Below are 144,179 nucleotides of genomic sequence, written 5' to 3' on the forward strand. Positions count from 1 at the left end.
GAAAATGAAGCATCTTCCCTCTCCATGACTTACTCAGGAGTTTCACTGTAGCGAGGGGCTGCGGGCAGGCCTGCTTTTCACCTCACCCGGCTCCTGCATGGCTAGCTTAGTCCCAGAAATAACAACACACAAATTGTATTCATTTAAGCACTGCCTGGCCCATTATCTCTAGAGAGTTAGTTACTGACTAACTCTCATATCTTGATATTAACCCATTTCTAATAATCTGTATCACACCATGAGGTGTGGCTTACCGGGAAAGATTCAGCATGTCTGACCTGGTGGCTGGCTCCATGGCGTCTGGCTCATAGCCCTCTTCCCAGCATTTTTTTTTTTTTTTTTTTTTTACAGCAAGCTTTAAATATCTTTAATTTAGTAAAGCCATAATCTCAATGAATCATTTCCAAGGGAGTTTTCCCACCGTAATATATGTAAGTATTTCAGGTTATATTGGTCTTTTTTTTTTTTTCCAGCATTTTGTTCTGTTTACTCCGCCTACCTAATTTTCTGTCCTATCAAGGGGCCAAGGCAGTCTCTTTATTGACCGATGAAAATAACACAATAGACAGATAACCCTCCCCCATCGCTTCACTACTAGTGCTGTTTATCAACATGATTGTTTATTCTATTGGATATTTGTTATAATGAAATAGTCGTTTCTTAGCCAGCAGCCTTATTGATGAGTCAGAGGATTACTGATGGCTGTCAGTCAAGGGGATCCTCCCTTTATAGAAATTCTGCTCTGGCTCTCAGGATGTGAAATGACAGGAAGCAAATCTCCCTGAACAATGAGGCTGAGTCAGGAGCACCAAGAAAAGCCCTGAACGGCAAGGAAGTGAAATCTTAGGACCAGTTTATAGGACTAATTAGGTGTATGCAAATGAGGAGCCTCTTCCAGGGTAAGATGCCAGGGATTGAGCTGAGTAAAACATGAATATTCTCACACTTGTTTTAAAGGAGAAACAAAGGCAAACTCTCCGTCTACTTGATAGACAGGAAAGAAAACAGAATATGCAATAACCTGAGAGGAAAGTTGGAGTTCTTAAAAGAAATGGCATGCACTTAACAAGCTGAGGACAGTATATTTGAGGAGAGAAGCAGAGGAACAGGAGACTGAAGGATGGAAAGGACCTTTAAAACTTCATTATTTTACAAGTAACCTGGAACTGGAGAGATGGCTCTGTGGGGAAAGGCTCTTACAACCAAACCTATGACCTGAGTTCCATCCCTAGGATCCACATGTTGAAAAGAAAGAACTTACGGCTGCAAGGTATCTTCTGACCTCCAAGGTGCAGCATGGCCCATGTGCCCACGTGTGTATGCTTACCTACAAAGACATGCACTAATTCAATAAGGAAAAGAGAATAAATGGATTGACATTAGAACATTAGTCAAAGAATCTATGCAAACAGGATTTGTCACAGAAATATCATCCATAATAGGAAAAGGAAATTATAAGAGAGGTGTGACAATAAAAGCCAAGGATTCTCCTGTGGATAATGGTCCAAACTAACAATCATTCCAAATAATCATACTGCTTGGACCAGCACTTCATGATTCATTGAATTTGGAGAGGGGAATCAAGGAGCAATGTTTCCTGGAGTTTTTTTTTCTTGAATAAATAGAGGGATGCTGATGTAAAAAGAAGCAAGAGAACATCTAGTGCTGTTAAGGAAGAAGAAAGAACCTTAGTTGTTACAAGTTAGGCTAGAAGTGTTTGTGAGATATTCAAGAGTCGGGATCCCCAAGATACTTGGCAGACACAGTAAGATTCCTAACAGGAGAGGTGGCTTGTTGATATGTTGCTAATACACGTTACTATGGCTCACCTGGCATCCCTTCTTCAGCTTGTGTGAGCCAGTTGCGACTTCTCTTTGAGAAACCACCATTACTCTACTGCCAGTTCCTGTTATTCACTGTTTCTGGTCAAATTCAAAGGCTCTGAGGGGAACACATAAAATTATAAATTTCGTAGATAAATGGATAGGGCAAAAGCAGTCATTCTGAGTAAGGTAATTCAGACCTTCAAAGACAAAGGTCATGCATTTTCTCTCACACGTAGATGTTTCTTTTAAATCTTCTCTCGCACAAATGGATATTAATTTTGAAACTTCAGATAGGTGCTTTTTATTTATTTATTTTTATTTATTTCTATAGGGGTCAGGAAATAACTAAGGAACAATGGGGAGGGATGTTAAAAGAATGAGAGGTAGAACACACTGGTATAAAAGGGTTCAATACATAACCATGGAACAGGAAGTGTTAAACTGGGATAAGGAAGCAGAGCATAGGGTAAAGGAGGCAATATGGAAAGAGAGAAATATCATTAAAGACATTTCAAGAAAGACATATGGAAACCTACGACTGTAGGAGCTACAGAAAGGGAGAGAGAGGGGTATCAAAAGCTGTCGTGTATGTGATTTGGAAGAAAATGACCCACAATGGGACTGGCACTGTTAGGAGGTGTGGTTTAGTTGGAGTAGGTGTGGACTTGTTGGAGAAACTGTGTCACTGGGGAGGTGGTCTCTGAGGTCTTCTTTGCTCAGTTACTGCCCAGTGTCACAGACCACTGCCTGTTGCCTGCAAGTCAAGATATAGAGCACTAGGCAACTTCTCCAGCACCATGTCTATCTGCATACCCCCGTGTTGCACCGTGATGATAATGAACTAAGCCTTTGAAAATATAAAATATCCTATTAATTTTTTTTATAAAAGATGCAGTGACTTTACAGCAATAGAAACCCTAACTAAGACGTGATAGCAGGGCAACAATTCCCTTGTTAGACACTAGAGGCGAACAAATAAAATGCCCAGTGTCAGGAATGGGTTACTTGTTGTGGAATTGTTGATCATTGGTTTCCCAAAGACCCACAAACATCCTCCGGTACTTAGCAGTAAGACCCTATTGATGAAAATATCACATACTTGAGTTATAGAACACAGTGAAATCAAGCTGATATGGGCTTGGACTTCATCCTTCCTGGCTAACTTTCAAAATACTGGAAGGTGTTATGCAAGATACTGTAAGAGACAAGTAATCACCAACCATACCCAGCTACGAGCCTGTGAGATACAAGGACTGGCCTGGCAAGACATACCCAGTGGTGCAATAGAGGCAAGAGAGGTTATGAGAGTAACCAATGACTTTTTGTTGGGATTTAAATCTAGTTCCACAAAATGAAACCCAAGCTTGGCACCATCATGAAGCTAAGAACTCATGGATAGGCAGGTCATAGGCCCTAGGGGAAACTGGCTACTATTATTCTACTAAATGTACATAGTATTAAACTGATTTCTAATGATGTATTGTCATACCCATAGATCAGTGCATCAGTGCATCTCTTGATACTCATTGGAGAGGCTTCTAGTTACAGTACATGAAATTAACACAGTGATCCAGAGTTGGTTAAGGTACAGAGAACAAGAAACTGCAAAATATTCAGCCCTAAAGGAACAGTTATATCCCATACCCCACTTTAGGCTCAATGATTTTTGTAGAAGAAAGAATAGAGGCAGAGACAGTGGCTGGCTACAAAGAAACAGTGTCTTCTGAACACACGAGGGAAGCTGCACTTGCAAACTCACAGTAGTCGGGAGAGAATGTACAAGATGTGTACAAGCCCAAACCAGGCTGGGCTCAGTCTTTTCCCTATCTGTGGAGCTATTGGTAACTGTTGGTTACTGACCAGTCCCTGTTAACTTGAACACCCTCTAGTGAAAAACTGAATATCTAAGAATATTTGAGTGCACACGTTGGTCTTGAAGGATTGAAAAGGGGGTGGAGACACAAAGTTGGGAGGGAAAGGAAGGGAGTTGGTGGAGGAGGGTGAATACAATCCAAAGATATCTTTGACTGTCTCAAAGAAATAATTAAAGAAGAGATTAAAAAGCACTTAGATGTAGCAATTTAAATGATTTATTTAAAGAAAACATGTTATTGTTGTTCATTGGTCCCCATCTGTCCCTCCACACCCTGCACAGTCTGACTCTGCAGCTTCTCCCATCAACAGTCAAAGTCTTCCTCTGCTTAGGGTTCTTGTCAGTCTTGTACCTTAATTTGCCTATCAGAATGTGAAAGTGGGGAGCGTCCCCTATGTGGTTGGAATGCAGAAGCTTTGTGTATGCTACTCACATACTGAAGCCCTCTTACTATCATGTGGAAACCTCATACCCATCTGTAAGGCAACAAGCAAACATAGAAGTGAGGTCTCCGTTGTCCCAAGGCTGACCATTCAAGACCAGCTTATGGTTTGTCAACCTTCCAAATTTGGAGAAATGATACAATCAACAGAACATTTCAGCCAACCTCCCTCTGAAGAGGACTTGGCCAAGATGAAGGAACAAGGGCACCTGGATGACCAGAAAACACCTGCATGTGAATTGATGTGTATAGTTTTAAGATTTCCAGTTTTGTGGTAATATATTTATTAGTCTTCATAATTCTAACCGTTCTCTATTTATTTTAGCCACTAGAATAATCACATCAAAATATGTTAGTATATAGCATGCTTTCTACCAAACATACTTACAGCTTTAATTTCATTCAAAATAAAAGCAATGTTCTTATAAAAGCCCACAGTGAATTCTGGCAGGTGCCTCGCTGTTAGCATCTGTTACTCCAATACATATTTTCTTGAAATGATCCTGGACTGTTTGGCACTTTCTTAACTTATCTTAGGCTCAGCATCTGTGTTTGATGTTTCCTTTACTCATAATATTCTTCTCTGGCAATCCTATGGCTCTGCTTCATCCCCTTAGCCCTTTCTTTGCCTCAGTTATGTCTAATAAGGTATGTTCCTATATGTTAAAATTAGTAACATTCACCTTTCCCAGCCCACTTACTGTCTTCTTTTTCTGTGTCTATTTGTCTCCCCATCATTTACCATAATCTAACATGCATTTTATTTGCATACTTAAATTTTATGCATGTATTTTGTTGTAAACCACTTACGTAATGGCACCAGGAATTGCTAATCAGTTCTCTTTTCCATCCTCAGTTTTAGAACAGTCCCATTTCAATAAATTTTCTTTAAAATACAAACAGTTTAACAAATGAAAACAGTGAGAACCTTAATGTGTTTAAAGTTAGATTTTTCTCCAGAAGATAATCCAATAAATATCTGATTTTAAAATTGAGTTGTTTTTATTTGATTTGGTGTTCTTAGAATATTACATATTCCTGACCAGGCAAGAACTTTTCATCAAAAAGACGACCAAACAATAGAACAGGATTCCTTCGGACAGTCTGCGGAGTGGGAAGAAAAATGGTCCATGAATCCTTGAGACACTTTAGGGTTTGGAGGAAGAATAGAAGCTTGCATAGGAGGCAACGTGCTCAGGAGAAGAGAATACTCTAAGACAAGACACCCCAAATAACTCCAACTGTCCCAGGAAGTCAGATAAGATACATTTACAAATCTGATTGAACTTCTAGTTCATAATTTCTTGTTCAGTATATGATTTTTCTTTCATGAAAATTGTCTAGAGGCCTATATTCCTCTCTACTATATATGTATTTTATTTTTGTTTTCTGATTATCTGCACCCTTCCACACTGGCTATGAACCCCTTCAAGGAACCTTTGATATTCTCTTCATATAATGTGTTTGAGTTGTCACATTGATGGAATGATAGAGACTACTACTACTTCACCATAACCTAGCTTGTAATATATTAGAGACAGAGAGTAGGGAAGAGAGACTATCAATGAAGAGGAATCGTTCACACCAGCCGCTTTCAAAGACTTCAGGCAAGAGTTTCTTCTTTTAGAATTTTAATAACCGCAGTAACCACACAAGAATTCTGTAGATGAAATCCATGAATTAAAAGAAAAGAAAACCCCTGTAGGGAGGGAGGCTCTATAATGGAAAGTGTGACTTTTTAAAGATGAGCAGCTGGAATTTCCATATCAGGCAATCAGAGCTAGACCCCTGTGTATTAATGCACTAATGCATTCTAAAGATTCTCTGAAAGTGTTTTAAAGTGGAGCCTTGCATACTCTCTCACTCTGTCTGGGAGATTTCAGGTGCATAGCTTCTAATAAAGATGAGTATGGCTCCCTCTCCCCCATACCCAAGGGGATAGTTCTGCTGAATACAATTTCTCAGCTTATCCATCATATTTCCTTGAGGACTCTGATATGAAGGCTGCACATGTAATCATTCTATCCTCCTAAGTGATAAATTTTATATTTCATTATGCTCCCCAAAGATAGCACCAGGTCTTGTGAAGGACGTCTTCAAAGTTAAGTTCACAATAACCTGGGTCAGAGTGAGACTAGGGTCCTGGCCACCACTTCTCCACAAGTGACCACCAGAGTCCCCTTCACTCATCCGGAGATGGGCCCTGTCAGTAAGAAGGAAAAATTGTGTCCCCATAGCCCATTTCCAGGCTGAGTCTTTTTTGACAGAACAAAGACTGCCATTTGGGCCAAAGCTGAGGTCTTTACTAATACACTGGGAGCTCTCGTTCTCTGGGAATAGTGCCAAGACCACCAGACGCATTCAGCTCGCAGTTTTACCATCACATCATCAGAATGAGCTCCAGTCCCTCTGGCCAGCATTGGATTCTGACCAACGTGAGTCAGGTGAAAGGTTACCAACTTCAAGAATGCCTCCCCTCCCCCGCCTCCACCTCCTTCCATCTACTTCCCATTGTCCCAGTAATTAAATTGTGTTTATCACTCCTTAATACAAGTCCACGTCACTCTGTACTGAAGGTCAGGCTACTGGTTGACAAAAGACTGCTCGGTTCCATATGTCGATTTAACTTGAATTCTTACAGTGTTATTTAAAGGGGCTTATTTTATGAGAAACTTTCAAATTAGAATTAAAAGGTAGCTCTAAAATCAAACTCCCATGGTTTACTCTATTGAACCTTGTCTTTCTGGGAAATGAAATAGACATAGTGACTTTATTACTCTAGCTAATTTCAGTAATGCTAAAGGGATTAAAATGTCTAATAGAGTTTAATGATGCGAACAGTGATTCTCAACCTTCCTAATGCTGCAACCCTTTAATATTGTCCCTCATGCTGTGGTGACCCCCAATTATAAAATTATTTTCATTGCTGCTTCATAACTGTAATTTTGCTACCATCACGAATTGTAATGTAAATGTTTTTGTAGATAGAACTCTACCAAAGGGACCATGACCCACAGGATGAGAACCACTGCTCTAAAGTCAATAATGGCATCTGCATCTTTATGGGTATTAACACATCTCAAAATATTTTGTGTCACTATCAAACCGTCCTTTAGTGTCTTGTGAAACACTACTACACTGTACAATGTGGTTTTTCTATAAAATCAGTGTAGGACAGGGACATCCTTCTTAGGCCTGGATTTCAATAGTAATTTTTATTGTAATAGTCCACAAATATTTATTGACAGTCTATAATTAACTAGAAATACAGGTGGAAAACAAGTCATATGAGAATGTGTCTCCTAGAAACAACAGGGAAGCTACACTCATGATATCTCAACAATATGGCTTCCTAAACAAGACACGAACAATGATAACTCCAGTAGACTTGCTAAGGAGGAAGGAGGGAAATCGCAGAGAGCCCCATCCCGAAAGAAAAACATGCAGGCAACTAATGACTTCTGAGATGTGGAAACTATCGTCTCTCAGGGATGAGACCCACAACTGGCCATCAATATAAAGTAGCCATCCCTGGAGTTATATATACACAAGCTACATTAAACAGTCTAAGAGGTTGTGTTTGTATATTTATGTGTATGTATTTATACATTTATATATACATGCAAAATGAATATCAGAAATGAGGCCATCAGTTTGAGGAGGGGTGAGAGAAAGGAAATGGGAGGGATTGGGGAGGACACAGGTGATAAGGAAAAATGATATAAATGTATTTTAATTAGAAAAGAAAAATCAAATAAAAATAAATACTTGTCAAGATAAAAATAGATAAGTGCTGGAGTGGATGTGGAGTAAGGGTAAATACTAGATTTATTTATTTTATGTGCATGAGTCTTTTGTCTTCATGTAGGTTTGTTCATGTGTGCCTATTACCAGAGAAAGTCAGAAGAAGGCATGAAATAGTCCAGAACTGAAGTTGCTGATGGTTGTGAGCTGCCATGTGACTGTTGGGAACTTACTTTGGGTCCTCTGCAAGAGCAGTCAGTGCTCTTAGCCACCAAGCATTTCTATCCTCTCCATATTTATTTTCTTTTTTTGTTTTGTTCTTTTTGTTTTGGAGGAAAGAGAGTGTATCTGGAACCTTCTTAGGGTGGCACTTTCTCCAGCTCTTGCTGTTCTTTTCTGTATGTGGTTTGAATCTTACATTCATATTTCTTTTTTTCAAACACTGAGTAGAATTGTCTTTGTCCTGACAGAAATAGCTCCCAGCAAAGTCAGACCCACCTATAAACCACTGTGTGGGTGTCTGAAGAGGGAGGGGGTTAAGGCAGGCACTGCTGGTGAAGCCTGACTATGGTCCTCTCAGGAAAATCTCTCATCTATTCACAGAGAACGCTTCCTTCCCCCAGGAAAACAAGTTGAGTGTTAGATAGCTGGGATACATTAACAAGAGATGGTTTCTCTGGTTTCTATTCTCACTTGCATCATCAGACAGAGTCACCTTCTGTATTTCAACTCCTCTGGGGCACTGTAGACCAGGCTAACGAGAAGCAGAAAAGAGGACACATGCTTAATGCTCAGTCCAAACACCGTGACTGAAAAGTGTAAGCTCTTGAAGAGAGGAAGGTCAGCACAAGATGTCACTGCTTCCATCATATATTCAAATGTCAGAAAAGGAGGCTAAGGAAATGCTGGGAGGGCTGTATCCAGTACTGAAGAAGGGATGGGCAGATAACCAGGTGGCAGACTATTTTCCTACCATAAAATACAACTTTTGCATCATGTCATTTGGACAAAGAGGAATTTAAACACTATTTCTAACAAGATGTGATGTGCATTGGGAATGTTTGATGAAAACATGGGGAAGTGATTGGGGACCTGAAAATATGGACTTGATTTGAACCCTTGGATGAAAATCCTCCTTTCTGGGCCATTTCCATGACGTGTAACGTTACAGTGATGACATTTGCATTCTCCAGCCCAAGATTATCTGGAGGGGAAGAAGTACTCCGTTGAATTGCTTTAGTGAGTGCATAAACCATGACATCTCCTGAAAGATAATTCTGATTAAAGGATCGTAAACCCTAAGTCCATTTGCTTCTCAGCATGGGCAACAGAATTATACACAAATGCAACATTTGCCGGAGTTGAAAGAGGAAATTCTTCTTCATCATCGTCTGCATCCTGGTTCTGGGTTGAGGGAAGCCATAATTTTCAGATGGTGATGTCACATCCATTCCCACAACAGAGATTAGACCATACCACAAACACAGATTTATGCTTTCATGGGAGAAATCTTGTGTTTTCAAACATTTGTCTTTAACAATGGGCTACTGGCAGGAAGGAAAGCTACCAGTCACACATAAAAGTATGCATTGTGTTGTCAATGATGAACTGTGCACAGGCACAGGTACTGGCTTCTTATGTGAAATCTGCTTTCTGTGATGTGCATACATTTAGCTATTCTATCCCAATCCTAGATAAGTAGTGTTATAACTCACTTTGGTAGGCTAGTTATAAAAATGTTTCTCACAATGAATGATTAAAATATAATTAAATATAAATAAATGGAATTTCTGTCAAAACCCTTGAGGTACAATTTTTAAAATCCACATTTAATGATTGGGGGAATTGTGTTGTATCTGCAGCAAAGATAATGCAACTTTACCCTTCTCTGTAAAAATTCAGTTGGATAAAACATCAGAACTCTTTCTATCTTTAAAAAATTACTGTATCACACATGTTTTTCACTGTGAAAAGTTACAAATTTTTAGTAGTATTAAGACATTAGACTTAGTTTCAGAATAAATTATTTTGGGAAGTTATTACCCCCATTTCAGATTCTGTTGATGTTTCTGTGTTTATTATTATTATTATTATCATTATTTCCTTTACTTATTATTTTGGAATGAGTGAATATGGTGTGTATGTGTGTGCATCATTGAACATGTGTGCATCATTGAACATGTGTGCAAGTGTTACTGCACTTGTGTGCAATGCCTGGAGGTCAATGTTAGATGTCTCTCTAGTTATTGACCTTATTTGTTTGAGGCAGAGTCTGCTAATTATCTTGTATCTCACTACCTGGCTAAACTGGCTTGCCAGCAAGCCCCAGGATTCCACCTCTGTTGTTCAGGTCTTACCCTTATGTGTTAGAGCACTCAGCTTGCTGATGTGGGTAAAATGCTAGGAATCCAAATCACAGGTACTCTTCGTGCATAGCAAACACTTCATAGACTGGGTTATTTCCTCAGACCTTGTTGCTGCTTCTTTCAATCCTAAATTCCATGTTACTCTAAAGAGAAGATAAGTGGATTTGTAAGTATGTATAAAATATAGTTAGATGAAATAAACATAAAAGAAAGGAAAAAATACAGACAGATATTAGTGCGGCTCTCATGCTCTGCTTTCCAGAAATGAGTCTCACATTTGAATCGCACCTTCCACAAATGAGAAACAAATGAGAAAATAATATCAATGGCAAAATTTCATCTCTTCATTTAAACAAAACATTTATTTATTTTTATTTATGTGTATGAGTACTTGTCTACATGCATGTGTGTGTACCACATGAGAACATCAGATTCCTTGAAACTGTAATTGCAGACAATTCTGAGCTGCTATGTGGGCTCTGGGAACAAAAATTGGTACATTGCAAGAGTAGGATATGCTCTTAGCTCTCTCTGGCCTGGTTTCATTTTCTTTAAAACTTCGAAGGTGCTCCTGAGAATACTGAGACTACTTGGATCCTCTAGGGACTATTGATTAGAAACAATATTTTGAAATAGGACAAAACCATGGTTATCTTTTAGCTTTCACTCCCTCATGATTGTATGGTGAAATTCCCCTGAGGACACACGGCATGTGGTGGCGCCATAAGTCTACATGCACTTGACGCACGTGCTGGTGCGTGATTTCCTTTACAGGTTTACTATTTCAGCAGCCAATACAAATAAAGCCACTTTGAGGGGTCCAATAAGTTTTAAAATTAAACAAATTATTATCATGTGTATATAACGATAACTGTGTTTGGAGGTCAGAAGACAACTCTGGAGCTGTTTCTCTCCTCCCACTGTAGATTTAGAAATCAAACTTGGGTTATTGATTGTGTATGGCAAAGGCCTTTCCCCACTAAGCAATCCTTCCATCCCCCTTAATCATCTCTGAGAGTGTAAAAGAGTGCTTTCCAAATGTATGAACATTTTCCTTATTTTCACTTTCTTGACAGGAAAATCTGAAGCATTACTTTCCCAGAGGTTGAATATTAGGCTTAACAAAGAACACACAGAATCCTTCAAAAAGCTCCATAATGTTTTAGACTCTGTAGGAACTGTTCACATCAAAGGTCTGAGACCTCTTCTATGATTAAAGGAAAACTGCATGATTATTCTGGTCCTGAGAATCATTTGCTTGAATTGTATTAAAACAGTTTTTAATTTTTTAATTTTTGATGTTATAATGTGTAGTTGGAGTTTCTTGGCAATAGATTGATAGATCGATAGATAGATAGATAGATAGATAGATAGATAGATAGATAGATAGATAGACAGACACACACACTCAGGCACGCACACACACAAATATAAACAAATAAGTTTAAAGCACCAGCAAAACTCCTTTCTTACTGCCTTTCTTGGCATAAATTAAGGTAAAACATTTCATGTAGCACTGCCGGTTAGTTATTCTATGACAGAAAGCCGTGATGCATCCAGTTACCCTCACCTGTATAAGGTTTGACAGGTTCAATTTTTTTCCATTGGATCTGTACTCGCAATAATCCCATGATATTAAAATACAAACACAAGAGGTTCCCAGAGTTGGAAAGCATGGCTCCTTTCAGTTTGGTGAACTGGTGTGCAGCAGCAGGGACCGTTCGGAAGGCTGTGCAATACCAACTACAGCTTCTAACATCACTAAAGTAGATTCATTGTTTCCTGAGTATAGACCTAAACACTGTAGGGGTTAAATGTAGGATGACATAAATGTAAGATATCATTAACAGATGAAAGTAAACATTGTCTACACTTGATTTACACTGAACTTATGTATTTATGAAATCACTGTGATCTGCAAATATTATAGCAAAATTTCATTTTGTACTGGAGTAAGGCTCAAAGTTTAAAGTAGGATTTTTACTGAATTTGGGCTGCTTTCATGCCTTGGTAAATCAGAACTAGCTTAAATTGAACAATAGTTATTGAGCAATAGTTAGATCAAGGACAATGAGAAAGGACACTATGACCAAAGTAATCCTTCAAAGGGAAAAGTCTCCACATTCTGAAACCTAAGTGAGTGCTTTCATTTACTAATGCTGCTTCAGAAGATATGTAAAATCTTATCAATTAAATTGTCAGGAAGAGAAAGTCACACATGTAATTATTGTAAGAATTAATGAATGCACACACACACAAAGCACACTATAGAACAAATACTCGGCAAATGTCACTACATCAAGAGCTCCCATGAGAGACAGAATATGAACAAAGAAGAGAAGGCTCACTGGGGTCAGCTTGGAAGAGTTTACAGGGGAGTTAAATATTCAGCTTTGGGGTTACTAAGTGGAGTGGGACGTTATAAAGTTCTCGGTGGACCATAAATTTAAAATCTAATGGACGAGGGAGGATCAGTCCCAACTTATATATGCACAAGTGTCAGAAACATGGAAGGAATGCTCGGGTCTCTAGAGATGGACGTGCAAGTGCTAAAATGCAGGGAAATGAAAAGTATAAAGGGAGGTGTGGGTTATTAACGTGGCTGGAGTGAGGCTAAGTACTTTGCGCTACTTATGGGACCAACTTGCTCTGTTCAACTCTGCAAATTAAATCTCACTTTCCTTGGGGGAATCTTTTGAGAGTAATGTTCCGGAGGGAGGAGTCGTCTTTTGTTTTATTTATTTTCCTTTTATAAAATATACATTATGAACATAGGAAACACACTGACTCTTTCAGACACATAAACATAGATAAAAATCCCAATAACAATTTTAAAAATTATGTCTATGTGTTTTTAAGACATTTGTACTTTTTGCTTCTCATTAAAAGAACTAGAGAAATTTAAGATCATGAAAGAGAAAGGCTCAAAAATACATTAATGGAAATGAGCATTAATAACACAAAAGATTCAAGAAGAGTCAAATGCAGCAGATTTCCAGTTCTCTGCATTCATATTCTGTTTCTCACTGCAGCACATTGTAGTGCTCTTGATGTGGTGACATTGGCCAAAAATTAATAATAATTTGCTTCATTATTGCACTTTTCCTGGCTACAGAGCATCATTACTCTAAAATATCATCCTTGTTTTCTGTGGTGCACAATGATTCTATATACCCCAGGCAGGGGAGAGGGTGAAATTTAAGGAGGCAGAAAGACAAGCATGGCTGGAGGGGCAGAAGAGAGCAAGAGTGACAGGAAGTGAGACCAGGAAGGCTGGTCAGAGTGTGCAATACGTGGAAGCCAGTTGAAAGCAACGGGAGACATCGGGGTACTGATGGCAAAAAAAAAAAATAATAATAATGTGTCAATTCTTTCTTATTAATTCAAAAGGAAAACACCTGCATTGATATTTAAAAAAAGAGAAGGGAAGGGAATTGGCATATGGGGTAACCAGTGGTAGAAGGATAGAAAGGCAAGGGAATGTGGCTCCCTCGGCACCAATTAAAATCAAGTAGAAATTCAGGACCAGAATTTTCCTATTTTGTTTTGATTTTCTGTTTCACTTTGTTTTGTTTTGTTCCTTCGGCACACCTAAAAAAAAATCACTATTTTGTAGAATAAACTCGTAGTGTTCTAACTATTGTCAAATGATGCAAAGCTTCTTACAGTTGGCACATAAACCAGCACACTGTAGGCAAAATTGAACATTCTTGGAGGCCAGACAGAGCCCTGGTTTTGATAATTTACCAACTCTGTGGTATTGTATCCTGACCTTCATAGATGGTGAAGGAGAACAATGAGAGGGGAAAGGCCGGAGACTCAGGTTTCTGTGTGGTATCGGGCAGAAGGCATGTGACAGACAGGGGCAGAGTGAGTGCAGTTACCAGAGAACCGTTTATATGATGGAATCGTGTTTGGGAACAGGAAGCTAGGTAGACTGAGTTATCAGGACTGAGAACATAGGAGGCACCACCCCTGGATCCGGAGGAGCCTAGGCTGAAACCCAATATGTCCTGAGATGGAGTAAAGCCTCCACCAAACTACACAGGGAAGGGCTAAAACTCAGGGGGAAAGGCTTCTAAGTCCTTGCTTCTGACTCTCAGAACTTCCATGGGCATTTCCTGCTAGCCGAACCCAGGCTGAAGTTTGAGGAGCAGGGAGTCCTCAGCAGAAAGCAGGGGTCTCCATTAATCTCCCAGGATGCAGGGGACAAAGGTAGATAATCCACCACAATCAGATGCCTTTATCATTTCCACATTATTATTTATTTCAAGTATGAGTGGTCTCACAGATACTAATGCCTTTGAAATGATGTCAATCGAATGAAAAAGAAAACTTTAGAGTTGGGACATTTATTTTCCCCTTTGGCTTTATTGGGAGGGAGATTCTCCGTGATCCCTCATGAAATTCTGAGTTCACATCCTGAGAAATACCCCTGCTTTATTCTCCAAACAGCCGTATATATCAAAACATAAACTGAGGGAGAAAATCATTAGCATTCTGTTTCCTAGGTAACCAGGTGAACGGCTTTTAGCACATCCATAAACTAGAAACCAGCTATAAACTGGCCAAAACCAGCTTGGAGTAGTGCTTGATTAACATGCATATTATTAGAAACTTATGGTCAGAGAAGGCCAAAGGTTTATTTCTTTTCCAAAACTGATTCTTCAAGTGTTTCCCATCTTTAGAAACAAACAAACAAACAAACAAAATAACAAAAACCTGCTTTTGTATACACCTTTCAGATTCTACTGAAAAGTAACCTCCAAATATATTACTTGAAACTTTAAAAGTTTTCAAAATGAATTTTGTACTGTTTATGTGGGAGTATGTACACATGGGTGCGTGTGGTCACAATGGCCATCAGAGGGGGCCAGGCCGTCTGGGGCTAGAGTTTATTGAAGTTCCAGCTGCCTGATGTGAGTGAAAAGCCTGAACTTGGATCCTCTGTAAGAGCAGCAAAAGTTCTTAATCACGGAGCTATCTTTTCAGCCCCATCCACTGCTTTTAAGGAAGCATCATGGGAACTGATGAAACAGCCTCACTTCCTTTCTCTTGCAGCTGAACTGACTCTGTTGGTGACGGATATGATGGTGCCAACAAAATGCTGAGATGAGAAACCATCAGCTTCCCAGAAATCGATGCTTTTCTGTAGTGATATTTTATTTGTATTTTAATAAATAAAGCTTGCCTGAAGATTGGAGTGTAAAACAGCCACAATGACCAGCCATGCAGACTAGGCAGTGGGGGCACACACTCTTAATCCCAGTAGCCACACTAGTTTGCCATAGAAACCAGGCGGTAGTGATGCACGGTCTTAATCCCAGCACTAGAGAGGAGTATAAATCAGAGGGAAAAGGTTTCAGGCTCAGTCTCATTCTGACCATTTCTGGAGGTAGGATCGCCATTATTGGACTAAGGTAGAAGTAAGAATCAGCGGCTGACTGCTTTGCTTTTCCAATTTTCAGGTTGAACTCCAATTTCTGTCTCTGGGTGTTTATTAGTGGTGCTACAGGTTTCTAACCACACTATTCAAAGGAACAAGAAACAATGATTTTAAAGCATACAGAAGAGAAATCAGCCTTAGGTGAAGCATGAGTGTGGAGTCCAAGCCTTACAGGTCATAGCTAGGGTACAGGGCCATCTCTGCTTCCTCCTACCCCAAGCCAGTGACCTTGTCAAGTCATTTTGTTCCGTTTCCCTGAAAGACTGGTGTGATTATAATTATTTTTATTATGTTTAGCCAATTTGTGTGTTCCCTAAACAGATAGTGATCTGAAGATAGTCATAGGACAGAGATGTGGTCAGTGGAACCTCAGACTGACTTTTGAAAAAAAATTATATTTTCTGTTTTTTTAGAATTGTTTTTATTGAGCTATATATTTTTCTCTGCTCTCCTCCCTTCCTTTCCCCTCCCCTTCTCCCCTCTCCCATGGTCTCAAGCTCCCAATTTACTCAGGAGATCTTGTCCTTTTCTACTTTCCATATAGATGCGATCACGTATGTCTCTTTTAGGGTCCTCTTTGTTGTCTGGGTTCTCTGGTGTTGTGGATTTGAAATTTTCTAAAATAATTTCAATTAACAATTTTAAAATTCAAATTTGGCTTTCTACTGAATTCTGCTGTCACACCAACAGACTGTGGTGGGCTTGAGATCCAGAGGCTGTCAGAGAGTCTTGGCCTTCGTCTGTTCCTAGCTCCATACTATAAGTCCCGATTGAAAAAAAAAAATCCTATTGCTGTTTTTCATTAACTTTGTGGAGCTTTGAACTTTTGGATTATCCTCCATTGTCTTCATGTCAGTTGACTGCAAGGTGCGCAGTATTAATCCCCACAGCCTGCTTTTGTTAGCACTGTCCAGAATACTGACAGATGGCTCGATTTGTCTTCTGAAATGAAAGCACCAGGGAAGAATATCTACTGGGTGATTGGAAAGAGGGGGGCATATTTGCCATCATTTCAACAGCGCTATAGCTGCTCTGCTGTTGAGGAAAGCTAGGGAAGATGCTTTGGGAAACAGCGATAGTGCAGTGATACTGTGGCCCACGACAGTCTTAAGCATCTGGCCCAGTGCTCACTTGACTTTGCGACACCAAGAAGGCCTCATGAAAGACCCAGTTACTTCAAGTAGAAACAGCTTATGCTACTGGTTAAGAATGAAAACCAAGGCCTCAGAGCGTCATGGTTTCAAATCCTGACTCTACTTCTCTTCATTCCAGAGTGGTTGCTGTGGAGAATCAAATGTGGTGTTGCGGATCATTCATTAACCCAGCAGTGCGGTGCACAGTAAACAATCACCCGGAAGAAGGACAATCCCACTGGGAGCGTTAGTGTAGGGACACTTATGTAGGGAAGCATTCTGAGGCAAAAGGCAAACATCAAGTAAGTGTAGGGTTACTGTCCATGCACTGTGCCTGCTTCCTACAGATGAGTCCTTAGGAACAATCCCTGTTGCTAGGAAGTTTAAAAGACCACTGTAAATAGAAAGACACATGAACTATAGCAATATTGCTAGGCAGCCCCTAAGTCACTAGATGTCCTACAACCCCAGCCCTAGTAGCCAATGTTTCCCTGGTCTGTCATCTTTAACACTTCCTTCATTTGACTTGTTCAAGAGTACTGATACTTTGTCCTGCTGAGGAAAGTCTGCACGCTTCATTAATTTCTTGGATCACCTTTGTTTACCCTTGTGGATGGCTCACCTCTTTGGCTTGTTTTGTTATTAAACTGAGTGAGTTTGCTTCGGGGCTTTTTCTTTTTTTCTGTCTAAAGTATCTATTCTTTTTGAAACCTGAAAACAGTCTTTTGAGTGAGGTCATCCTCTTAAAGAAATACTGTTTACTTGTATTCTGTGTGTGTGTGTGTGTGTGTGTGTGTGTGTGTGTGTGTGTGAGTGTGTGTGTGTGTGTGTGCATGCTCACACCTCTTCTCTCTATAGCTAAGGTTAAATTTTAAGTCTCAAATGGAATCCCAGAGTACAGCGATGTGTTTACTACCCATGAGAATTCCAGATCCCTTGGAACATGTAAAAGAGAGTCTCTCTGCGTTTTCTTCTCAGACAGCATAAAAGGATTTTGAAAACTTGCAAGGCATGGATGTGTGCTAAAACAATTGAAGATGATATTCCCTTAGACATGACTTGGTCTTACTGATGTCTAAATCAGCCTTAAGAATGGCACAGAACTGGGCATCGAATCAATGACTGTTGGAACTGAAAGAACCCAGCTGGCAGACATCACAGGCAAGGTAGAAAAGGAACTGGAAGACAAAATGATCTCAATTTCAATGTTCGCCTGAAATGCTTAAGTAGGACTTCGAATATCGTACATGTGGTATGCCGATCTGATGTTCTCCATCTGTTCCAAGACCCCAGAGGCTGAGCGGCCATTAAACAACAGGACGATGACTGGTGGAACAGGTGCAGTGAAGTGGGAAGGTGGGGAGCAAATAAAACAAGTCCGTGGCATCTAGACGAGATGGTGGCCCCCAGGAAATTTTAAAAAGTTGTGTGCTGCGGTATTCATGACGTATGTGTGAGAGGCAAGATGGCAAGTGGATTTCTCACGAAAGTACTTCAATTACTTGCATACTGTTATTTCTTTCAAATTCCCAGGCCCGGCACTATACACTTACTTACTGCTCAAAGAGAGCTATGACTTGCTTTGACAAATTGGCCTTTAATGCAATTCACTGGCCCGATGTCAAGGGGAATGTTGCCTGAGCTACACCCTTTGCTAAAGTAATTTTCTAAACCTACCGCTGTGAGTCAAGCAGTCTCTCTTCGTGAGTTTTCCTTGACACCCTTTGACATCTGTATCAAATTGACATTCCTTATTAGCACCCTTCTGGGTTTCCAGCCTTAGTCAAAGCATCCCTTTTTTATATCCTCACTTGAAACTCTTCTGGGCCCATGCTCCATCTTAGGTTTCCTGTATTTCCTTTATCACCCTGCCCCCTCACATCCCCCTATTTTCCTACAACCAGTTCCTTCAGTGTATCTAACAAACTGTTTCTTGATAATATAATCCACTCTACAGAGAACCTTTGAAGATATCAGGATGCCTAGTAAAAGATTTAGTAAGGGCAGATTTCTAAGTTTTTATTTCTACTGTACCAAGGGTATTTTTATATATTAAATACATGGAATATTCATATACTAAATATACAGTAGAGAAGATTCTTTTAAGTTCCTCTTAAGAGCAATTCTTCTTTCTATGTTCTTGGATATCATACAAGACTCGGAGCATTCCCTTCTTTCATTAATAACTGTAATTTAGCCTAACAGTTAGTCCAGATAATTCTCCATATCCAGCCACTTCTCACAAATTCCACCTTTCCTCACTAATATAAGCAGCCTGCCTTGGTGTCCTACTGCCAAACCTCTGATCAGCAGCCTGATCCTTGCAAAATATGCCAGTTTTTGCCACCCACTTCCAAAACCATTTTCAGCTCCATCTCTTTCAAAATAAAACTGAGGTTGGCAACAGAGTTCTCTACCATTTGACGCTAATCTTTCTCTTTGTCTCATTCATCTCCTCCCAGCCTGCCCCAGGCAATTGCATCCCATTGACAGAAATATGCATTTGTTCCTCTGCTTTCTCATTTTGCCTTTAGATCTTCAGCCATGACCCCTTCAGCTCCCTTTAGTTCACTCAAGTTTGTGCAAACTTTATCCTAAGAGGCATTCGTTGACAAGGGGATTTAACATGTAAACACCAATCATTTTCCTTTTCTTTTCTCCCTTACTGTGTCTTTGATGATAGCGTTGCTCGTTGTTGTCTCCTATATTATTGATATATTTGCTAATTAGTTTTCTCCTACATATCTTGGCAAAATATTAATTGCAATATAAAGATGAAATCATTGACTTCATTACATGTTGCCTCTAAAGACCTTATGGTGTAGGGCAGATAGAGATGGCAGAGTCCCTTGCAGAGTAAATGTCCTCCAAAAGACATAGTTCTCACAGTCCCTTCTGCAGGGCATAACGGCAAGGCCCTAAGGACCTTCAGCTAGGAATTACCTGATAGTGGCCCACACCACCACCTTAAAGACCAAATTCCCCAACATATGATTCTCTTGGGACCACAAACCATACTTAAACTACAGAACGAGCATCCCCTGAGATTTTTTGGAGTACGTCATTTCTGAAAATATTTTTCCAAAATATTAGTAAAAATTTTAGTTCAGAAATACGCTAATGAACTTTACAATGAGAACAAATGTAGGGATGATGGAATGCATGTTTCAACAACATGGGCCGCTGAAAATTCACACAGAGACATGGAGCTAAAGATGTCAGCTTGCAAGAACTTATGGAGGCTGTGTCACTCAACAGAACATGTGTCCATTTAAGCACTAGTTGGGCTCTGAGGATGATAGGCATAGGAAAGAGAACACTAACATGTTTCATACCGTGGCAAATCCCTAAATCTTGTATAAATCTTGACCAATCTTGTATAAAGGAAGGAATAACTTAAAGACTACACATTCTTTAAAGGAAAAAGACTGTGTAGGTAGAGTCTCATTTCACCATGTCCTGTGTCAAACATAGAGCCATCATGTTGGTTTAATAAAGTGGCAGTTATACATTTTCCTCCAAGATCCATGACTTCACCAAACTGTATAATTGGGTAGGTTTCCAGTAGCAGGCATTATTTTTCTTGTGATGAGAAGGTCTTGAGTCTAACTAGAGAGCTGTTTGGTTACTGACTGGCCAGTTTGTGTGCCAGTACTGCATCTTTGGGGTTATCATGCTGTGATGGCCATAATTGTATTCATAGGTTTCATAGCAAGATAGAACGGTTGATTGTTTCTGCCTGTTAAAAGTTTGCCTGGCACCTTCTAGTACCATGAGAACTAGTCTTCACAAAGAAGATTTTCAGCTCAGAGCTAGTACAGAGATAATCAAAGAATGCCAAGGGCAGAATAGTCTTCCCCAGGGAAAAGCATTGTTGGTAATCCAATATCAAATGGTCATCCCTGAAAATATAGACATATGTGCAACATTATACAGATTGAGCAGGTTGTTTTTATGGTTTTAGGAAAATATTATATTTTGTAAGATAAGTAAAATGTAAACAATACCGCACACACAAATTAAAGAAAAAAGAGACCATGAATTTGAAAAAGAGCAAGGGGATATATGGAAAGGTTTTGATGAGAAAGGAGAAGGGGTAAGTGATACAATTATACTATAATATCAAAAAGTATTTTTCAAAAATTAAAGAGAAAGAGATCATAGCTAACTTCTTGGCAGAATACTTTCTCCCCCATAGATTTCAATTAATATGTCACAGTTCCAGATACCTATTTTAGATCAGTAGGCAATTTTACAAAGTAAAAAGGAAGAATTATATTCTATGATATGAGTGCAATATCTTCAATCAATCTCACACATCTCTATTGGAGCCTTTGAAATCTCCTAAGCTCTACATGTGTTGAGTGGAATTTGACAAAGATATCAGGTCTAAGATTCAGAGAACATCTTGTTTCCAATGTGGTAACACTTTTGTCTTAGTATTTTGTGTCCTCAAAATTCATCAGACTTTTTTTAATGGCTAGCAATGTCAGAGAATGAATGAATAAATCCTTGATGTCCTTCTGGGTCTACAGTCAGCTAAGAACACATCTTGGCCACAGCTGTTCAAGGAGTTCTAGTTGAAACACCAGGAACCCTTCAGAAGACAGAAAAATGAAGAGAAAATTTTGCTGTTAACTTGGAGAATTTAAAGTTTGGTTGTTTGGGACTCATTTTCAAAGTAAGATAATGATTGCAGAATTTAACTTCTTTGAACCTCAGCTTGTTTTGACTTAGTTTAACATGCAAGATTATTTACAGTTCAGATTTTCTCTAAGGACTTAATGGAAGCGGTGCTGTATTCAAATGTGGGGTTTCTCTGCAGTATAATTCTATTATTACTGAAATATGCTTGCTCATTCTATTATTGGCTACTGAATGTGGTAGCTATTTTTACTGCAAAAATAAGATCTGTTAAATGATATGACAGACATGATTGATATTGGTAAAAAGAATGGGGAGTTGTTCTCCAGATTTGGAAACAAACTATTCTCAGAACTGATTTAATTAACAGTTTTCATCCATTTTGCAAGCTGACAGCCCCAGCAGTATAACACAAGCATATCGTGAGGAGTCTTTTGGGTACTCTGCCTTGTGACAATGAAAATAATGGTAGGTGGACATCTGGAAAGATTGATTTCAGTCTTACTACACTTCCTGAAGGCATGCTTCCAGTGACTCATGGGTATTCTACTCTATCCATCTCTGTAAAGGTCCACACTATCATCCAGTGCTGCCCCTCAGGGCATCAAGTTGCCTACACGTGGATCTTGGATGGGAGACGTCATCTTCAAGCCATGGTACTGCATTGGTAGATAGCAGGCCACATTATGGTTTCAAGCCACAACTTTTATAACATAGGAACAGTTTTATACAATGGGAAATGTGATGGGAAGATGGTGTATTTGGTGTAGTGGTCTTGTTTTATATCTTGAAGACCCAATTACTATGGAGTCTAGTACTAATTTCTGCTTTACTTTATCTCTAATGTCTCAATATGATTTGTTCAGTTTAGGAGAATTTTGAATAATATTCTCAAATGGGAAATGTATAACTCACTTTGTCCTTCCTTCTCCTTTGGTGCTGACTGCGCAAGGAAGTGTGTCATTGTGCTCTTCCTGTCCATGTTGGAAATTTAAAGGGAAAGTCTACACAGCACAGACTCATGGAGTTCAGTATAATGTGTTCACAATCTCACACCAGTGCTTAACTTTTGTAAAGACCGTTGTCCATAGATGTATGCTCTCTAATATTAATTTTATCTAAAACAGAGTACTGGCCTTTGGAAAGACCTTTGTTCCTACTAACCTGAATTTGAAGAAAGAAAAAAATATAATTAAATAATTGTTCCCTAAATGATAGAGGGTGGTTAGGTACTTTTTGGTTAGAAAAAGAAAATGAGGGCATTTGTCACTTCTCAGAGCTTGTCATTTAGTGTAGTGGGAAAGAAGAAGAATGTCACTCATATGATTGTTCGAGTCTAAAAATACATTTTCGCAAGGAAATACAAATGGTCTCAATTTGAGGGAATGAATGACTAGGAATACCCAAAGTGACTGATTAAAATGCTGTGGAAATTGTTCAGCCCTGTTTCAGGGATCTTTAACTCTTTCCTGTAGCCCTGGGACTATTCTGCCTTCATTAAGCTGCGAGAGCTGCGTGTGCTCCCTCCCACTTTGTCATCAAATGCCTGCCTTTTGCATTTCCACACACAATGCAACATGGACTTTTCCATTCACCCCAGTCTCATGCTGAGCATTGCCAACCAAACACTCCCGACCCTTAAGGCTCAGAAAGCAGGCAAAAAAACACTAACTTGCCAGGAAGTAGATTTGAGTTAATCAGGCCCAAATAAATGGATTGATTTCCCTCCACAGCTGGAGCGATGTCACAGGACTTGGAAATGAAAGAGTACACTAAACCTATTGGGTCTCTAGTTTGGAAAATTTCTCCCAAGAGAGAAGGTTGTAGGGACTAGGGCACCTGCCTTCAAGTGTTTTTGAAGAACTTTGTGGAAGCCTCTTCTTTAAAGAGGGTCCTGAAGGCAATGGATGAATGAATGGGTGGAAATTACAAGTGGGACTCTGCTGATATTCTTTAAAATAGCCATCAGAAGCTGGGATTTTCTGATGGAGATAGAGACAGAGACCCACATTGGAACACTGGACTTAACTCCCTAGGTCCAAACGAGAAGCAGAAGGAAAGAGAACGTGAGCAAAGAAGGCAAGACCAGAGGGATCCTTCATCCGACGATGGATGGCGATACAGACGGAGACCCACATTGGAGCACCGGACTGAGCCCCCCAGGGTCCAAATGAAGAGCAGAAGGAGGAAGAACATGAAAAAGGAAATCAGGACCCTGAGGGGTGCGATCACCCACTGATACAAGGGGACTGATCTAATGAGAGTTCACCAAGGCCAGTTGGACTGGGACTGAACGAGCACGTGATCCAACCAGATTCTCTGAATGTGGCCGGATTCTCTGAATGTGGCTGGCCCGGAGCCTTTCTGAAAAGCCATTGACAATGACACTTGGCTGGGACTTGTTTCCTCTGCATATACTGGACTTTTTGGGATCCAGTCTGTTTGGATGCTCACCTTCCTGGACCTGGAGGGAGGGGGGAGGAACTTGAACTACCCACAGGGCAGGAAACCCTGACTGCTCTTAGGGATGGAGAGGGAGGAGGAGAGGGAGTGTGGGGAGTGGGAGGGTGTTGGGAGGGGGGCGGAAATGGAAACTTTTATAACTTAATAAACTTTGAAAAAAAATAGCCATCAGAGTCATTCTGTCTTGGGAACAATAAGCTGGGCCACCCCATGATGCTGACATTCAGATGCTTCCCACTCAGGTTGAAGACTCCTACCACACCCAGTTGAAACTCCAAGGACTTGGGATTCTGTGAGCTTTTTTTCCACATAAGAAGACACAAGGCACTTTGCATTCAATTTTTTGAAAGAAAAAAAATTTAATATATTTTATCTTATTATACATTTCCCCTAAATTACAAAGTCGACAGCTGCAAATATATTCTGCTACAAAGCTTTCTGTAAGAAACATCTCTATAAGAAAATACATCTCATTAACATTTCCTGTAAATAAATTATTTCAAATAATCATTTTTGGGAGGGTGAATATAAGGGAAATAATATGGAAAGAAGATTGTAGGTATCATTCCTATGTAGGAAATTCTGACCAATCTATGCCATTTTCACATCACCAAGCTCATACAACAAACGTTGGCTTTTGAATGAATTAACTTATGATTTTTTTGCACAAATGTGGAGCACAATCCATCATCATCCTGGCAAAATGCATGCTGGAAGTTGAAACTCCTAAGGGGCTGTACGAGATTGCATGCGGGATTTAAGTAAAACAAGAAAGTGGTGTGGCTCTATAAGATCTGCCGACGGCTTGGTAACCTCTTTTTGTCTCTTATGCTCTAGCCATAATACTTAGGACTGTGTTAAATTAGAAAGTAGTAAAGAATTCCAGAGAATTTCTATAGCTTAGAGACAAGTTGATTTCACTTGTCAATACTTTGTTTTAACTCTCAATAGTTGCAGAAAACAGAAACTATGTCTTTGGCAGTGAAATTTCATTGAGAGGCTACTACAGAAATTTCTGAAGATATCAGCAGTTCAAAGCTTAGGGAGGACATTGGTTTCTCTTGTACCACCTGGCTTAAGAGAACCCATTCTTAAAGAATCCCTCATATTTCATTATTCTACAACCCCCAAACTATGAAATACTCTGAGGCTAGGGAGGGCAAGTTGCACTGTACCGAACTCATCTGCATGGTAAATACCATGAGAGGAACAAACCCTCTGGAGAGCTTAAAGCTCCCTTGTGGAGCCCCCCTGGTGTCAGCCAAGAAAATTCAGCCTGTGCTTCAGACACGTGATCTTGGAGCCTGGACAAATGACGATGTTTCCTCTACTTCCCTGCTGTGCGCCACTCAGTATAGATGTCACTTCAATCTCTAGTGTCAGCTTCGCCCTACTGGTCTCCAGCGACGCAAAATAAATGTATTAAGCAGGTCTGCTCTGTCACATATAAGGCATGTCAAAGCTTTGACCAAACAGTGCTCACTCTATTATTCAGCTCCTCACATGTGTTGGACATCTTTAATGGTTTTGCAATCTGTGAAAACTCTGCCCTGTGCTTCTGTTACACAATGAATAGTTCTAGCTTAGGTAGGCCTCTCATTTGAGATACAGTGGCATTCCTTCACAATGCAGGGTCTATTTTTGTCTTACAGTGGTCTTTATTAATTCAGATGAAGAAATGAGTAGTGTGAGGAGACACATGTTTAAAAGACATGCCGGTACCTTGAAGTGATATGGAAAATATTAACAGCCTTCTTTTCTTGCCTACCAAGGCCTTTATTTGAGAAGTGGAAGATGAGTTTCAAATTCAAAGGTGATTTTTTGGTGGCATGTAAATTAACAATGTTACATGCTTTTACTTCCTATTTATCACCTTCCCCATGTTTTAGAGATTGTCTTTCGCCAATGGACAGTGAGAATAATTTATTAAACTATTACATTGAGTAGAAATAGGGTTTTAGGTTATTTTTTATAGTCATTGCCAATCTGAAGGAACTGTTCCCTCTAACTCAAGCCAAACTCCTGGAAAATCACATGGCATTTGTCAGTAATTTCCACGGTGTGCTTTCTTTTAATATTAGCATTTTCACAAATGTGTACATTATTTACATAAAGAAGTTGCATAATGGAAACACTGGTTGTGCTTTGGTTGTCACCGTCTCTACATCAATCAGTCCCGCTCCTCTCTTGTGCTCCAAATCCCCATCACATTCCATGTTCTTCCGTGCTCCAAACTAGATGTTCCATCATGCCATAATGCATGAAATACACAAATTCACAGTCTGCTCGTGATAACTCTCCCAGTGTTCGTCAGATCTTCTGGCACACGTGGAGTCTGGCTTTCGAGGAGTATGTAGCATCTTTCCAAACTTTGCAGGACAAGCCTTTTGCACAGTCACACCTCTGGAAAATCTCCAGCCCGTGGGAACCTTTCTTGCGTTGTTTGGTACAAACTTCCCCTTGATGGAGCACTGGTTTGCAGATTTTGGTCCAGAAGTGGCGAGCACAGCAAAATCCATCAATGCAGTCTGATGATCGCAGACAGGGGTCACCTTCATGTCCTACAGGAAAAAAAAAGAAAAGAAAACGATGAATAAAAGGGGTTACAAGGGTGCTTGGGGAGAAATTTCTGCTTTACAATCAGAATCACAGAAAATGCTTTTGCCTATATTGTCTGCCACTAATAATTAAAAGTTTGGGATTCATACCAATTTGTTAGCTCTTTAGTCTTGTAAGTCTGCCTGCGGCATTTAATGAACAGTTAGACTATTCACCTTCAATTTGTCATTGTCCACTTTTTTCTGTTTCTCTCTGTGTGTGTTTATTTGTGTAGTGTACATATAGGCATGATGTTTACTTGCATGTGAATGCATGTGTGGGAAGGTGTGCAAGCACATGTGTACATGTGAGCATGAAGGACCAAAGGAGATGCCGGGAATCATCTTCCATGACTCTCCCGCCTTATTCTTTGAGCTAAGATCTCTCCTAGATCACACCTAGAGCTAGCTGATAAGGCTGGATTTTCCAACCAGCTTCTTGGGAGGATTTCCTATTTCAGTGTCCTGAGACAAGACTCACAGACAAGCTGCCATGCCCTGCGCCACATTTATAGGGGTTCTGGGGATTGGAACTCCTTGTCTCATGTTTGCATGGCATGCAATTTAACCATGGAGTCAACTTCCTAGTCTGTAGTCTAACTTTAGATCTTTTGCTGATGATTTTCCCCCTGTAGGGTGAATTAGGGGGGAAGGAAGGTTGGTTTCAAGCTAATTAACTTGATGTCTTTTCAACAGGTCTCAACAAAGCTGTAAATCAAGAAAGCAGAAATTTTCAGAGACTCTTGACATCATTTATCAGTTGAGTCCAGCTGTGAAAGCAGAATTATTCGCACCGGTTATTTAATGCAGAGAATTGATCGCATGTGTGGTGGTTGAATTTTAAGAGGTGGATCAGCTGCAGGAATTTACTGCCACATTAAGGCCAAGAGACCCCCAAGGATAGGTGATGTCAGAATCTAGAGGCTAAATTCACTAACTAGAACCTAATGACCCCTCCAGGAAGCAACTGGAGATTGGAAGAAACACACCAGAAGACCAATGGAGGCAGCGAGAGTAGTAAGTGGTTTAAATCCAGCCAATGCATCTGACAAGGAGTGGTAGGGAATAAAGCCTACAAGAAGCTGTGAGACAGAACAGAACAGAGAGATGACGGTCAGCGGTCAGAGCCTCCAGGCTCAGGAGCAACCAAGAGCTATCTTAAAAACACATAAAATTACAAATCTGGGTAATGTGTGCACACGCAGAAAAAATAAGTCACCAAATAACATTCTCCCACACACATCTTGGCTGCCTTTGTGTTTCAGTATAAGGCCGAGTCATCAAACTTCTGTGTTAGTTGCCTTACTGCAAATCTGTAACAACTCCTCAGTTTTGCTGTCCTGTAAAACTCAACCGTAGAAAAGACCTATATGAAAGGGTAAGTCTGTGGTTTTATGAATCATTATTTAGAAAATCTGGTGGTACAGATTAGGCTCAAACTTCATCATGCGGCTACCTGTGGTCTAAAGGATTCTCTCGCATCCTAGACATAACAACTTCAACTGAAAAAAAAAAATTGATGTAACTCAGTAGTCATGCCAACACAAGATCTCTTTTTTTTGCACTCAGTACATTTCAAAGGTAGTCAAACTGAAATAATTGGTAGATTTTGAATAGTGTTGTGACTTAGGAATCTTCTGAAATGAGGAAAGGCACACATAATGGAAATTATATAGGAACTGGTTGAAATTTGTTGAAAGTACAGGAAATAATAAGAGGTTTGGAAAATAATTCAGGATCTTGATAGCTAAAGCAAAATGATGAGAAAACTTTTTTGTCAATATCTTTAGCATCATACATATGATCACCAATGAGGCAGTTAGTTCTTCTCCAGGAGACAGACTCTTTAGAAGATGAAAATGGGGTAAATGGTTTATGATGAGACAAGCTATGGAAATAACGTGTTTAGAAAAGGAAGCTAGTTTTATGCATCATGAATTCCCAGAGCACTGCAGTTCACCAAAAATTCCCAAGAATGGGGAGATGTTCTATTATAAATTTTTTAGAACACTATGTATTTTTAATCACATACATCTTGAAAGAGGAACACTTCACAGATCACATGGGAAAAGCCTCTTTTGAGTATAAATGTGTTTTATGCTTTCAAAATTTTCCTATTAGTAAAATGTTTTCACAATCTTCAGGTTTGTTGTTGGTGAGCAGGAGGGAGAAGAGGACTTTATGGCAATATATAACCCCATATAAACCAGCAATTTCTCATAGATTGGTTATGGATAAATTGGTTATATCCCATAGATAATGGTTACCTGAATGCTTAGTGATACCGACTTCCTAATCTACAAAGGTTAGAAAAAACGGGCATGAATTTCATTGTCGGCAGCTAAATTCCCTCATGCATTTTCCACAACACTTTATTCTATGATAGGTTTGGACCATACAGGTTTTCTTAGAATATTTATGCTCAGTTTTCACAAGAAAAGAGAGACATACTTAGAAAATAACATGGCAGATCCGGATATTGCCTTTCTCATAACATATACTTTGCAATAATTCCATGATCTCTCTAACATTTTCAAAATAAAAATCAATAAACACAGTTTAAAACCGCCCATTAACACACATTTTATTAATGGATTCATAGAACCAGAATGAATTAACTATGTGTGTGTGGTGGCTGGAGAGAAAATTGCCCCCACATGGAGTGGCGCTTTTAGGAGGTGTGATCTTATTGCAGTAGTTGTAAGTCTTGTTGGAGGAAGTGCAGCACTGTGGAGGTGGACTTTTAGGTCTCATATATATTCATATATATACCACCCAATATCAGGCCACCTCCTGTTGCCTGTGAATCAAGATGTAAGAACTCTTGGCTCCTTCTCTAGCACCATGTCTGCCAGCATGCTTGCATGCTGCCTTGCTTCCCACCATGATGACAATGGACTAAACATCTGAACCGTAAGATAGCCACCACAATTGAATATTTTCCTTTATAAGAGTTGCTGGGGTCATGTTGTCTCTTCACAGCAATAGAAACCCTAAGACACTTTTTTTAAACTTCTTTTTAGAAGAAATATAGAGTAAACAAACATGGAAATATAGGTAGCCGTACCTTTTATATGCGACATCTTGGTGTGTGGCCTTCCTAGATTCTGCCATCCCAGGTCATGGTTGGAATAGTGACCATGGTTCCGATCTCTATGCCGAGTGCCATCCAGAGCTGGAATATGAGGGGTCAGAATGCTCTCAGTGACCGGGATGCAGATGCCTGGAAATGAGGATGTAAGCAGATCACTTTTACTCTTTAACCTGTATGTTCATCTTGATCTGTGTTGGGAAGACATTTAGGTGTCTATTTCTTAAGCTATATATTATATATCTATTTTCCTATCCATTAGTTCATTTATTCATTCATTCACTTACTAATTAAGGATAAAATACTTTGGCTCTGGAACCAAGCTTCCTAGATCTGAATTTTTCCTTTTTAAGATAAAATGACACTGTGCAAAGAACAACAAATTAGGAATAAAAACAGAATTAATCTCATTCAATTACTGTAAATATATGCAAAGTACTTAGAATAGTGACATGGTGAAGAATTAAGCCAGTGTCCAGTATTTATTTTTTTAGAACTCATCTGATAAGCCCTTTTTGTTTATGAGCAAACCAATCTGAGTCAAGCCTACACACTTCTCAAATGGTTCTGAGGTTGTTCTATCCACTTCACGTACTCTTTATGGTGTTCATAGCAGGTTTATGCCTAGAGCCCAGAGAAGGCATGACAATATGGGCTTGACTGTGTCATTCTCTATGACTAAACTTATGCTTCTAACCATTTTCTGCAATTACTTAATCATGTGTTGTCTGTGATTGTTTTCAGTACATTATTAATGCTGAATAAATGTTTGCTTATCAATTCGTTAGACTTGAGTGCAGCCAGGCTACAGGCTAAAGTCCTTTGTACTTAGTAGGTACGTCATCTGTTGTAGGACATCTTTAATATAATAACTATAATATAAAACTCCTGTTAACCTGATCAAGTGACTAGCAATTACACTACTTGTCTTGGTACTCATATATTCGGCAAACAGAATATTTAGCAGTTTTGCACACAGCTCTTCTATTTCATAGTAGGGGTGGCCCCAGGAGGCCCAAGTTTGGAAGGTGACTCTGGTATCTCATACTACACAAAGACCCAAACCCTCCCAATCCTAAAAATCTTATAGCTCAGTAGTGTGGATAAAGAGGCATTAAAATCACCTTTACACAAAAACTTATGAGAAAGCAGCGACTGTTCAACCCTTGATGAGATCTCTTACCATTATTGCAGCGGGTACCAGGGCAACACATGCCGTCTCTATGGCAACGTTTCTTTTTCCTCCGACACACCATACAGGCTGACGATCCTTGGTGGGGACTGTGACAGTATCTTCCAACTTCACATTCCTTATCACTGCTGCAAGGGTAGGCCTGTCATCAGAGAGGACAACACAGAAAACAGTGGGTGAGGTCCTTGGACACCGAGAAGGCATTGAGGCAGCAAACCTTAAGGGAAACCAAGTCACATTTGCAGTGTTTGAATGAAATACACCATTGTGCTGTCTTCTGCACATTACTTCTTCAGGCTGACCCTTACCTGATGACTTCTGATTGTTATAAAGATGAAACTGGCCATAAAAGTTAACATGAAAAAACACCGTGGAATTAACATTTCCCATGCATTTTCATAGCCACCTTTGGATTTAGGATTTATACTTCATACTGATGAGCACCTGTTGTACGTGACCCCGGAGGTGCAAAGAAAGGTGACTGTCATATTGCCACTAATTGGAGAACACACCAGCAGCCTCACCACTCCATTCCCACTTGCTACTGAAAGATGAAAGAAGAATAAAACAGACAAGCGATTGGGTTCAGCATTGAAGTGTGTCTTCTGCCCAATTATGGAACAAACACTCACAATCCCTGCCTGCGAAAGGTAAGGAGAGTTTCTTCCAGGATGATCTGAGAAACAACTGATGTGCACACAGTGCACAAAACAACAACACCCCCCCCAAACAAAACAAAGGGCCCTGCCCTCACTCCGACTTCCCCTACAGAGCAACAGCAGTATCCACATAACCAGAAGGATACCGGGCGGATACCGGGCTTCAGTTACTCAGAGTTCTCAGGGAGCCCAACAAGACTCTCATCACACCATCTCCTCTCAGCATCTACAGCAACCATGCCTTCAATTTTCTCAGAAAAGACTGGTTAATAATGCATTTCTCCACCAGCAGTAAGTCCTAAAAACTTCTTGAGCGGTGTATAAGTAACTCAAAGACAAAAGGGAGATATGGACTCCAGTCATATACAGCTTGACGTCGGGTGTTGTTGGAACATTTAAGATGTACATGTTCAGAGACTGTGATGTCTCACAGAATGCTTAGGCTTAGAGCATTGAGATAGGTTCTTTTTTTCTGAAAAAAAAATCTGTCTAGCTTGTGTTTGTTGGAACTCACCCTAGTCCACTTTGGTCTTGAACCTTGAACTTGTGGCAATTCTCCTGCCTTTTTCTTTACATAGTAGGGTTATGAGCAAGCATTACCAGGGCCTCACCTCATTTTATTTTTCTGATTTTTAGAGAAATGCATTCATTTTTAATAATAAATGCAAGCTGTATTTTTGAAAGCTTTGAAGTTTGCATAAATGATATATGGATGAAACTGTGGATAAATGTTTGTGTCTCTAAAATCATTATTTTGGTTTGGGTGTTTCCATTATGAAATCCCACTTGATGTTCTGACCCCACACATTGCTTATTTCCTTTCTCCTTCTGTCTCTGTCTTTTCTCTCTCTCTGTCTCTCTCTCTGTGTTTCTCTTTCTGTCTCTCTCTCTGTCTCTGTCTTTGTCTTTCTCTCTCTCTCTCTCTCTCTTTCTGCTACATGTTCGCCAGGTATGCCTGATCATCTTCAATTAGAAAAAGGAAATAAAGCTGAAGTTTATTTATGTGTGAGATTGGGGGAAAATGGATTTTTATCATCATTACCACGTCTTATTTACCCTTGAAAGAATAAGCTTGGGAACCAGTCACTTCACACGATTGCACAGTGGCCGTGTTCCATGCATACGGAAGATGAATTTGTATTGGTAGCCCACTACACATGTTGTCCGTTGACCTACAAGATCTGAATGAAGCTGGATTCACGGTAGTAGGTTGTTTTTCAACCAGGACTAATGAAAACAAAAGAAATGTCACTTCCCGCCTTGCCACACTCCTTCCCCCAAGCACTTCACCATCTTCCTATTTAAACTCATTAATTTTAATTGAAACACAATTCACATGTTTCTGATTCATTTACATTCATTTCATCAAATTGTTTTGCAAGAAACATTTGATGTCTTACAAGTCTTTCCTTTCTCAAAAAAGAACATGTTCTCTCAACAGAAACAAACATGTGCCATCTAAAACATCACATGCTGTTTTCAACTCCGCAAATTCTCAAACTATTCTGAGCAGAAGTAAGACTGGGCCCCATCCATAAAGAACCGACTACATTGGAGAAAAAAGTTGATTGCTAATTTTAGTTTATTTGTTCAGAAAAATATTAGTTTGAAGAACCAATGACACAGGCAAAGGCAGTGTTTAGGACATCTTTAGCATGACATATTTTAAATATTGTGTGCTTGGAACTGAATGCCCATACAAAAATTCAAGAAGGAAGAGTTAGAAATTTTTAAAGTGATTTTAATAATTTTAAGTAGAAATATGGCTTCCCTTAAGCTCGTAAAACTTTTGGCCATTGTAAATTCTATGAAGTAAAATATATGAATGTGAACACGCACACACACACACACACACACACACACACACATATATATATATATTCCTTAAATATTTTCCAAAAGGGGACATAATAAATTGAAGGAAGCAAATATGAAGAGAAGCCCGTGATATTAGGAGACAAACCTTGCTTTCAAAAATTAGTGTCCCCAGCCCAGACCGACTGAGGAATAAGCCCATTCATTATCAAGAACACAAGCATAAAGTGAAGGTCTAATAAATTAACAATACACAAGCATCAATCGGCCTTGATGCATTGCATTTCAATAAAGCATTCTGGACAAGGTATTTCACCACTAATGTGAGGGCTCAGGCACTTGTCATCTCAGTGGTGCTTTTCTGGGCTTGATGCTCTGTTATTAAACTGTGCCACAGGACAAGAACAGGGAGAGGCAGGCAGACAGAAAAACAGGAGGCCTGAAGGACCGACAGACATAGGAGTAAATGAAAGAATGTCTGGTGAGAAAAACAGACATAAATCGAACTGCCATTTAGAAAGTTTCACAAAAAGATCCTCATTTCCCATTGACTTTGTTCTCAAAAGGCTATTACTTGGTTCCCACTCAAGGGAAGCCTTTTGACCAACATAAAGTAAGCTTGAAAGACTTACCTAGAGTTTCAATTTAATATTAATAGCATGCTAACCTGGCACCTGTTTCAGAGATTTAAAAGTAAAAGGCCAATATGTTTCTTGATATGGCCTTTAAGCGAAGTCTAGATAGCCATGGTAAGAGGAACAGTGGGAGTTTACTAAACCAATGGTCAAGGGTGAGACCCAGAATGATACCTGCATTTTCTCTCCACTAAAACGTTCCAGAACTGATTAGAAATTCCACTTTGTCAGCATTCACCATCATTCATTACCTGGACTCAGGCATGGTTAGGATGTAAATTAATTAGGGACACCTAATAAAGGGAGGTGATATAGCCATAAACTGAGAATGTATGAGAGCTGTCCAGGATCAGGCCAAAACACTAAGACATTCGTCTTGACTGTTTTTAGTCTAAAAATAGAGTCCTTTCTACAAATAGTTACACTGGCGATCATTATAACCATGGCAGGAGCTTAAAAGAAAAGAGTAAACACATTGAACACAGATTGAATTGAAGTCTATCAGAAACCAAAATTTCTCTTTAGTACAGAGAGTTTGAAGTTCATTCCCGCGATGCTAGCTCAGAATATTTTTTTTTAAGTTTTAGCATTGGAATGAGGGAAAAACAGCATGTAGCTTTTAGAAATACATAATGTGATCAGTGGTAGAGACTTTGAGTGTCCTAAACTTGCCTTGGCATCAGGCCCCATCCCAAGGTATCAGAACCAAGAACGGATCACGGTGAGGGTTTTACACCCATAGAGACAGGGTTGTGTCTTGATGACCTCTGTGCTGAATACAGAGATTACAAAAGTAAGCTTGCCCACATCTGTCTAATGCCAGCAGTCTGTCCTGCAGCAGCTGTTGGAGAGACGGAAAACGGGAGGGAAAGGGAAGCACAGCCAAAGCCAGGACAATGGTTCCAGTTCTTGACAGCAGTTCTAAATGACTGTAGAGCAGATTTATAAGCTGAAACCCACCATACCTATAATGATAAATGGAGTTCTAAGGAGCAAAGCAAAATGAAATGTACCAATTCCATCTTACTTGAAATAATTGAACCTTTTTTCCTCTCTTTACTGTCAAAACTTCTAGGAGAAAAGATTTAGTCATTTAGTTTTATATATAGGATTGAGTTCATTACTGTTTTGTTTTGTTTTTTAAAACAATAACAACAACCACAAAAACTCCCCATCCCTTTGAACTGTAACCACCAGATCAGTTCTCTGGGATCATGAGGAATATTGCTTCAGGTTTCTCTACAACACTGACCAATGAGTAGACCTTTGACCACAACCAAGCCTCCCACATTCTCAAAATAATGATATTTTTCCTGTTTGATGATGGGGGCTGGGGGTGGAAGAGAAAGAGACAGAAACATCACTCGTTCATGTGGGATGGCTGGCCACCCATCCGGATTCTTGCAAGATCGACCTACTTTTGCTGTTGCTTCGATCTAGGCAATCCTTTGTCCCCTTGAGCACTGTTTGTAACAAGCACGGAAGTTGGCTGGAGCCAGGAAAACGTAATCAGCTGGACAGGCAGAAGACAGCCTGTGGGGGTGGAGGGCAGGGTGGGGGACAACCCAGCTGTGTCAATGAAAAACATTTGAGTGGACAGAGGGCGTGACAGTGAAGGGCTAGGGACCGGAACATGTCTTGGGACTCTACAGTCGAAGCAGAGCATGGGCAATGCAAGGCTGGTCATCACAGTTGGGAAACTAACCTTTTTCTAACTCCTTAGAGAAAAGGTTAATTTCCCATGTTATGACACTCCACCTGGTAGATTTGTCTTTCCACGAGTACAAAAGGTACACTAACATGAAAGCATGTGTTTTAAAACTACACAGGAAAAATTGCACCACAGGAGTGCTGTGTGGACTCTACCCCAGTTTGGTTATGGGCAAAGTGCTCAACAGCTCCTTTGAACACTATGACCTCCAGGCAAGCACTTTTGAGGACTCACGGGTCATGCTGGGAGGAATGAGCCATATTAAATTTGAGAGAGTTCAGATTCTCATGGTGTGCAGGATATGAATGTTTGGGTTCTTTAAAGCAGCGGTTTGGCTATGCGCTCGGCAGTCAGCTGTCACTGAGCCCTGGTGGACTAGTCAGTCCAGATAACTTCTGCTTATCTCCCAGGTGCCTTTAAGACCTAGATCTGTAATCTACAAGTGTTTTGCTGGCTACTCTAAAGTCCACCCACAGAGACAGTGGGACTGTCCTGTGGGAAATCCAAGGTCCTCCCCCCTCCATCCAGGTCTATAAAGGTGAGTATCCAAACAAACCAGGCTCCCACAAAGTCAGTTCAAGTGGGATTGATCTAATGGGAGCTCACCAAGGCCAGCTGGACTGGGAGTGATGGAGCATGTGATCAAAATGGACACTCTGAACGTGGCTGGCAATGAAGGCTGACTGAGAAGCCAAGGAAAATGGCACTGGATTTTTATTCTACTGCATGGACTGACTTTGTGGGAGCCTGGTTTGTTTGGATGCTCACCTTTATAGACCTGGATGGAGGTGGAGGACCTTGGACTTCCCACGGGGCAGGGAATCCTGACTGCTCTTAAGACGGGGTTAGGGGGGAAGGGGGAGGGAAAAGGGAGGCGGGGAGGAGGTGGAAATTTTTAATAAATAAATTAATTAATTTAAAAAAATAAAGATGTTTTTGACAAAAATATATATGTTCTTACACATGTATCATCTAAAAGTTGTCAACATGTGTCTGTTTGCTTTGCTAATATAATGCTTAATGTTAGTTTGCAACATTAAGTTCACATCAATTCAATATGGCTCAACAAGATAGTTATAAAACAGCATACTCGTCATAAAATTAATTGCAGTGTATTTTTTCCAAGAACATTTTCTCTTCAGTTAAATTCTGGGGCTTGTACTCAGTTAATTTTGAAATGCAGAAGTCATCATCATAACTTTGAATGCTTTGCTTCCAGATTTTCCATGATTTCACTTAAGAATTCAGGATAGGGGCCAGCAAGATGCCTTAGCCTCTAAGGCTCTTGCCACCTTGGAGTGAATGGGAGAGCTAACGTTTCTGTCTGGTTGGAGAACTTATGGAAACCTAAAGGATGTGCTTTACCGGGCTCTTCGTTATTTTTGCATTTTTTAGGTCCTTTATCCCCTCATTATGCTTAGGCATTCCCCTTTATTAAGAATGTATAGAGCAAACTGCTTGTATCTGTGGCCCCGGCTGGACCTCACCATGTGCTTAGGTGACAAGGCCTGTGTGTTCTGTGTTTCTATTACCTAGTCCTTTATAACTCTGTGACTGATTTGGTGTGATTATCCAAGCTTAAACAGAGGAGTAAACTGCCAATTTAATGATCTCTTCAAATGTTTGGTTGATAGCAGGAATAGAAAAATGTCATTATAATCTTACAAATTTGCTTGATTTCATGTCTTTAGAAATATATTATGGTAAGGCAGATTTTATAACTGTACTATTTAAATTATGCCTCCAGATTAATTTGTTTTATGACTCTTGGATAAGTTGGCAAGTTTCATTGGTCCCTTGACAAAATGGACATATATTCCCACTTCAACACTGCTTACCTGCTTACTTAACCATAAACATTCCATAGATTCTCTTTAAAAACTACCTACTCATGGACTCTTTTCCTGGACATTCTGCTTATATTCTCATATTGGATGGGGTCCAGGAGTGTCTGTTAATAGACTCTATTCTGATGAACACACTAAAAGGGAAGATAGAGAGACAGGGCTTCAGAGGTACGGCATGGAATAATGATCCATCTTCCGCAGGTGTCACACAGATGATGCAAGGCTAGACAAGTGATGGACCCAATATCTTCTCCAGACATCAAGGGTTCACATGGGGATTGCTTGTATGGCAACAAGTGAGTCTACGAAGTGGTCCCCTGGCAACAACTCTTTCATTTTTATTCATAGTACTCATCCACTGTGCTTGGGGGAGAGCTCAGTAAATGCTAGAGCTCTGAGAAGAGAAAAGGAAGAGAAACCCACATACACAGCACAGCGTGGCTTGGGAAGAACACACTGTGGACTCGGAGCTGTCAACACATCCATTATTGCTGCGCTGCTTCGTATCCTCATGTGGTATACACCTGTGTCATGTTGGCAATGGATAACTATGTAGCTTTCTCTGTATCCTATATCCTGAGGGCAGACACAAAACAAAGAGCGTTCATCCCCATACAGTATATGAAAGACAGATCGTGTGAGTGTCCGCTAGTTTGTGTTCTTAGTATGGAATTTCTCATTTCCCAATGAAAGGTCTATTTATATTTAAAAGTTGATATTTAGATAGACATGAAGACATAAACTTTTTTAACTTACTGCTTTAAAAAGACTTTTATGATGACAAAACAGGCCAAGGTTAGTAAGTAGTTTTGTGTTCAAAATATAAATATTTGGAAGTTTAAATGTCATATGAATAGGTGATCAAATGTTTGCTTACATTATCATGAATTAGAAAATGATGACATGACATTGCAGTGTGTTTGTAATTTTATACATGAACATATATGTGTAGTAATTATATCAAATTATCTCAGGAAATGTACCAAAGAAATATGTGATAGAGTTTACCCATGGGAAAGTAGACTAGGTTAATGTTGAGAATAGTTCTTCTAGAAGAACATTTAGGTTACACATAAGTCTTTAAAAGTATTTTATAATTTTCACTAGATACACACAGCCCCCCCCCAAAAAAAAATTAATTCAACTTTTTAAAGAGCTAGTATTTCAAAATTCAAAACAGAGTTTCTTACTTGTTTTTAAATTATGCCTTATGTTTTTGTTTTAGGAAAGAACAGTTTTCCTTAATCCAAAGCTTCCTGCAAGAGCTTCAAGTAAAGACTCCCTAAGAAAAGTGTTCTGAATGAGTTCATAAATTTCACTCTCTTGGAACAATAAGACTATCAATTAAACCTTCAAAACCATATTATCGCACACATACATATACACACAGTGCACTGCTCTAACAATTACTTGATTCAGTTAATGTTTGTTATTATCTTGGCTGACTTCACTTGCTATAGAGCAGTCAAATTGCAATCTCTCTCTAATCTGGTTGAGTTCTCTTTCATTTCCTCCAGGAATTAGGTCAGATGAAGCCAAGTAGCCACTGGCTACATTTTATTCTAATTTTGAGGAAACAGCTGATACAAGCAGATAAAATTTGAAAGACTGCTCATTTCTGGCCAAAAATGATGAAAAGGAAAACCCCGAAAAATATCTCATTAATGCTCAGTTTGCAACACATGAACTTTTCCCCGTATCTGTTAAGAATACTGTGAGTAAATATTGAAAATTATAAACTGCTCCTTTCAGAGCTTAGAGGCGGTAAATTAGAAGATGTTCAGTGCTTGTCTCTCCAGGTGTGCCGGTGTGGAGAGGTACTGGCTGACTTGAGGAGAGGCTGACCCAGTGTTTATCCAGGGGGTTACAGCAAGACCTGTACTTTGTAGTTAGCATGAGATTGCTCTGACTAAGAAACCTTTTATTGCTAATATAGGGCAAGGCTGTGAGTCACAATTATCACAGGCAAGTCTAAGAAAAGCAATTAAACAGGAGCTATGATGTCTCTAGCCAAGGTGTAAGAGTGTGTATGTAGATAATGTGTTCTATCAGCCACAGGGTGAAGGACTAGAATACAGTCATTTGCCTCTTAGGAAAAGAAAGAAATGATGCTATCTCATCTCATAAGAATTCTACCAGCCTTATTCGCTCCAATTTCAGCCTGATGTCTAAATTTATGGTGTCTACAGACTACATCCTGGTATCTCCAATCTATCCTGTGTACTTTGCTAAGGAAGGCTCTGTGCCCTGGTCCTGGGACTTGTTCTTTGATGTTTGGGTTGTCCTGTTGACAGGCAGAACAGATCTCACAGAGCAATCTGTGCACAAAGTCACACCAAGTACACTTACATTGTCAATCAAATCATTTCTGAATTCCACAATCCAAGACAACTATGAATGTTTGAAAAAATTTCAGAGTTTCAACTTTATACTAGGGTAAACGTCTCCCAGTGGAGGCGTGCTTGACTTTCTGACAGATGAAATGTGATAGTGGCCAAGGCCTTTTATTTTTTTTTTGAGACATTTAAAAGATGATTGAATGGAAAAGCCTTAGATTGGAGAATAGTTTTACGTTTAGTTTCTGATAATAGCAATAATACTACCACATGTTATTTATTAAAATAAAGCACTTTTCCAAAAAATCAGTATCTCAATATACATATGGACTTAGTTCTCAGCCTCATACCCCTACGAACCAATTTAAATTCTTACTGTGTAGAAAAAAACGAAGGAAGGTCAGCACACATGGGGCAAGGAGATATGTGTCTCCAGAACAATATGGTATAGAGACTCATTGGGTTAGCGTCAATTTCTGTGAAAAAAATTTCTTTCAAAAGCGTTGGAAAGGAAGGAAATTATAAGCCAGATGATGGATGCTTTGCGTTTTGGTGACTCTAGTGTTCAAGTATCAGCCTCAGAAATGCGGTCCATCTTGTGATGACATTTCCAATGTGTTAGTAATCCCAAAGAGAACATGCTGAAGACGTTGGTCCCCCGACACCACCCACATCCCCGGGCATCTGCTTTTGTGTGGTGACCCAAGCACTCTCAGTAGAACTGAGGGGGGTCAGAAAATTTCTTACCAAATTAAACAACAAAAATAAATAAATAATGTTTTGGGTTTAAGTCATGGTCTTCTCATTCCATTGACTCTTTCTGCCTGTGCAAAAAGTATGCTCCTCTGTATTTCTGCTGCTTCCATTTGTGGGCCCCTGGACATCACTAAGGAGCCCCAGATGTGCTGGCATTGAACTCCTTTTAATACCTCCATAGCTGACCTAACATTCCCACAGCCTTTGTAAAAAAAAAATATGGGGTTTTAAAATGTGAATATAGAGGAAGGCAGTGAGAAAGAAAAGGAGAGTGCAGCCAAGAGAACAAGAGTTTCTATGGGGATAGATATGGGTTTGTATTGCCTCTATACAACCAGAGGGCTTTTCTTACCATAGGAGGGTCATGAGAAGAGATAATGAAGTTTTTAGACACCAATGCTAGGGTCATTTTAAATATCTTTCACTTACCAAAACCATTGAGCCGGTCAGTGGTGGCACTTGCCTTTAATCCCAGCTCTCAGAAAGCAGAGGCAGGGGGATCTCTTTGAGTATGAGACAAGCCTAGTCTACAAGGGCTAGTTCCAGGACAGGCTCCAAAGCTACAGCGAAACCCTATCTCAAAAAACAAACAAAAAAGTCTGTACTTCATGCCATACATTCACATGTGTTCAGAGCAATATTTAAAATGCTATACAAAGTCTGTCCAAAGTTTTTGATCATTTTAACTGAAGAAGAAGCTATATTATGATTAAGATTACCAGAAGACATTTGTTGTTTTTTTTTTTTCGGTGAAGAATCTATTTTCCATCTACCTCTCTAGGTGTTGTGCCATGCACTCCAGCGACATGGGATAGATGCACATCCTCTAGTCCACCTCAACTCCATGGCTCTTTGTTTAGAAACATTCTCCCCCTGCCAAGATCACCATTTCTCCATCCCAATTCATCATTAGGATATCTTTATCTCATCATTCAAAGATTACATCAACTTACTTCACTTTTGGGCAACTCTCCAGGTTGAGTAGCCACCTCCAGTTGAGATGAACTTGATGTTTCTATCCCAGATATAGGGTGCTTATCTGTACTAGGACACAGAGCACACTCTGTTGAGTTCTTCGTCTACTTTCTTTATAGTCTTTGAGTAAGAACAATGTTTTTAGATCTCTATTTCCCCAGGGGTTACATGATATTTGGAATGTATTAGCACCCCTCAACATGTCTTCTCTTGAGTTAATGAGATTTCACTGTAACTGAGGTTAAAATTCTATAGAATTAAATTGACAAAAAATTATAGTCAACCAGGAATGATAAAAAGTAAAAGCTCAAAAATTAAGGCTGATTTTGTATGTATTTTCATACTAATTTTAAAGCTGGACCAATCTTACATAGCCATTTATAGCCTAGGAATCTGTATATATTTAAGAAGAAAGAACTTTGGATGAGGAGATATTTTCTGTCTAGAAATTTTGCTACAAGTGTCTCACTGAATCGTTGGCTCTGCTTTCCCAAGTGCTATCATCAGCACCTTGACTTATATTCCTTGGAATTTTCACCTACAAGTTACCAACAGTGGAAAGATATTTCTAAGTAGCCACAGATTGTCTCCACTGTAGAGGTAATGATGCCCTGATAGCTATCCGGTGCAGTAACTGTCTTTGATCTCTTTCCTAATTGTCCTCTGGAAATGATTAAGATTTTTGCTAGGTTGGAACACTCACAGTGGATAGTTCTTGGATCAGGAAGCTGGTTCCCTCCTGCTCCTAAATACTTCGTTCCATTGCTTCTTTGATTTTGTCTTTAGATACCATCTTTTGATTATATATCAAATGTGATAGTTTCCTAGTACATATATACATATATAGATGTATGTATAATATTACACACATATATAGTGTTTATAGGTCTTGAACAAAATGCTTTCCAGCTATTGTCTATAACTCTTGTTCATATGCCCTCAACTTCCATAATCATGCCAATAAATAATTGGAATTTTAGAAAAACCCATGTAAGTGTTAGGTCCTGTTTCTAAATTTAACAACATGCAGATGTTTGCAAAAGATTGTTTACAGCTTTATCTGAGTTCATCTTTGGTACTTTCAGAAAGATACTATGAAACTATTTGCTGGGCAAAGGAGTGACAAATAAAAACTCTGCCTTTTAGTTTGAACGTGTCCGACACATATTAATTCCACACAGAATGTCACTCTGGTTTGAAAAGTTTGAACACTTGTAAGGTTCATGTACATTCCAGATGTATAGAGTAGACCAGAGTGTTGGCTTCTCTAACATTGTAGGAAGAGGAAAGACATTCATACCTGGACACAGCAGGTTTCAGGCAGGCTGGATTACATCTGATTATAACATTTGCTGGGTTTAAATGTGATCACCAGAACTTCATTAATACAAACAAGTTGAGTCGTTTCCACATTAAGATTAGATGAAGTAATATATATATATATATGCCCAACACTAGCCAGGCTCCTGTCTGAGAATAGATCAAAAGCCTAATAATCTGCTTGTGAGCTGGTTTTCATCTGCCCTCCTGGAGCACAGCACTGCACACACTGATCAAATGCTGCCTGGGCTTAGAAATAGGATGGATGGAAATACCAAGAATGAGCCCCTGAAACCAGACCACCATAACAATGAGAACTGGAGCTGTCTTTTCATTACTTACACATCAGAAATCCTTACCACTTGCAAATTATGCTTCGAAGAAACAGTAGAGTGTCTTTCTAATACAGAAATATTAACAAATATCAACAAATTCAATTCTAAAAAGTCTAGCCTTGCTTTCTGGAAATTATTCCAGTACAAAATGAGAGGATTTCAAAACACAGTTCCACAGAATGATCAGTTCAAGGTGTAATCAGCCTGTTGCTTATTATAAAACAACAATTAATATTTAACAGTAACTGTACATAGACCCTTTTGTCTTTGAAGTTAATACTAACACATTAATTATCTGTCACAAACTATCAGTACATGTTTGGAGAACTCCAAGAACTTTAGCATCCATGTGTGTCATTTTGTCATGTCTGCAATGAAATCCCTCCATGGTTAGATAGCAATAAAACATTGTTGCATGTACACAGACAGGATAGCAACACACCCACATCACAACATCTGGCTGGCTCAGTGCTGGATCCTCAACTCATACCCATGAGTTGAGGCGACAAACATGTTTGGAGTGATAGAGGGGTATGGTTTTCATTGAAGACAAGTTTAACTGAGAAGAATAGAGAAATTGTCTGGGAATTTGGGTGCATAACCTGGGTGTGGTAGCAATAAGCTTTTCCCACTTCTCACTAGAGTTCCGCAACTCTCCGTGTAACCTCAACCCAGCCACAGATCCTGAAATCCACCATCTCACAGGCCAAAATGTCTCCTCCTGCTACTAGATGCCCTAGTCCCAAAGTCTCACTGCAGACTGCTCACATATCCATGAGACCTTGACCACAGCAAGTCCTGGAGACTGCAGATATTTTACAGATGTACCTTTGTCTTTCACAAAATGGTTTCACAACTTCCCTGCACATGCCACTGTGTCTGTTATTTTATAAAATAATAAAGAATAATCTCTAATCTTTATGACAAATTGCAAAGTGAATTGTAATGAGTCTTCTTTGTTTCCAAACTTGTGAACATTTATTAATTCCCTTTCATATATATATATATATATATATATATATATATATATATATATATATATATATGGAAGAACATGAAGGAACTATATTGCTAACTCTTAGGTTTGGTGGTGGTGTTTTTTTTTTAAATTTGGTTCTTTATGGATGTGACTGAAGTGCTTGTGGATGGAATAACATGATATCAGGGAGCTAAAAATGGTCAAAATTTTAGGACTAAAATGTGAGGGTTCAAACACACTATTTCCTCTGCTTTTGTGTTTTCTAGAAATAGCTATCAAAAAAGCAAAAAAAAAGAAGCTTCCAAATATAGACAAAAAGCTAAAATTAATCTAGTCACAATTAATCCCATACATACTTCACATAATCTGATTCTTGCATACAGAGCCTGGGTAGAACCTTGGGAATATGGAATCAGAATTGTCCCTTGGCCTCTTCTTCTACTTGGAGTGAAGGGAAGGTAACCTTCAAGAAACTGTGTCAGGCTAGAAAAACTTTTGATCTTATAAGAAACTTCAGAGATTCCATAATCAGGCAAATTCACACCGTACTTGCAGAAATAGCAATGCATTAACTAGACTTAGAAACTGATATTCTCAACTCTGCCCAGAGCCACAGGCCTGTGATCTTAGTTACTCAAAATGTTGAGGCAGGAGGATTGCATATTCAAAGTCTATGTGGGTTACATACTAAGTTTCAAGTCAGCGTGGGCAACTTTGTGAGACCATGTCTCAGAACAAACAGTAAGGTTTAGAAAGTGTATCAGCCTGACAAAAACAAATCCCTGGGTCCAGTCCCCTGTGCCGAGAAAGAGAGAGAAAGAGAAAGAGAGAGAGAGAGAGAGAGAGAGAGAGAGAGAGAGAGAGAGAGAGAGAGAGAGAGAGAGTTGATAGACTGCCTTGTATTCCTCAATCCATAAAGACCAAAACACCCACATCCCTAGCCACTGGGATCCATTGATGACTTTCCTCAAGGCCTAATGTCAACAGAGCTAAGGATGACTAAGGGAGCATTAGTGCCCCACAGAGGCCAATAGAGCACAGGGAAGAGTCAGGACACCACGCTTGTAAAGAGTCATGACCCAGTTACTAATGAGAAACCATCAATACATGGGAATCCTGCTACCCTGGAGTAGGAAAAGAAGAATCGATATGACTATGCTGAGTGATCATTTTCTAAGTGTATGGAGTGTCTTGTCTCTTTTTTTATTGCTCCTTGGGTCTTGGAATAACTATGATGTTTATAAATGACATGTGCTATGACAAGGATTATATGACAACATGCGAACATCAAATGCAGTCCCTATAGCCAGTATTCTCTTCCCTCCAGCCTCACCATGTGATAATTTCATTATAAAAAGTGTAAGCTTTCCCATGTTGCATCATTGGCAGCATGTACAAAAATAAATAAATAAAAGCAGCTAAGTATCTGTGTTCTCTGAAAAGTCATCCCCTGGAATCATGTCTGCACAGCACCTCTGGGTGGCACATATTCTCCCATGGAATCAGGAAGAGGAGTTGAGTTGGGCTTTTGAAACAGTATTGATATAAAAGTTATGTAACTCAAGATTAATTTTAAGATGAGTGTTCCAAGGGGCAATGTATTCACAGTTGTTTAGTCACCGTGTCTGATTCCAACATGTTCCAGTGCTCTACAATAAGCCCACTACATAGTATGATGAGACATCAGAAATGTTTGATGTATAGTTGAGGAGGCCTACCTCAGCGTCTATTAATGACTTGTGGTTAGTTCATATAAAAATCAGTAAGAGAATCCAGGTTTACAAAGTCTAAATTCCTTAGCAGACCAGATGTTCTCAAATATCCACCTTGACCAGACAGTTGGATGTATCAGACACAGACTGAAGGTTCCATCTTCAAAGTCTTCGAGTCAATAAGCCTGCAGTGGACATTTACTTTGCCAGCAGATTCCCAAACAAGTCTGATGTGGCTGTGTCTATGATGTGGGATTTCCCCTCTGTATAGAGAAGCTGCTTTGACCTGTGGCAGGGCAGACTAGAGCTTGGCGGGAAAACTAAACTGAATGCTGAGAGAAAGGAGGCAGAGTGATGCAGATGCCATCTAGCTGCTGAAGGAGTAAGACGCTGGAACCTTACCAGTAGGTCACAGCCCATTGGTGATACATAGATTAATTAATGGATTAATTTAAGATGTAAAAGCTAGCTAGGAATACGGCTCAACCCCAGAAGCTAAAGTACAGTATCCACTTACATCTCCGTACTACACTTCAAGAACCAGTGGTCTGTTGTGAGCTGTCTCAGCCCTAGTTTCCTAATTACAGATTTTGCTAAATTTAACCAGAAGTATCTATAGTCAAACAGAGTAAGCAGACTGGAAGTTCTCACATTCCCTATGTTGTAAGATTTTTGTTTGGGTCACCATATAGTCAACAATCTGCAAGTAAATGTTCTTTATCATCTTAAAAAGTTACCATTTAGAAGGAATTTTCATTTCTTCCTGAACATGGACCTTTCTCTTAAATCGCTGAGCTTTTCTCTTTCAAGTGTCTGGGAGAAATATTTATAATGTAAATGAACTCGCTGATGTTACAATTAAAGGTAAGTTAAAGGTAAGGCTTTCTTTTTTGTTTTCCAAGTACATGGCCACAGAGTAAACTCTGTTTTTTTTTTTTAGAGTAAATTTTATTAAATTATAAAAGTTTCCATTTCCGCCCCTCTTCCCAACACCCTCCCACTCCCCCCACTCCCTCTCCTCCTCCCTCTTCGTCCCTTAGGGCAGTCAGGGTTTCCTGCCCTGTGGGAAGTTCAAGTTCCTTCCCCCCTCCCTCCAGGTTCAGTTTACAGGAGACTTGATTATATATGGGATCCCAGGTCCAAGGAGAGATCCCCAGATTGTTCTCTGGACAGAGGAGAGGGTGTCTGAACGGACCGTGGCCCATAACCATACTGATGTATATTTTGCTTATCACCATAGATCCTTCATCTGGTGAAGGACGGCAATACAGACGGAGACCCACATTGGAGCACCGGACTGAGCCCCCCAAGGTCCAAATGAGGAGCAGAAGAAGGAAGAACATGAAAAAGAAAATCAGGACTGCAAGGGATGCTATCACCCACTGATACAAGGGGACGGATCTAATGAGAGTTTATCAAGGCCAGTTGGACTGGGACTGAACGAGCACATGATCTAACCAGATTCTCGGAATTTGGCCGAATTCTCTGAATGTGGCTGGCCCGAAGTCTTTCTGAAAAGCCATTGACTATGATACTGGGACTTGTTTCCTCTGCATATATTGGATTTTGGGGATCCAGTCTGTTTGGATACTCACCTGTTTTTTGTATTATGTGCAGGGATTTCTCCACTGGTTCCCCCTCAGTTAAGTTTCAGGCTGGCATCATAGTCTACCAGCACTACCAAGTTTTCTTCAAGGCACTGATTACACTGTCTGAGCTACCCCTTCCTCTCTCGGATTTCTGTATAAGTTGATGCCAATGCTTCAGCATCAACTCAAGACCACCACCCACGCGTGTGCATGTGCGTAGATGAACATTCCAACATCTGCCCAGCAGATCTGCCTGTGCCCTCCTGGTGAGGAAACTTGAGGTTGGGTGAGGTGGAGCATTGCAGGAGTCAACAGTGGGGCCTAGGATGTCTTGTTTCGAAAGTGCTTGAATCCTTTAATCTTTCTTCCTTTGATGTCTGAGATTTCCTTCTTTAGGCAGTGACACTGGGACCAAAGCAACACCAGGAAACCATTTTCCAGTAAAGAGTATGTGTGCTACAAACACCTGCAGCGCCCCTGGAACCAGGTGACTTGAATTACACACACATTTCTGTGTTTCTGCTTTGCATGTGGGTGGCAATTCCAACCTTTAAGAAAAAAAAAACCTATTGGGCAAAAAGATGATAGCCCTGGTCACAGTGCTGTGACTTCTATTTATTGTCTTCACATATATCAGATCAAATCACAATGATCAGAGAGGGGAAACCTTTGTAGTGCTTATGAGTATAAAAATAATGGCTTGCAAGCCAGGAGGAATTTTTGTACACATGGCTTGTGGATTCAAACAGGAGAGAGAATAGTTTGTGATCAAAGTCACTATGCAATTGAAAGACAGAATTTGGGGTTCAAGATATGATTGTTATCAGCTAATATGTGAACTTTTTGCACACTGTTTAACGTTTTGGGGCTATTGACTTCCTTCTCGTTTATAGAATCAAGGTCAGCTTTCAAAATGTTAGGTTTTGGGTTTTTTTGTTCTGTTTTTGCTTTAAAAAGCAATCTCTTGCAATTTCTGGAGGGGGCATCTACCACATTCCCAAGAATTATTTATTATTCATCTTTTATTACTTGCTATTTATTTATTATTGTTTATTATTGATTTGAATATTCATTATTATTCTTTTGAATTATAGAAATACTATAAATTAATGCCAATATGGGCAACAGTCCTTCTCATTTTTATTCATCTAATAAATGTAAGTGTAAGAGGTCCCCCAAAGTGGTATAAATCTCTGTCCTCTCTGTAGGATGTCCTTTATGGATAGCCATTTCCTCTGAGTTTCAGTACACCACATCCTTGTTTCCCTTCTGTCACAAGAGAGTCCTCTATTTCCTCTCACATTCTCAGCATAGTGATTCTCATCTGTTCTAGCCTTGGGTTTCTTATTATACTATAAAACATTTCACTCTGGAATTCTAACAATGCCTCCAAATGTCTTGTGCCAGTGACATTCTGAACAAAGATGAAGAATTGTCCCTCAAAACTCTAAATATTTCCCATTCGCCTTCAAGTTCCTGAGGTATCTCTTCTTGGACCTCATGTATGCATATGCCCACATCCACATTCATTGATTAGGATCAAAACCACCTCTCCCCTCACGACTTTCGAAACAGTCTTTAAGAATTTAAAATTAGGGAGGTTTTCCAAGGTTTAAAAGACAGTTACAAAACTAGTGGCTAAAAGAGATGAAAGGCGCCAGCGAGGTAGAGAAACCAAATTCAGAATATTCTTAGTGAGAACGCTGAATGTAGTAAGCTCCAAACATTTTGTTTTGAATAAGTATTCCAAAATTTTAGAGGTTATTAGCTTGGGAAAAAATTGTGATTTGAATATTTAAAAAGATATCTTAGCATTAATAATTTTAAAAAATATGACTCACAAATATAGTTGATGTGCCTACCGTTTTAGAAAGCACTTTTATTAAGTAAGAATAACATAGTCAATGTGGTCTTTTTTAAGAGTGCCATTAAAACAAACTCATTTGGACAAGACTGTATATTTGCTGCAACATTAACTAAATAGGCTGCAACATCTGCACTGTAGATGTGAGCTTCGTCCTTATTTGTCTTCCTCTGTTACACAGTCCTTGACAAGTGGTCATTCAGTGTTGGCTTCAGGAAGGAAATCACGACTTGGAGGGGCTGTATATGTATTTCCAAGTCGACTAGCTGCTTGTTCTTCTCTGCATAACATACATGAACAAATCCTTTCAATTTCATTTTTTTTCCAAGTCAATCCATTCAGAATAAGTCTTACATTAACTTTCTGTGAAGTTAAACTCTCAGGTTTTTGTGAATGTACAGCACAATCCCCTTGTGGTTTTGTTTCTCTTCTCTAGAGGAAAACTTTCATTCTACCATTTTAATGTCATCTGCTGTTATAATGGGGGTGGCAGTATTTCCCTCTAACTTACAAAATGGGCAGCATCATGAACTTGCTAAGTTAACAGAGATGAAGGTCAATAATGTTCACTATGGATCCTTGTTTATGACATTACAAAAATAAACAATTGATTCTTAATCTTTTTAAATCATGAGTAGTAGAAAGGGAAATATTCTTTATTTGTGTTCGAATTATGATTTCCATTTAGTGCTGTCTCAATGTTAATACGCTCAGTGACTCAGCAAAGTAAAACAACCTTATCAAAAGTTCTGTAAAAATCTGGCCTCAAAGCCTTAAAATATGTTGCCAGTCTGCATCATTTCATGCATATAAATTAAAAGCTATTGGTCAGTCACTTTCAGAGCAAGAGCTGAGCATTTTCTTATATCCAAACTCTTTTTCATGCATGGTCTAGAACTGTAAAAGAATTGTCTGTAAACACAGCTACTACCTCGGACAGAGCTGAAGAGATGCCAACATTTTTAATAGCCTAAATTCTCCACAATTTGGTCATTACCTTTCATAGCATGGGGTAGTCAATTTGCTTACAAAAAAATAATCCAAACCATAAGCACAGGATCTTCATCTGATAGTCTAGACTCCACCTCCTCTTTTATCTGTTTTTACAATCCCTGATACACTTTTGCAAATTTCATCTAATTTCCTGTTTTAGCTTAGCTATTTTTTTAAGGATCCCTCCTAGGTAACCACTTCTATTTTGTGGTATTTCCATTTGTGTTTCAACTCCTTGTTTGCATTTTCTGAGGATAACCAGCTGTTAAGCTTAAGAATACCAGATGTTAGTGGGAGAGTTGAGATGCTGTTTCCAAGGCAACCAGCACAGAGCACTGGGCTCTCTTCATCACTTTGCTACTCTAAAAGGGATCTAGAGCTCATCTTTCTCTATGGAAATGAAACAGATAAAAACGCTCCATTAGTACAAAGTGAAGTGGCTACCACATCTTCTACTGTGGTGTGGTTTCCACCATCTTTCATTTTTCCACTCTGTGTAAGAACAAGCTATTAAGAGCTTGATAGTATGAAGGGGAGAGAATGTTTTAATCATTACCACTTGAAGGATCAATTACATTTGCATAATTTCAAGGTTGTGGGTAATTGCCTCCCTATGCAGATGCGAAGGGGAAGCTTTGTAACTTCCCACCTGTCCATTTTTCAGCATTCATAGGGTAAGCTGTCAGGCTGGTGATGTTTTCTGGGGAAAAGGCAATACCTTAACATCGTTCTTCCATTCTGAAGCCACAAATACAGGACACAGAGCCTCTCCTCATGTACCTTATGGTGTTAATCATCCCTGTGCTCTTGACATTCGGTGTGGTGATTTTTACAGTAAGGATTGAACATGTTAGCCTCAAGCCTCAAATGGTTAACCACTTAACTCCAACCCTCTTTTTGTTACTTTTTTTTATTTTGTAAATAAGGTGCCCCTGAGTTTTCCAGGTTAGCCAGGAGCTCTGTAACCCATGCTAGCCTTGAGCCTGTGTTTCTCCTGTCTCAGCCTCCACAGTAGTGAGAATGACAGGTTTATGCCACCAGAAACACACAGACATGCACATATTATGGTATAAAAGTCTTGTTATGCAATGTGATGAGGAATACCCAGGTCTTGGTTTAATAATAACTGCTCTCTATTGCAAATTACTGATAAGCATCATATTTCCACAAACATAAAATGAGTTCAATAATTGTTGTTCTATGTATTGTACCATCCAGTCATCAATGGAGCTATATTATTTATAGTGTGTTTTAAATGAGTAACAATTCCAATTGATTTATAAGCTTTACTGTACTCAGATTAGCTTCAATACAGAAAAATTGCCTCTTCTTCCAGACATGATTGTTGTCACTGATACACCATCAAAAGTATCATGAGCAAGACAGTTCACAGGCAAGTTGATATCTTGGGATTTTAGGACAGTGGGTTTGAAGTTCCAGGTTTTGGGGGTACAGTTTTGGTTTTTGATTCATTTTGCCTGGTCTGATATTATTGTCCCTTATCTTCCACTATATGTTTAGTCTCCTTGTTTATTGTCTCATAGAAAACAAGAGACAAGAGAGATGATTGTTAATATTTCATTTTCAAGAACTATTCTTTAAGCATCACTTTATTATTTCAGATAGCAGTCTAAATCAGATTTGAAAACTGGTCATTATTGTGTGTCAGAAAGATGGCTCCTTTGACTGGTCATGGTATGCCCAAAGCTGCTACCAGTGTTAAACAGGAGACCGTGTCAGTAGAATGGAAGGATGCCTCACTCACTGAGGACCATGGCCTCACACATTCATAATTAAGAACACTCCTCTGTTTCTACTGAAGAACCCTGGGAAACTGTTAATTGAGGCAACTTAACAAGTCTTCTCAATGGAAATTTGTTTTATTCATAAATCAAGTAATAAGAACAAGACATAGTGTACTAGGTTTTAATGCTAATTATCTTAAAATAACAACTTACTGGAAATGTGATGGACTGTTATTTTCTCTTTTTATGTTATATGGTCTCCCCCCGCTAAAAGTTGAAGGTTAAATAGTTTTTGATGTCACTTCTTTCCTTACCTAAATTCTCAACCTGTCCTTCTGAAGTATCTCATAGTGAAGTTGTTTTATTTTTTTTAAAGCAGGCTTATTTGTTGGGTCCATTTGCTAGGGTAAAGCATGCCTTGGGGCTGAGAAGTCATAGGACTGCCCATGATGTATTCACAACAGTGTGTCTTGGATAAATGCTTCCATCTAACGCACTCACGCCCAGTAGAGATCAACATACCACCCATGAATTCTCCACAATTAGTCTTTTTACACCAAGTAGCACAAAAGAATAACAAAAGTATTACTATTTCCCAACAATGCCCCCAAATATATGACATCCCATAGGAGCCTTTGGCAAAATTGTAACGAAACCTAGATTTACTAATGGTTTTGTTTTCCATAATTAGAAATATAGAAAGAAAATGAAAACATTTCTCAGAAGGGAGATGTTTTCCTAGAATGCTGATTAAGACAGAACCCTGCATTTAAGCCATGACACAGGCCAGCGAAGACTTAAGCCACTGTCATTGTATGATTGACAATCAGTTTGATGAGACCAAGAATCACCCAGGAAGCAGGGAATATTTCTAGATTTGATTAATTGATGTGTGAAGACTCATTAAGAGTGTGAACATCATCATTCCATGGACCCAAGAGTCCTAGGATGACTGAAAAGGAGAGGGCTACCTGAAGTCCAGACTCATACTCCCAACTGGGTGTGCAGAGTAATTGGCTGCCTCGGGATCCTGCTACCATGATTTCCCTGTTCTGATAGAATATATGCTCAAATTTTGAGTCTAAAGAATGCTTGTTGTTATAAAAACAATAAAATAAATACAATTGCCCTTCTATGGAGGCCTCTCTTCTATGGCTCTCTCCATATTTCAGCCCCAGAAACAGGATTCCTATCCGTGTTCCCATTTAACTGCTTACCCATTGCTGCAGCATTTGACATAGTGTACTGAAACAATTGAAAATTTCTGCTCAGTAGCTAAGGTGTTTGCCTCTGTAAGTGCCCAACACAATTTTGCTGTAGGTGGGTGCCTTACTACATAATTACTGAATTTATACAGGAATCCTGAACCTGAAAGATAATTTGGCCAGAAGTCAGAAAATATGATCCATATTGCTATTCACATGTCGAAGGGGTTCAGAAAATTTAGCCGAAAGCATGACGTAAAATCAAAGAATGTATCATTTATTCAGAATTGTCTGCCTTACACTTTTTGTAGCATTCTATGACCAGAATAGAAGTGATTATTATGTCATAATGAGTTTTAAAATGTACACTAGGTGTACAGGTAAGAGAAGGACTGTATTAGAGAACCCTGAAATGCACAGTTTTGTTTATTAGCAAACTGTTAACTGTTCAAACCTCAAATACAAGATTAACCACATACTTTTCTAGAAATATCAATCAAAAGTAGATGCAGACTTGAACTCTATAAGAATGTTCTTGCACTACACATCACCTATATCTATGAAATTTGAACCTGTATTCAAGAAACAGATTATAATGGGATAATTAATCTCTATTCATAGATACCATATAATAATCCTACCACACTGAATATATGGTAAGAACCATGAACTCTAAATGCACAGATACATGCCTAGCAAAATTTTCAAATGATACAGTTAGTAAGATCTTAACAATGGAGGAAAAATTATTTACTTAGACACAACTGCTTCTAATGTTTGACATCCAGTCAACCAATTGCCCTAATTCCTAATAGAGTCCACTTTCTTAGTATTTGCTCTAATTCCTTAAATAAAACTGAGTTAGAGACAAAGTCATTCAGAGCCTAAGCCACATAGGTGGCTCAGCTGGTAAAAATGATATTTCTGCAAGTATGAACACCTGAGTTTGAAACCCCAGGACTCACATAAAAACCAAAGCTTGGAAATCTGTATCTGTAACCACAGTACTGGGGAAGCAGAGACCATTGACCCCGGGAACTCACTGATCAGCCAGTCTAGCTACCAACAGTAAGCTATGGGTTTACTGAGAGACCGTGTTTCAAAACTATAACGTAGACAGTAAGAGAAGAGAACACTCAGTAAACACCTCTGACCTTCGCATGTACATACTGGGTGAGCACGTCTGTCACTCACACCACACAGAATTAAAAAAAAAAAGAAGAAGAGAGAGAACCTAAGAGCCGAAACAACATTAAGCCTGAACACAAACACTCTTAATACTCAGATCATACCAAGAAGACAGTACTTGAGAAATCTGAACTAAACCATAAAGTCAGTTGTTGTATTTGACTCTGAAATAAAAAAAAAATCCCAGAGATTTTATTTGCCTGTACGAGAAAATATTTCAGACATATAAAATGGTTTTCCTAGCAGATTAGGAATGAAATATCTTGTCTCCCCATCACAAAAATTCTGTTTATTTTGCTATTTTTTATGACAGTCTGATTACCTTGTGGAAGTTTATGCTCTGACTGGCCCCATTCTTCCTACTAAGGGACCTTAGAAAGCTGGTCTCCATTTCGTCAACACAGTTGGCTGCTGCCTTCAATGCAAGGAAGTTACGCCTTTCTGCTTCATGGAAATCTGTTCATTTATCTGAGAAATAAACCTAGTTCTTTACATATATTTATTTATTTTGCATTTCCTAAGAGGCTATAGAGACGAAGCAGGCCTTAGACTCTTGGTTTTTAAAATTCCCACGAGTAACTACGTCTGAACCAGAATGATCAGACTTTAATAGGAATTTCAAAAGTTTTGTTTCTGTTTTTAGTATGGACCATGCTTGATAATGACCAGAGCAAATGTTCAACATATGAGCAAGTCTCTATCTATAAAGGTTTGCAAACTTAAAGGATATTGAAAAAAGTGAGGAATGGCAGAAGTTCCCTTCTCTCATTTGTGACTTAACTCTCCAGAGTTTTCCCTGAGGAAACCTGTAGCCCTTTTGTTACAGAGAAAGTATATGGACGGGTGGGTGCTCTGTTACCGTGTCAACACTAACCGCAGCCATGTTTTAGACACTATGTCTGAACTTGCTTCACGTGTCATTGACTTTCTCACATGCTAATAGAAGGGCACAAACTTAATCACCTACCAACCAAACTGCGAAGAAAGAAACCCATGGGTATGTAGCTGGACATCATAAAATCATTATCAACAGTGATGCATGTCTCCCTAAACCAGAGCCCAGTTAACTCTGAGGCAGTGGCTGGCATTTCCAGGATGTTTCCCCTCTTAGCTATAGTGTCACACAATGAGTAAACATGCCTTTGTGGTAGTCACAGTTTATAATAAGCAGAAATAATCATAATTAATTAAATTCCCTTTTCCTGCTAATTCAGTCTCTAACGACAGTAATTAAACTGTAAGCGAACAATGAAGTGGGTAATCTCCCCTGCTTTTGTTCTCTTTCACTGGGTTCTTCATCCTTCTGTGACAGACCCATTCTGGCGGAGGAGAATGGTTTAATTTCATGGTCACTGTGTATGTCTACTATTCCCTGTGTGCATACATGTTTAGGGGATTGTGTCTCTTTAAATACTTTTTTAAAGTTAACACATACGGAAATTCAGTGTTTAAAATAATCCTTCAATTTCGTTGATGTTTAATATATTGGTAAATTAAATGTTTATGTATCAATATTAGATAATAACTTTGGTGAGACATGACAAATGAATGCTCTTGACATCTTGGGCTTTCCCTTTTCTAGAAATTCAAGAATCGCTAATTTTCTGTGTGTTCTAAAATAGTAATTTTGAACTCATTAAATCTTTCAGGATAAGAGCTCTAACTCTGTTGAAAAGTTGGTATATTTAGTGAACTGTGTATTTTTTAAAGGTCTTTAGAGTCAAACAATATTTAATATTTAATTATAATAACCGTGTCTTAACACCATGTTAATTTTTAATCTTATTAAAAATTTTAAAACCCTGACATTTTCACAGCAAAATGCTATTAGAAATCTGAAAGGGTCCAATAACCATCTGAAAATAAATTTTAAAGTGTTTTAGCTTTATAAATAATTGCTAATGCAGCCATGAACAGACTGTTCAAAATAAAAAGTCTGGTAATGGTCAGGAGTCCAAGAAATCCTTTGCAAGTGCAGGGATGTGGATTTTCTCTTTCTGGTGTTACTGGCATTACCAGTTCAGTTATTATAGCCCTGCCTAAGTTAGGCAGACAATCATAAGCACCTCATGTACGTTCACAGATATTCAAAATATACTTCATATGCTTTTCTACTAAAATCATGCTCACAGAAGCCTCCGGGCATACAATATGTTGCACGAGCGAGACAATTCAAAGAAGCCAGCTGTCCACTGTAAGATCACAGACAGCCGCGTTATTCCAGTCTTGATCTCTTACAGACTGCGTGGCTTTGAACTAGTCACTGCACCTCTTTGTGCATTAGGAAGTCTTACTCAGTGGAGCTTCTGAGGAGGAGGTGAGGTAATAGGTGTGATCCCTGTTGAAAACTGGTCTTGAAGAAGCCTAGCGTCAGCTCTTGCTGCTATTGTTATCGTTGTGGCACATGTGAGAAAGACTCTAGCAGATGACTCTCGTGTCTCAGCTGGGCGTGGCAAACCTCGGATTGATTCTTGAACTGGAGCTTTGGCTGAAGCTGACAACTTTATTTCTGCTATCCTCGAACTCCGTGCTCTTTACATTTAAACCCACAGAACGGGTGACCGTTGTGTTGGTGACAGCTGACGCTGTCGGCAACAGGGATGGTGAGTGTCTGTATCATGTCAGACATCTTCTTGAATCTTTTTTTTAGGCTGTCAGATCGTCCATACTTTTATTTTCTATTGGCATAACAAATTACTGACAAAGGTATATCACAAAGCTTCCTCTATCAGTTTAGCCCAGCACTTACACAAATGCCTGCGTTAATCTTAAAGCTTTGTTATCAAATGCACATATGTCTAAATTTTTTCTTCAAACTGGAGAATTATTCCTTTTATCATTTAGTAATGATTTCTTTCTTTCATCACTATTTCAAAATATGCTGTTTATTAACCTTCTTAATGGGTATACTGATAAAGTTTCCTTTAGACTACTTTTGTGCAAATATTACAGTTCACACAGCATCACTAGACTGCTGATCTCTTGTACTGACCTACTGACCTTTCTTTATTATATTTTCTAATTAATCAGACAATAGCAGACAACCAATGGAAGAAAAATTGTAGTCACCAGAAGTAGGACAGTTGTCTATCTGTTCTGGTATAGAATCTAACTGAAGACTCAGATTTGGAGGGGCAACTGAGGACAAATCATTTAAAAACCTGGAGACTACTTTATTTTGAACCCAATAAAAGTATCATTTTCTTTCTCTTTCCACATTTTATTGTTCTCACATTCTCAAATTGTATCTTATAAATATTTTTGTTTCATATAGATAGACCAGAGATGTATGGGAAAACCAAATAGTATTGTTCTGCTAAGGGATCGTGGCAATCAGGTGGCTCCTCCGCTCTACCCACAGACCCATGCCTTGTTTAATTATTGTCAGAGAAGCTTCTTTCTGCAACAGGCAAGAACAAATACAGAGACCCACAGCCAGACACTATGCAGAAAGTGAGAGGCCTTGGAGAACTTAATCTTACAACTCCATCAAATGCCCCCTTTGGGGCTCAGCAACTGTTACAGAGTGAGCAGAAAGTGGGTGAGAGCCAGAGGGGACGGAGGAGAACAAGGAATCAAGGCCTATTGGAAACCAAAGGGCTGGCATGCACATAGACTCACAGAGACTGAGGCAGCATGCCCAGGGACTGCATATGTCTGTCCAAGAAAGGGCCAGAGAGCTGAAAGAAGAGGCTGACACAGCAACATCCCTACCAATTGAAAGCCACTTGAAAATGAGAAATAAAATAATTTTCTATGAGGGAGTCTCAGTGTGGAAAGAAACTACTCTTAAGGATAGGCCTAATGCCCAGCATAAAATGAACTCTTTGGCACGTCTGGAGGGTCTTTGGTTCACAGTGTTAAGTCAGGGCCCTTCTTTTCTTTAACTGTATAAGAACTTTGCCTTGTACCATTGTTCTTTGGTTTTTATGGGATTTTTGTGTGACTGAACATGCGTATCTTTGCATCTATCTGAATTTCTTGTGCTCCTCTTTGAGACTTTTTTTTCTTTGATCATATTCTGATTTGTTTCTTTCTTTCTTTATCTTGTTATATTCATTGTGGTTATGTAGAGGCCTTTGTTTTCTAATGAGTGATAGACAGGGCGTGGATCTGGATGGATGAGGGGATGGAAAAGCACTGGGAGGAGAAGTCATAATCAGAAGATATTTTATTTAAAAAAAATCCACTTTCTTTAAAGGAAAGAGAAAACAGAGTTTAGTTTTACACAAGTCTTCTCAATGAAAAGGCAGAAATAATTAAGCACCCCACCAGAAGGAAGATTGAATAAAGAACGCATGTCATTTATTGTTAATCTTTCATGGAATTCTTCAGTTTTCTTCTGGACAAAGTCATTCTGTGGGGGAAAAAAAAAGGCTTTGACTGTTTTTGAAGTCCAGTGAAATCCAAGTGTATTTAGTAATGTAAGACTTGAAATTAATCTGTGAACTTGTAACAGTTTTTTAAGTTCATAATTTCAGATGGACTGAGGTTTGGATTTCTGCATTGCTTCTTAGCAGAGTTAATTTGCACCCAGTGGATGATGGGGATTATTAGGAAGAGACTCAGCAGTAGCCAATACAGTGCTTCTAGCAAAAAGTTGCTTCTGGTGAGTTAATATTCCTTAATTGAAGGGCAACCACACGTGTGTAGCTTCATATCCAGACCCTGGCATTTCGAGAAAAGCATGCAATACAGGGATCTGTTCTTGGACTTTTCACACAGGGAAATTCATGTAAGAATAAGTCGATAGGTCGAAATCTATGTAGCATCAACTGTGAACTCCCATCACTGACGCTGCTGCTGCTTCTGCTGCTGCTGCATACCAGTTCACTCAGTCGCCTAAGCATTTTCTCATCCGTCTAAACTTTCCATCCAGCCTACATTTTTAACAATTCTAATTTTTCCAAGAATGTACTTGTGTTTTTTATTTAACTCTCATCTGTTAGGAAGGACACAGATGCCTTGCCCATTGTTTGCAAATAGTCGTGTTTGAACGGGCAGATTGTAAGCCTCTGGGTTCTTCCTTTCTTTAAACAACATGCATCATAAGGAGAGGCCTGGAAATCATCAGTCTCCGAGGGCAGCTCACGCCTACCCGCATTTGCAGCCGTAGGTCTCTGGTTTATAACAACGTACAAGTAGAAGGACGGTCACAAGAAACTGCCTTCAAAGAACTATCTTCATTGTTAGAATCTAAGTACTACAGAAGCATCATTTTTTTGATTTGAAAATTTTAATTGAAAGGAAATAACTGCTTTATAGAATTATTCATAATTACTGATCAGAAAATGAGCTGGGGGCAATAAAGGCCCTCAGTGGTTCCATTCATCCATCCAGTTTCGTGTTTATTCATTAGTCAACTAGGAAACACTGAGAGATGACCACTGGCCAGGAGTTGAGTTAGGCATGGGTTACACAGTAGGGGGACAAGCATGACGGCACCATTTTGAAGCCTAAATGGTCAATCATAAGATAAATGTGACATGTTTAGATACAGTGTTCTGAGTAAATCTGACACAGTGCTGAGCCTGTGCAGAGCAAAGGGATCTACTGCAGGCAGAATTGGAGAAAACAAACCTTGAGTGTAATTTGAGCCAAGATCTGAAGGCTGCCTAGCATTTGACTGCCTGAAGAACAGCCACACTGAGACACTGAGGAAAAGCTTAAGGAAGTGGAAATGACGTGCGTGATCTCCTTGTTTCTTCTCCCCCAAAACGGCAAAGGAATTTGGGACAGGAGATCAGGTGCAGACTCTGTGTGGAGGCTTGCTCAGTCATCATAAAAGTCATTATAAAGAGAATGATCCTAGGTCCGGGGTCTGTGTTCTTCACAGGAAGCTTTGCTAACCCTGGTACCTAGCACACGATGCCTGACACAATCATTGATAACTAATTGTCAGAGGAGTGAAAAAAAGGAACAAAGAAAGATGGTAGAAGAGAAAGGAGCGGGGGTGGGGGTGGAGGAAAAAAGACCTTCCCTATGCGTATCAGAAAGGGGCCTAAGATCTAAAAAGGTCTAAATCGAATGCAGTCCAGTCTGGGACTGGAAGCACAGACATTTTGCCGAACTCCCCAGGATGACTTTTGTAAGTTGTTATTATTCTTTTATACTTGGGAATAATAAACACAAGTTAACTAAGGAACTTGCTTAAGGGGGCACAGTTCCTTCTCTCCAAGCAGTCTCTGCACTAGACTGGAAGCTCGCAGAAGAACATGCATATCTTGCACAGAGAGGAGCGGCAGAGCCTTGTCTCTTTCCACCAAGGTTCGTGATTAAGATTTTAAAAAGACTCAAAATGATGAGACGCTGCCTCATGTACTCTTCAAAGTGCCACAAATATTGCTTAACTTCCAGCCAAGTTGCTGTGGAAGAGGATCTAATAGATAGTAGAGATTCTATTGGCACATTAGATGCCCAGCAGGGAAGTGAGTGAGTCTTCATTTTCCTGATGGTTGTCTGTGTAAATTTCACAAAACGTCTGAGCTGCTAGGACTCGCTAAGAATTGAAGAGTGGAAGATCTTTCATGTCAGAAGGAGGGGGTCACTATCACTGACTGCCCCAACAACAGTAGGTCAAAGGACAGTGCTTAGAAACATATAGCCCTCCTTCTCCCCTCCACATTCCCCACGTGGATTTTTCCAGAAGCATTATTGTTCGACTTTGAGAAATGCCCACATTCAAACAAAACTATTCGCGGTGACATCTTCAAGCTTAACCTAAAGGAGTCCTGATTCCTTTCTGGAATTGACTGTGTGGTTCCTGGAGGATACAGCTGATTTATGTTTCCTCCTTTGTTTTTAATTTAAGAGGCAGTTGCCTCAACTAAGCACTTTTATGATCTCTGCTCAGAATCAAATCCGGGATTCCTGTATATTCTGCTTTCGCTCAAATTTCAGGCTTTAGCTAGGGACTCTAGTGGTTTCCCCATCCCACACAGCTTCTCCCAGGGACTACCAATTCTCTTGATCTGTAACTGTGTTTCTGGGTCCCCCACTGTCTAGAGCAACTCACCCCGGAGGGCCCAGCCTTCTCCGTCATGCTTGCTCTGTGATGTGTTATCCATCCTGGCCCTCCTCCCCAAAATTCAGTTGCATCTTCACTCCAGAATTGCATGAAATGTTTTATTCTGAAAACCAGCAAGTTATTTGAGCCCAGGGCCATGTTTAAATAGAGATCAGACCAGAAACTCGGTACTAAAATAAGAGGTCGGTATGTTTTCCCCTTTTGGTAGACGTTCATCCTGTTACTTCTTTTATTTTCTGACCACACAAACTTTGAATTCTTTGATACTCACATTGAGTGATTGCTTTGGATGTAATATCACTTCTGGAGTTCAACAGGAGGCAGAAAAATCATCGTGTAATTGACTGGTATGAGAGAGAAAGAAAGAACAGCCAAGCGGAAAGCATGGAACCCCCAAGGGCGCAGAAATGTCCCAGGATGTCCAATAGGTCACAATCTCCTTCTCCTCACAGCTGCAGTTTCTCTCTCAGTTCAGCGCTGAGAGTCTCATCCTTCAGCAGCTGGAGACCTGAAAAACCCACAGTGGGTGAGGAGCAAAGGAGCCGGAGTCTTGCTGTTAGTCTCTGGAACTGATGTGAGTTGAATAGACCTTTACGAAACCCAACTACAGGCTTTTTAAGATAGCATTTTTCTCCCCTGCTCAGGTCGACCTCCAAAGGGCTATCCTCCTGCCTCAGCTAACATTCCAGGCCTGATTAGCTTTGCCATTGTTACTTTAATTAGACGTTGTGATCTTGAGTCAAACTGCAGTGCACTCAAACCAGAGAGTCTGGATTTAACTCCCAACCCTATAATTTAGAAGATGCATAATCTTATCATTTATTGGACTTCATTTTTTCACTTCTATATAAAAAAAGAGACACTGGCCACCTACTTCACGAGGCTATTTAGAAGACTGAATCAATTAGTGTAAAGAACTGAAAACATTTTCTAGTTTTATAAGGGATTATCTAAACATAAAAGAAACACATATTTATAAGTTTTCTGAAGGGCATGTGTGTGTGCGTGTGTGCACATGTGTGTGTGTGTACGTGCGTGCACGCAGTGTGTCAAGTACACTCTGTCTAGAAGTAAGTAACGGCTATCTTTTTTGTCGTTATTGTTCTCATCTGATAGGATGATGTGACAGGGACCTCCTGTTTGGCATAGAGCAGATCCCCAACCACAGCTGTAATTAACACTGTCATCCTTGTGATGCTCTTGTGACTTCTGTCTTTCCCCATGCACAGGCATCAGTACATCTCCCCAAGCAACCCCTTTGCTCATACAGAGCCTCTCAAATAATAGGCCCAAGTGATGCTCACAGTCTTTCTACTACTATGTTGGCCTAGCTTGTGACCTCCTCTTAGTGGATACAAAGATATATTTGGCTCAACCTGTGGAATTGGAAAAATTCCAGCAGTTCCTGGAGAAATCTTCCAGGCAATGCAGTTCTAATCTCTAGGCTCATAGCTTGTATATCTCCCTTGATCCTAAGGAGAGGGAAGCCAGTGGCCACCATTCACATTTGCCTGTGTTTCTGATGAAATCTTGCTACTAAATGCAAGTGAACACCTCTTTGAGAAGAACCAGTAAAGGAAATTTCCAAAATGCCAAAGCAATTATCTGGAAACAGAAACGAGAATCAAATAACTACTGTTGTTGTGTTTTAACGTTTCAAATATAACAAATTAAACTGTGTTTGGCTTTGCTTTGCTGGACCCATGTAAATATTTATTTGGCGGCCATCTTACAATTGCTCCCAGGACTGATTTTTGTCACAGTGCAGAACTGTTTTCTTGTTTGATGTTCTCGCTGGGGAAAAATACAGAGAATGAGATCTACAGGATCCACTAGTCAAGACAAACGATGACACTAGCTTTCATAATGATAGTGAGCAATTCCTTCTCAAATCGATACCTTTGTAACACCTGTCCTTTAAAAATTGTTATATCCTTCATAGTTCATGTATTATCAAAGTCATATTAGTCACCTAATTTCATTCAATGAATTTCAAGATGATTTACTTAGAATCTGACATCTTCCCTCTGCCGGTACGGGAAGGATAAAGGACAATAGAGTAAATGGGATGCTGATGGGAAGAGCAGAGGAATGTGCCCCTGAAATCACAAATCAAAGAAGCATACACCACTACCTCTATCATAGGCCAGAGCACATTAACTCTACCAACCTGAAAACTAACGCCTTAAATACACGAATTCCTCTCCATGTAGACATGGAGAGTCAACATCACATGACAGTTGCGATTACTAATTATTTCTACTCTCTTCCATTTCTTTTTATAGCATTGTTTGATCCATTCTTTGAATTCTTGTTGCCTGAAAGTAATAATCGTGATATACTTAATAAGAGACCCCCCCTCCTGTGTTCCTAGATGCCTTGGCTGCCAATCAGCAAAAGTCATGGACACACTCGGTTCTCTCAGCTTGGCATCACATCAGTCTGGAAGCGGTTTGCATGCAGAGCCCTTGTAGTAAATACTCATTAGAGGTTCCGTTGGCTCATTTGGTCACCCACGTTTTGCAGTGGGTGGCCCAGTTGGCATCCTTGTTATTTTATTTTCCACCACTTCAAGTCTCCAGATGGAGTGACCTGACCCTGCCTGCTTTCCACTCTTAGCGTGGAGTTACAGCGCACCCATTTTTCTCTAACACTGGTTAGTTAGTTAGTCCAGGTAAGTAGAAGCACACGTGATGACCCCTTCTTCCTAAAACACCTTTCATGGTGAAACTTGCTCAAGAGAAATCGGATTGTTTCAAGGGCAACTCGCCACCAGCTCCTCACATCTGAAACTGGGAAGCGGTTTCTCTCCCCTTCCCTCCTCTTTCCTCCCCGCCCACAGCTTTACACAAACAAACAGACCAATTCACAGAAACACAATTTCCGAAGTCATTCATGAATTACAAAGGAAACCTCTTGCTTTGCCTTCTTACCTAAACAAATCTTTACTACCAAGAACTGGTGAGTGCTTTGATGAGAGAAGCAGCATCTGCAGAATGTCATTGTCTTTCTAGGCTTAGCAAGAAAAACCTCAACAAAAACAGAAGAGCAAGAATGCTGATGTGCCCAGACTGCCTGCTATGTGCAACTTAAGTCAGCATTAAAGTATAAGAACTCTAAGGCAGTGCTTACCTCTCACAGGGCAAACATTCTGATCAGTCAGTCGCTATAAAGCAAGTGCAAGTACATGATACTTACCGACCCTCTTATTATATTATATCTCTAAAAATGCCTCGAATGATATTGACTAGCTAGCATTCCTGTTAGTGTAAACTAAAATCACAGTACATACGCAATGCTCTTCCGACAGCGATCTTTTCTCTACTTCCGTATACATGAGAAGTTGTTGGGAGTTGTAAATTAACATCAATTGTTCACACTTTAGAGTTTATGAGACTCTTATTTTGCTGTTGTTTGCATCTCTGTGCATGAACAGGATTGAGAAGAGATGTCGCACTGGAGAGTAACAGACAGTAACCATGGACGAGATGTAGGCACTATATTTGTAATATGTGCATCTTTTGCTCCATTTAAAACTCAAAGTGACTATGCGAGGTACATATTGCTAAGTCTTCTAAGTAAAAACTAAAGCATACATTTGCAAAGGTTCAATAAGGAGCCAGAATTTGAAGGCGAATTCCTCTGATTGAATAGACGCATTCTTTCCATTCCCCACTTTCTAGGCAGTCTAGTTGAGCTCCCTATTTTCAGACAGGAAGATTGTAGGAAGCGCCCTGTCAGCTTACACAGAGTCATTCTGCATCCTGGATTCTAACTGCCGCTAAGATTTAATAGCTGTGGGGGGAAAAACAGCAAGGTATCCTCCGGTGTGCCATAAATAGGCCACTCCATGGTAAATTACACACTCAGAGCGCATCCTGAAAGGAACCCCACATCATGGCTGGACAGCAAGGCTGACTGAGGCCAAAATCGTGAGGGCCTGCACGTGCTCAGGATTGGAGTCTGAGTGTGCAATCCACACGCAGATGTCAGCCTCACTACTGACATCCTCCAGCTCCCTGCACTTCTGCATAAATCCACCGTCTGTCTGGTCTCATATATCACGGCATCCAGGTGTTTGTTTGTGCAGCCTTGACATTTAGCCACATAAGACTTTGGACAACGGTTCCCTTGATCAATCCAAAACAATCCATAATAATGGTCGTGTGTAAAAGTTCACTATCGTAAGCCTTAAATTACTCGTCTGTAACCCTAGGCATAGAAAGTCTGTCTTGGTGGAAGGATTATGATCATTGACTTACCAATCTACGATATAGAAAGCTTCTTTCAAGGACGTTACAAGAGCTCTGGGGAGAACTTTCATTTAAAGAAGGATAATGCTGCAGAGTTAGACAAGTCTCTTACTGTGCTTTGTTCTACTACCAATGCTGTTTGAATCTCAAGACATTCTGAAGCATATTAATATTGTATTCGTGTTTTCATTTCAACATAAAATGTACAATCGGTGGTTCATCTGAAATGCACACACCTTCCTTTTCTCCTTCCAACAGCACTGTGACGCAAAAATCAGTGTCTGCCACTGTAAAAGGACAGGCGACATGAACAAGGGTATGAGCAAGAATTCCAGAGATAGGAGGACACCAACATTGGCACTGCAGCCCAACTAAGTAAAAAAAACAAAACTTCCTCTTAATTTCATATATTCAGCATTCATGATAGCCTCTGGCTTATGTGAATCTGACTTGCTATCGTTCAGTCTTAAAACCGTACAAAGCATTTGTGGTACTGTGGCACCTTTGGAAGGTTGCATACTTGGAAGAGTGATGGTTTCCTGGCTCTCTAGTGGGATAGACTCTCCTAGTACTGGCCATCAGGAGTCCTGTGGTCCCCTAGGAGACAGCAGGTGCGCTGGGGCTCTGTGCATTCAAGCTCTGTGTCTGAGGAAGCTAGGTGTTCTCTATGCATTGTCTGCTCTGATAATCTCAGCTAACAGTAGGCTTGTCAGGTCGTAACGCCACATTGGAGCACTGGACTCAGTGCCCAAAGTCCAGATGAAGAGCAGAAGGAGGGAGAATATAAGAAAGGACTGCAGGACCGCAAGGGGGGTGCATCCACACATGGAGACAGTGGAACTGATCTAGTGGGAGCTCATCAAGGCCAGCTGAACTGGGTCTGAACGAGCATGTGATCAAACCAGACTCTCTGAAAATGGCTGACAATGAGGGTGGACTGAGAAGCCAATGATAATGACACTGGATTTTGATTCTACTACATGGACTGGCTTTTTGGGAGCCTAGTCTGTTTGGATGCACACCTTCCTAGGATGGATGGGGGGCTTGGATTTCCCACAAGGCAGGGCACCCTGACTTCTCTTAGGACTGGAGAGCAAGGGGGAGGGAGACTGGGGGAAGTGGGAGGAAAATGGGAGGATGGGAGGAGGTGGAAAATTTAAATAAATAAATAAATAAATTTTTTAAAAAAAGGAAAAAAAGAGGATGGTTTTCACTATAGATTGTAAATCTTCTTGTGGAGTAAGTTTATCAAATAACTTATTCCTTTATAAGCTAGTGGGCTAGGAAAATATTCCAGATTTTCTATGTACACACAACTCCAATAATTACTCACATACACACATCATTGTCATAGTCGTCAATTGACTCGTGTCAGAAGCGTCTACCGTCTTCCTAATTGGAAGCAGCTGGTTCATTCTAAATATAGAGAACCCGGGCTTCTAAAACCATCATTAAGAATAAGAATCCTTGATTTAAAGGTTCCTTATCATTCTCTCAGTAAGTGGATTTCTTATCACATAGATGTTAGCTCTTCTGTAATTATTCCCAGACAATTGTGCATAAAATCAAGAGTGCATTTCATTTCTGCTCTAAAATTAAATCCTTTATCCCACAATTAGACATAATCATGACCACATATGCCTATGATTTACCCAAAACTAAAATAGATGGTGTGAGATTTATTGTTGGCTTATGTTTGAAATAGCAAAGGCAGATTCTTGAATTAAATAATTGCATGCTAACTGTGTGGAACATAATTCTTGCTCATTTTGTTTTCCAGATACCTTCTTTTAACAATCAGATTGTTAAAATGTCTTGTTAAGAAAGTTTTAAGTTGTATCCAAGATTATGCTCTGAAAATGGTATTGTTTTTTTTCATGTATATTCAAAGTATTTTTTCATGTACACTTACAAACATGTGTGTAGAATGAGCTCTTTGAAAATATGGTCAGTGTTATAGAAGAATAGATGGGATGATGAGAGCTTTCTAATATATTTTTAAAATTATCTTTGTTAGCAACTTGGTCTTGTCACTGTGTGTGTCTAAGTCAATTATCCCTGTTGAACATCTTAATAATTCCAAGTAAGGAGTCTGGCAAACATTTCTGCTTGTTTTGCTTATCCAGAATCCTTTTCCTTGCTTATATCACCTGATATTATTTTAAAAACTTGTCTTCCAGCGTTGACTTAAATCTAATATCACTATCAATAGAGCATCCTATATTTTCCTGCCCTGACCAAAGAGAGACACATATGAATCCCAACTAGGCACTAAGACTCTGGAGAGTTTGTGTATTGAATAGAGAGGAAGGGGTTGTAACTGCACCCCAATAATGCCAATATGATTTTGGTCTTTGTAATCCTAAAGCTCCATGAATTCATGTCCTTTCCTTTCAAAGACAAGTTCGATTCTCTACTCATATCATTACAACCAATTCTCATTGAACAGAATACTGATCACTTAAGAGTTTATCTCTCTTACCTATACCTCAAAACCTAACCAACATGAAGTTCCCCCTTCTTGTAGGTGGTGAGCAGTAAGAAAGTAGATCACATTCACCCAGCTCAACTCAGATCAGTCTGAGTTGAAGCCTTGCCTTTAAATTCAATGTGGCGTTGTCTGTTTCAGAAGAGCTTCAGAGTGAGCACATCTAGGTAGCTACAGAGGAAATATTAGAGTAGATGGAAACATAAAGTGCACACAATAAAAATCACTCCTTGCTTTGTTATATTCAATTAGACCGTCAGTATTTATTAAGTATGCAAAGGATTCCTTGCAATAAATTAAGACTGCTAAACCATGACAAATTTTGCAATGACCCTGGAGGCTCTTGTCACTCTTCTTTCAGTATTTAATGTCACACAGCTGTGCAGAGTTCCAGAATTAACATGGGCTCAAGTGCCGAACCTACCTGCATTTAAAAGTATTTTATTGCCAACTCATTTAGCAAGGGATACACAAAGTCTAGTGCAAAGAACATTAACATGTGTGCAAACATCATTTTTAAACTCCCATGAAAAGTCACACTGGTGGTAAGTCAGAGCCAAATTCAGAAGGGTAAAATCACGTCTAGATTGAAAGTAAGACTAGAAGGCACACTGTGAAGTCCTTAACCCTCAGGTCTAGGGCCTCCATCCCAGTTGTGACTTGGGTACTATTTGCATTCGTGACCTGCTGTTTTCATGCCTGACCAGTGACTTACAAAGAAAACAATACTCTCGAGTGGGATTTAAGGTAGAAGTTGGGATTGGAAAAGATTGCAGTTAGGTTTGGGACTAGGTCGGTTGCAGGCAGCGCGCTGGAGCTGTTGGATGGATTCCCAGTCAGCCTCTGCCTCTCCCTTCCTGGATCTGACCTGACAAGCCACCCTGGAAGCAGCTTCTAGTAGAAGTGCGGTGAGCTCTGGAGTTTCCAGGTCTGTTTCTAAGTGGTTACGCCTGGAGTCAAGGAAGAAATGGAATGCAGTCTGATGCACCAGTGTAGGAGGGAGGGGACATGCTGAGGACCACCTACTCTTCAAGAAAGTTTCAGAATCAAAATCCAATAAATTCAACAAGTCTCCCCATAAATTTTGTTTAAGATGCCTTGGAGTGGGGATATTTATTGTGTAGTGTGCCAAAACGATCATGGACAATGGAAATAAGCAAGCCTGGTTTTGATTCAGGCATCTATGTTTACCAGCTGCGGGGCTTCAGTCAAGGAATTTCTCTGTGCCTCAGTTGCTTGGTTTACAGAAGGAAAGTGCACCAAAGCTCTTCCCTCCCTTGGTAGCACAGAGCAAGCCGAACAGGGTATTCAGAATGTATCTGGTGTCTGATAACTCTTTCACTATAGTAATATTTCCTGCCTGGCCAAGAGATATTTAAGAATATTCCATTAGATCACATTCTAAAAATCTGACCAACTGTTTTGGAAATATCACCAGAAGCCAAGTATTGCAGAGCTAATAGTACCCATTGAATTAAGTCTCCTGTAAAATAAACCCTCTTTTCTTTAAGAACAGAGTGATGTCCTTTGAAGCTAGTTTACTGACGTGAAGTGCCCATATTTGAGAAGCTGACAAAACTAAGGAACTACACATAGGAAATCCCACTTGCCAATCATCCCCATTTCTGATTCTAGATGTTTGAACTCCTGAGTTCAAAAACTGTCTTCCCCTCCATACATTAGTCTTTCCAATCCTTCTTTTTTGTTTCAACCCACTACTGCAAAACCCTAGATTTTCACAGTGTGCTCATCCATACCAGGAAGCCCTCTGGGTTCTCTGTCCTTCCGAGTATCCCACAGGGTCTTCTCAAGAGCCTTCAAGGACTCCCGTCCATTAACAAAATCAGTTCAAACTCAGCCTGACCTTCAGAAAACTCTATAATTTGCATTTAACTTTTATTTCTGAAATCTCAAGTAAGCAATAGCCAGGTAATGAAGCCAAATTAAAACTGCATGAAGACCTTTGGCTCAATTTACTGTAAAGCTTTATTTATTTAGGGGTAGACTCACAGATCACAATCATCTACTGGAACAGGGAACAGCAACCAAATCCTGCAGCTGGAAAAGAGGCCTGGCACGTGCTTTACATCGGCATACATAGTACAAGCGGCCACGCCCAAGTAGGCTGGTAACTTAGAGGCTACTGGCGGTAAGGATTCCTATAGCAATTTTTTTTTAAACTTCTGAGTTACTGAGATTTAAACCCAAGCTCTCTGAAGCTCTGTAGAAGGGAACGGCCGCCCCGCCTCCCGGCTAGCTTTACCCAAAATAATTACACGGAAACTGTATTCATTTTAAACACTGCTTGGCCCATTAGTTATAACCTCTTATTGGCTAGCTCTTACACATTGATCTAACCCATTTCTATTAATGCGTATTGCCACTTGACTGTGGCTTACTGGGATGAGTCTAACCGGAGTCCATCTCGGAGAGGAGAGTCACGGCGACTGCCTGCCTCGGCTTTCTTTCTCCCACAATTCTGTTCTGTCTACTCCACCCACCTAAGGGCTGGCCTATCAAAAAGGCCAAGGCAGTTTCTTTATTAACCAATGAAAGTAACACAGACAGTTAACCCTCCTCCATCAAAGCTCTCACAAGCAAATGTCCTTTTTGAGCTCCAGGTGCACACGTCAATCACCAAGGGAAGTCAATGGCAACTCGTTCTCGTGTCACATCCTTATTCCATTTGTTTCCAAGGCTTCCCCACATCACTCTTTTTGGTTTTCATCCAATCATGAGGCTCTAAAATTGATCTCGTTAACTAGAAGATAGTTAGGTCTTTGAATAAAAGTCTTCTGCTTCGATTGGAAGGGAAGCAGCAGGGTAGGAAAGAGTACCACTTGAGTAAGGTAACATATATCCTTCCTGCTTGCATAGATTTATCCTCTCAGTAGAGGATGAACTGAACATGAACGTCTTCCCTTCCCAACAAAATAACCCATTAATAGATGCCCTGGGAATTATACTAGGATGTTAAGGCTCTGAGTTTATGTGTTCTAACATATTGCTCCCTCATGACCTTTGCCCTCCCCAACTTCTCCCAACCATTGAAATTTCACTTGTGGATTCAAGCTATTATTGGAAGTCTTAACCGATCTCACTGTGTGTTCTGGAGATGTTGACATTCCTAAGTGAAATAGCAGATGTGTATGAAAGCAAGCTTCAGATATACTACCCAAAGTAAAGATAGGCTTGCTTACTGTAGAGCTTTGCAGAGACTTTGTTAAATCAGTCAGTGGACAGCATGGGAGGCATTATTGACATATCTGAAATCTGAACAAAGTTCCTCCACTACACCCAGCTTCCAAAACATTAGAACGTGAGCCCAGTCACGTGAGTGATTATGTGGAAAGCCTTCCAGGATCTAGAAGAATGATTATACTTCTGTTTGTGGTTTGTTTGGTTTTTTTTTGCTGTTATTTATTTATTTATTTATTACTCTTTGGGGGCCTGCCACCCAGCTTTCAAATGAATACAAGAAGGCATATTCTTACTTATGAATACCTGGCCTTAGGTTGGCTTATTTCTAGCTAGTTTTTCTAGCTAAAATTATCCTGTTTATCTTTAACTATAATTTGCCTCTGGTCTTTTACCTTTATTTTCATTTATTTATTTAATTGTTTATTTATTTATTTTTGTTATCAGGTATTAGCATTTTGATATTTTTGGGTTTCTTTGTGTGTGTGTTTTGAGGTGTTTCAAGACAGGGTTTACTCACTTTGTAGACCAGATTTGTGTAGAACTCAAAGAGATCTGCCTGCCTCTCCTCCCAAGTTCTGGGATGTAAGGCAAGAACCAACATGCCAAGCTAACTTAGTTTTTTCTTAAATCTTTCTTTCCTTCTTACTCCATTTCTGGCTGTATGGCTGTGTGGCTGGCCCTTGGCGTCCTCCTCTCCTTTTCCTTTTCTCATTCCTACCCCTTTCTGTTCTTCTTGGAGCCTAGATTTCTCCTCTTATTTATTCTCTCTGCATACCAACCCCATCTACCCCTCTCTTCTGTCTGGCTACTGGCTGTTCAGCTCTTTATTAGACCAAGCAGGTGTTTTATACAGACAAAGTAACACAGTTTTACAGAGTTAAACAGATACAACATAAAAGAATGCAACACATCTTTGCATCATTAAACAAGTATTCCACAGTATTAACAAATGTAACACATGCAACAAATGTAACTAATATTTCACAATAAATAAAGCTCTTTAGGTTTGTTCCTATCATTGTCATCCAATAGTAATTTAACTGGTACACATCATGTGCTCCTGTGTCCTCTGGGAACAAAACCAAACATATGCATGAATTCAATAGGCCTTTCCTTAAGAGTATGTGGCTATTGCACAGAGCAAGAATACACTTTTCTAGGGTCATATGTGTCAGAAAGTAGCACCAGTGCAGCTGTCCAATGGTAAAAGGATACAGAGTATAACCTCTACTGTCCTGCTTAAGTCTTGGGGTTCCATGAGTGGCCATTTATCTTTGAAAAAGCCTATAACTCTGTGAAATTTTGTTAATTCTATTAGCTCTCTGAATTGTTATCAGAAGTTAAAAAGATGCTATAGATTAAGTATTTGTCTTTAGACTTGGTACATGGTGAAATGTTGAATGCTTCTAACTACCTCTCGTTTATTCAAACTATAACATACCAATTGACTTTTCCTATGGAGATATTGCCACTATATCCCAGAAAACCAATCAAGTTCACAACTAATACTTAGTAACTATGTTGGTCACTTGAATGATGAGCTGGATGGTATTCTTTCTGCCACTATGAACTTAAGGAGAAGGTCACCAAGACTTCTGGGGGCCACTCTTCTGGGAATCCAAAACAGACAGAAATTTCACAATTATCACAAGGCAATCTCTAAAGGAACTCATATTCCTCTATTTTCTCTAAACCTTTCTAAAAATTTCTAATATAACACATAAAACTTTGGTTCCTAGTTAAAACTGAAAGTTTCCCCAAGTTCATTGCTTTGAATGTAAATATTATTAATAGTGCTGAAATTTTTTACGATCCAGGGATCGGAAGCTGTGCAAAAATAATCTCAGTTTTTGATGGTTCACAACAACCCTTTGATTCATGCAACCCTTTTAATATTGTCTATACTGCTTGGGCAAGGAGAAAACCAACAGGGGTGGTGAGGTGGGGAATTTGTACGAGTTAATGGGAATGCTGTGGCTGACCAACAAAGGAACTTCCCCAGCCAAAACCAACACAATGATATCAACTTGGAGGAAGAAAAGCCTGCAGCATAATAATGTCACACATTATAACCTTATCAAGTGGTTGAAGCAACTCGGTTTGAAGGACTTAAAAAGCACTGTGGTTTCTGGAAACTGCCAACAGACAGTGGGTGTAGCAGGCTCTCCATGATGAAGTTCATTATACATCCTTTTCTCATTCTCATCTCATCAAAGAAGGTCTCTCTCTCTCTCTCTCTCCCTCTCTGTCTCTTTCTCTCTTCCTTTTTTCCTCTCCATCCCTGTCTCTCCCTTCCTCCCTCCCTCTCCCCCCTCACACTCTTCTTCTCCCTCTTTTTCTCCCCTTCTCAGCTGCTACCAACATTCAGAAGACAAAACCCATGCCCTCAAGTATGTACAAATGCCAATGCACTGCTATTCATTTCCAAAGGTATGCCCCTGTTCACTTGCTGTATTTGCTCAGAGGGTACTTACCTGTCAATCTTAGAACCGTTTCTCTCTCCTCCAGGAAAGTCTATCAAAACAACTGCACATGTGCACCACAATACTCACAGTAATTCAGCTGAAGTTTATGATAAAGACACATTAAACACTTCAAGAGCGGTTACAATAAGATTTTCTATTGAAGAAGATAGATGTGAGAAAATAGTAAGTGGTTTTCATTTCTGTGTTAGGATTCAGGATCATGACTTTGCGTAGGTCGCAGGACAGCGACCAGAGAAGAACAAGAGGCCCTTGCTAAGAAACTTAAGAGGAGCTCTTTCACAGCTGGCCGCTGGTTCCGCCTGCTCTCTCTGGAACCCTGACACCCCTGATGGCACACCCTGCACACTGGTGCTAGAGGAGAACTGACACTCTTAGCCATGACAGACGTGCTCCCGTGTGCTGCCACAGCTCCTTCTAGAACATGCTGGGGCTTAGATCCTCACTGAATTTTCTGCTGAAATCAACTGTCATTCTACTGTATAGTAATACTACAAAAAGATAACTTGGTAGCTTCTAGACAGCAATGTAACCATAATGTATGTATGCATATATATTAAAACTGTTGCCTAAGATATTAACTTCCTACAGTCCAATTTTTTAGTAATTTTGCTGGTAATTAATATTATCAAATATTGTATTAGAATCAGTAAGTACACGTCTGTGATCCAATCACTTAGGGGCCCGAGACAAGAGAATGACTAATTGAAGGTCAGCCTGGAATGCAGGCAAAACTTTACTTCAACAAGGAAAAAACAATAGTGATACTTCCAATGCCATTTTCTAGGGCAAGTCTTGAGAACTGAGCCTGAATTTAAAGTGGGTAATATGTTCATCAAGCCGTTCTTTATCCTATTAACTGTAAACAGTATAAGAATAGTATGGATTTGAGCACAGAAGTTCATTTCCCTATTAGGGTTGCATTATATAAGAATAACAAGTTGAATTAAAATCTTGTATTTGGAAATATTACTAATGTTTTATATTTTACCCCTTACTCTTTGTTTTTTTTTCAGATTAAAGTTCCAATGGGTATTCTATTACTTCATGAGAACAAAAATTCAGAAAATAAATTCACCAAAATGAATTTGCACAGTTTTTCATAAAATAACTGACAAAAAACAAACCAGTTTCATGTAAGAATGAGGCCACCAAGACCAGGATTTACAGAACTTTCCGTATGAAGGATCCAAGAGAATCTTACTTCCACTGTTTAATTCTATTGAGCATGTAAATTTTTAGTTATGTGTTATTGAGATAGCTTGAGGGGTGAAAATTATCTAAAGAATTTTAGATTATTTTTTAAAAAAAATTATTTTCAAGTATGTGTTTGGGAGGAGTTAATGTGCACATGACTGCAGGTGCAGAGACTGGGGCATCAGATTCTCCTGAATCTGTCAGTACAGGTCATTGTTAGATGCCTAAACATTGGTGATGGACATCAAACTTGGGACCTCTGCAAGAGCTGCATTCACTTTTAACCTTAGCCATCTCTTCAGCCCAACGATTACTTTATTTAAGTCTGTTTCAAAAGGATTTAATTTGTCATGAAAAGCAAAGACAGTGTCTATTAGTTATGCCTTTTCATCAATTTTGCATCTTGATACCCATGCACTGTCCCATGCATGTAATGTGTGCAATTCAGTTTAAAATAGGATAAGGTTTAGCCTAGGCAAGAATCAGCTCAAAGGGAAAATGGTACAAACTGGGAGAATTCCTATTCCAATTGTTCTGACCAGGATTCCGATCTGTTTCCAGGAAGGTGCATGGAATACATCTAGTGTAGCCAAACACTCCCAGTAGACAGACATCAGGCTGTGAGATCAGTGTGCTGTAAGGAAAGGTTGCTATATGAAACCCCTTTGATCCTGTAATTCGAAGGTAAATTCTATGACATCACCTAGATTTCGATTTGACAGACCTAGGGAGCCACATCCACTCTGGGCCCAAGACTTCAAAGAAAGGGTAAGACGTGGTGATTGACCTCATGTACAAAATGGCAGGGTCAAGCCACAGAGACAGATTTCCATAGTTCTTCGGTGACCTGTTTTCTTGCCTAAAGAGTAAGAGGGAGTAAGCAGCTACATGAAATTGGCTCTGTCCCTCGTCAGGAAGTTGTGACAGGAGTGAGTGCAACCAGTGGGTTTATTTTCAGACTCTGAAAGCTCTGCCATATACCTGCCGTAGCCCTCCACCGGAGGACAAGGATGACGAGGAAATCTAGTTTTAATTCAGTTCAAAAATAATTATTGAAAATAATCATTGAAATGTGTGGAATCTAGAATATTTCCCCTACCATTTTCACACACTCCCAGAACTTCCTATGAGTAAAAAATAGTCTATTTTTTAAATAATAGAAATTTTTACTTATACAAAGTTGAAATTGGATTCCCGTAATGCCCTCCACTGACTGTAGTTCTTCTATGTAAAACATAACTATTCCAATTATCCTCATAAAGCAAAGTGGAACCCCTTCTATAACTTTGGTACCCAGCACAGGACTCAACAGATAGCAGACTCCCTGAATATGCTTGTTCAGTAAGTGCTGAGTGAGTAGTTACTTCCTATGGAGACTTTAAATACTGCCAGACATTCTTTCTTGGTTAAGAGATTCAATTGTTTGTACAACTTGTGGAATGACTTTTAGAATTCTTAATGAACCATGACTGTGGAATGAAGACCAAGCAGATATGCAAAGAGATTAAATCTCTCCATAAGTGTAGGAGATCACCTATAAGTGTCAACAAGACAGTCTGGGGTCAAACAGCTGTGTGAGCACCCAAGAGCCATATTTAGACATTTCCTTGGAGTTAAACTCTTGTTTTAACCAATCAACTGGAAACTTGTTTATTATTTCAGCTGAAAAAAAAATTAACTCGGACAGGAACATAGACAGACTACAAGCAACAACATCCATGATAAAGTTTGTGGTAACCTACATCAAATTTTCATTCTCAATAATCTCCAAGACTCCAGGTTTACTGAAATAAATATTTAGGTCTACAATTACAAATGAATTTGAAATCAGTCACTCTAAACTGTTTTAATAGCCTATACTTGCCTTTTGCATTTTAAATAGCTTCTTCCTTTTCTCTTTTATGGTCTACCAAATTACAGCTGCCTAACTGTACCTATTTAATGAAAGTGGATTTCGTTAGAGTGTAATCTTGCTCAGCTATTGTTTTCTTCTGGAGGATATAATGAGGAACACGTGCACGTGCTTAGCAGCAGACTCCTGTTCCTAAAATTACGGTCTTAAAGCTGTCAGAACTGCTCACGAACAGGAGGATCTGGAGCTCTCTGGGCATATGAACTTGGTGAACACTTAAGTAGGCAAGCAGAAGAATGCCGGGCAACTGGCACAGAGGACAGAAAATATCCGAGCAAAGGAGCTTTCTCTCCTCTGGTGACAAGTCACTTCGTGTCCCCCGCCCCCCCCCCCCCACACAAAATAAAAGGATACTATTCTTCTAATCTCTTTTTAAAGGTACAGTATTTTCAAATCAATTTGGTTTCAATTTCAAAAGGTGATATGTCTCGGTAGGTTCTGAGAAGCATGGTGGAGTAGGAACTGCCATCATGTGACTTGGTTTAATATGTGTGACTGTATGTATGTGCTCCAGGAGTGTGCACGACAGAAAAAAGACACCTTCATTTTTGAAAAAAATATGCCTGTTTATTTGTGCAAATACAGGAAAAGACCATACTAAAATGTTCAGATTTGAGGCAGTAAATTCCCAATTAATTTAATATTACCTCACAAGTTGATCATCTTGGAAATACATGATTTTATAGCTGATAAAAATGGATTTCTGAATCTTCTGAGAAATCTCTCAAACGAACATCTTAGGTACTGAGACCTGGGAACCACAAAGCCACAGTGTATCATCAGTCCTCAGGAGCAGAAGCAGGAAAGACTACAAGCTGAAGGCTGGCCTGTGTTTTCTAGCAAATTCTCTATCAAAAACCACGAGTCAAAACAGCAACCTCAAAGAGAAATAAATACAAAACTACATAAAAAAATTTAAAATGTGACATCACTGACTCAGCCACTGCCACGTGATAGGTATCTTCTTGGAATCAGGTGTTCTGAGATTCTTTTGGAAAGTATACGAAAAGAATTGGCTTCAAGCCAAGTTTATAAACCTGGATCAATACCCTAACTCCGTCGCTTAGTTTTTGTGTTCACCGACACTGCACTTTATCTCCTCTCTGTGCCTCCCTCCTAGGACTCCTATGAGGGTGTCAGCTGAAGCAGGAAGGTCGCCCAGCACATGCTGTATCATCATGGGCTATAGAGTTCTCAGAATGGACTTGGATAATCCATACCTCATAAAGGAAATTTTATTTGAAATAATATAAATGTACATATGTGCATCTGTCGTTTTAACTAAAGTTTATTTATGATTTGATATTCTTTCTTTAATTAGAAGTGATAAAGTTGTGCAATGAAGCAAAGAGCTAGTTGAAACCATCTAAGTCCACTTTCAGTCTTTTCTCATTACTTTTGAACGGTTGTATTCTACCAACACATTGAATTGTGATTTTTTTTAAAGTTTATTAAATTATAAAAGTTTCCATTTCCGCCCCTCCTCCCAACACCCTCCCACTTCCCCCACTCCCTCTCCTCCTCCCTCTCCATCCCTAAGAGTAGTCAGGGTTTCCTGCCCTGTGGGAAGTTCAAGTTCCTCCCCCCTCCCTCCAGGTCCAGGAAGGTGAGTATCCAAACAGACTGGATCCCAAAAATCCAGTATATGCAGAGGAAACAAGTCCCAGTGTCATTGTCAATGGCTTTTCAGAAAGACTCCGGGCCAGCCACATCCAGGGAATCCGGCCACATTCAGAGAATCTGGTTAGATCACGTGCTCATTCAGTTCCCGTCGATTTTTATTACCGACTAGAGTATTTAAGGTCTGTTTAAGTTTCAGCCCTTCTGTGTTGTGAATGGAAGGAGACTTTTTCGAGATCTTATCACTCTGGGAATAAAAAAATGTGATAAGGGAATGTGCAGTGAGATGAAAAGAGGCTGTACCCAGAGGGAAATGTGTGGCTGCGATGGAGCAGGGAGAGCAACAGTCCCAGCACTGCAAACAATGCAGTCTTACCAGGAGCCAGAATAAAGGCACATTTCATACTCTTTGCTGCATTTAAAACTGGCTGTGAACATAATGCATTAATACTTTAAAGAAATACAGGTCCTGATTAGTGGCAAGTTTTTGCTCCACTGTGTATTCTTCTCTGCTGGTATTATGGGTTTAAAAGCCACAGGTACTAATTTTGACATGATATTAGTGGTTGGAGATTAACTTACAGTATTTTTGTTGAATTCATCAATAGTATAGTATTTATATAAAGTTTAGTAAAAAATACTGTTTACAGTATTTGTACAAATTAACTGTGAGTTTATAACCTAAACAAATACATACTATCAAAGTTTGTTGTTCACAACCACCATTACTGATACTGGATCCTTCCACTTTGGGGACAAAAGGACAACTTACCCTGCATTTTTCAACTTATTAGAAACACTTGTTAGCTACTCGGTACCTTTTTGGTCTGTTACTTGCTAATCGTTTTCATTTTCCGTTGTTCCTGTCTTATATTTGTCTCGAGATTCCTAACTGGTGACCTCTTTGCATTGTAGCGCACCCATTTGAACCCAAACACAAAGGGGACAGATTTCTATGGTCCATTGTGTGCCAGGGATGACATCAGACCGTATGCATCATCTCATAAAATCACACAAGGTTTATATCTCTAGTTTACACATGGGGCTGAAATGTGAATAATTCTTGTCCATGGCCACACAGCTGGGAAGTTTAGATCTCACGCCCTTCAAACCCCTTAAATGAGATAAATATTCTCAACTCCATAGTTACATGAACCATCCTAGTGGTAACTGGTTGTAATGTCATAGAGTTGATACTTCCTGGGAAACTTTGAAGTGACTAGCTTAAAATCTCTCTCTCTCTCTCTCTCTCTCTCTCTCTCTCTCTCTCTCTCTCTCTCTCTTCTTTCATGGTAAGCCTCACTTAGGAAGGCACTCTGACTTCCCTGTATCACATACCCACAGAACAGGAAAAGAACATCAAATGCTAATAATTACTTACAGCCATGAGAAGGTGGGCAGAATCAAGCAAAGATCCTGTCCCATAACTTGCAGAAAGAGCAAGGTTATAATGTTACTTTGATGTCAGGCACCTCTGAGTCATACTGTTTGGAAAATACATACCCTAATGAATTAAATCTCATGAAGTTCACAGGGACTTGGATAATCCTAAAGCTTTCACTATTCTACAAGAATTTCCTTTCTTACATTTTTTTTCAGATTCTTTTATTTACCGTCTATATATGAGTGTTTAGCCTGCATGTATAGATGTGTGCCACATATGTTCCCAGTGCCTGTGAGGTCAGAAATGGGAGTCAGAGCCCCTGAATCTGTAGTTATGGATGGTTGTATTCCACCATGTGAATAAATACTAGGAATTAAATGTAGCTCTGCTTCATGAGTAAAAAGTAGTCTTAAATTCTGAACTATCTTTTTAAATATAAAGCAAAGAAAACCAGCCTACAAACCACAATCCCAGAGAACTTGGAGAACAATGAGGACACTAAGAGAGACTTATGTAGATCTAATCTACATGGGAAGTAAAAAAAGACAAGATCACCTGAGTAAATTGGGAGCATGGGGACCTTAGGGGAGGGTTGAAAAGGGGAGGGGAAAGGCAGGGTGGGGAACAGAGAAAAATGTAGAGCTCAATAAAGTGAAAAAATTCTGAACTATCTCTCCTGTCCCTCCAATATAGAATTTCTTTATTAACAATTTATTTCTGATATGTCGGTATTCCTCCTTCCATGGCTGAACAAAAATAGTTCTGGAAGCAGCATAATTTGAGTTCATGTTATTTACTTTCTCATTACTGTGAAAAAATTTCTTAACGGAAACACTTTGAGTAAGAAAAGGCTTATTTGGTTCACAGTTTCAGAGGGTACAACTAACTCATCACGGTTTCGGGAAGTACAGGGTATCATTCCAGGCAAGGCAGAGTGGCTTTGCAGTGGTTGAAGTGTAGAACTCTTGCTTCTCTCATGAGCAGCCAGACTAGACCCATCAGAAAGCACTAGACCAGAGCCTATGCTGAGTCTGACTGTCAGAGGACTGACTGCCCCAGCAGCCAGCTAGGCAGGTTTCAAAACCTGCTAAAACAGCTCCGGGAGCTGGAGCCCAAGCATTCCAGCAGAGGCGCCTCTAGGGATGTATGCTTCACAGGCAAATGACGGCAGGGCTTACCTCAGCCAAGTGTTGGTTGTTGGGTAAAATAGTATAGCATCCATAAGCTCCTAGCACCAATCCTGCTTGGGGCCCAGGACAAGCATGGCATTTGTGTTTCCTGCCTATTATGTCCTAGTTGCAGGTTTTAAAGTCACAGAAGGCTGGATCATCACTTACCACCCATTACACCATGTGGTAGTGTGTCCGATTTTCAGAAGATAATGAACATTCAATCGTTCTCTGTGAGAAAATACATGCAATAATGCCTCAAAGACCCTTTCTGAGATAATTAGTTAAAAACAAACAAACAATTATTCCAGAATTAAGGCAAAAATACATAATGCTCCTCCAAATGAGATCGTTGTCATTCCAATTTCTCCATTCATCTGACTACTGTAAAACGTCAGCCCTGGAAAACTCCCTGTCTCTATTGACAGGAGAGGCAGTCACTCAAACAAAGTCAAGCAGGCTGTGAGATGCCGCATTCCGTGAAAATCTTAGTCTGATCTTAATTTTTTGCACTTGGTACATAATGACTTTTCCATCTTCCTTCAAAGAAAAGAAATCTTCGATTTCAAAACCATGTGTTAGGGAGTAGGGCTGGGGGAATCTGTCCAAAATTAGATCTCTCTAAACTAGTTGCAAGATTCTTCCTTCACGGCCCTGGATTTCACAGAGTAGAGATACGTGAACAAATTGCTCAGCCCTGGTAAGCCCTCAGTTTAGCGATGCTGACCTCTTCAGCTCCGTTCCATGACTCCACGGTTAGCAGGCCTACTGATTGTCTCATCCACTTACTTGCTTTTTCCCATAAGCAGAAGCTGGATCTAATTTTCAAATGAAAGGCCTCTTGACTGAGCATTTATTTTTACGAAGGAAGGAATGGCTTTACAGTGTCTGCCATCTCGTTCTTTTTTCCCCCCTTAATTTGGCTTTTTTATTCTCTGAAAGATGCGAATGGAAAATGTTTATCTGCTGGAGGGCTTCACATGCTTTTGCTTTACTGGCTTCATGAGTTCTCATGCCAGAAAGGAAAAGAAAAAGAGCGAGAAGAGTGAACGAATGGTCTCTGAAGAAATGTAGAGTCAAAAGCAAGTTATGATACCACATTTAAAAACCAATCTTATCATACTATTCTACCTACTGTCCCAGAGCTTTGACAATATTTTCCATCAAAATAACCACTATTACTGATAACAGCACAGGTTCTGAAATACATAGACATGTTTTAATTCAGTTACCACTGAAGTGCGTGGTGTTGGATCATTTGATTTCACCTTTACCTCCTGTTCTGTAAAATGGAGACGATGCTCACCCTTTGCTGCTATCATTGGGCATTAAATCTGATAACATGAACAAAGCGTATCAAAGAGCACAAGATAATCACATTCTAGAGGGAGTGATGATACCTAATTTGTGGAAATTATTACAGGATTGTGGGTAGACAGAAAAGGAGAGTCTTCTTAGCTCAAATTCAGTAGAACCTTCTTAATTAAAAACTTGTGGCAGTGTTGGTTCTTTCTGGTGGACCTGAAGGAGGATTTGTCCTCTGACTTTACTGTGGTTGCCGCTGGTCTGTTAACAATCTTTTGTGGCCATTGGCTTCTCAATTTCTGCCTTCACATTTTCTTTTTCCCCACTCAACAGGATGTGTGTGTGTGTGTGTGTGTATACATACATACATATATAGGTATATATACATATATATAATTTTTTAAAAATAAAAAGAACTATCTTTTTTTGTTTTACACCCCAATCCCAGTTTCCACTCCCTCCCATCCTCCAATTCCCTCCACCTACTCCCCATCCCACCCCCCAGCCACTCCCCAGAGAAGAAAAAGCCCATTGCTCTGGGGAAGGTCCAAGGCCCGCCATACTCTATCTGGACTGAGCAAGGTATCCATCCAAAGAGAATGGCTTCCTGAAAAAGTCAGTACAAGCAGTAGGGATAAATCCTGGTGCCACTGCCAGTGGCTTCTCAGTCTCCCAGCCATGCAACTTTCAACCACATTCAGAGGGACTAGTTTGGTCCTATGCTTGTTCCTTCCCTGTCTGTCTGGAGTTAGTGGGCTCCCATTAGCTCCGGTAAACTGTTTCAAAGGGTGTCCCCATCGTGGTCTTGACCTCTTTGCTTATATTCTGACTCTTCCCACTCTTCAACTGGACTCTGGGAGCTCAGCCCATTGCTCTGCTGCAGAGCGCTGCCTCTCTTTCCATCAGTTGCTGGATGAAGATTCTATAGTGACATTTAAGATAGTCATCAATCTGACTACAGGGCAAGGCCAGTTTGCTGCCTTAATTTTTTCATATCATTCTCTTTGTGCTGCCTGACACTATGAAGGACTTTAAGAGAGAAATCTAGCCATAAAAGACTCAGTCTTCATTCAACACTCAGCTTAAATGACTGAGCATCAAGACCACTATAGACCTCCTCCAGTTTCTTCCCAGGTCCCCTTGCCTGGGAGCAACTCACTATCTTTTGCACTTATACTGTTATGTTTCTGTCTCAGTTCCAGCCTCATTGTAAACCAGTACTTGCAAACCAATTCATCTATTGATCATTCATCTATTGCACAGACAGATTATCGTTCTGGTGATCTCTCTTAGATGTCTGTGTTGATAGATATTAAAGTATTCCCCCAAAAAATGTTCAGTTGTGATTGTGAATTCCAATTAAGAGTGTTCATCAGTTATTGTACCATAAATCAACCCAATTCTGCTAACTCACTGTAGATGAAATCACTAAAATAAAAATTCTAACAATAAAACCTTTGTATTTATCTAGTTCTATAATTTAATAGTCTTTGAAATTATAGGAAATGAATCAAACAAAATAACAACTATAATGCCCTCTAAAGATGTTCATAACTTGACTTCTGAATATTTTGAATGTGTTACCTTACATGGCACGATGGATTTTGCTGAGTGGTGTTGTGACTTTAGTGGAGTACATGAATGGGCCCAATCTAATCAGAGAGGCTTTAAACTGGAAAAACTTTCCAAGCTAGAGCCAAAAGGAGATCTTACTAAGATATAGTTTTGCGGGAATGGAGTTTGGAGAGTCCCATATCTGCTATTGCTGGCTTTGAAGAAGAAGGAAGAGGTTTCTGGAGTCCAGGACTTTGGGCAGCCTTTTCGCTTTGGATAAAGCAAGAAACTGGACCATGATCATCCAGCTAGCTGTAGAGCTCTATGAAGGATTTTCCTTCACAGATTGAGCTACCCTGCTGGGATGATCTTCTTCAACTCCTCATCAAACAACACTTTTTCCCTAGAGCAATGGGTCCCCAGCTCTGGCCACAGTCTAGCAGAGAAATTCTTAAGACAAGGCTAATGCCTTGTTTTAAAACAACTTATATGTAAAAGCGAGAATTGCAATGACATTGAGATTTCAGGCCTTCAGTACATGAGCTAGGGTTTTTCGTGGGCTTTGTAAATTTCTGAGAAGAATGTAGGAGTGTGCCCTTTCCAGTTGCCAAGTCAGCACGGAAGTCAGCTGTAAATATGTAAAGTTGTCTGTTAAAAGACTAAAGGCTGTTGTCCCTGGGTGGACTTGAACCAACAACCTTTCAGTTAACAGCTGAATGCGCTAACCGATTGTACCACAGAGATGGGGAGATTTTAAAACTGATGTCACCCATGACTGTCACAGTCAGGAGCAGCATCTAATAAAACCTCAAAAGTAAAAATTAAAGTGCTGGCAGGAGACCAAAGACCCAAAGTGTAGCTAATGAGTTAAAAGGTAAACGTTAGAAAGATCCAGAAAATTGTAGTTTGAACCAGAGTCATGTTAACATGACTTTTATAAGGACAAATAGTCTTCCCTGTATTGTTAATGGTAATCATGTTTTCATGTATGACTTTGGTAATAGGGGCAACATGATTCAGAAGGAAGAATTTCAACATCTCAACAAAAGTTAAAAACAGTTGTTTTTAATTCTTCAATAAGTTCCAGGGAAGAAGCCCTCCCTGGCCTCAGAGCGTCTCTGTGTACTTAATAGCACCTGACTATGTGGGGGGAAAGAGTGGTAGTGCTAAAGGACCTTCAAGAAGCAATTTTTTAGTATTCATAAAAGTTTGTTTGTCTGGGTCAAATTTCTAGGAGTTGGTTGAAATCTTCAGTGATTCCAAGATCATGTTAATTGCATTTGTTTGTCAACTTAAAATTCTATGTGAATCTCATGGTGGCTGAATTGAATGCGGTTATGTTTTCTTTTTAAAGTTTTCTTCTAGTCCCTTGTCCAACTGCATCACACAATCATGCTCAAGCGAAGGGCAAAGGAAAAGGCAGCCGATAGATTATCTGTGTCTGTGTGCTGTGTGAGTACAAGACAACTCAAACAAAAATTGAGGAAATACATACTGTTAAGTGAGAGTCAAAATGCTGCTTCCAAATTCTGCTTAGACAGTACAGAATCTTTTTCAAGCTCTACTTAAATGAAAGCTTTAAAACTCTTCCTGAGAAATGCACCCATTCAAAAAAGTGGGGTAGTCAAGTAAACTGGAGAATATTACGATAATGGCTATGTCAAATGTGGATAGATAGAGCAACCTTTCTTGACTTGAATGTTTCGGATGTACAGAGGAGATACCCTTTAAAATAGAATTTCATTTTCAGGGTTAATAGATGATCACTTAGATCAGGGACCACAAAGCAACAGTTCCGAGAACGTTCCTGCTCAAGGCAGAGCATCCAAGAAGAGAGTTCTGGTTCGTAGTTTCTTGTTATCGCTTCCAAATGTGTACCCCTACCTGGAAGTTATACAAGAGGATATAAGAATGACGACATGACCAAAATCAAGTGGGAGCAGCTGCCCGTCTTAGGGGTGGACCTACCTGACTGACGTCATGCATTACCGGTGTGGGGACCCAGTCCTGCTATGCAGGGGCTCTGCCACCAGTCTTTCTTTTTAAGCCCTTCAAGTTTAGGACACAGGAACTCAGAAGTCATGGACTCAAGTGAAGTGTTGGGGAACCATGAGCATTCAACCTTCTAACTTCCCAAAGGCTGAGGAGAACGCCCCCATTGAATTCCCCACTTTTTCCCACAATTCATTTACGATTACATGTGCTGTCAAGCTTTCATTCTTTAAACATCTAAATAAAGTCATGTCAAATAAAACTATTTAGGTAATAATAAAACAGAAGATGGGATTTTATTATTCAGAAATCTACATAAGAGGGCACATAAAATAGCAAAAAATAAACAATATTGGATTATCTAACAGGAATAGCAATTCTTTTTCAATGTCAGAAATACTTGATAATTAGAAATCCTTTTAGGACTGGCCAAACAAGAAGACTGAAAAATCTAATAAAGGAATGAAAACAAGCATAAACATTATGCGTCACTGTAGGTGAAGCCGAATATATCCTTCTGGCACCTAAAATGCTTACAGACACATGTCTAAAATGAAGAAACGACAAATGACTAAGCAATAATTCAAAAGATAAACTCTACTGTTGTTTTCCAAAGATAAACTCTGCTTTTATATTCAAGGACAGAGAAAAAAATAGTTCCCATCATTTCACGAGAAGGTTTAACACGCCCTTCCTTGACTAGTGCTTATTTTGTCATGTTTTTTTTTAAGGTCTGAAATGTTCAAAATTAAAAAAACAGTGGGATTCAAAAGTAATGCTGCAACTGAGGAGGGGCCTGAGATAATTGCCCCTGGCAGCTGTCAGAACCACTGAGAATTGGCACCGCAGCGTGGGTTTGGAAAGACGGATGGGAGAAGCTGGACTGGTTTATATTTTTGAAATATTATTGCAAACAAAAAAACTTCTTAAAAATACATAAAAAATGCTAGAACTGTGCAGCTGGTAGGAGCAAGGAGGAGCTGTGCTCTTATTTTAAGCATATGTATTAATTATTGAACAAAGCTGGGTAGGAGCTTGCAGCTGGAAAGTGCAGGAAACTGGAATTTTCGTTCAGGATAAATTCATAAAATTACACTTCAACAAGGGAACTTGCAGCTGGGTGAGGGCAAAGGGACAGTGATATTTTTTAACTAAAATAAAGTATCTGAGCCCTCGCTTTGACACAGTATTGGAAAGGACATTCTGGAGTTCAGATCAAAGTAGAATCAGGCATTCTGTTCCACACAAAGTAATCTCCGGCTTCTTGGCTAAGCTGAAGTTTTCCTTTAAATGACTGTTTGCTGTCTGTTTTCGAGATCTCTGTAATGTGTGAGAATTCTCCTAGAAGTATAGATAGAGCAATAACATTTTACCCCACAATGACTCTTTCCTGCTGCTCAAATTTGAAGTTTGGAGGGATTTTTTCCTTGGGAGTTTCAAACCATTTTGCCACCTGTGACATTTGCTATCATCTTACAAACTCAAATCATCTACGTGTGTGTGTGTGTGTGTGTGTGTTTGTGTGTGTGAGATGTGTTATTAAATTAGTTGATTTACCTACCAGTAAACGGCTTTCTTAAAAAGCAGGACACAGTAATACTTAAATATATGTACACAATGGATTAACTTTTTATCGAAATTACAACTATGATTCTTGAGTAAATCCCTGTCTAAAAATATTAAATGACCCCATGGTTCATTTTCAAAGTACAGTTAACCTTTAACACAAAGCAGCTAAATGTGAAAACCATGGGACAATAGGCAATTTTTATTGCTATTTTTTAGAGCAGAGTAACCTACCAAGTATTTATACCAGTGTTTTTCTTTTCTTCTCTTTTCTTTCCATTTCTTCTCTTTTCTTTTATTTCCTTTTATTGTCTTCCCTTTTTATTAGACAGTGTCTCACAATGTGGTCCTGGTTAACTTGTAATTTAGTCCTTATTGGCTTCGAACACACAGAAATTCACCTGCTCCTGCTTCCCGAATGCCTAGCCTGTATGGCTGTCTTTACAAAACCTTTCATTGTTATGATTTTAGAAGAACCCTGTATTAGGTTCAAGCTTGTTTAAGGGACATTTGTGTCTTCTCTATGTTACTGGTTCTTGGACAATCATCATGTCAAAATTTCTAAATAGATACCAAGAGAATACATGTGAGTAAAATCTTATTTCCCACAATTACGTATGATTTTTTTGTCAGCATCTGCTGATTATTCAAAAAATGTTGGTTCATATAATTTTGTAGAGCCTGAAAGCCCAAATCAAGTAACCGATAATGTGAGTTGTTTTCTTTGAGGTGGTCGATTTGCTTTATTCCGTTCTCAGGAAATACTCTCCATTCACTCCAGTCAAGACATTGTTAATGTATTTCCCTCCCCCTTGCATTTGATGTCCATGAAGTTAAGTTCCAGTTCCGCCTACTGCCAAGGTATTCCCCCTGAATTACCGCATATACTGTAATGTAATGATATTGAAACTCTAAAGTTCATCTAACAATATTTTAACTTTTTTGCTGAAACTTAAGAATACTAACCTTTGCATAAAAGAAAGAAACAGGTTAGTAACACTGGCAGTACAACTACTCAAGAGAACATTATTTGTAAGCATGTTTAATAGACTTCATCATGTTTATGTCGGTGTCAGCATTAGGAGCTCAGAACTCTTCACTGCCCTCATTCATTATAGGCTTCTGGGAGCCATGAATGCTTTTCTGGGAAAAAAAAAAGGCTGTTTCCACGGTAGGTGGAAAATACTCAGGACATAATTTTGACTGAGATGGTGAAGAATCAGAGGGATACAAGATTTATATGTCAGGGAAATGTTCCAGAGGGTGGAGTGTGTGGGAGGGGAAAGGGATTCATCACTAGCCAGGAAGGAGACTCATAAAAATTTTAAGAATATTCTCTAAGATCACAGTTCTTTCACCCAACTTTCCCTAATATTGCTTATCATGATGCTCTCAACATATGGCCTCTAAAAATACTTCTGTAATGATCCCACTCTATTTTTTCCAACCTAATATTTTATTCATTATTTGGGAATTTCACACAATGCAATCTGATAGATTATAAACTCTTTCCAGTCTTCCCAGATCCACCCTCCACCCTATGCCCTCCCCACAAAAAAGAAAAATATGTATGTATATACCAAGTAAAATTTGTATTGTGCATATACTCATTGGTGAATGGACAAAATCCCAGTGGCCAGCCCCTTAAGGAAAACTGCGTCCTTCCCCATACCTCACCGCACACTAGAAGCCATCTCCTCTAAAAATCTATACTTCAGCATTCCTAGGTGCTCAAAGATATTTGCCTCTTACTCTCATCCACACATATCACATATGAGCAGAAAGTGCCCATATTGGCTAGTGAGCCTCAGATGCTTTCTTTGTGTGAATTTTTTATCATAAGACTATCCTTAAATGTTCTGAGTTGTCAAATATGACTGTGAGGCCACCATTGAACCCAAGACCTGGCACATTCCTGTACATTGTTTCTATATAGAAATACCTTCTTCTTTCCAACTCCCTTCACTCTCCCTAAAATTCACACTATTTATTAAGCAATTTGGAAAATTAATGTGCCGTATATAATGCTGCAACTGCTGTATTTATGATTCTCATTATATTCCTATCTACCTGCGATTCACTTACACATCTTCTATCCTGACTAACACATCATGGTGTCACTACACCTGTGTAGACATTCTCTCATTACAGACAATAAACTTTTAGGTTGTTTCCTTTCTTGATGTTGTAAATGGTACTTCCATGGTCAGCCTTAGGCATGGCTTTTGAACATGCTCCAGTATTTCCCCTGGCTATGCTTAGAAGAACACTACATGGTTGTCATGTATGCAAGTAAGTATTTCAGTGTCTAGGGTTGCAAGATATGACCAACTGACCAAAAAGATTTCATCTTCATGGACCATTCATAAAGTTTCACACATGTACCTACTTACTTCATATTTCAAGTCTTAATTTTTGAAAGTATAGTGTTATAAATTGAAGGAGCTATATGTAAATTTTCATTTCTTATGTTAAACTAATAAGATTAAGTCTCTAATACTTATTCGCTACTTTTATTGATCTGGTAAATGCTTATTAATGGGCCTTACCCAGTTTTGCAAGATTATTTATCTTCCTAATATTGCCTAGGAGAAATTGCCCAGGGATTTGCTGAGATGTATTTTATATTCTGAACACTAATTTCTAGTCATACAAAAGTTTGCTTGGCTATTTGTGCTGACTATAAATCCAAGTTTGTGCCAATATTCTGTTTTCTTTATGGTGCACTCTTATTTTTAAAGGAGCTGTGTTTGATTTTATATATCGTAATATTATGAGAAAATGTTCCGGTATAATTTTTCTCACATGGTCACCCAATGTTTTCATCATCATTTTTAAATGGTGCCTTATTCCCTCAGAAATCTATGTGTCAGTTTAGATCTAAGTCTTCTAGTTTGTTTTACTGGTCAGTGTTAATTGGCACAGTGCTAGCTAATGAGCTGTGCTTTTTTCATCTCTGCACACAAATTTTGGTTCCTGTAAATGGGATGGGAGATTGACTTGAGATTTTGAGACAAAAGAAAGTAGTTTTAATTGACTTGAGATTTTGAGACACAAGAAAGTAGTTTTATTAATTCAGATGAGATACAATATTCTTCAAATGTCTGTGAACTATTGTAGTGGGCAAATAGACATTGATAATATGAGTAAAATTAAAAGGAGACTCAGTACGTATGACACAAATTGTTATCAACAACAAAGAATGTGATGAAGATGTCCTGATGCTTCCTAAGTGATATAATTTTCTTTAACCCTAAACAAGGCTTGCCCATTAATTGATTCAAATTAGAACAAAGGTATTTGAAAATCTTTATGTAAGGTCTGAGTCATATATTATCATAAACACTTCATGATGTTAACCTACTAAAACACACTCACCATTGTTTAGCTGCTAATATTAGCTGGATGCATGTTCAGGACACAGAGAAATTGAAACACACACAGAAAACTAAAGACTAATTTGAGAAAACATCAAGAACATAGTTGTGTATGAGTTTTGATGTTGGTTTGTTACTGAGGCCGTGTTTCACACCCCCGTCCCTCACGACCACAGAACAGGCTCTTCCCATTCCTTTCTTTTTATAGGGTATGGTTAACAAATGATATTTCAGTAATTTTTCTGCTTTGCAGTGGTGAAGTTGATGATTTAATTGGTTTCGAGAATATCCATTTTTAAATGTTATAAATGTAAACAGATAGAACAGATGCAGTACTGTAAAATAAAGATGTTTTTAATATTTATATGAGGTTATTTCCTTAGAAAGATCTGCTTTGTCCTGTGTGTATTTCATTCTGCCTAACTTAAATCCCTAGGATCCCTTCCTGTGACCTACCTGCAGTGATGTCATACCTTAGTATATAATGGTTTCTTTGAATCTAAGAATGTATTTTGAAGATACAGATAAGAGACTTAATTAACTCTTAGCTAAGGAACTTTCCTAATAGGCTTTGATATAGATGATAGGTACAGATGAATCTACAATCATTATAGAACAATTACCAAAGCAGGTCTTCCATCAGTGGAGACAGAGGAATCAAGGCATGTAATTGAAAAGGAACAGGATGGATTTTTGGATGGACTCGGAAGGGATTATCGATCCCTGTAGCCTATCATTGGCTACTTGAGTATAAGAGAGAGGGGCTATGCCTAGAGACACAAATATGAGAGTCATTGGGATATACAGGTATTTAAATATAAATTATCATTAAATCCCAATATATGATACATTTGATGAGTTTGTCGTGGTTCATTCTGAGCCAGCCTCTGTGACTTTCTTAGTCATCCATTTCCCGCAATGTTCAGCTTTTCAAACGAACCATGCTCTGCGATGTGGTTCAGAATGAACACCAAGCTCATAATTCTATTCAACCACCCACACTTTTTCAGGAACAGGATTGCCCTTCTATAGTAAATGACCCTTGCAGAATCGTGGGGGCGGGGGGGGGGGGAATAAAAGCACTGAGAGATGATAAACTCGCTGCTCCCTGGGCTGCTGATTATCTGCCCTGTTAGTGGAAGTGGAAGCACTTGATTGTGCGTGACACAGCTGAATGAAAATAGGGAGGTTTAAGAAATGAGACGTACTTTTCAAATTTGTGTTTCTGTGCGCGCGAGAAACATAAGGACACAGGCACAGTCTGAAAGTCTGGGTTACGGTCCACCCCACCCCCCTTGTGCATCTCCAAACTGTTTTCTCCTACTTGGCTATACTCGTTATTAACAGCTCTTACAAAGACGGGAAGGAATGGGAAAGTTCTTAAATACTGCTGTCTTAAAAAAAAAAGAAAAAAAAAAAAAAAAAAAAAAGGAAAGCCAAAGTTCAAAACATCTGGGCTCTGCACTAGGAAATACTTTTGGTGAGACTGAAGTGATTATGTAAAAGATTATGCAGGGAGAGCAGACAGTGGGTCTCTTTGTTGTTCTATTTATGAGACCTTTTACTTTCACAGAAGCGTTTGTCAAGTGCTCTGAAATGTTTAACAAACCTGTCCTGTTTTCCTCGCTGGGGGGGGAAAAAATGAGTCTTATTTGAAACCCTTGAAGACTTCCTAAACTGGGCATGGGATTGCTCAATCATCGCCCATGATTACAAAAGCCACCCATTCCAGGGCAATTTTTAGCTCCGTCTGTTTGCTTGTTTGCTGTTTTGAGCCCTGCAGTATTGTTCCTCTCAGAGCAACAGCCCCACCCTGTTGAGAAGTACCCCAAATTCTGAGAGGTGAAGGGATAAGCCACGATGGACAGCACAGAACATAAACGAGGAAATTAAAACCAAACACTTGGCCCAGGTCTTGCCAAACCATCTACATCCTCTATCCAAGCTCCATCTAAGTCAGAGAGCTGCATTATCACCCAGCTTGGTTAGAGAGGTAAAGCAGTTGTTCCGGGAAAATTGCATCGTCAAGCCGTACTTCCCTATGGAGGGGAGAGTGGTGTCAGAATTGCAAGAAGGTCCAAATCAGAACACCTGTGTGCCAGATCCGCCCAGCTGCACCCGAGGGCCGGCCAGCGCTGCCTGACGCCATCTGCTCAGCACATGAAATGCCAGTTTCTTGCTGAAGATGGGTTTGAAGGATGAGCGTCTTTAAAGGGAAAGCTCACAGCCTCGCCTATGACATCCTTAAACTTTCTCACATTTTAAAATAAACAATTTTAGGAAGAGGGGATTAAAGGCTTATGTCGGAGAGATGACAAGGAGGGTATATTGTGAGCTCCAGAAGCATTGCCTCAGAAGTCCTCCTTCAGATCAGCATTTGGCTTTTCACTCTGGTGACGGATGAAGTATGACCGTACTTTCGGAAAATTCCAGGTGTTAAGCATGTGCACATTCCAAACATGCTCTCTGTTCCTGTGTCTGGGTTTGCAACAATCAGACCAGCAAGTGAATAGCTCTCTTCTCTAGCTCATCAGACATATAACAAGACTCCTGGCACACACCTTCACTTCCGGTTCAGAATAAAAACATGGCGGATAACCCAGACTCCATAGAACCGTCAGTACTCACTGCCCTTCCCCAACACACACAGCACTAACACCAAGAACAGTATACTTCTTTAAATTTAAGGGTTAATTTCCTACATATCCCTATTTAATGATCATCTTCCAGTAACTATCAGTAATTATTATGTATTTGAAATACTGTTTTTTTTTAATTTCACTTAGCCTTTGGGAGTGTTTTGCTTTGTTTTTTCTAATTTTTATGGAGATTTAGAACATGCATCCTTTTTAGAATTATCTTCCAGGGATGGAAGACAAGAACTTTAATAATTTTCATATTTTACAGGCAAAATTCTATAAAGTTATTTAAATTTCTAAATCAAATTAAAGCTCCAATTTGTTAAAAACAGTGTTTTCCACTTTCACAAAAATGAGAAACAAAGAGGTCTCCCCACTTAACCCAAGAAGGCAAAAACATTTTATATCTTAAAGGAAAAAAATAATTCTGACCCTAAGGCTGAGCAAATACTAAGCTAGTCTGTCACCTACCATGTCTCTTTTTATACCACCTTTCTTCCCTCCTCCCTCACATTTTCAGTGAGTGTTTTCCAGGACACCCAGAAGCTGATAGGATATAGAGAGATTAAGTCAGATATAAAGAAAGGCCCTGGGAACATGGAGGTGTTCAACCAATGCTAATTGTGTGCAGCTTCTAGAGGCAAGACACCAGCTACTTCTCAGATATCTGATGACACTAACACTAGACAGAAGACATTGCTAAAAATATACAGGATTTTTCTAGTGAAACCACATTTAATGCCAGGCTGCTTTATGCATGGATAAACAATTACTATGGTTTGCATTTACTCTATTTGATTTGTGTGTGCTTGAGTCGCAAGCAGCTGTCCGTGGTTTTGTTCCTTCCCCTTTCATGTATCTTCGCTGCAGACGACCGCTCCTTCGGATCCCTGCACTCAAACCCACTGTGATGACTACTACTGACACTTTGCTAAACCTGGTAGCATGGATTTGAAATCAATCATCTGCTCACTGCTATGGCCATGCACTTTCTTAAGGTATTTTAAACAGTCCTTGAATCTCCAGAAATTCCTGCTTCCACCATCAAAGCATCCTCTGCATCCAGTCTTTGGCTTTCCCAGAAGTGAACTATGTTTTTTTCGGATAGAATTATTGGTGTGGTCGAGCCACACAATTCTTTTTTGATGTCTCCTATGAAACATTGTTGTATTATATTGTCCTTCATATTTTAAGCACTAGGCAATAAAATATAGATGCACTTTTGTGTTGAAAGCTTATAGTTTCTAAGAAGAGAATATCGGCGCGTGCACTCCAATGAAATTTGTAATCAATGAGTGGGTGACCTGTACCCTAAGACCTGCACATCGGCGCCTCGTGCTTTTAACAAACAATAGACACTAATATTTAGCTACAGTGCCCTGCAGCTGCTGTGGCTAGGGACCCCCTTGGAAATGTCACTTCTAGAAGATTTTTTCTTGCTAAAAGTTATTTCCTTCTAAAATATGTTGGAGAAGATACCCGTGGAGCAAATAGGCAAGCCAGGAAGTCTACGAGGATTTCCAATGTATTTTGGAAGTCTTGTATTAGTTAAACAATTCCAAAGACCTTTTTACAGAGTTAAGAAGTTCATATTTTCTCTGAAATTTTAATATGTTTATGTTAAAAAAACAAAAACAAATAAACAAAACCAAATACCTCCTTACAAATATTGTTTTCTTGTCTTGGTGCATGCATTTTAACTAAAAAGTTACACATCAAGTATCCTGTGTCACCAGATCGAACTCCTGGGAGTCATACTGAGTGTGACCTCTTCCTGCCTCTTGAGGGAGAGTGGGCTTGGGGTGGGGAACATACTTCTAGCCTACCCTGGATCATGGTGGTTCTCTCAGAGAAGGGAACTGTCTTATAAAAATTCTTCTCAGGTTTTGTAATGGAGACCAGTTTACAAGATAATGCTAGAGATCTTCTATTTTAAGTTTAAGATTTTGTAATTCCAAATTAAACCAGCATTGAAAGGATTACAGTTAAAATACTGCCTAGACTCAGAATGACTTGGGGAATGCTTTGGAATTGTTTTGGAAACAATTCTGCATTTTGTTTTTTGATAACTTCACTGAGTATAGGCACTGAGTTTATGGAAACAACAAAATGCCAAGTATTTTAAATGTGATATACTACTTAATAGATATGACATTAGTTATAGTCACAAATTAGGACCAAGAAGAAATAAACACGTGGGTTACTTCTGAAGTCAGTTTCAGAACAAATGTTTATATTCTAATGCCACAGGAAAGAAATTTCATAGAGGCTAGTTTGGAAAAATAATACGTGAATATGCTTTAAAAAATATTTGTCTTTCAAAATATGTCTTCTATCACATTGATTTTTCTGCTGTATTTCAGCCCACGTTCTGCTCCTGGGCTTCCCAGTGGTGAGGTCTTGTGTCCTTTCCTTGTCATTGCTTTCATTAGCGAATGCTGAGGGCCCCACCGATTTCACACTCCATTTTTTTATTCCTTCCCATACTTCTAATTCCTTGTAAGCTGCCTCCTCCCACTAAAGTTTCTTTGGTATTTTGCAAATCATAAAATTAAAATCAGACTTTCTTGGGGAACAGCAAAACATTTACAAACAGGAAGATAGTTAAACTTTAACTCCCACTAAAATATTTGGGAAATTAAAGGCTGATCTCACCCCTTTATTCATCACTGTGGTAATCGGCATCATCAGATCTTTCCTGGCTGTTTATAGGACAGTCTCATTCCTACAGGTCATCCTGACTGTCCATTGATGCACCTGCAATGCAGTCTGTCAAGAATGGCTAAAATAGCTTCATTACTTTTACACTAGTAAGTAACAATTTTTTTCACTGTGGTTAATATCCAGATTTCTGTCATTCATGTATAACAGAAAGGATAATAGTGTTAATTTTATATAAGTGAAGTGAGCTAGGTAACTAGGCGATTCGGTTTTAGTGTCCATCCTTAGCTTGATGAAAACTCATTAAGTTGTGCCAGCCCACTTCTATACCACATGAACCTGAGAACCTCTGTCAACCTCAACATTTCAATGGATTCCTCAAGAGCACTACATTGCTTTCATTGCTACATATACAAAGGACCTAGTATAACATATGTGTCTAGTAAGTGCTGGTTGACTGGAAACACAGTGTCTAAGACACTTAAAAAGGAAATAATTAGAAATTTGACTGATTTACCTAAAGAGTTTAATTACATCCAAATTTTTAGGTGTATCACTGAAAAGATTTTTAGCTGGTTTCATATATATATATATATATATGTGTGTGTGTGTGTGTGTGTGTGTGTGTGTGTGTGTGTATGAAATGGCACAATATAATAATAAACTATACAGACACAAGCAAGACTAATTGTTTTTTTTATTATGTTTAATTTTTGAAAGGCTGTGGACTGATCCCAGAACCATGTGCATTTCATGCAAGCACTCAACTGCAGACCTACACGTTCAGTTACAAGACTGCTTGACTTTAAACTCCAGTTCTGCCTCCCATCCTATATAATTGGAGGGACTAAGTGGGGGAAATAATATAACCATATGAAATATTAAGGTTAACTTTTATGCTTTAAAAATGGACAGATGATGGAGAATGGGTTAATCATATTCTCACTTTAGAAAACTCACTTCAGAGATGGTGTGGAAGACATCTTGCAGAAGTATAAAACATTGATATATTTTATGAAGATTGATACTGAATTCCTGTAAATGGAGGCAGCAATGAGATGACAGTAAAGCAGCAAATGCTGACCAGCAATAGACAGAGCAATCTTCGTTAGAGGAGAATCCCTAACGTGTTTCTAGATTTAATAATTGTTGGATATGGACACTAAGGAATTTTGTAAGGAGTATAAAAAGCAAAACAAGTTTTGAAGGAATAAATGCTCTTTAGTTTTTAATATGTTTGATTTAAGTCATCTATCAACTGTCCAAACATATATAGCTCCTGAGAAAATAAATACATAGACCTGTGCCTGAAAAATCTAAACAGGTAACCTAATAGCCTATATTGTTTTCCTTTACTTTTGCCAGTGTAGAGTCTCATTTTATGGTTTTCAAGTAGATTATAATCATTTTATTTTCTTCATTTTATTGAAGAATGATCATGTTTATAAAAGTCATTACATGTTCTCATTTAAGGAGGAAACCAGAAGTCATAAATTATGCTTGCAGTAAATGAAATTAGGACTGTTTACTTATTTTGGAGAACAATTTATCTCACAAAAACGCCATAAAAAGCCATGGGAGAAACTGAAATGCACATTGCTAGGTTTAAAAAAAAAAAGGGCAACATACTCTCTGATTCCACCTGAGTGCGGTTCCAGAAAGCACAAAGTTCGCAACAGCTGGCTGGAGACAGGGCAGAATGAAAAATGCACTGTCTTGGAGAGAGCAGAGGCTGTCTGTCATCTCCCTTTCTGCTCCATTGTCCTGTGACACTATAATTATTCTGAAGGTCGGGGCTATTAAATTAATAATTCTTTAAAAAATCACATCATTTTTCTGGAAAGAAGTTTAATGTTTTCGTGTGTGCATCCATTGTATTTAGGACTCTGAGATTCAATTCCTGTCCATGTAGGATGGATAATTGGTTACTATGGTATTTAGCAGGACATTAATACTTAACAGAGTATTATATTTTCAAGAGATTTGGAAAAGAACCCCTTCCTGTTTCCAGTCTCCTCTGGGGTCATGGACTATGGCTGGTTATCCTTTGCTTTAAATCTAATATCCACTTATGAGTGAGTCCATACTGTGTTTGTCTATCTGGGTCTGGGTTTTCTCACTCAAGATGTTTTTTTCTAGTTCTATCCATTTGCCTGCAAATTTCAAGATATCATTTTTTTGTAACCACTGAGTACTACTCCATTGTTTAATTACCACATTTTCTTTATTCATTCCTCAGTTGAAGGGCATCTAGGTTGTTTCCAGGTTCTGGCTATTACGAATAATGCTGTTATAGACATAGTTAAGCAAACAGTTGTGTGGCATGGGGCAGTTTGAGGGGGCCACTAGCAGTGGAACCAGTATTTATCACTAGTGCCTGAACTGGCTCTTTAGAGCCCATTCCCTATGGAGGGATACCTTACCCAGTCTAGAAACAGTGGGGAGATCCCTGGTCCTGCCTCAAGTGATGTGACAGATTTTGTTGACTCCCCATGGGAAGCCTCACCCTCTCTGAGGAGTAGATGTGGGGTGGGGTGGGGAGATGGTGGGGAGAGTGGTAGGACAAGAGGGAGAGGGACTTGGGATTGGTATGTGAGATAAAATTGTTTTAAAGATTTAAAAAGAACTTCTTCCCAGTCCACCCACTTTTCTTCTGTCCTGGCCGATGCTGTTTCACATGAATGAAGCTCGATTTTAGAAGGAATCATCTCCCTGAACTTTATGCATCCTAAACTATGTGATCCACTCTGTGTTCAAAATATAGCACTCAAGGAACACATCTTAGGTATGACAAAAAGAAAAGTGGAACTATTCTTGGCAGTCACTAGCAGAACGTTGTAGTGGCAGGCAGGGAGGCTGTGCTCGTGGGATACAAGAGTAAGAACAAATGAGTGTTTATCAGAACTGGAAATATTAGCAGGATACTGAGATTTTTAAATGAAAATTCAAGAAAACCCAAACCAATAGGCTATAATAAAAAAGTTTTAAACCTGAAAACACTTTCTACTCTCAATCCCTATACCTACACCCTTTTTTCCTACAAAAAAGTGTTAATATATCAACATGGAAACTAGTCATGATTTCAGAATCACAATTTACTTGGATTGATTGTTTGACTCACAGTTGACATTCGCAAATTCAAGATAATAGTCTAAGTTTTTCTGGAAAGCAACTTTTAATGATATTAACTGTGAAGAGGCAACTTTCTGATTTACAAAGACAGGACAGAAAACTACTGGAGACGCAATAATAAAAAAGCATTGGGTGAGAGCTGATGTCCTGGAGGAAATCCACAAAAATGGCTAATTTTGACTACTCTGCATGTGTCTAATCTTCTTTCAGGGCCACCTTGTAACCTAGGTTGAAATTGTAGCCATCTTCAGTAGCAAATTCTGAGAATAAGTGTATGATAGTGTAGATGGCATGTGTATAGAAATAGAATGTTAATACAGGGTTTACAGATGTCAAAAATATCAAAATAGCAAAGGCCCATAACTATTGCTCACATCTACCAGCAGTGAGAGAGAAAGGCATGAAACATATCAGCAACTGAAGAGATCCAGCATATCTGGGCCCATGGCTGGCAGAGTGCTAAGAGAGTGAGAGAAGTTTGAGAGATGAATGTTTCTCTTCCCAAGGCTTTCTCTTCAACACCACCAGGGTGGATTCGGAAGGTCTTCAGAAAATGAGGCTGACTGCCAAGAATAGTACCTGAGATTCCTCTTGAGCACAGCTAACAACTCATTGGCTCAATGTTATACAAGCTGCAGGTTTTATTCACTAATTAAAGCAGGGATGACCAGCGTTTCCAAAGGACGTGGGTGAGGGAAGAGAATGAAGAAGAAAAGGAGGCGGAGATGATGACAAAATTGGGCAGAAAAGAAAATAAAAGGAATTTAAAAATGTGCTTCATTGTCAATCATAATAGAATTTATACTTCAAGCATTTTTTTTTCAGGGAGTGTGACAGTAGAAAGCCATACTGGAACACAACATAAAATAGATTTCTGACTCTGGAAAAAAAAGTTTTAAAGCCATTGGACCCTGTCCTAGTGAGGCTTGGACCAAGGTCAGGCAATCTGCATCCTCCTTCCTTAGTTCCTTTGTGATGCCCGTTATTGCAAGGGAGGCTCAGTCAGGCTTCTTGCTAATCACATCACTGAAGTGTCAGGCCTGAGAAAGTAAGTGAGGACAGTGTAATTACAGCCATTTCCCTTCATTAATTTTGCTTAAAAGCCACAGATACAGTTGTCATCAGGGCACTGTAATCTTTGATAACACATTTGAATGTGTACAAACTTACAACGGTTAAAAAGAACTGTGCATAATTTATCTCCCACCAGTATGTTTTTAATCAACTCAAGACAACAAATTTATTTCTTACACAGAGCTCAGATGACACAGAGTAAACTGAAAACAGGGCTTTTACTTATATGAAAGGCTTCAGAGAACCCAAGTTCTAGTAAGAATTCTTTACCATGGATACCATCTGTGCTGCATTGCTCTCAACCTCACTCCCTCAAATAGAAGATGCGGAAGTAAAACTAAGTGATTGCCAATGTGTCATTCAGGTGCTAATTTAATCTCTGTGTGAGCTCTTGAAATATTTAAATTTGTAGATGATGAAATTTATTTTGATTTTTTTTTCTATAAAGACATCCATGTTAAATGGTTAAACACATAGCAATTATCTTATTTGGCTATCAAATTCAAGCATCTTTTAAGAGTTAGTTTGAAAAAAAAGTTAAGGTCTTCACCCTGAAAATAACAGCTGATCTTTTAGGACATAGCAAAAATTATAGCCATTCCTTACTTTCTCATTCATGTTATATAGAAAAATAATGTTATTTAACTATTTTTGCACATTTTATCATATGTAGCACTTTATAAGCTTAAATCATTGCTATGTGTGCATTCTAATCAAACATAAAACTCTTCAACACCAAAGGCACCACTAAGAAAAGCTAAAAATCATCTAAGTCCCAAAATTTTAAAACAACAGAGATTTTAAAAAGACAAAAGCAAAGTTCCTGTCTTGCTAGATTCCCTGTAGTTTTCTTTCATTAGGAAGAGACAGTTGCACAGAGGTTAGGAGTTTGGCTGCCTAAGTTCTGACAATTTCTTTGGTTTTTGTTTTAGTTTTTGAGACAGGGTTTCTCTGTAGCTTTGGAGCCTGTCCTGGAACTAGCTCTGAGAGCAGGCTGGCTTCGAACTCACAGAGATCTGCCTGCCTCTACCTCCCGAGTGTTCGGATTAAAAGCATCTGCCACCACGGCCCATCTAGTTCTGACAATTTGATATTAGGCGTGAAAGGTCTGCATTTTGTTACTGAGGGCTCATATGTTGTTACTGTTATTTCTGGTGTGGTTTCCAAAACCAATGTGGGAAACTTGTGGGGTTTATCTTCTTAAAGGTAGATATAAGTAGTAAATAGTCTTCAAAATGGAAAATCCTATCTTTCATTGACTGAAAGTAGGAGAAGGAAAGAAACAAACAGATGGGACTGTGAGAAGTGCCCAGGTTTGCAGGTAGATGACTACAGTCCGTAATCAGCAGAGAAAAGAAAGAGAACAGAAACAGCACAATGTCAGAGATAGAGGGAAAATTTAGGCAAAAGGAATTAACAGCCGACTATAGAGTGTGAAGATTAATACGGAGGAGACAAGGACTTTAGGTTCCAAGAGAACACCTCAATGCAGGTCATGTCACCCTTAAAGGCTGTGTAAGAGGACACCACCGCTGACAGATAACTACAGTTTCAGGTGATTTGAAACTGAAAATTTCCTCTGTGCTCCCATTTGGGTGAAGGCTTATATTTCATCTGGATAAAAATACTATCAGCAGATACTAATGTTTCTAACAGCCCTGTTAAAAGAAATGTATTTATTGCACACTCTGTGAGATTAATTTAATTCTCAATATTATTAAAAATTACTTCTAATTTGTGTGAATTATGAAAACATCATTCAAGAGAAAACTGTCAAAACTAGAGGAGATGGCATGAAAATAATACACCTCCAATTATGGATCCTTTTCAAAGAGACAGCTGATATGCAAACAGAAACAACAGCACTCCGAATTCTGAGCACAGTACACAGGTCTATACACTCAAAAGCAGTTGAGAGTCTTGCTCTTGAGGGACTGTTTTAACTTTAAACAGCATCAGATTGATTTTGTTGGAGCAGACTCTATGAGTATGCTCAATTATTTTTGGTTCCTGTGGTTGAGTAACTAATATTGCCTTGGGTATTAAAACCCCAGCTTCTTATGATTGGATCCTTGAAGTCTGAGCTATTCTTGCCTCCATTTTCAACCTATAATTTTGCTAGTTAACCAGTAATGAGCCAGCTTCCCGTTTACGACAGTGATGCGCTGTCACTCTTAATGTCAGCATTTAGCGAGAAAAGTGTGACAATATCTAAGTTGCTTCACTGGTCTATTTTGTGGTTTTCAGGGCTTGTATGAGTTCGAGGCTTCCCTCTGTCCATTCACACCACATAGTTTAGTCACTACTCCCTCCCTTGCTAAGGAAGACTAAGCAGACCACTCTTTGGTTTGTGTATACTTGATTGGACCTGTTTCTGCACAGGCTGAAGTAATGACATCAGCATACCAAGTGGGTGTGCTTTCCAAGACTTTTCATACATGTTAGGCTGTCTGGTTCTCATTCTTGCCCATTTATGTTAATTATTATTGCTATCATGATGCAGACTGTACCTGGTTGAAAAGAGCTACAGACATTAAATGACAGTTTTCAAAATATCCCGATAGGCAGTGGTGAGCTGCCACTCAAACCCAGGAAACTATAGGGCTATCTGATACTAAAACGGGAGGTTAGGGGAGAGAAAAGCAAGGGGAGAGCAAAGGCAATGAAAAGGCTAAACACAGACAGTTGCTTCCGTGTGTGGTGAGAGTAAGGGATGCCCTATAAGAAACACCACGAAGGAGGTCTGGTCTCATGGACGTACTCACGTTCACAATCTGAGACATGTGTATGGGGCATGTGCTGTTGGCATGAGGACATAAGATTGACTTAAGGATATCCCACTCTACTGATAATGCTACCTTAATGAGGTGGGAAAGGGATGAGTATGTGTGTGCCTTCTGTGTGCAGGGATGGCAGTGTGTGGGTTTTGGGGCACCCATGAGTCATCCTTACTAGTGAAGTCTGTGATAGGGAGGGACGTAGAAGTGGAGATGAAATATACTGCTATGCTCTCTGCCTTGATAGTCCCAAGCTCTGGACTACTTCAAGTAGCTGTTGGCAGCCATAGATGGCTTGTTTTCTTGTATGCTTTAACACAGCTATGGGTAAACCCACGTCACTGTGCAATATTAGAAAGACAGGAGAAAAAGGACTACATACTCTTCTTAAATAAATACAGAATAAGAATAAACTTATCATACTAATATCAGAACCTGCTAGCTCAAATATCAGACAGTCTAGGGCCAGGATTTTTGTTTTCTGCACTTACTACTTTATGAATTGTACAAATTGCATAATCTCTAACTCAGGAGAATAATTGTTTTAATTAATTAATTAATTTTGTGTGGGGGGGGGAGAGGGAGAGAGAGAGAGAGAGAGAGAGAGAGAGAGAGAGACACCTGTGTGCAGACATTCAAAGAGGTCATAAGAGGGCATCAGATCCCCTGGAGTGTTGCCACGTGACTTGCGTTTTAGGAACTAAACTCAAGTCTCTAAAGAGCACCAAACACTCTTAACTGCTGAACCATCTCTCCAGTCTCATATTTTCAAGTACTCATTATTTAGAAAAGTAAGGATATTACAGTTAGCTTCAAGCTATCTAGATTTACTACAATTGGGGGTTTGGAGTAAAGTCTGACACCAAGTAGTTCGTAAGTCAATTGTACTTCTTAGTAAAATTTAGTATGTGCTTTAAGAATTTGCAAACTTGTTTAAAGAAGTCATACATTTGATGATAACTAATTCTTCTTGTCTTCAGAAGAAAGAATATATACTTTATCTCATCCACATGGTAAATCATAGTATTGAAAGTTGCTATCTCTTCTTGTTGTGAGGCTTTGATTCATCTCATCGTGCAATGTACTTATTCATTCATTGATTTTTCAAAGTTTTATTTTACACAGGATAGGGCCATTTAATGGGCAATTTTAAGATACTTGAATTTAAAACTATTATGTATACCAAATTAAAATATATTAACAAATAAATTAAATTGATGCTGCTGAATGTTTGAAAGAAGTGATGTGCAATGGACCCATTTCTTTATTATGTGAACGACTTAGCTGATGATATTTTAAAATTTTACTCCTTCCATGTGGTCTTATTGACTTGACTTCTGCTTTTCTAATGTAGCTAAATCAAAACTAATTTTAAGGTCTCAAAAATAACCTGCCATATAGATTCAATGGTTTGAATTAATGCTACTGTACTTTAAACTAATTCCTTAATTAACAGCACAATAATTTCAACATCAGATTGAAATCACCAATCTTAAAGATCTCTCTGATTCAATTTATCATTTACCAGAAAACAATTCATGACATAAATTCTCCAGAATGATTCTGACTAGATATTGGTGTTATTTGTGGCCTCCCTGTTATTGACTTGGAACCGAAGCAGGCAGTGACCCAAAGCTGTCATCCTGGAACACTCATTGAAAAGCCATCATTTTAAATATTTGGATGGTGACTTTTTACCCTGTGGACAGATGTTCCTATTTGTTAAGAAAGAAAAAAAAATAACTTCCCAAATTTTATATCAGCTGACCTCTTTGTTTGAGAGAACGGTTTGGGTTTGTTTTAATAAAACCAAACCAACAAGGAGGGAAAATATGATGTCCCTTTCCAGTTTCTATCCAAAGTCAATAGAAAAAGAAGAAAATGTTGATAACTTATCTGAAATACTAATATTAAATTTCATTGTGCATTATATATTAAATCCGTCTATGCAACCTTAAAAAAGCAATGCCAAGGAATCAAAAAACAAATCCATGATTTATTACTAATTTCAGGTTTTTTGAATTTCAGATTTTAGGGAAGGGTTGAAAAAGAGAGAGAAAGAACACCGAGTTGGGTGGATAGGTGTGAGGAGACTCTTGAGGGGACTGGAGAAAGGGGAGGAATAGGATTAAAATATATAAAAGCCTTTTAGTAAAAATTACTAAAAGACTCATGTAGACAATAGATGTCATAAATCTTACCAATGATCAGACAAATAACATGAGGTGGGTTTATCTTTTTTTATAGATTAATATCAACAACTAGAGGTATAATGAGTCAAATCAACTTTAATAAGTGTTCAGGGAGTCACGGGGAGAAATAAGATTGTAATTCACCTTGATATTATCTATGTATTAAAGGATAACTACCCGTAAGAGGGCAGATTTCAAATGGTAAATCTATTAATTATGATAAATCTCTTGTAAAACTCCACAGACGATTTTAACGCACAATTTAAACGATTGCATGTGTAAAAAGAGCAGGCACAAATATTCTCCTAAAACGGAGTATACCGTTCCTCTTCTATGACATTGCAGTAACTTTAACCATCAATTTGAAACAGTCGGGAAAGGAGAGAAGAGGGCAGCAATCTGTATCCGAGGGAATCATAAAAAAGTCTACACTCAGTCAGAGTCACAGCTGGAGTGAATTTAAGTCACCTTGTCCTCTGGTTCACTCTAGTCTAGCACAAAAGCAGAATGATGGATGCTTATACTTAGATTATCATTAAAATGGTTCTCCTGCTAGTCATGGGCAACCTTCCACTTGTATCAGCGGCCCATTCTGCAGGACTTACCATGAACATAACGGAATATCCATGCAGATTCTTTCAAAAGAGTTTTAAATTATTTTTGAAAGCTTAATTATAAAGTGATATATTTGTATTGCGGTATTCAACAAGTGTTAGCAGGTTATTTATTTCTTAGCAGGGAGAAGTTGGGCTAGGGTTAAAAGAAATCTTGGATAATTTCAGAAAGTGAAGTGAGCCGCCACAAAGAAACAACGGCATAGTTTATTTTAGTGGGCTCTCTCACAAATTCTCACAAGTGCAAATAAATATCACATTTTTATTAAACAAAACGAAATCTACCAATATTAGTGATCCCTAACCAGGTCTCCCAATTCTAACCAAGTTCAGTAAATTTCAGTAATTCTTTACCCAAAACATTACTTAATCCTAACAACTGTTCTTCGAGCCCCATTCAGCTGTCTATTCATGTTCTATTCAAAAGTCATAGAATTGGGATTACACTAAACAGACATGTAAAAAAAATGCTTGTTGACTTCTTAAATATAACTATTTGCCACTGTCTAATCATCTACTTGTCACTTTTAGAAGTATTTGAAGTTGCTATATTAACTTGAAGTATTTCAAGTTAAATATATCTATTAAGAGCAACTGAGATGTGACAGAAATGCGTAGAAACACAAGTCTAGAAGTTTTTTGCTCGCACACAAAATACTGTAAACCGCACATGATAAAATGGTTGTTTAATTGTACTGGTATATTTTTAAGTTTATTTCAAAGTGGCCCATAACGTTCAATATGAAAAACTGTAGAGGTATTATCAGGCAACGGCATATATATATATATATATATATATATATATATATATATATATATATATATATTCCCATGATTGAAGATTGAAGATAGTACTTAAAATTATCTTTGGTTTCAAATAAGTAAAATACTCCCCCCTAGGAACTGAAATACATAAATATCATGGATATATATACACATATATATATGTATATATATATGTATACATATATATATATGTATATATATATTGTGGAACACGATTTGTCCAGTACATATATACAGCACACGCTATTTTTTAAAACCCGTTAGCAATGTCAGAAGTGAAAGCTTAAATAAAACTTCTGGAAAAAATTATCAAAACAACCTTTCCTACTTAATTTTGTACCAACTACTGAAATAGTACCACCCTGGGTTTCCTTTGTCAGTTCCCACTGTAAGTCTTCATGGTATCTTGGAAAGGATGCTGAAGTATTTTCTATGCCGCTTCGCAGCAGAAGTGAAAATAGTGGCCTACAACACCTCTCGCCAGCAATGTGATTTTCCTCTGTGCTCTTTCTTTCTGAAAATCCAAGGATGCATTTTCTAGGAGTAATTTACAACCCACCCACATTTCCTACAGAAGAGGAAGAACCAATAAATTAAGAACACTTCTCTTCCATGAAATCAGGATGAACCAATTCTGAGAAATAATGGAGCTTCCTTACTTATATTTTCCCTTTTGTGGATTAACAAATCATTACATCTCTTCGAAAGAAAAACCTTGCAATGGCAGTAAAATTTGTATTTTACCTCCCTATTATGAACTTTAAAAATAGATGGCTGTTAAATTTCAGTTTACTAAGTAAGGAAGGTCAAAGACTAAGTTTCTAATCTCCCGATGGGAGTGGGGTTGCGTCCTAGAGATTTCCCCCGTCTTTAAAGACAGACATTCAGTGTTATCACTCACCACTAAAGGCAATGGACAGAAAGGAACGTATTAGGCCTTGGGTGGTAAGAAACCGCTGCTGTCAGTCTTCTCAACTGGACTTTGTTATTATGGTGGGCAAAAATTTCTGGAAACCAACATTGATGTTCTAGAGATCACCCCCCTTTAAAAAGCAGCATCATTTCTCCTGAGTTGGTTTACAAATGTATATCCTATTTGTGGAAAAACAACTACTGATACTTAGGAGACAGCGTGGTCCATGGGATAAAGGAAGATAGAATAATAAATGTTAAAATAATTTATTTCTCTTCTTCAAAGAAAGAATCATTTCTCTTTTGATGAGAACACATGCTTTAGACAAAACCGTAAGTGAGATGGCAGAATAGATACAATATAGTTCTCCTAGATAGCGACTCTCCTCCCGCCACCCTCCCCGACATTTTGTTTTACTTACTCTTAATTCCAGCAGGTTAGACTTTTTCACAAACCCACTTCTGCATTTTAAGACTCTCTTAATTATAGCTAAGAACCTATAATGAAATTTATTTTATACACGAAGTTCTGAAGGGCATAGCAAGAATTCAACTTAGTTGGAAAGTTAATAATTAGATATTCAATTTGAGGAGTTGAAATGTGGCTGCAAACATTTTTTAAAAACATAATTAAGGAGGTCTTTGAGGGAAAGAAACAATAATGCTTAGCTATTCGTCTACAGGTATGTTAGCAAAACGTAAAGGGTAAGTTAGGCTCCGATATATGCTCTTCCATCCGGTCTGTAAAGCGCTTGTGGTTTCTGGCATAACAGATTACTTGACAGAGGAACATGAGGGATCAGGACCCGAAGTAATGCCAGAAGTAAAGGCACAGTGCAGAAACTCCCAAGATATGCACCGATTAAAACAGTGAGGAGCCCGGAGAGATGCTATGTCCTTCTGTTCTTGGGAGAACTAAAGCTCTCTCAAACTAAGTAGATGGAGTGAGGCGTGGATGTTCTATAGTAGATTATCTGCTAATGTCCTCCCAGGCCAGACCCCCAGCTCATAATGGTCCCAGCTCATGATGAACTTCCAAAGAGGAGGTTAGGTTAGTTGCTGTTGAAAATGTTGGGGTGTTTCCAATGGGAAAAGAAATAGTAAGAGAGGTGTGTGTGAGAGGGGATATGCAAATATCATGTATGTATGTACCCGTGTACATATATGTATCGTTTTTTTGTTACTTTCCTTAAATTCTTTTAAAGTCCTGGGATTGTAGACTTTACAGTCCTTTGAGAGTGGAGCTGAAATGTTTGGTATTTCAAAATCCTGGAAAATATTCTCAAATTACAAAAGCAACACACACACACACACACACACACACACACACACGCAGGCAGGCAGGCAGGCACGCACCAGACATGCAGACCATAAGAGGGCAGTAGGGGACCAAGCTCAGGCAGAATCTTCCCTGGCTGTCCAGCCTTAGCTGCCAGTCTTCCCTCTGCCTCCTGGGCTGTGGGCAGCTGCAGCTGATGACAGCGCGCTGAAAGCGGGTGCAGCCTCAACTCTGAGAAATCAGGAAAACCCGCATCTGCTGAGCTTGGACCTCCGCCTCTGGTTGACACTTGTGCGATGTGCGTGTCCCTGTGCTGTTTGGCAAACTGGCTTTCGATTTTGGCTTTCCACAAAAGGAGAAGGTGGAGCTGTAGTGGTTCCTGGTGCCCACAGAGCCCCCTCTCCTGGCCTCTGCGCGCTGACCACACTTGGTGCCCAGTGCGTCTGCTTGCTTTGCTCTGGTGTGTGTAACCCTTCACAATTGACTGTCAATCAAACTGCCCGTGTGACAGACACCAAGACACCCCTGGGAAGTTCCCTCTCTCAAAATCGGGTTGGTTTCCCTGCTGTGTTGCAGGCACCTCGGAAGCTGTCACTGTCGCCTCATTATTTTCTTCCTCCCAGTTGATTTATGCACAGTTCTACTTGAGGGGGGAACTGCGCGTCTACAGGAGGTCTTGCCTGCCGGTGCAAAGAATTTGGCAGAGAAAGAGAACTGAGAGAGAGAGAGCAAGTCTGCTTTTTGCCAGCGTAAAATGTTTTGGGTGCCGGAATTCCAACTTCGCTGATACACCCCGCGCTGTCACTTATACCAGTTGTGAGTTTGGGGCACATAGGAACATTTCATTTGAAGACGGGAAAGCAGCAGGCTCTATCTTCCAGAGTTGTGAAGATTAAACAAGCGAACACTCTCAAGCGCTTAGAACCGAGGCTAGCAAGCACATCTCAGTTGCTATTGTCAGCTGCTTTTTTGCATCCTTTGCATCCGCCTGTTAGATGGAAGGACCATTCCCGCCACTTCGCCAAAGAAACTCACTAGATCTTGAAAAGTATCTCAACGTAAATATTCCGCCCCCGCTCTAAACAAGCATCCCAGAGACCAGCAAAATATCGCCCAAGTCTCAGTGCCCATGCAGACCCAACATCATGAACCCCCTCCCAAGTAACCCTAAGTGCCACACCTGGTCTGAGTAAGGCTTTAACTCTTTCAGGGCGCAAAAGGCAAACTGCAGGCGCAGAAGCTCTGGTGCCTACCTCTCCTGGCTGAAGAGTGTGTTTAAGGGGGTTTCCTACCTGCCCCAGGCTTTTGCCCTTCTTACTGCCGCCGAAAGCCAGTCCTTGGTTCATTCCCGCAGATCGATTGGCAGCCTGAGCAGGCGTCTCCCCTCCCAGAGAGGACTTGATGGAGTTGAGTTTGGCCCGCGAGCTGCCAAGCTGGGAGCTCTCCACCATCAGCACCGCGGCCAGTAGGAGTAGGCATCGGGATGATTCTTTGCCCCGCATCAGCGCGGCCATCTCCTGATGAGGGGTTCCCGCGGTGGGGTGGAGCCCCGAGAGACGTGAATGTCAGGAGAGGGAGGACGCTGACACTCAACCCCTCAGGTGGGCGCGTGGGTTCCTCACAGACACGGTTCCCTCAGCCCTTCCTGGACTCAGTCTCGAGCCTCCAGGCCTGAGTAAACGCGACCCCAGAGAGACCCGCTCCTCTGGCGGGCAGGAAGTTCTGCAGTCCCTGGAAGCAATCAAAGACCAGGCGCCTTCTCGCCAAGGAGGCGTGACCCAAGGTGCTGGAAGACCCAGCCCTGCAGATCGCAACGCGAGCGTCGCTCTGTGTTCTGCACTTCTGAGCTTTTGTCCGGTTTTCCGCGATTGAATCCTTCCCCTTAATCGCTCACGGAATGGGATTGTTCCCAACTTTTTTTCCTTCGGCCTCGGTTGCTCTTCTTTCCTTTCCTGCGCCTTAGCTCTCAACTTCTGCACCACTCAAGCCCCTCTTTTCCAAGTCAGCACGCTTTGCAACTGGTGGTAAAGAGTGGCCTCCCCTGACCGGACTCCGGAGAGCTGAGGCGAGCTGGGGCTCCTGCAAGCGCACTTCCACCAGTGCGGCAGAGTTGTCACTTGGTTCACACTGGGCCACCAAGCACCGCCAGCGATGCAGTGATGCGCTGCGCAGAGGGCCAGAGCTCTCTTTCTGCTCTCCCCCGCCCTCTTCTCTTTTTATAGCTTTCACAGTGGATTTTTCCTCCGCCCCCAAGTCAAGAGTGACAAAGAGTGAAAACGTTTCTCTTATAACCCCCACCCCGGCAAGCTCCCGCCTCCCCTTCCCCCAGCAGGCTTCCTTACTGGGTCTGTCCCTCCTGCTTTCCACCTTTCCTACCCTCCCACCCCTCCTTCACCCTTCAATCGAAAACTTGGGGTTCACCTCCAGAGCAACATGGGAGGAGATATTCGTGACTGATCACATCTCTGGGAGTGATTGGGAGTTTGGAATCCGGCGAAAATGAAGAGGAAAAGTTGTCCCCATTTGTGAAGACCGCCACCAATGGCCGTTTCTTAGTTCTCCCATCCAGCTCCAGCCTCCAACTAGGAGCGCTGGAAAAGCCCTGTGGGACATTTGTAAGTTAACTTAGTGGGTTGTATGCAGCCTAGTTTGATTTTAGCCAATGCCTCTCGGTTAATGTGCTATGTGAGGCTAACTCGCTTTAGGTGTATCATGGGGGTGCACATCGGATTCTGGGGGCGAGTGGGGGGAGCTGTAGAAATGGAGACGAGCTTCCCCCTTTGAAGTGCTTGGATCTTTTTGGTTTTCTCATCCCCCACCCATTCCCACACACATAGTACACAGTTATCTATCCAAGGAGTGGGAGGAAGGGAATAATATATCCCTGGCTGTGCGACCTTGCCGCTTGAGGGAGGCACCTTTAGATGCCAACGAGTCCGCTTTGTAAAGAGAACACCCCAGGCAGGAAGAAAAAGCCTAATGGGGAACCCGGTGAATGGCAAAATGAGCCGGAAGCTTTGGGTGCTGACTCCTGGGCAGCTCTCCCCCTCCCAGTCCTTGGTTGGCCTTTTGGGTCACCTCTTAGGCTCCCTTCAGCAGTTTTCTAAAAAATCACCCAGCAGCTCAGTGAAGGACCAGGACGCGACTATTGACTTGAAGCACTTGGGGGCGCCAGCGGCAGCTGTCAGCTAGGCGCACAAACACTGCAGGAGACATGCATTGCCTGCAAACTCTGGGTTTGGAGAAGTTTGGTCGCCCAGGGAGACCAGAGCAAAGGTTGTTACGTGTTTCCTTAGCTGGAGCTCCTTCACGCAATCACTAACAATGTCCTTCGGGCTCAACGTGGAGATAGACAGGGGCGGCCTGCTGTGAGTAGCTCGTTCCAGCAACACACTCTAGAATGTTTGGATGGAACTCTCCTCTTTCACACCTGATTCTGGCATATACCAGCCTGTCCAGGAGCCGAATTTAGCATACCAGTAAGGGAAAGGTTAGTGACTCCGGTATTTTCCACCAAATGCTAAGATCTAAGGTGTGCATTCAGAACTGGGATGTCCTGGGCAGAGTCAGTTATGCGTTTTGCTTTCCTGACCTGGGAGTCATTCTGTCCTGAAACTTTTTATGAAGACAAGGTGGTGGCCATAATTTTTTGTTTTTAGATTATACAACCAAACAGAAAATGAAACATGTCTTGCCTTTGGATGTCTTATGACCATAGGCAAAATTTATTTATTTTTTGAGAACATGTTCTGGTTATATTACTCAAAATGACTCTAATCTAGTAATTCTCCTGACTCCTCTCTCTCTCCTCCTTCTCCAAAATACTGAGATTACAGACAACTGTCTTCACTATGTCAGGTTTTCATAGTTAATGGTTGTTTCACTTTTTAAAATGCATAAGAACAGCATGTTTGACTCTTGAAGGAAAGATGCAGTGGAAAGCACTGGCCACACATGTTCAAGATGAAGAGTGAACAGCATCAGGAGTTACTACATCAATAGGCACAAAATCTGTATTCACCAAGATTAAAAGAAAACCCTGGATATTTGCTAAATCACAGTGTCTAGTGTAAACAATAATGAAATGAACATCTAACATTGTCTAAAGGGAGGAAATATCTCATGGCAAATATCCTTCCGTACTAAAATAAATAACATACATGGATATATAGTTTTATGCAGCAAATGGCATGTGTTTCTGTGTAAACTGAAGAATTAATTTATATGTTTTTAAGGATAAGCAAGGCTCTAATGGATGACAGGCAGAAAAATGGTCTGTTTGTTGTGAATAAGCCCTTAGTCTTAACAAGTACATAGTTTCTTTTGCTTTTATTTTGATTTCATTGCCAATCAGGAAACTACAAAAATGCAGGAAGTTAATTTAGAAATGTATCAATGCAGATATTTACAGAATATTTTATTAGCTTTTTACAAGTTTATTTGTTATCAGTGTGTGGAGGTCGTAGGAGACCTTGATGGAGTCAGTTCACTCTGTCTTTGCGCAGCCTCCAAGAATCAAACTCCAGCCATAAGACTGAAACAACAGTTTTTTTTAATTAGCTGAGACACCTCTGACAAATATTTTAAAATTAAAGAATAAACACAAGGTAGTTAAATATATATGCAACACATCGTCATATGTTCATTTAAAAGGAAATAGAATTTGACCTTAGTTGAAGAAAAAAATAAGTTAAAAGAGAAAAATGTAAAGAATCTTTACCTGTTTTGGTCACTTCACACTTTATATCTAATCAAAACTGTATCACACACACACACACACACACACACACACACCTCCCATATGCACTCTGATCAGAAAATTAATGTCGAACACAGTGTAGTTACTGAATAAATCTCTCTGATCTGAGAACCCTGATGATGAGTCTATCTAGAAGCTAACACAGCATAAACTTCAGGAACAAACTTAAGAACACAGTTAAACGCAAGGTTCACATTTTCATACCAGTCACGGCAGCACAAGCACCCTGGAGAGAGAGGAAGGCGATCTTTATGAGTTCAAGGCCAGTCTGATCTACATAGTGGCTTCCAGGCCAGTCAAGCATACACAGTGAGACTCTGACCAAAAAAAAAATTTACATAAAATTTGCTTTCATAAATAATCTACATTAAATTAAATAGAATATATGAAATGAAACACCTAAATGTAAACAATCGTACCTAAGACTGAAACGGAAGCAAAAATTTATTTCATTGATGATCTAAATGCTGTCTATATAATTATTTGGCACACACAAACACACATAATTTATACATACAAAGAAATACAACCATACAAAACCAATAACTGAATAAACACATTCCTTAAGCAGCTGTCATAAATCCATACATGTTTTCCTTTTGTGTGTTTTATTAAATAGAAAGAAACATCATCATATTTCACTTGGGAGGATTGACTTTAGATCACTGGCAATATCATAGTTGGAGAGGAAATACATAAAAAGAAAACTGTACATAAGTAGAGTCAAATCTCTCCATCAAGAAGAAAGTATACATTCATTAAGAATAAAATATTAGATCTTGGCCAACTTGGGAAGGAAGACTTCAACACTGCAGGCACACAGGATTCCAAGTCACCTTGTATATACCAAAAGGATAAAAGACATTGGTGATATAGATGAATCTTGGTAGTTGTTAAGGATCTGGAAAATATGGCTATGATTTTCCTTCCTGTATAGTGAACCAAACTACAAGATCCTGTTACTCAGTGGTCCTCACTATTTAGTTTTTAACCAATGGGAAGTTATGCATCCTGCCTAAAGAACAACAAAAGCATATGCTTCTATCAACAGCATTTAAACTGATTTTAATGGATGTTAATGAGCACTAACATCTTTGGGAATAAATTCAGATACGAGAAAAAAAACCCTGAACCTCATATCTGATGCTAGCCTTAGTTCATACTACTGACTGCATCCTGCCTTCATCCAATGGACAAAAGATGCGATAATAAAAGAGACCTCAGCACATACAGGTGAGTCTTTGACCTGGGCTTGACACAGACATATACAAATGAAACAGACCAGGAAATTTCACAAATAAACAATTAAAATATAACTGGTTGGCCAATGTCTGGTTTTCTTGAGCCTCGAAAAATCAGTCATCCTTCCAGTGTTTTCCCTGACATTCAAACGAAAGAAAACTGTTATGTAGCTTGTTCCTTTGCAGTCTGAACACGAGTAGTTATTTTTTTTTTTAAATCCAAATAATACAACCTAAGACTCCGATAGTTAGACTTGTATCTATCCCTGTACATGTAAGTGACCATACTTGGGGCTGGAATTAGAAAAAAAAATCTCCACATACTCAAATCTAAATTTCTCCTTCTGATACACATTTTCATTGGTTATATACACCAAATGTCCTTACTAGCAATACATTTATCTTTCCTGCTGAGTTCAGACTCATCTTTGGAAACAGTACTAGATCTGAGTGTGGTGGCTCACAGTGGTAAGCTCAACACTCAGGCGGCTGGGGTAGAAGAAGTGCTGGGAGTCCGAGGCTGGCCTGGACTAGGTAATGAGTTCCAGGGTCTCCAAGCCCACACAGTGAAACCTTGTCTCAAGCAACAGTGAAAAGGAACCAGTATGGAAGTACCAAGGAGCTAGTGACATAAAAAGGAAGAGTCCTAGGTTCTTTAGTTTATTCTGGGAGTTATGTCAGAAATTATATGGTCATTTGTGACGTTCAGTTTAAGAAATTTCATCCTGGGAAGCAATAACTTTCAGATAGTCTGGACTAAGGTTGTATGGACTCAGGTCTTTAGAACCCCAGGATTCTGCAGAAGCTACACAAAATAAAAGGAGTTGTAATATTTTTGTATATATTGAAGCCATGGGTCCAGTGCATGCTAAGTAAGCACTCTACCCATGAGACACGTTATCTCTAGTCTCACTTTTCTACCTTTTATTTTGATACTTGGTCTCATTAAACTGCTTATGTTGAATTGTATCCTGGGAAGGCTTTGAGCTTGTGATCCTCCTGCCTCAGCCTTCTGAGTAGCTTGCACTGCTAGGACTGACTAGAGGTTTTAATTTTTTATATTAGTCTTTAAAGAGGAAGCAGCAAGAACAGGTTTAAAATGTCCACTTTTGGTGTTGTTTCCTTTGGAGAAGAACTCTATCTGTTGGGTGAGTAGCTTTAATCAGAATCCATTGACTGCTCAGGTCTGGGAACCACAGTGAACAGGAAAATACTCTAAACTTAACTTGTCAGTAACAACATGGATTGGTTTCTCTCCAAATACTAAAAATATTTCCAAAATGAACATTACTCAAATTGAGAAATTACTCAACCTAAAAATTCATTCTATCAGAATTTTTTGGTTATCTGTAGTAAGAAATAATAAAAAAAAAGTAAGGGATGGACTGAAGGAAGGAAGGGGGAGGGAGGGAGGGCAAAAAAAGGAAGAAAGAAAGTGAGACAGTGTAATTGATCCAGTAATGGTATAATGTGTTATTTTTTACTGGCCAGTAACCTAACATATGAATAATGAATACAGAAAACCTTACCACACTCATATGATATATAAAATGGGTTGTGATATGAATGAAAGAATAATGATATTATCCTCAAAAATAAGAACACCCCCCAAGTGGTAATTTAATATTGGTATTTGAAACATAACTGGATTTAGTAGCAGAAAATATAAAATGTATTTAATTTCTCTTTGAATGATCATCTTAGATTAGATCTCAGTTTTTCAAACTATAAAAATATAAACTGTTATCACTGAAGCTCAAAAATAGCTTGAAATGTGACCAAGTCAAAATAAGACTAATTAGTCTATGGAATTTTATAGGCAACTGATTAAGAATACATATTTATGAAAATAATAATAGTGAAAAATATCTTAACTACTTACCACGCTATATGACAGGTTTGTTAAATACTTGTCATGCCTTATCTCCTAATCATGTCCTATAGTTCGTACCTCAAAAATAATGAATGTATAAACCAATGTTAAAATAATACTGACCAAAGAGTGTGGTCCCAGTGAAATGCAGACAAGGCTGGGATTTCTATCTGGTTGTATTGCGTTGTACCTTTGTGTTCTTATAACAGGTCCCAACACGGACTTCTCTGAGTAAACCTAGATTCCTCCCTTCGCAAATGGCTATGGGAATTCCACATGCCAAAGCAGATAAACACAAGTATTGAATTTTACCTAACATAGTAAAACCTTAGAACAAAATGATCATGTAGAGCGGCAAAGTCCCCTCACTGACAGGGTGGTGGATGTGCTTACTAAGATGGCCAGAACACTGGGCTTCTGCTGTTCTGGTGGCTCAAACAGCAGAATTTTCCATTTTGTCACTATTCTAAACGTTAGCCTGTAAAGACCAAGATCAAAAGCCTTGGGATCTTTGCCGGATTTTCTCCCTAGGTTTTATATTATTTCTCATGTTGCCTTGAAATGGTCATTCTTTGGTCTTTGCCCACATTTCTTCATATTAGGACACACCAATTACATAGGATTGGGTCCTCCTTGAAGACCTCATTTTACTTACTTCGTCAAAGAACTTGTCTCCAAGTCTGGCTATATATTGGGCACTAGGGCCTGAACATGCAAATTTCAGGAGAAGAGAACACAACTCAGGCTACAACAGATGGGTTTATAAATGTGGTACATATTAAAACACTTGGGAAAACTAACATTTCCATACAAAATGTGTGCAGTAGTCTTTCCAAGTTCTTATATGTATCCTTGCTCCATATCTATTTAAATGTGTTATTTAAATGTCTTTTTATTGTCATTTGACCTCTAGAGCAGTGTTGATGTGAAGTTCTTCAAATTCTTTCGGTATGTGACATATGGCTAAATTTGAACTCAACCAGCAGAGTCTATGTGTGGTTTTAAGATTTCTCTGGGGCCTTAAAAACGAAATCGAATAATGAAAGCTATTTTTCAGGAAGATAAGGTCATTTCTACATTGTTTAAAGAGTACCTAGCTAATGAAAGATGGAAATAATAAAACAGCAGTACATGATACAAAAATGAAATCATCGCAGATCAAAGAATAAGGAAGCAGCAATCAGAAAGTGAGTGGTCTAGCAATCAGCAAGTCGTTCTATTACTAACTTAATTTGTCCATTTATTTAATTTAATTTGTTCAATTTGCTGAGTAAATTAATAGTTGCTTGGAATCAGAGCACCTTTAATTAGTTCAAGACAGCACGAAATATGTGGAAGCAGGGGGAATATCTAATTTCACCGAAAACTGCTCGTGAAATCATTTGCTAATGTATGTACACTTGACCATTAAGTCTTTAAATTATCAAGACATTTGAGGTACAGTGAGTTCAAATTAAGTTTAGGTTGGGCTGTGATCCCATCGAAATGTCATAAAATGCATGTGGGTTGTTCCTATTGAGAATATATGTGCAGATTTCTACGTGCCAAAGATCAAATCATGTCTCTGATGACACAGCAAGTGTGCATAGTGCTGCTAAAACTGTGACAGCTTTGTTTTCCAACAGCACTTTTATATATTTAATTAAAGTGAAATTCTTAAATCTTCAATCAATGCCTTTTATACTTCTAATTTTATAAATGTGATTAAAGAACATAATATAGTAACTTTTTTATTTTTTGTGTTTAAAAACAGGGTCTCACTACGTTACCCTTGGTGTCTTGGAATTCAGTATATACACCACATTGACCTCAGACTCATAGTGATCCTTCTGCCTGTAGGTGGAAGTTTCTGTTCCTCCCTGCAGCCATTCAGTCCCAAAGAAACATACAGAGGCTTATTTTAATTATAAACTGCTTGGCCTATTAGCTCAGGCTTATTATAAACTAGCTCTTACAACTTAAATTAACCCATAATTCTTGTCTATGTTTAGCCTTATGGCTTGGCACCTTTTAAGAGTGAGGCATTCTTTTCTTGCTTCCTCTGCATCTGGATGATGACCACATCTCTTTCTTCCTCTTCCCAGAATTCTCCTCATCTGGTTGCCCCACCTATACTTCCTGCCTGGCTCCTGGCCAATCAGCATTTTATTAAACCAATACGAGTGACAATTCTTTACAGCGTACAAAAGCATTATCCTACAGCACCTGCCTCTCGCTCCCAAGTGCTGAGATTGCAAGTCTTAGCTGTCTTACCCTGTTTGGCAACTCTCTTTTGAGTTATAATCTCAGAAAGGAGTTTTCTCTTCCATTTAACACTAAAGCTGGCAAGTACTGAGGTCAAATATGTGCATACTAGAATGACTTTTAACATCACAGGGCAAAGTACGTCTGGAACCTTCTAAGTGCTACTTTAAGATTCACAGAATTACATTAATTTTTCTGCCTATATATTAGTAATACTTCATAGGTTAATTTATTTAAAATTCCCATAGCCATAAGGTTCAACCAAAAGTTATATAACAGCTCAAACTCCTTTGTTTCCTTTAGCCAAATCCCAAGATTCATAAATATGTTAATATACAAGGCATTTACTAGGAAATATCTTCTTGAATATAGTATGACCGCATTATTTTATTTGAGTAGCCATTTAATGTTAAAATATGTGAAATAAAATCACTTTATGCCATACCCCTAATTAAATCTATGTAAGTTGGGGGTGGAAATTACAGCACATTATGATATTATTCCCTGGAAGCCAAAGAGTTCCTGGGAGCTGTAATAATGCGGTTAAAAATACTGTCCAGTCCTTAAACCAGTGTGAAATGCTGTGAGAACTCCAGATTCATTCACTAATGCTCTCTTATGAAAATAAGGAAGATGAATGATAAAGACTTTATGAACAAGTCATTTTTCTGGGGAAAAATATTTAAAAGGTCATTACTATATCACAGTTATCAAAGAGTAAATGAATAAATTCAGTTCTTCCTACCATATAGAGGGTTAAAATGTTCCTCAAATAATTGATTGGTGATCTTAAACTCAGGAAACTTTACATACAGGGGACTGGCTGTCTCTGTCTCTGGGCCTATACTAAGGTTGGTCCTGAGATGATGTAAAATGCTTCAAATTATTGAGACTTTCTCTGGATCCTGGAGAAAAAGGGAAACAATATCTACCAGCAGCAGCACCCACCCTACTGCAGCTGCTGCAGAAGTCATCCGACCGTCTCCCATAGGACTCCTTTGGAAATGTCTGAGAACCTGAAAAAGTCACCCAAACCACGAGGAAGTGTCTTCTGTGGACGCTAAATGAACAGAGCATCTCTGGGAGGAGAAACTTTCAGGAAAAGCCTATAACCGCAGAGGGCCAAGGACAACACAGATGGAGAAGGAAAAATGAAGTGAAAGGGGGATCGCAAAAGCACAAAACCTTTTCAAATCCCTTTGCAAAAACTATGAATGTCGATACCAAAAGTAGTAACACCAGAAACGGACTTCTCGTCAACCTCTTAATTAGTTAGGAAAACATGTTTTAAAAATGGGCAACCGAAAAGGATTGCGGCCCAATCTTATACAAATTTAATTTAAGGAAAACCGGGATAATGATTTAAAAAGTGGTCATAGAAAGGACAAATAGAAATGCTTGGGAAGCACACAAAACAGTAACCTCCTAATTTCAAAATACTCTAAAAGAAATTTAAAAAAATACTGAAACCATGAGCAAGCACTATAACCAATTAGCAGAAAACTTTTGCGGGTATGCTAAGAAAAACTGAAATTGAAAAACAGCAGAATAAAGAAATTGTCACAGAAGTAAACATTCAACCCTAAAAGAAGCACCATGTCGAGCTGTAAAAGAAATAAAAATGGAAGACAGGAAAGAAAAATGGAAAAAAATGGTGAGGGAAGGAGATAGAGTTTATGTGAAATAATAAATGCAGAAGATAGAAAAAGAAGACACAATATATTTGCTCTTTAAAAGCACAAGTAATACAGCAAATGAAATACTCAAAGCAGTAATTTGTAAGATTTTTCTAGAAAAACAGAAACATAATGAGTTGAAAATACAGACCATAAAATTTTCACAAGAACAAATCTTCCAAGATTATCATAGTGTATTCTAGTTAGACCATCGAACTTGAGAAAGAAATATCTTTTGGCTAAGAAAAATCCCATTTCCCTGAGCCCTCCTTTGTCCTTGTGACTGAGAGTCAAGATTCCTGGTTGCCATGTTAAGAGAAGACCATCTTCTCCCCTAGCACAGAAGATGGGTTTGTGTCACATGCGAGCCAATCCTGAAAGACCAATGCGGCCTTGTATTTGCTGTAAAATAACAGGGTATGACTTGCTAGGGTCTTGATAGCAAAGCAGCTGCGCCCTCACTGGGTTGGGAGGACTTTCAACCTACTGACCAAGGAAGAAAGAGACAGGATGAGGCAACAGGCACAAAGAGATGTGAAGACATAAAATACCTACTGTGAAAAGTTAGGAGAGCTACATGGACAAGTCGGTAAAGCAGCCAAGCAGCTAATGAAATGTGGAAGGAGACAGTGATGAAGTCTGCAATAAGTAGTTCTTACATACAGCTGGTTCCAAGTTAATTGTTAAGAAAAGCCCAATGTCTAAAAACATAGCCTAGCTGTATTGTGCCTGTGTATGTGTGCCCAATGCGAACATTAGAATGAAAGTCAAATCTTTGGGCTGAGGAGATGGCTCAGTCAGAAGGCAAATACATATTTCAATATTATTTACTATTTTACAATTTGTTTCCACTTCTTTCCTATTGGTTTTGATGTTAGGATATCCAACTATTACTTGAGCGTTGAAACATTTTTTATTTTTATTTTTATTTTTTTTGTCTTTTTGAGACAAAGTTTCTCTGTAGCTTTGGAGCCTGTCTTGGAACAAGCTCTTGAAGACCACGCTGGCCTCAAACTCACAGAGATCACCTGCCTCTGCCTCCCAAGTGCTGGAATTAAAGGTGTGTGCCATCACCACCTGGCACATTTTTGTTTATTAATATCTAGAAAACACTAATAACTTAATGCTCCCTGAGTGGGGGCAAAAGATTGGCTTTTTAACAATTAAGTAAAAGACCCCAAATATCTATCAATTAAAATTTCTCTTTTATTTTTATTTGACTACTCAAATAACAAATGGCAAAAGACCTGCTTTGGAGCATATCATTTTATTTCCTACCGCAGCTTTGCTCTCTCATTCATTTTTCTCAATTCCTGTGAATAAGAAATCTTGTTTTTCTTGTCATTTTCTTCATTTAAAATTCATCCACATTTTTTACTGGAGTTAAAGCATTGTGAAAAACAACTTAAAGCAGGAAAACTGTAAGTAAAACCATGTCATTAGATTAAATAAATCTTTGAATCTCTACCAATAAAGAGTATTTAATAATCTGTCTCCTTTAGACACTATCCCTCAGAAAATTATCTTCTTACTAGCCATCATTTAGTCTCTGGTAGAGCAACAACTCCCAGTGGTTTAAGTTAATACTCAAGGGAGCATTTCTGCTTTAAAAAAAATCTTGAGAGAGTTGGGGCTTAGTGGTTAAAAGCAGTGGCTGCTCTCACTGAGGACCTGGGTTTGGTCGCCAGTTTCCACATAACCTATAATAGTAACCTATAATTCACAGTAACCTATAACTACAACTTGGGAGGATCTGGTGCCCTTTTCTGGCCTCACAGACTGATAGGCACAAACAGTTGGCTTACATGTGTGCAGGCAAACACCCATACACATGAAATAAAAAATTAATAAAACTGCTTTAAAAATAAAATAAGCTTGCAATCTGTAAGACTGAAAGTCTACAAAGGTTGAAGAGATCTCTACACACTCTTTGAATCACGTTGCACAAGAAGTTTCAATGCCTTAGGCTATCGGAGGACAAAAAGTCTTTGTGTTGGTAGAGCCCATCTGGAAGATCATGTTCTGGTCAACAGCCCATGAATGACAGAGAAACTGGGAGAGTTGAGGCAAACACTAGAATTCAAGTACTATAGAAATGGGGGAAAGTTGGAAAACTTAGGGGATATCTTCACTTAGGTTTCCCAGCAACACACACTCTCCTGATAGCAAAACATTCTGGATTTTCACTGCAGAATGGCCCTCGACCTCCCACCCACCTAACCTCCCATTCTCATTTCATGTTCCAAACAGTGGACAGGGAATAAAGGACCAGCAAGTTTTACCTCCTATTCTAGGCCCCCAAAGCAAGGAAGGACATTGATGGAAACATTAAGAATGAATAGCTCTTATTGGAACCTAAGGATGCTGTTGGTTGTTTTACTTTTTGGCTCTTTTGTTCTTTTTTTTGGGGGGGGCACCATCCAGCTCCCAAATAACTCACACATTCTTATTCTTAGTTAGGAATACCTGGCCTCAGTTTGACTTGTTTCTTGACAGCTTTTTAAAAATTATCCAATCTATCTTTTGTCTCAAGGATTTTATCTTTCTCTTACCTCTGTAATCTTACGTTCCCTCTTTCTCTGTGGCTTGCTTTGTAGGTGGGTGGCTGGGTGGTTGACCCCTAATGTCCCCCTCTTCTGATTCTACCTCGTTCCTCCTCTTTCTCGTTTTTCCTTCTGTTTATACTTTCTATATTCCAGCCTGGCCTATCCTTGCTCCTGCCTCACTATTGGCCCCTCAGCTCTTTATTAAACCATCAGGTATTTTAGACAGGCAAAGAACCATCACAGCATCACAGAGCTAAACAGATGCTGCATAAAGAAAAGTGATACATATTTGCATCACTAAGCAAATGTTCCACAGCATAAACAAAAGTAACACACCTTAAAATAATATTTCCAAACATAAAAATGTGACTCAGCAGCAGAGTATTTACTTAGCATACATAACACCCTGGGTTCAATATCCAGAACTGCCATGCTATCTCAACTGGCAGGGTGTGAGGTTAAAAAACAAAGACAGTCTGTTAGGGAAGGCTCTATAAGGGAAAACAGTCAGGAGCGAATCCAAATTTGATTGGGAGAAGATAATGAGAAAACATTTGATAAAACATATTTGTGATAGATATCATAAAAAAAACAAAGACTTATCATTCCCTGGTAAGGATCTAGATTTAAGACTGAAAAGTTTCTTTTCAGAATTGTATGTTTCATTATCCACATACTTTGAATAGGGTAATTTCAGCATCTACTATAAGGCTGTATTTTATCTCTCTCAGTCTTTATCAATCTCTTTGTGTAGCTTAAAGGGTTACACAGGTAAACTGTTCTGAGTTCTGCATAATGAATATGAGGTGAGCAATGGAAGAAATCCACTGGCAAGAGCGTGACTGTCCAGCTCCCAGGCTTCTGAGGATAAAGTGTAGCTCAGTCAAGCATCAGGCCTGGGGCTGAGCTCCAGCGCTGCTGTTGTTGCTCATGGATTGCTAGTCTGCTCTCTGAATCTCAGCTTCACCCTGCTGCTTCCTTGAGAAACTCAACCTCTCCCTACTGATGCATAGCTTCTTTTCTCTGTAGCTCTAACTCAGCTGAATTTGGTTCCTATTCACAACTGTTTATTGGACTCAGGTTTCAAAACGTTTGCTCACTCAACCATTCCAAATTCCAAATTCCTTTCTAACAACTTATGGCCTGTTCCTTTTTGAGGCAGGTGTGTCCCGTACAAATAGATGCTAAGAACCATCATCACCTATAGCTTCCCAAAAAATAAAGGTGCTCTTCAAAACAGATGGAAGCAGAAAGACAATGACTAATGTTGTCCAACTGTACAAAGCCCTGAAATGACTATTCTGATTATCACTGGAATACTGAGACATTCTACCTGTGGTGACAGAATAAACCATGAGACAGTGTTAAGGAAAGAAATCAAGATGGAATCATCACTTCTCCTTTTAGGAGTTCCTGTGAGGGCCAGAAAGCTGACTCAGCAGGTAGTTGACTTGCCACTCAACCTAACTATCCAAGACACACCTACCAAATGAATGAATGAATGAATGAATGAATAGTTAGATATGATAGTAGCAATACCTTTTAAAAAGAGTACTGTGATAAATGTTCTGCTATCATCACTTTGGTCTTTGGTTTGCATTATAGGATAAAATAAAATGTAAATATCTCAAAAGATCTACGAGACATATTTGAAGTTAGTGTATGCTTTATGTCATACATTTTAAAATCAGCAGTATTAACACTATACTATCCAGAAATACAAAGGGTATGTATGTATGTATGTTAGGATTAAATCAAGCCTTTAGAAACAAACCAGACATTATGTTCACTCTGATAATTGTTTAGAGATGTCGGCTTTACCAGAAAGTTCAGAGGAGGGGAAAGGGGAATGAGGAGACATCAATGACTAATCCACAGATCAATCGAAGAAACTCAAAATTGTTTCTGATGTTACAATGGCTATAATTTTTCAAGACATCATAAGTAATTTAAAACATATTCCTATTGCTACAGATAATTTTATCTAAAATGTAGAAATGATAACCATACACAACTGAATGCGACTGGCTCGGCTTAGGAAGCCTTTAGGACCTAATGTACAAAGTGATTTTGGAGGAAACAAAAGCAAAAATATTCAAGCTCTATAAGATTTTAATTCTTTTTTTTGTTTCCTGAAGGGTGGTGAATTGAAATATTCTCTACTAAAAAGAGTACTGAAGAAGCCTTGGAATCAAAGATGTCATTTCAGAAGATGAAAGAGGAAATGATGTACTCGAGTCAATGAAAGAATCATACACAGCACACATAGTATGATTTTTCAGGAACTATACAATGTTTGCTAATTCCCAATTATTAAGGTGATTATGACATTATGACAATATTTGAATTCATAAACTAATTTGAAAATTCAACTTGAATATAATCTTTAAAAATTTCAGAAATAGATTGAGCTTCAAATTTTTCGCTTCTTGACAGGTGATGTTTACCTGAGGTCTGTGGTTTGTTTAATCTCCTGAGCAAGGCAAAGATTAAGGTTTCAGACCCCACACCGAGAGACTGAAATTTTCTTTTCCACACAGCAATAAGTCCGAAAACCAACAAACCTCAAAGGAAGCTATTGTAAATCTGCCCCTGTGTTCTAAGGGGTGAATATTAAAATAATAACTTCAGAAAAACAAACATGAATGAATTTAAACGATAGAAATCCACTTTCTGAGGAAGGGGATATAGTCTTCCAAGTGCAAGTCATGGGACATTAATATGGTGGGAAAAACATCAATTACTAACACAGAGATCAACTGAAAAAACTCAATCCTAAAATTTTGGTGTAGGCACTTTGCTTATTGTGATTCCACGCTGTTTTGATGGCAGTTCATTTGAACATAATATTGATGATAACATATCATGGTGATAACATTTTATATTCCAGAGCAACACATTCAAGTTTTGAAGGGCTAAAAGCTTCCAAGAGCAGTAGCATCTAAGCAATGTCTTTAAGAATGATATGGAAGAGAGACACTGAGGAGAAGGGACCTAAAGAATGAAATAGACATGAATGGGTAGGCACAGCACGAGGAGACTCTCAGAGCAGTCATTCCAGGAAAGCTGTAGGTTAGAGGTGGTGCAGTCCTCTAAAAATTGTTAATTACTCAACTTGGGCAAATCTAAGAATGTGTAACCAGTTCAGTGCCTTTCTTGAATAGTGGGTACATCCGCCACAATGCTGTGCTCAGCGGGTAGCCGTAACACACATAGTGCTAAAAATGTTTACTAAATAAAGGAATGGGAAAAGAGTAACATTCTGCATACAGTCAGAAGGACCATCATTGACAGCAATCATGACAACCCAAGTGTATAGTTTGTTACATAAAACTTTTGTGGCTAATAAGTAAAACCATGAAATGAGTTATAATGCAATGTTTAATGTGTCCCCCTGATTTGTTTACCTAAAAATGATAAATTTTTACTTTTGAGTCGAGAGAACTCCGCTACTAGCTTGTCATGAGACACTGTGCCATTAGTAACATCTCCTTTTTAAAATGACAGTGGAAATTGGGGTTCCTTTAAACTTTTGACTTCACAAAATGACATAAAAGGTCACACCATTGAAGAAGTAATGTGTTCATGTGAGGCATTTTCCTTTAAAATAATTTTTCAATGAAAGCTATTTTAACCATTTTATCCAAATCAAAAGTAAAAAGTTATTTTAGTGATGTTACTAACATGTGGTTATATTATTGATCATTTTTATCTGAAATGTGTGTCTCTACCTATTTATCTATCTACTTATCTGTCTGGATTTCTCTGTCTTATGGTTATCAGAAAAACTTAGTGCTTACATAATAGGAAGCTATTCCTGGAAAATTTTAAATATACACATTGAAAACAAGAGAGATAAATAGCATTTACATATTAATTTATTATTCTTTTCCTTATTCCTATTTCCCAAATTGAGATACAAAAAACAATAGTGTAGAGAATTCTTTAGACTCTCTAAGTATTCTTGATTTATTTATCCTATATATCACAGGGAAAATACAAATCTTGTGACTATCAGACTGGTTCCTTCAAGGCAATTAAGTCTAAAATATTTATACAGCAACAGGTAGAAGCCATTACTTAGTTAGACAGATGTGAACCATAAGGAATGTACATAACTTACACATACCCAAGAGCAAAATGTTCATCAGACCCGATGGGACACAGATAAAATATTTGATCACCTACATACAAAGTAGAAGTAATCCATCGCCAAATGTCTAGAGATGATATTACATCGGAATGAGACACAGAAGTAAGAAATTTAGACTGAATATAATTTTTTCTAGTTGAAGATGAAAATGTATTGTTTAAAAATAACAGTAAGAACTGAAGAACTTAAAGGCACAACTTAATAAATGGTTGTGGCAAGTGAATTCAAGCACCATTTCAGAAGACAGAGGTGGTTCTAGCACAAGCATCCTCAAGCAACTACTATCTCAGAAGAGCAATGGGTATCTTCAGAAGTGTTATATCTCAGTGTAGCAAAGGCCAGGACGAGCGGTGGGTATAGGGTGGCTCAATGAGCTTGGAAGATGAATGGCCAGAGCAAGTGAGTTGGTAGACATTTGGGACAAAGTATAAGAGAAAGCTCCTGAGAGAGGAGTAGCTCTGAGATGAAAAACTCAGCCCACTGCTTACTGTCCTCCCTTCCACTCTCTCTATATTCCTGAAAAGACAATGAATGCCTGCTTGGGAAAAATGCAAGAGGTTCATCACATCAGGGTTTGATTTTATTCCTTGGCAAGAAATAAAGAAGAAGTCCAAGGGGCCAGAAACCATGGTAATTAGAGGAGGAGGTTCAAAACCTAAACAATTGTAATAACCAAAGAGAAAAGCTTTTAAATCTATTGTAAATTGAATTTAGAATAATCATGCAGCATTATTTTCCTCTCTATCTTCCAAAATGATCCAAATCTGCCAAACACCATCCGCAAACTTATCCTGAACATTTGTTTCCACTAGAGAGTGAAAATTGTTTATCTAATCCATCCCATTTTTGATGCATGATCAGGAGCATGGCCTATAGGCCTTGAAACATTCAAAATTCATTTTCAAAGACCTTACACAGGCACTTCGACTTTGTGCCTAAAATAGCCTCTGGGAATAAAACTTAAGGAAGTTGGTTAATTATGTCTCAACCAGAGTAAGGTTATAACCACATAGAAAGGGGGGAAAATCCCATGGCTGGAATGCAGCTTCAAGGTAAAGTCTCTTAACATGTTCTTCATGTTTGGGATGGAAACAAATATAGGGGCAAGATCATTTAGGGACAGTCCTGTCAATTATAGTTTACAATAACAGGCTCAGCTCTTCAGATCCTTGACTCAGCTATCATTTACAGAGTGTCAATCACATCTCAGGAACTGCGAGATTAATTTTCTCATCCTACCATTATTACAACTCACGACCCTGAAAAATTTACAAATGAAGATGAACCAAAAACCCTAGATACACATGTTTTCTGCGTTCCTCTGAACCTGTGGTGTGGATGCTGGGGAAAGATGACATGGGAAGGACTTTCTAGCAGAATAAATTGTCCATATAACATATTAAAGCATGTCACCAAAGAATTTTAATGGTAGATTCCTAATCTTCTTTTATAGAGAAGAAAGCAAATGACTTTGCAACTCTAGAAGAGCCACTCTGGTTCCTGCGCTGCCCATCGCTATGCTTGACCTTGCTAACCATGAGAAGCTGTGAGACCCTGAAGTTAAGCACTAATCAGTAGTCTGAGGGAACCTGACAACATATATATATATATATATATATATATATATATATATATATATATATATATATATATAACATAAGCTGTGCATGCAGACCTAAGAGCTCAATATTCAAACTTCTGTATAGTTCCATAGTTCCACCTATGAAAGGACAATGATGGAGCTAGTTAGCCTGCAGCCGCAATGTGTATCGTTAATAATACAAACATGGCTCTATATTTTTAAGGATTCCAAGGAATGCCACAAAACATCTTGCTTCCTCTCAAGACTAAAGATACATTTATTTTGACAGATGATCTCTTTCCAAACGCTAATTATAAATTAGTTACTGCTTCCCTAAGGCAAGTTCCAAATTCCCCAAACTAGAAAAGACAGCTTCATTTGCTATCCCCTATGTGGAGTCATTGTCAGCATCATGTTCCCAACGTGGTGGTGTCAATGGGAATCACCCATGACCACACTGGGTTAGAATGAACCTGTTTAAATGGCTGCTGAACCTCCCATAGTCATGCAACAAAATTTACTCTGAATTACTCCATCTTAATTTCACTGGGAGATAGATATTTGCGCATAGAAGAAAACTGTTTCATGGGTAGTATATTTAATATTGAGATGTTCAGTATTGATAATTTCATAGTTTGGGATTCTCTTTAAGTAAGTACTTTTTAATTCAAGTTTTTTTTCTTGAAGTTCTATTTTATAGAATATACCTCTCCTTTCTTCCCATGAATCTTCATGCTTTGCCCTTTAAGTTTCACTTAGATTGTCTAAAGTCAACATAAACTTCTTAGTGGTAGAGCCAGCTGTGGAAGTCCAGAATGATGGGTTCCAAATCCTGTGCTTTTGGTAGGAATCACATCCCTGATCTTGCAAGTTCCTGGATACATGAGATGCACAGGGAAGACATTTGGAACCTGACCAGACTCATCTAGGAGTAACAAATATGACAGTATCATTTGTACTGCTGCCAATTCTCCACTTGAGTGAACTCTTGGACGTCTGCAATGTCCTTCAGATTCATATGTTTCCAGTATAGCATTCTCATTTACTCAGCTAGGTATTTTCAGAATGACTTCTAAGAAAGAAGAAATTAAAACAGAACAAACAAAAACAAAAAACCCTAACTGAATCATCTTGGTAGTTGGAACGAATTTAAACTCTCAATCCTAGAAATATAGAAAAGATGAGTCAGTGCCGATGATAAGAACCTTCAGTTTCCCCTCCCTACATAAAGGCTTCATCCTAGAGACAACTAGGCATACTCCTAGAAATGTGGCCTTTGATGTAGATTTTAACGTCTCTTCTACCATTGAGTATATGAGTCCTCTTTGTCCTTTGATCCCATGCCTGGAAGAATGGGCTTGCGTCTTTCCTCCCCACTTCATTGAAAAGAACTAGAAAGTCATTGTAACTACCTTCATCTGATCAGGGGTCATATAGTCTACCCAGCCTCCTCCTATTGCCATCCCAGAACTGCTTCCTCATAGGTCAATAGTCTGGGGCTCTGCCCTGTGACATGGCTTCATTAGAAGTCAGGGCCGGCCCTACCATTTGCTGTTGCTTCCTAAATAATCCAGAGAAAACAGTCTTTACTGTGATAGGTTTAGTGAGCTCAGTGATGATGGCAGTACTTATTGAAGCTTCAAGCAGAGACGCCATCAGCATCACAGAGGCCTGGGAAGATGGGTAACAGAAGACAGAGACAAAGGACTCTGGGTTCACTTCAGGAATAAACAACTTTTATTTTACACACTGATGCTTATATATTGTTTAGCTAGCTACTAGAGATAAAACTGCAAGTGGAGCCTCATCAAACAGTATCTTTGACCCTTTACCTTAGTCCTCTCTTATGCATCTCCCTGCTTTGTGGCTTTTGTTTGTTCCAAGGACAATTCTTACTAGACATTTCCTCCTGCTCAAAGTTTACCACAGTCATGGGGCCACATCTGGCTTGGGGTGTGTACTCACTAACGGAACTGCCAACCACCTGGTACTCAGCAGCAGCGTTTAGCCAAGTCTTCCCTAAAAGTGGTGAGGAGCAAAGCTGACTCTTCAGCTACCACAATATAGACCCAGAATTCTACCTTCCACATGCAAATGCATCCCATTCACATCGGTGCTCTTCAGCATCCTGTAGCATCTTCCACAGATGCTGTAGTAGAGGTTGGGGCCAATCTGTTAGGAAAGGCCGCTTGTTCATTTCCCAGCTGCCCAGATTCCCAAAATAATCACACAAAAACAATATTATTTACAATACTGTTTGGCCAATAACTTAAGCACATTCCTGGCTAACTCATATCTTAAATTAACTCGCCTCCATTAATCTGTGTATCACCATAAGGCTGTGACTTACCGGGTGAAGTTCTTGTGGGGCTACTTGGCTTATCCTGACTCCACCTTCTTTCTCCCAGAATTCAGTTTAGTTTTCCCAGCCTACCTATATTCTGCCCAGCACAGGCCTAAGACAGTTTCTTTATTAGCCAATGGTATTCACAGCATACATAGGGGAATCCCATATCACAATGCTCTTCTCAACTCTAAAGGAAAAAAAAATCACAAATATTTGTGAGGTGTCCTAAGAGACTATGCCAGAAATAATAACGTAAGACTCAAAATTTTGGGATGGAACCTGTCAAAACTAGAAAATATGAGAAAGTTTTATGTTAACTAATAAAAATTTGTACTACTTAAAAATATCAACTCCTTTATCACTTAAAATATTTAATGTAACTAAAGCAAAGGCAAGAGGATTATCAGGAATTCAAGGTCAATCTAAGCTATGTAGTGAGTTCCAGGCTATTTGGACTATGTGAGAGAGATTGTCTCAAAGTTTAGTAATTACAATTTTAAATTATAGTTTTAGATAAAAAGTAATAAACAAAACAAAATAAAATAGAAATGATCAGTATATATATGAGTGGTTTTAAACATTCTAATTTTTCTAAAGAAATCCTTTCATGTTAAAGCTTATTTAATTTATTCTGTATTTTAAGAAACAATCATTGACTGTAGTAGTACAATTATTTTATTAACTCATTTTGTCAACAGCACATAATTCATGCTTTCTCTGTATACCAAATTCTATCCTCGGTCTTTTTCAACAGAATAGTTCGCTCTTTGCTGTTGGTGGGTGGTATTCCAAGAAATAAAACTACTGTATTTTATAGGTTATGTGCATGCATGTATGTGTGTGTGTGTGTGTGTGTGTGTGAGAGAGAGAGAGAGAGAGAGAGAGAGAGAGAGAGAGAGAGAGAGAAGTCCTTAAAATTCATAAGAAGCTTGAGGAACTTTCCTTGATCATAGTGTATTCAATGAATAATGCCCGTAAACACTTAAAGACTCTGGGTCAATAATCAAATATATCTTTCCATTTAAGGTGAGATAGATATCCAAGTCCAAGAAAGATTAACCTGTCAAACTTCACCTCTCAAGACCCAAATTATAGGATGACTACCAACGGTGGAAAGTATGCAGTGGTCCAATTCATACTTAACTTATAAAATATCTTTGGGGAGACTGAAGAGAAGAATTAACAGTTAAGTGCTTGCTACTCTTCTAGATCAAAGTTCAGTTCCCAGATCCCATGTTCGGCAACTCACAAATGCCTATAACCGAGGGATCTCACACACTCTTCTGGTTTCCACAGGAACCCACTGAACTATAGAAGGGAATAAAAATAAGTATTTAAAAGAAAATACAACACTTTGGGAAAGGGACAGGAAGACCAAACCGTCATGCTTTGATTTGAGAAAACTGAAATTGCCAGTCAGTTTCTCTATGGATTCTGCGGCAAGTGAAGTTTTGGTAAATCTTGTGTAACATGTAGTCAATTGTGAAGTTGAACATCCTGAAGGAAAGAGTTAGCAACCTTACCTGCCATCAACTGTCTCATACTGGCAGCTGCGTTTGTCCATTTATTTATTAAAAATGACTATTCACAGCATACAGCAAGAGTATGAAGGCACATGCTTAGACTGTGTTGGGGGGGTTAGTTGAGATATTAAGAAGCCGAGCCAGCAAATACTAAATATGAAATTTAGACAACCTTCCTTGGAAACCACAGAGTATTTTATGAGGAAGCAATTATCAGTAAGTTCGGAAGGTCACTGAAGGCCGTCACAGCTACGTAGATTGGAATTGCAATAGAAGGACTGATATCAAGCTAACATCAATGTGCTACCCTGGTGGAGAGAGACTCCCAATGAGGGGCCACAGGGACAGAGATCTGGAACAAAAAGAAGCTTGTTTTGCCCCTGTGCCAAGGACAGAACATTTCCCTGGAGGCTCAGAGTGACAGAGGTCACATGGTGCACGAGCCAGTGGAGGCACAGACAGAAGGCAGACCACACCAGCCTAGTCTCTGTATTAGCACTGCTCCGTCAGCAAAGGGATTTCTCTGGAAGGATTTACACATGGAAGTAATTTAACTGAAAACAATTTGAGTATCCGTCAGAAGTAAAACAGACCCGATGACTTTAAGGATGTGGATGAAGAGGTTCAACATAGGAGGAGCAGCCTATCCCTATCCCTAGGAAAATGTATGCAAATTCTTGTTTGTGACATTGTGCTAATTTATAAGTGGTACGTAAACTGAGACAGTACTCAAAAATTCGATAATCCTGATAAACTGGTGAAAATACTGTAAATTGAGGAAAGGTTAAGGTTAGTGGATCACAAGAGAATGGCAATTCTTGAAAAATACATTCACAGAGACGAAAATGATAAAAAAACAAAAGCATTGCAATTCAAGTTATAATTTCATTAACTCCGAGTACATCTGCTTTAGAGAAGTTAAAAGGCGTGAAGTTCATTAACTTTTCTGAAGATTAACACATAGGCAGCACTTGGGCCTAGGTCTTGTGCTTTTGACATCATACACCAAGAGGAAAAACAGCAGCACGGGAGCAGGGCAGCCAAAGGTGGATATCACAGAGGTGTGGTGATGCTGGGGCATGACCAACACAAACTGTCCCCTTGGAGGGCTTTCATGAAGCTCTTTCCATGCTTAACTTCATGTATTGCCACTGGGTCCTATTCCTAAAGCCATGAAGAATTCACTCTCCATCCCAGATTTGACCCCATCTTTCTCTCACATTTTTGACACATGAAATTCTCAAACTTAGCATTTTCTTTACTATGTTGTTAAATTTGTGATTTAACAACAACCCCTATTCCAGGAACTGGAAAAGTCCATAAATAACTACAGGTGTAACACATTTTTCTTGGGTTTAACTAGAATCAAATTATACTTCTTTTCCAGAAGAAGCAAAACATACACATTCAATGATTTTATATATGATTTGTATTTTAAACAAAATCATTTACGGCATACCTATAGATAATTATCTATTTTTGTCACCCATCTTCAGTGAAAATAGAAAACGCAAGGACTCATTGAGTAGTGCCCTCACCACCACACCTGACAACCTCAATTTGACCTCTGAAATTTAAATAGTAGAAGGAAATGACCATTTCCTACAAGTTTTCCTCTACCAGCCACATGTACCCTCCTAAACACACACATACACACACACACACACACACACACACACACACACACACACACACCAATAAGTCAATAAATAAATGTAACAGAAGAATTGAAAAACCTAGTCTTATAAAATCAATGGGACTTCAGTAGTTAATAGATGTTGTTTTGCACAAAAAGGGTGATTGCCATGGATAACCTATGGGCTCACCATCACCTACTATTGTTATTTGAAAAGTAAGAGCTTGTGGCTATTCCCAATTTCTGTCTCACACTCTCTGATCTGAATTATCTTCAAAATGCCAGTAAGCTTTATCAACCAGACAAGAAACTTGGGAAGTACAGTGACCACAAGTTGACCCCCAAAGCATTAATAAATGAACTAATACTTTGTACAGAGTGTCTATGCAGTGCCTGGTCAAAAAGCTAAACTGTTATTCAACATGCATGTGGTAAAGGAACACACAAATAACTTAAATGAAAACTGTTGCTAAGAGTCTCGAGTAAAATATGAGCCCATTGTTAAAAGTTATTAAAAACGAACTACTCTATGTGGAGTGGTTCAACCTATTACTTAAATTATAGTAAAACATCCATTTTATTAGTGATGATAATGAGACACAAATAAAACAGAAATATAAAACATCAACAGTGAATGCATGCCATGGACTCAGAGTTGTCAAAACTCTTCTTCATTGTTTTGAAACCCCCCTTTTTTCTGTTTTTTCCTAACATGCAAACTTAGACTTTCTACTCCTAAAGAACTTGAAGTAAGTTCATAAATTGATGTGGGATTCCCCTCTGTATGATGTGAATACCATTGGTGATTCAAGAAACTGCCTTGGCCTGTTGATAGGGCAGAACTTAGGTAGGCAGGGAAAACTAAACTGAATGCTGGGAGAAAGGAGTTGGAGTGAAAGAGAAACCGTGGAGCCACCACAGGAGACAAATGTGCTGAATCTTTGCTGATAGGCCATGACCTTGTGGTGATGTATAAATTAATGGAGATGGCTTAAATTAAGATGTAAGAGTTAGCCAATAAGAAGTTAGAGCTCATGGGCCAAGCAGTGATTTAAATAATACAGTTTCTGTGTGATTATTTTGGTTCTGAGCTGCCAAGCATGTGGCTCCCTGCAACAAATTGGTGCCCATGTGGCCAACTACAATCTACTTAAAGACCTGAGAGAACTTGAAAAGGAATTCTAGACACAAAAATACAGAGTTTATAACACAGTTTCTTGCTGTTTGCTGGTGACATGCCATTTTGAAATGCCAGCTTTCTGGGCCTTTGATGGAATTGAAGAATTTATAGCTATAGTTATAGTTTTCCCTAGTTATGATAAAAGATAAAGTAGATACAAATACTTTAACTGTAATATTGACTGATACCTGTTTTGTTATATGTAATTTTACTGTTTAAAGTTAAAACTTTCCTTTTCATTTAAAAAGAAAAGGGGGGTGATGTGGATTCCCCACTGTATGATGTGAATACCATTGGTAAATAAAGAAACTGCCTGACCTGTTGATAGGGCAGAACTTAGGTAGACAGGGAAATATAAACTGAATGCTGGGAGAAAGGAGGTAAAGTAAAAGAGAAGCCATGGAGCTTCCGCAGGAGAGAGATATGCTGAAGCTTTGCTGGTAGGCCATGACCTTGTGGTGATGCACCGATTAATGGAGATGGCTTAAATTACGATGTAAGAGCCAATAAGAAGATAGAGCGAATGGGCCAAGCAGTGATTTAAATAATACAGTTTCTGTGTGATTATTTCGGGTCTAGGCTGCTGAGCAGCAGGGAACCAACAAGTGGCTTCCTGCAACAATAGACTTTTTATGTTTAATTTTGTTCCATATCTTTAACTGTGTCTTTTTCTTTTTAAAAATTTAATTTACTACTTTTGTGTCTGGATGCTTGCCTGTATGTATGTCAGCACACAGCTTGTGTTTCTGGTAGCTGTAGAGGTCAGAAGAGGAAGCTGGATCCCCTGGAATTGGAGTTACGGGTGATTGTGAGCCACCTTGTAGGTGCTTGGAACTGAGCCCATGTCCATTGGAAAAGCAGTCACTGCTCTGAACTATCTCTCCAGCTCTTTGTCTGTTTTTTAATCCATAGGGTTATTAAGAAGAAAGTGTGAACCAATTTTTGGAAAACACAGGGTATAAAATTTCTCTCCAGAGTAAATATTGTATTTCTGGGGCTGGAGAGATGACTCCGTGGTTAAGAACACTTGCTGCTCTTGCAGAAGATCCCATTTCAGTCCCAGGACCCACATGACAGCTCACAGACATCTGTAATTCCAGGTACAGAGGACCTGACACCCTGTTCTGGCTCCTGTGTGCACTGACCAACATCATGAATAGACATACATGTAGACAAAACACACAAATAAAATAAAAACTTTAAGAAAATATTGTGCTTCTATTTGCTTTCTCAAGTTTCAAAAACGGATTCTGGTCCCATCAGAATCTTTCATTAGCAGGAATAAAATTATTAAAACCTGCATGACATCTCATATGTCCCACAGGCTGTTTTGAAATCTCAGTATTGGCGGGTAGTTCTGTTCAGAGAGGCTGAATCGGCAGCAGTTGTAGTCCATTACCTCTGATGCACTCTGGCCATGTGGCCTCACTTAAATCTATCAAACAATCACTCCTCTTTGGTAAAGAGTTCCCAGTTATAGATTTTATCTGTTGTGGTCTGGATGTCCCCCCAGTTCATGTGCTGAAATTTAATCCCACTGTGTGGCAATGTTAAGGTGAGGTGATAATGCCAGGAGGGTTTTACCATTGTGGGTGGAATAATGCCCCATAAAATGGCTAGTGGGATATAGCCAAGGTCTGTTTTGACCTCCTGCCCATTCTGCCATGTGAAGTCATATCATTTGCCATTCCTGGAGGAGGCAGCCACAAACACGCTGGCAGCAGAAGTGCCAGATCCCTCACCAGACCCAAACTTGTTGGTGCTTTGATTTTGGCTTCCTAGCCAAGACAAAGTTCCTTTGCCTTACAAATCAGTCAATTTAATATATTTTACAGTAGCAGCTCAAACCATTTAAGGTTCTAACCTTATAGCTACAACATATATGGATGGAGGTGTCCCTTACAGACTTACATCTTGTTAGTTGTTAAACAGATAACATCAAGGCCCTTTCTCATCGTATATTTTCTCTCTGTATTTCTTTATCTGAAGTCAGAAATGACTACAAACTACTAGTTTTTACCTCTTTCTGTATTTGTTTTACTTTGTATACATGTACACATATGTATTTTGGAGCTTATGCACACATGTGTGCACATGCATATATATGTGTGTGGGTGCATATGGAAGCCAGCACTCAACTTTCATTGTCATTCCTCCTCACAAGCCCCACCCTTTTGTTTCTTTATTTATTCATTTGTATAGGACCATTCACTGGGCTGAAACTCACCATGTATCATAGACTGGCTGGCCAGTGAGCCGCAGGGATCCACCTGTCCCTGCCTATCCTACCCTAGGATTTTCAAAATATGCCACCATGCCTGGCTTTATTGTGTGGGTTCTGGAAGTCAAACTCAGGTCCTTGTACTGGGAAAGCAAGCATTTTACTTGATGATCTCTCTTCTAAGTCCTATTTTCTATAAATTATATGCAAAAAGGAAATGCATAACTTCAGTTCCATTTTTTTCTATTTTGCAGCAGCTAATCAATTAATGCATAGTTACCAATTAGGATTTTATCCTATATTTTGGAAAGAGTCAAAACTGGAAATGGAGTAAAAAAGAGAAAATGCAGATGAAGACTGTGGAATGTGAACCCTTTGGTGTTTGTGTTTGGAGACTGGCACAAACATTAATCAAGTGCAAACACTTAAATATGGCATTCATTAGTTCTTATAATATTCTATTCTTTATTGTATTGGTTGTGTGTTTCAATCTTTTTGACTTCTGTGCAATGGAAAGGGAATGTTGGTAGAATATTAACAAAATAATTAAGCTGCATAGCCAGTTCAGTTAAGTTATCTGATCCTCCAAGATAGGAACCCTTTCTGTATGAGTCCTGAGCAATATTGTTAAATACATATGATTCAGGGGAAGAAATGAAAGAAAAAAAACACGTGGCGTTCATTTTTCCAAGGTCCAAAAATTGTTCAGTAAATATCCTGTCTTCTGTGGTTTCTTTAGAATTCCCTGACAGTTGGAAATAAATACCTTGTAACAAAATACATGTAAAGCAAAAATGGGCATAACATGCTCTCTTCAAGAGCACATGTAACAAATAAAGATATCAAATGGATTGACACTCTGTATTACAGTATAAAATAACATTCTTCATGGCTTCTCTATGCTGTGCCCTGAGCTCAATTTCAGCTCAAAGGCTGTCTTTGCTTTCAAAGAATAATGTTCCAGTTTTGGGACTGACTATGTAGAGACTGGGTTCAAACTAAGGGGGAAAGTGAAGGATGTGGAACTTTCGGTTTCAGAATTAGCTATGCTTTCCTAAGCTGTTGTTTAAACTGGTTCTTATTAATAGATCATGCAAGAGCCCACCATCCCCGCTCTCTGCCCCCCACAAATGTGACACATTCTCCTAATCAGGAGCAAATGTTCATGCTTCAAGTTTTGTGATTCCTCCCCCCCCTCCTCTTCGGCCCACCCTGACTCTCACTATGATGCCAGGAAAGTATATGAAAGGAGGGTGTAGAAGGAAGCATAGGAATGCATGCCTCCTGAGGGCGAGGGTGGTGCTGCTGCAACCAGACATCACTCACTGGGTTTACCTTTCCCTCCAAAGACAGAGAGTATTTATTCAAAATAAGTGGGAAGTCTACACAGCTGTATACACAGAGGAGTTCTGATAAAACATGTCACCTTTTTATTTTCTTTTTAAAAGGCAGCTTTTGGTCTTGAATGAATTTTTTTTTAAAGCAGTTGTTTTAACCTTAAATTCTATTTTATTTTTTTCTAGTTTTCCCTTGTCTATGATTTGCTGTTGTTAGTTTGCTGAGTCAAAGTTGTTTTTATATTTTCTGTGAAGTCTGGGATGGGTTTGAACTCACTGAATAGCACTGGAAGTCATGACTCTGCTGCTCAGCCTTTCTGGGCTGGAATTGAAAGATGGTGTCTTTTCTCAGCTCTTTTCAATCACTTTAACATAGAAAGATCCTTCCCTGTGTATTCAACTGTCTTTTAGTTTCTATAGCATTCACTATGGTCAACTTCAAACATGTGGCTTTCTTTATAGTAGCCTGAAGGCAAGTGTCGATTCTGTTTAATCTCTCATCTTTTCTTCATTTATAGTCAGGGTTTCTCTTGGGGATAGCCACTTACTCCTTTTGCTTCCTTAGCATACAGCTCCAGATCTCCCCTTTATATAGATTCTTACATAAAAGCTTAATGTGTTGATTTTATTTCATAGTTTTGTGAGTCCACCTCTCTCCTCTTTTTCCCCTGTACTTTAATTTTTCTGCACTTGCAATAAATTTAAGTCCCCATAAATAAATTTATTGGTCTTCATTCAGCCTCTTTCCTTATAATTCCTAAACTTCTTTCTAATAATGTTTAAAAGTAGTAAATTAATGACTAAGTAAGATATATGTATCTAGCACTAGAGTAAACAACTTTGGAGACCACTTACTTTATAGATGCTTCCTTTGAGGACATACTGTATACTGGGCACTACTGTGAGAAATAATAGTATTTTCCCTATCAATCTATAAAGGTATAGAAGAGATAGTTATACAAAACCATTGCAATTCAATTCTCTCTATAAAATAAGACGATACACAGATATTTTATAAAAGAAGGATGTGGCGAGTGCAGAGAGAAGCAAAAGATCATAATCATAGAATTGCAGGGGGTAAGGAAAAGTTGGGGATTTCTCAGGAAAAGAAAGTGAGGCAGAGACTTCAAACAGAGGAAAGGATGCTGGGAAGACTGATGTGAATCAGATGAAACTTCAGGCGGAGGCAGATATTGCTGAACAGACTACGACTTGACTTGCCTACTCATGTCTGAGTGTTCTTAGGGGTCTGGAGACTTGGCTCTTTGGTTAGGAGTGCTTCCTGTTCTTGCAAAAGGGCTGAGTTCTGGTCCCAGAACCACCTGCGACTCCAGCTCCAAAGGATCTGATGCCCTTTACTGCCTTCTACCTGCATACATATACACACATACATATATTTATACATACATAACATCTTTTTTTTTCAAAGTTTATTAAATTATGAAAGTTTCCATTTCCGCCCCTCCTCCCAACACCCTCCCACTCCCCCCTCCCTCTCCTCCTCCCTCTCCATCCCTAAGAGTTTTTGGGATCCAGTCTCTTTGGATACTCACCTTCATAAAATCTTTTAAAAGTATACTATAGTATAATACAGATAGATATGTTCATAATTATTTTAAAAACTATCCCAGGTTGTTCTCTAAGATTTGTGCCTTTACTATCCCTGGGCAGATGGCTAGGTTTCTAGTACCAGGTATGATTTCCTGTTGACAGGGGTTTCTGTCCCGCCCAATCCTGTAGCTGTTCAGTCCCAAAGAAACATATAGAGGTCTACATTAATCATAAACTGGATAGCCTATTAGTTCAGGATTCTTACTAATTCTTACATCCTACATTAACCCATAATTCTTGTCTGTGTTAGCCACATGGCTTGGTACCTTTTATCAACAAGGCAGCTTCATCTTGCTTCCTCTGCATCCGGGTGGCTATAGACTGAGTCTTTCCTCTTCCCAGAATTCTCCTGTTCTTGTCTCCCCACCTATACTTCTTGCCTGGCTACTGGCCAATCAGCATTTTAATAAAGCAATATAACTGATAAATCTGTACAGAGTAGAAGATCATCGTCCCACAGAGAAAGAGCGGAAGCAAGAGAGAAAGCACAGGTTTTATACCTGCATTTAGGGTGTAAGAGATCATGCCCAAGTGGGCTGGTATCTTAAAGGCTATTGGCTGAAGAAGCTCCCACAACAATTTCCCTCTGTTGAGAGGATCTTAAATTCAGTTAGAGAACTGTTGGTTACTTCCAAGGTATGTGTACTGTATTCTTAGGGTTACCTTTTTATGTAGGTCATTATTGTGGTTAGTAGTGTACTACCTGGGTAGGATTGTTGATTGCTTCCCTCCTTTGGAAGCTTGCACTTTCTGGTACCGTGAAAGCTACTACACTAAGGAGAAAGCATGCAGGTCAGTTCCAGGGCAGGGGCCTCTGAGCCCTGTGTCTAGAGTGCAAGGTGTTGTCAACAATACTGTCATACCTTTCCCCCTCTGGGGCCGGCCAAGTGCAATGTCCCAATATGAAAGCAGGTTTTGTAACTATGACATATGTGCATAAAATATATAATCATCATTGAGTATAGGGACAATATACAAGTTACTAATCAGGCAAGCCTTTGAAATGCTAGTGAGGTAATTTGGATTTTTATTTTTCTTTCTCTCCTCTCTAAAGTATCTTTCTTAAGAATTACTCTATCCCATGGTAAAATTCCCTTTAACTTCCAATGATCCTCTACTTTGTCTTATATATACACAGTCTTCATTAGTAGGTATATATAAACTTAGAGTATCCATGTCTTCCTAATAAATATATCAGTCTATCATGCTTATACTTATCAATGATTTTCATCTTGCTGTGTTACACTATTTTTCTGACCAAAACCATGCCTGAAATGTGAACCCCCTTTTTTCTCCCACCTCTGACCCAACTATAAGCAAGCATTTTAAAACCGCCTTCAAAATATATCCAAATTTTCATTTCTTCCCTCATGAATTGCTACTAGTAAGCCCAAGTCATAGGGCTTTTTATTCTTTTTATACCTTCCACTGTTCAAGTATATTTCAAGCTCTCTATCGTCTAAATATAACAAGCTTGGCATTTTGAGGATCAAACATTGTTCTTTGTGACATCTGCTATTTTGTAGTAAATTGGATTCTTGTGTTCATTATAATTTTAGATTGTGACCTCATGTTGTGTGGGACTTTATCTCAGGAAGTACCATCTGGGTTGAGGGTAATTACCTCCAGGGACATTAGGTTTCGACTTTAACCAGGTGTTTCAAATGGATAAGTAGCTTGGGACCATTTCTATGTTAATTTCAGGACTGTACAGGAAATTAAAACACCTAGGCTATCTGTGGAGAAGTCCAAGTTAAATACTACCAAGAGAGGTGCTTGTTTCCGCTTCTCAAAGTGTAGACTATGGTGTTAAATACCTTTGTTATCTACCTTTGCAGGTGAGATGCAGTCTCCAAGGTCATGCTTATCCAGGTTACTTCTCTCACCTGCGGCAGCCTTGTTCACCTCCCTGTACCATTGTTCTGAAGCATCTGGTTGGCAAATCTGCCAACATGTCTCCAGCATCCCACCTTTGAAGAACCATGCCCCACATTCCAGCTAACTTCCCTGCCTGCCCTCAGTTCTCATTTACTTTTTAACACTTTACATTTCAATAAGAAATTTTATTGTCTATTGACTATGTCTAACTGTGTATTAATTAACAAGAAGGTTTCTGAAGGCCTATGGGCATAAGGCTGTAACTAATATGTGGACATTTACATTCTAAAATGTCTACAAATGAAAGATCAAATTACACTGCTGAAACTTCGGAGATAAAAGGGAAGGAAGTATTACTTTCTTCAAGCAAGTTCATCTAGTCAACAAAGCATCATGTGCCCCAGGTTCTTCTTCAACATGTCATCACTTTCCGATGGCTTTCATGGCTTAGGTGTATCACCTTGTGGTTTCAAAGTGCCTTCTGCACTTCCGGGAATGTACTACAGGTTGTCCCCCACAACAGAAAGAAAGACTCCACTGGGTCTTGTTTGTTTGCTTGCTTGCTTGCTTGCTTGTTTTTAAAAGAGGAAAAAATAAACATTTCCTGTGACCTTTGTTACCTGGAATCACTTATTTCTCACTTACCACACTGAATTTCAGGGCTACGTCTAACACCATGGCAGGCTGGAAAAAGAGAATTGGCATTCAACTTTCCACAGCACGGGTTCTCAAGCCATAAGGCACCAGTTCTTAAACTGTGGATTAGACACCATATGGGGTCATGGAACTGCATGTTAAGTGGCGAGAAAAATTGACCACAGCAAAAGGTTTCAAAATGTGTGCAAACCAAAACTTAATTCAAAATCAAACATGAAACTGAAGTATCTGGAAGAACTTGTCCACACAGGGTCACATGATTTCATTGCAGGTTGGTTTTGAACGCTGAAAACACACTTCACTGTGCATGTCTTATGCTGGGCAGCCCTGAAGAATCTGGAAACACCTAGGCTCAGACTCTAGACTACTGTGTATGACGAACTGTGCTGTTTTTACAGTACATGCAAGGTTCTCTGCTTTTGTAGAATTATGATGGATTTGTTACAGAAAACAAATCTTTTCGTATGTTTCTACCATCAGTATTCAGCACGCACCTATCCAATCAGTATCTTTGGATTTTATTATGGTATGACATTCAATCTTAAAAACTGCTGTTTGATAGCCATTGAGATGAGACAGCTGGTAAAAGTATTTATCGTAAAAGCCTGACAAACTGTGTTTGATTTCCAGAACCCCAAAC

General features: G+C 39.2%; 1 protein-coding gene across 1 annotated transcript; it reads right to left on the reverse strand.

Annotated features, from left to right (window-relative positions):
- Positions 1 to 25,633: 25,633 nt before the first annotated feature.
- Dkk2 (dickkopf Wnt signaling pathway inhibitor 2) lies at positions 25,634 to 111,263 on the reverse strand. The gene is made up of 4 exons (XM_048456980.3): positions 110,368 to 111,263; positions 30,809 to 30,959; positions 29,602 to 29,757; positions 25,634 to 26,498 (listed from the first exon to the last, which is right to left on the reverse strand). Exons 1-4 carry the CDS (start codon positions 110,587 to 110,589, stop codon positions 26,248 to 26,250), a joined length of 780 nt encoding a protein of 259 aa, XP_048312937.2. The 5' UTR covers positions 110,590 to 111,263; the 3' UTR covers positions 25,634 to 26,247.
- Between the last annotated feature and the right edge of the window lie 32,916 nt (positions 111,264 to 144,179).

This window comes from Myodes glareolus, chromosome 17 (genome assembly GCF_982192425.1).
Source record: "Myodes glareolus chromosome 17, mMyoGla1.1, whole genome shotgun sequence".
NCBI lineage: Eukaryota > Metazoa > Chordata > Mammalia > Rodentia > Cricetidae > Myodes > Myodes glareolus.

Bases quoted from the DNA above. Each gene is read 5' to 3' on its own strand.
- Dkk2 (XM_048456980.3), bottom strand. From the start codon at position 110,589: ATGGCCGCGCTGATGCGGGGCAAAGAATCATCCCGATGCCTACTCCTA. The intron at 30,960-110,367 runs GTAGGAAACCCC...CTCTGATGACAG, and splicing joins AGGGCAAAAGCCTGGGGCAG to GCCTACCCTTGCAGCAGTGA. The intron at 29,758-30,808 runs GTAAGAGATCTC...CCTCATTTCCAG, and splicing joins TGGTACCCGCTGCAATAATG to GCATCTGCATCCCGGTCACT.